Source organism: Colius striatus, chromosome 5 (assembly GCF_028858725.1).
Source record: "Colius striatus isolate bColStr4 chromosome 5, bColStr4.1.hap1, whole genome shotgun sequence".
Classification (NCBI taxonomy): Eukaryota; Metazoa; Chordata; class Aves; order Coliiformes; family Coliidae; genus Colius; species Colius striatus.
In genome coordinates this window covers 1,329,423-1,435,403 of record NC_084763.1, presented here as the reverse complement: position 1 = coordinate 1,435,403, position 105,981 = coordinate 1,329,423, and the positions used below count along the sequence as shown (strand labels likewise).

The 105,981-nt window shown below is 47.0% G+C and overlaps 2 protein-coding genes across 3 annotated transcripts; one reads left to right on the top strand and one right to left on the bottom strand.

Annotated features, from left to right (window-relative positions):
• Positions 1 to 12,956: 12,956 nt before the first annotated feature.
• On the bottom strand, positions 12,957 to 23,060 carry PDIA4 (protein disulfide isomerase family A member 4). The gene is made up of 10 exons (XM_061996795.1): positions 22,360 to 23,060; positions 19,561 to 19,747; positions 18,384 to 18,589; positions 17,619 to 17,757; positions 16,880 to 17,085; positions 16,083 to 16,241; positions 15,001 to 15,152; positions 14,462 to 14,618; positions 14,143 to 14,376; positions 12,957 to 13,598 (listed from the first exon to the last, which is right to left on the bottom strand). The coding sequence occupies exons 1-10, from the start codon at positions 22,469 to 22,471 to the stop codon at positions 13,183 to 13,185; spliced, it is 1,968 nt and encodes a 655-aa protein (XP_061852779.1). The 5' UTR covers positions 22,472 to 23,060; the 3' UTR covers positions 12,957 to 13,182.
• Positions 23,061 to 48,216: 25,156 nt separating this feature from the next.
• Positions 48,217 to 82,080, top strand: RAMP3 (receptor activity modifying protein 3). Of its 2 annotated transcripts, XM_061997119.1 has the most exons (4): positions 48,217 to 48,375; positions 59,952 to 59,981; positions 61,694 to 61,826; positions 80,707 to 82,080. In XM_061997119.1, exons 1-4 carry the CDS (start codon positions 48,327 to 48,329, stop codon positions 80,960 to 80,962), a joined length of 468 nt encoding a protein of 155 aa, XP_061853103.1. In that variant the 5' UTR covers positions 48,217 to 48,326; the 3' UTR covers positions 80,963 to 82,080. The 2 variants fall into 2 exon arrangements, with proteins under 2 accessions (XP_061853103.1, XP_061853104.1); XM_061997120.1 differs by lacking the exons at positions 48,217 to 48,375; positions 59,952 to 59,981 and adding an exon at positions 60,050 to 60,150.
• Positions 82,081 to 105,981: the final 23,901 nt, after the last annotated feature.

Here is a 105,981-nt window from a genome sequence, read left to right as displayed (position 1 = left end):
TGTATCAGCACAGATACCGCGGGGCTCGGGAGGGCTGTGGAGGGCGGTGCGGGGAAGCTCACCAAAACCCCGCACGCTGCACTTGTTAAAGATGACCCGGAGACAGGCTCATTCCCTCCCGAGCTCTCCAGCAGCGCCTGCCTCGCTACCCGGGAGCGCAGCACATGGCCCCAGCAGCTCAGGGCAGAGCTGCTTATTTGCATGCGAGTTACCCATCGTGCCCCGGTGCCGCCGTGCTGCAAGGCAAAGGGCTGCACAGAACACCTTCCTCTCTGGCTCTTTAGGGAGACGCAGCGGCGTTGGTTTCAAAAGGGAAAGCCACCACCACGGATCTCACCGAGTGAGGCTGCCAGCGTCGTAACACAAACAGGCTGCCGTCCCAGGGCTATAAATACCGGTGGCGCCGCAGCACCCATTTGGCTGGTCCGAGAGCAGTGGTATTTATAATTAATTGATCACAGTCAGTTACAGATTTCTTTGTTCTTTCTCCACTCCCACTGCTGCACTTGACTAGTCTTTTGCTGCTGAAGCTCCGGCTCATTCATTTCTGGTTTTAAACACAGCTGTAAGGGCACATTTCTGGAGCTGGCGCTGGTACAGAGCTCCAAAGGACTGCACAAAGCAGGGACACGGCTGCCCCACTTCAGGATCGCTTCCAGCATCACACACACAAACCTTCCTCACCCTTCTGCTTGTCCAAGTGTTCTAGTGACTTCACTTTCCTGTAGATACCACTCTCTTGAATTTGTAAGCTGACAGTCTTCTTTTTATTGGCCTTTAACTGATGCATAAATAAGCATCAAGTCAAGAATATGGGTTTGACTCTTAATCCCTCATGGAATACAATTGCTTTCCAGCCTCCTTGAGAAGCCAGTGCCTGGTTACTTGCTTGATTTTCAGCACTGTTAACAACACAGGCACTCTGCTTCAAAGGCATGTGTTCAATGAAAGTGTTACCTGCTGCTGGGGGCAGAGGAGGAAAGAGGAGTTGCTTGCCTGAGATTTTGCTTCAATTATATAGTTTTTCACTTCTAACACATCCTGCTTACAACTTCAAGCACGCTTCTCATACATCCATGAAACAGAGCAGTCAACAGGAGAAACAGCAAAAATCAAGTGATGAGTGCCCGAACCTTTCACAGGCAAGACACAAACACGTCTGCTCCAGGTGCCGGTAGAACAGCAGCGGACACAGCGACTCAGCAAGGTGAAGGCCCTCATTTGATACAGAAAAGAATTTAGTTTTTGGACGTCACAAGCCTCAAATATTTCAAAGGCACCTCAGCCCCCCTCTTTCTAGACTGGGGGGTTATGTTTGGGTGTTTTTTTGTCAGCTGTGAGATGTTCATTGTGCTGAAAGGCACATATCCTCAATCACTGTAGATTCATTTTCCTGTAGGTTCTTTATAGCAGCATTTCTCATCTACTTGAAATCTGCATTTATTGTTCAATCACTGAAGCCTGCTGGCTAAAATGCTTTTCTTCCTGTTTACCTTACTTTTCCACTCCCATTTATTTTTCTCCCACCGCCTCTCTTTCAGCTATGTCTACCTTATACATGCTTACAGGCTCACAAATAAGTACAGAATCCCAGAGTCCCTGAATGCTGGGGCTGGAAGGGCCCTGCAGAGCTGCTGCAGCCCCAGCCCCTGCTAAAGCAGGTTCTCCTCACTCAGGGGGCACAGGAACGTGTCCAGATGGGTTTGGAAACCTCCCAAGGAGCCTCCACACCCTCCCTGGGCAGCCTGGACCAGGGCTTCCTTACCTCAGCACCAAAGGACTTGCTCCTCCTGTGCCAGAGGCACTGCCTGTGCTCCAGCCTGTGCCTGGTACCCCTTGTCCTGCCACTGCCCACCACACACCAAACACTGGCCCCATCCTCTCCACACCTGCTCTGTAGGTATTGATCAGCACTGGTAAGTTTCCCTCTCAGCCTTCTCTTCTCCAGGCTAATTAGAAAGATTCCCTCTCGCTCTTGGTGTCTCACTACATCATTTCTCAAAGGGTGTGGAAGCTTTTTCTCAACAAGGGCCAAAGATAAGCCCTCCACTAAGTCTCCTTTGCCACATATTAATATTTAACTTAGCCCTGTTAGTCACTGTGATGATAATTGTGCTGCTTTCCTGGCCTGGCAGTGGGTGTGGTGGCTGCAAACACTCAGCTTTGGGTCCATCACATGGCCCTACAAAATTCCACCCTCATGAACCCTCCCCTCCTGACCACAGGGAGGTGGCCCTTTGAAATCCCAGGGGCCCCGAGCTCAAGGGACAGGGCTGAGAGCCTGGTGAGGCAGGCTCGTTGGTGCCCGCAGCTCCCGGTTGCTCTGTGGCAGCCAGGCCTCGCTGCCATTTCCACAGCCCCAGCTCAGGCCTGCCCCGTCCTGACACTGTCCCACAAATGCTTTGTGCTCTGATGACATGCTGTGCCATCAGCCAATCTACACACAGAGTTGTGTTCCTGTGTTTCCCTGTGTCCCCCTGATCTAGAGGAACCTGCTTTAGCAGGGGGTTGGGCTGGAGGAGCTCTGCAGGGCCCTTCCAACCACCCCCACCACCACTTGGGGATTCTGGGATTTTGCCTCTTCCAGTCACAGAGGGCTGAAAGTTAAATGTTCTGCAAGCCCTGATGGTGCAGCACCTGTCCCTGCTGTGATTCAGTTCAGAAAACCTCTTCAGATACAACCATGTTGTCAACCTGCCTTCCTTTTGAACACAAGCGATGGCAGCCCCATCCAGGAGGCCAGTACAAATCTTGGGGTAGGACATCCACCCTAAATACAGAGCTCACACCACTATTCCCCAAAAATACCCTGGGGGTCACACATTTTAGGCAGAAGAAGAAAGAATGGCTACAAACAGGAAAAGCTGCATGTGTGCCGTTACCAGAACCGTAGGAAAGGTCAGGCTCAAAGCCAGAGGCCGTCATCTGCAGCGGGGGAAGTGGAAAACGTCACCTTTTACTTTTAAACGTGAGGATTTTCTGACTTCAAGGATTTGGGAGAGCACTAAGAATGTATCAGTCAGCTCTGCTGATTACACCTCACAGCTGCTTTGGCAGTTAGATCAGTAGATAAATTCCTACTAACTACAAGTGTCGGCTCAAAGTACATTTTGGACAGCAAGTCATTATCCTGTACCTTATGTTTGGAGGCAGAAACGCCACAAAGTGTCTTTCACATTGAGGCAACGGCTGCTCTAGAAAATGCCTTCTTTTCATAACACTTGGGACCTGACATTCACACCCACCTGCTAAGGTTTCAAATGAAATCTGATTTTATTAATCACTCAGAGCATTAGAATATTGATTAGAAAACCACAAAGCAGAAGCTAGTGAAGGTTTTCTGATGACACAATATACACGGCACGAGCTGAGGCTCACGCCAACCCACGGCACAGAAAGGTCAGCGAAAGAGGAAGTGGCACAAGCACTCATGTGCCCTCAGTTTGATCACCCAAGTGGAAATTTCATTAGGAATGTTTAATCGCTTCTGCCAGACTCATGGGTCGTTGCAGGACCAGAGTAGCTTATTTACAGAGCCACTGCTTTTCTCCATCTCAGACCCACAAAGTTCAGCAGGCCGAGGGAAAAGACAAAGGTTAATGGCACTGAACTGAGACCACGGACGTTTGCACTGGGGAGATGAAATCCAGTCACCAGCCGTTACTCGTGGGGGTGGATGGCAGGCAGCTCCTTCCCTGCTGGGGAGAAGGAAATGCCCCACCTCCAGCAGCACCATGGCATCACACCACCTCCCCTCCCGGGACAGTAACTCGTTCAGGGAAGCCGGAGTCATGGTGGGTGTGCGCCTCAGGCTCAGAGCTGAGGCTTTCCAAGCATCCCTCTCCCTTTCCACGGGCGCCTTCACCTTCTCCAGGACAGTCTGCCTGCATGCTACAAAAACTCTTGCTGTCCTTTCTGCCAAAGGGTTATCTACAGCTGCCCAGGAGGAAGAAGGATTGTCACCAACACAAGCTGCCAAACTGTTGCCTCCCTAGCCTCCACGTCAGCCTTTAGACACCAATCACAATCCTTTTGGACACAATAGCTGCACCACAAAGCTGCAGGAGTCAAACGTGGTAAAGAGAAACACGTGAAAATAATCCTCCTGGGGATATGAGCAAGTTTCTTGTGCAGTTTACTCAGGTTCTCCTCACTGGGTTTTACAGAAGCAAGGCTAACAGACTGCAAAGCTGTCATTAAAGCACGTCAAACACGTTGTGCAGCACACAGCCCAGAGTACAGTCGGCCAGAGTGCTCTCTCTGGGCAAAGTTACCTGTGCACTACAGGGGGGGTTTGTTGTTTAAACCGAATTCTGGAGGAATTAACTCAGATATTTAGTGTAAGAAATACTAATTGCAAACAAGCAACATGGTTACCTGCACTGAAAAAGCTGAGCTGTTTCTGCAGCCAGCATTCCCATGGGAAAGGTGCTGGAAGACTGAATACACCGGTACCTACAGCCCACAGATTCCATACGGTCATCTTAATTAATTCCCCACAGAGGGACACTCTTCCCAAACTCTGAATTGTATGGAAGCTATGCAAGGAAATAGTAACAAGAGACATGTTGTGCAATGCCAGGTACTTCAGGTTTTTTCCAGCCCAGAAAACGTGAGTAGGGGAAACCAGCTGTGACCCGGCCTCGGAAGGGAGCGCTGCTAACAGAGCCACGTGAAGTCATCCCCTCTCCTCTCCAAAATACACGTCTATCAGAAGTTGCCCCCCAGCAGTTTCACATGATGGCAGGCTGCCCATCCAAAGGAGATGCCTGCCTATCATTCCCTGTCACCGTCCCAGCCCTCAGAATACTCCAAGGATTGTGGTGGATGTAAATGAGAACACATTAAATCTGTGCCTTAAGGAGCTTGCAGGCGAGTGCCTCTTGCCTGTTGTCTGTACTGTTGTTTGTCACGGGGTGCTGGTTGTGCTGAGACATGTGGGTGCTTTTTCCACGTAAATAAGAGCTAACAGTAACTGATGTTGACAGAGTGATACTGGTTTACACTTACTGAAGGTACGGACCTAATTATCAGCAGGCCTACAAATAAAATGAAATGGAAACCTACAGTGGATGCAAGCTGGAATAAAACAGCTACAGCACAGTGAAACACTCACTGGGAAAACAAGTTTCAGAGAGGTCAAGCAGTATGGACAAACCAAACCATTTTGCAGACAATTGTAGCCAAGATGGACTCCAAAGAGCTTCCAGTACTTCTGCTGCTGTGACATTCTCATTGCAAGCAGCAGGACCAGGCAAGCCCCACCTGATTTGTGTAAATGGTTCCAGAAGAGGAAGACGGTCAGGTGAAGGCCAGGTGAAGCATCCTGGCTTGTACCAGCACTGGGGTGACAGCAGGCCCAGGGCAGTGACTGTGCCCCTGTGCTGGGCCCTGGGGAGGCTGCAGCTCCAGGGCTGTGTTCAGAGCTGGGCCCTTCACTCACTGCCACAGGGACACTGAGGAGCTGCAGCATGGCCGGAGCTGGGGAAGGGGCTGGAGCACAAGGGTGCTGGGGAGGGGCTGAGGGGAGACAGCAGCACTCTCTGCAAGTCCACCACCTCCCTGGGCAACTTGTGCCAGGGCTTGACAATACTCTCAGTGAAGAAGTTCGTCCTCATCTCCAATCTAAACCACTCCAGGTACAACTTGAGGCCATTTCCTCTTGGCCTGTCAGTTGTTACATGGGAGCAGAGCCTGACCCCACTTCACCACAGCCTCCTTTTGGGTAGCTGCAGAGAGAGGTAGGTGCAAAAATAATTGCATCTGTCAAAGCCATTGAAACAAGGTAATGGAGGGAGATGGGAACAGCAGCCATCGGGTGTGTACAGAAGTGTGACTCTACGAGCTTCATTTTCTGGAGAAAACACAGTAAAGGGATGTGGGTAACAGACCTACCATCTCTTACGAGGCCTGGGAAAACACCTCCCAGGCTGCACAATGCGGGACAAAGCTGGAAAGAAGGAAGGAGGTGGCTGAGGCGGGCGGGCAGGGCCGAGCAGGCGCAGCACAGCCCGCGATTTGCATCTGCCGTCCCGGGATGCAGCGGGGCCGTGCCACGGCTGCCTGTGCTGCCCTCCCACAGCCTTTGTGCCGCACTCGCCGCTTCCCTGGCGCCCTCGCCACGGCCACAAGTGAGCACCCCACTGAGGAATGGCCAGACGGCCGCGCCGGCGCTCGCCCTGACCGAGGTGAGAGGGAAGCGGCCGGGCTGGAAAAGCCCGTGAGGCAATGTGACACTCGGCTGGTCCGAAGGCAGTGGGGCCTCTCAATCGATTGTTCACAGTCAGTTACAGATTGATCTCCTCGTTCTCTCTTTCCCCCCTTCCCACTACTGCACTTGACTAGTCTTTTGCTCCTCGAGCAGGAGCCCACAGGCACTTGCAGCCCCATTTTTGCAGCCAGGCTCTTAGTGCACAGCAGAGCATCCCCTGTCACAGCCTGCAAAGCACAGAACTGCAGGCGCTGGGTGAGGGCTGGGAGCAGAGCAGGGGGCTCCCAGACACACACTGTACTGGGGTGAGAGAGGGTGTCTCAGGAAAAGGGAACATCTGAGACAGTTATCTCAAAAACTAACCCCTGCTTCTCCAGGAACACACCTCTGTGAATGCACAGTATTTGGTTAGCAGGTACAAGCCCTGCAGTGTATTGAGTGACGCAGCGTTAGGTACCTCACTCCTGAAAGCACAGCTGGTCAGGCAAGGGCTGCTTCCCAGCACACGGAGCACTTCTGAAGGTCCCTTAGGTCGGATGGTCTATCTCAGGTCACCGGGGTGGGGGGCTGGAAATTAAAGGTAGCAATAGTTTTGTCATAGGAGAAAAGAGGTGGCAGCAGGGTTCAAAATCGCTACCTAAAGAATGAATTCAGGTTTCAATGCAGATAGGAAATAAAGCGAGTTCACAGAGGAACAGACAGAACAGAAAACAACATTTCATACCTTTGGGGGGAAAACAAAAGAGGCAGCTGGTTAAGTCTTGTCTTACCACCTCTTACTGTCTGTTTTTCCTACCTCTTGGCTTTCTTCCCCCTCCCTTATGTTCCCCTTCTCACTGGTGCTTTTACTCTTCTGCCCAGTTCTTCTCCCCTTTCTTTTCTTTTTCTGGCCTTCAGCTCCATCCTTGCTTGTCCCCAACTCTTCTCTTAAAGCTCTATACTTTCACAAGCCTTTCCCCAGAACAAGTAGCCCAGAGAGGTCATTCCCCAGCTGCAGGGGTGAGGAGAGGCACCCTCCAGCTTCCCCCAGCCCTACAGACTGGGAGCACTGGGCCTCACTCTCTCGGGCAGCCCCGTTCCAGTGAAAGGCTGCTCAGAGGAATGCAGTGGGGAAGAGGGCCTGCCTGCCCCATAAACGCCCTCAGGAAACTGGGCCTCTCCCTCACGTGGCCAGGAAAGCTTTATTTTCTTTCCCTAGTACAAGAAGCTTCCATTTCTCTGGACAGATGTGGCAGAAGGGACAGACTAGCTGTCTCTGATAGGTGAGGAGAGACAGCTTCTTCTCAAGAGATGCATATCTGAGTATTTTTGGGAAGGGCAAGGTGTCTCCTTGGCCTTGGGCAGGTTCTATAAACCACTCTCACAAAAACACAGAGAGCCCACCTCCTGCTTAAATTCTTTGCTGGAGCACGTCAGGCCTCTGCCTTCCCAGAGGGAGCTTTACACTGAGGATTCCTGCCAGCACATTGCTGTGTCCTCAAGAAAGCCAATCCTTTTCCAGGCTTAGGCAGATTTCAAGCCCTTTCCTCAGCATCTTGGGCTGGCTGGAGCTTGATGGCTCCTTACTCACCACCCCGTCTTGGATCCTGTCTGAGGTGATCCATTCTACCCCTCCAATTGTTACTTGGGAGAAGAGATCGACTCTCACCTCATTTCAGCCCCCTGTCAGGGAGTGTCAGAGAGTGCTGCTGTCTCCCCTCAGGCTCCTCTTCTCCAGGCTTAACACCCCCATTCCCTCAGCCCCTCCCCAGCACCCTTGTGCTCCAGCCCCTTCCCCAGCTCCGGCCATGCTGCAGCCCCTCAGTGTCCCTGTGGCAGTGAGTGAGGGGCCCAGCACTGACACAGCCCTGGAGCTGCAGCCTCCCCAGGGCCCAGCACAGGAGCACAATCCCTGCCCTGCTCCTGCTGCCACCCCACTACTGATCCCAGCCAGGACACAACTGGCCCTCTTGCCCACCTGGGCACACTTCAATCTCATTAACACTCATGGTGCATCATGGAAGGGAACAAAAGAAAAATGAAGGCCACTGTGACCTATTTTTATTTAAAATAGGACTTTTCTATTTAAAGATTGGCCAGTTTGTCCAAACTGAACACTGAGGGCGATCTCATAGCAGATTGATAAAGCCACTTACATGCTGCTGGACTGGTCTGAACACCAATGACCCCTCAAGTGCCACCTGCTGTAGTTACATGCTCCCTTCTTGCTCTTCCAGGCTTGGTGAAAGGATTCTGAGCAAAATTCAACCTACCTGTCACTATGCCTTGGGGAAGATCTGCTGGCTGGCAACAGCTACGGCTTACTGAAGCTAGTGGGGTTTTACTGGCTACCCTTCAGTTGGTTTATCCTCTTGAGACTGTAAAACACCAAAAGCAATGCACAAGCTAAGAGTCAAGCGCCACTTCAAAGGACGTGGCTAACTCTGCTGTGCAATGTAACAGCTGAAACACTTCAAACTGCCTCCTCTTTGGAAGCAGCTCCCTTCCCCTGAGCACACTCTGCACCTCAGAGATCAGTACTGGCCCAGCAACAGCATTCGAGCTGTGGAGCTTTGGTTGTCTTGCACACTTTCTTTCTGGGGGGTGGGAATCGGTCCAGAGGTAAAATGCAAGTCAATAGCCTGAGTATGGAAAGCAGACATCTGCAAATGTGCAGCCTGATGCATAAAGCAACCAGGACAGATGAGTAAATGGGCCTGTCTAGCCCTGAAGTCTCTGCCTGTATGGAAGTATGAGTCACTGTTTGCCCACCCCATTGTTCTCAGCCCACCTTCTGCTGTATTTTCTTCTCCTGTGCTTCCACAGCTCGGAGCAGTGATTTCCCAGGCTGTGTTGCAGCATACTTCTGCCCACTGCAAGGCAAAAGCCTTCACACATTTTCAAGTTGCTGTGGCTCAGATAAAGCACCCAGGGAGGTGTTGATCAGCAGGCTGGCAAGTGTCAGCTTTCCTTGTGAAGAAACAACTGGCTGTTCAACAGCACAGCACATGGGAATCCACCAGAGGATTGGGTTACTGACTGTGATAAGGGTTTGCTTTGCAGGACTGGATTAAATGTAGCTTTATCTCCTTTATCATTTTGTTAATCGAGACACACAAACCTTGGGATCTGAACAAAACAGCACTTCTGAAATGGGAACTTCCACCTTTCTAACATAAGGACTCATGGTAATTCAGTGCACAGCTCTTCCTCTCTATGCAGAAATGAACCTGGAGCATGGCCATGTCCTTCCAGGCCCGGGCAGCCTCCCCCAGCCTCTGGAAAGACATGACAATTTAGATTTCATGGTGTGTACAGGGCTTGTACAGACATTCAGGAATTATTCTCTACAGAAACTGAAAGGAAACAAGCTGATTCATGAGCTCTGGGGGATTCCTTACGTATGAGGGAACAAAGTTTGTGGAGTCTCCAGCTCTGCAGAGCCTTGCTGCCAGCCAAAGCTTGGGCCGTACCTAGGCATCACAATTACCTAATTAAACTAATTCAAATTAGTTTTGAAGTATAAACTGATCTTGATTAGAAAGCAAGTAACACATCCCTCTACTGTCGATGGTGCACTACCAAGATCCCAGGCCAGTATTTACTGCCACCTCCAATGTCCCACAGACACCCTGCAGACAAACTCCTCACAGAGCACCAGCTGTGCTGACCTTAATCCTTGGCCCTGTAGGGCTTGATGTTTACACCAGGCTCCTTGTAGTCCACCCTGGAACTGTGATAAACACATAAACAGCAGCACAGACTTCAGGCTTTCTTCCACCTGGACTTCTCCTTACAAACGATGGCATATGCTCATGCTGCTGTGGCTAAGAGCTCACCAGAGCTGTTCTTCTGCACCACATGCTTTGTTTTTTCTCTTCTTTAAGAAGGGAACACCAAAGCTCGGCAGCAGCACTTAGGAAATACTTTAATGGAGTTTAGGATGCTGAGGAAAGCATCTTAATGCACCAGGTAGGGAAAAGCAGACATGTATAATGCATTTAAATCCCAAAAGATGGCATGACCCCTTCTCCTTAAAAGGCATCAATCACATTAATATCACCTTTCAGGTAGAGAGCTATCTCTCTCCAGTGCAACAACAGACCCAAAGATGCAGCCGTCCCAGTGAGCTTCCCAGGAGGCTGACGTGATGTTGACAGTGCCCACAGCAAGGGACAGGACACTGAAGCTAAGGAAGGTGGTGTGCTCTCCAGAATGACTTTCCCTGAAGTTGAGAGGCAAAAGTGTCCTCATCTTGCTGGGAAGTGATTAATACATCAATTACAAGGTGTAGAGGCCAAGGCACAGCAGGAAACGTGTCCAGATTGCACTTGTGTGAGGATGGACAGAACCCTCATTCTCTCTCCTGCTCACCACCTAAACCCATAACCTACTTGTGGCAATGCTGCCTGCTCTTGCTGCTCACAGTTGCCAAGAAACCAAGTCAGCACTACTACAGCTTCTGTATCCCTTTTCCTTATTGAACTTTGACTTTAGCACTGCTGCTCCAGAACAAAAGGTTGGGTCTCTGAGCCCTGAAGTCGCTGTGTACCAGAGGCTGCCTCTACCTGTGGAGGCAAAGAAGAGAAGTTGGCAGGAGCAGCATGCAAGCACACCTTGGACCCTCCCCCAGGCCTTGCAGTGACAAGGGCTCCCAGCACACTGCAGAGGACATTTCCAGCCCAGAGTGCTGTCAGCTCCTGCTGGGAGTGAGGAGTCTGGTACAGCACTGGCAGTTACAACCAGAGTATGTTAGCACTTGCAAGAACAGAAGCAAGAAACTCTTACGCTCAATGGAACACTTACTGACCCAATTATGCAGCTTCAGGCCTGACTGCAGTCCTCACCTCAATATGGGACTTTCTGCCCTCCCTTCTACATGTTCCATGAATCCAGTTCAGAACATCTGGTATGGAATAAATCCCTACAAGCCCACAACTAACTACTAAGCAGAGGCAGTTTAGTTCCTTACAGTGTGAAATATTTGCCTAGGGATAGAAACTGAACTGATTGAACAGTGCCTACTTCTGAAGAACTCGACTGATCTGAACTGCCAGACAGGACAGAACTCACTACCTGGCCTATGCATTCTTTCTAAAGCTGAAAACAGTCACCCCTAACGCACACTGGTGCTCAGCTCAGCCTGATCTTGGTCCTGCTGCCTGCAAGAGACACTTACCACACATCACAGCCTTTGAAGGCTCTGCAGAAAAGCTGCCAATAAAAACGGCAAACGATGGGAAGATAATGCACTTGCTAAGAGTCCTGTAGGTAAAACACTGCCTGAGCTGAATGGATGTCTGTGCATTTAAGGACAGTAGAGAAAAAGCCTCCTAATATGAAAAGAGGTGGCATCACCAGCACCTGAAGTGAATGATACCACTGCTTCAACACAAAGCAGCAACTGAGATCTGATCCCAAACAGTTGCTTAGCACTTCCCAGCTCTTGCTGCTAAACAGGAGCTGAACTAGCCTCCAAGCACACCCCAGCACCCTGTGGACATTTGATATTGTCCAATCAAAACCTGCTGGTCAGCTTGGTTCACAGGTTTCAGCAAAACTGTGCAGAGAAAGCCTTCAGGCAGTCTCGTACACTTCTGCAAGAGTAACTTGATGATGACACTCTGCTGTGTGGGTTGGTAACAGTCAGCGAGGAACGGCCACTTGTATAGGCAGCAGAGAGGCATGTCCCTTTGGCAGGGATGCGTAAGGGTCATGTACCCCTCACAGGCCCTTTCGACAGGTCCGTGGACACTACCTTTACAGGCACCTCCTGGACACAGGTTTACCCTTGCTACACAGAAGACTGCACCTCCCCGGAAGAAAAAAAGACGTGGTGCAGGTTTCAGATTTGCCCACCCTCCAAAGAGCTGAAAACTAACGAGATAAGGAAACATTGAAGGAAGACTGGTGATATTGCTCCACTGCGAGACAGAAAACTGCCACCAGGAGAGAACTGTAATATGAAGGATGTATTAAAGCTGCCCCAGGGCCACTCAAGTCACACACGCTGCAGTGCTGAGGAAATGCAGACAGTGCTGCTGGAGCATACAAGTCTGCCACGCCACATGGCCCAGGCATTTATGGATTATCTAAACTGGGACATCCAGGATCAAAATCCCCTTCAGACACACATCCTCTCAAGGGGAGCACAGAGGAGATGGCCATCACCCTTTGTACCTGCAGGAAGTGCTGCAGGAATAAAGTCCTCCAGAAGGTCTCCATCTGATTCCCCAAAGAAGAATCAATACCAAACTTTCCTCTCTGTGAAAGGAAAGGAGATGGTAACACATAGCTCTGATAGCAGAACCCAAGCATTACCACCCACAAGATGCTTCTTCTGCCACACTCAACTTACTCCAAAACATACTTGGGAAGACTAATATACAGGGGTCAAAACGGACTAGTGAAGAGAGGCAAATTAGAAAAACTGGCTATTTTAGCAGGGGAGAGGCACAAAGCAAAAGCAGACAGGTCTGAAGCACGTTTAGCTATCAAGTCACTGTGTCTTATCTCAACAGGACTGAATAATTCGTCTGCACTTCAGAAAGCCTCCATTCTTACCCTCAGCAATGAATATAGTGATATAGTCACATCAGTCACAACAGAAACACCACACAAGAGACTGGCTCGAAATTCCCCCAGTAACCATACCAACAAATAAACCAAAGAAACCTGTTTGGCAGAGGGATCTGGTTCTCTCTTTTTGGTCATATGTACTAACTTAAGAACCAGCTGCATTGTAGTAAAATGACCAAGCCCAAGATAGTCACAAAAAAAATAAAGGATGTATTTTTTCTCCAAAGATGCAAACCGTAACTACCGTGAGACATTCGGATCGAGTTCAGTGTCCAGAAAAACTCTTCTGCCATATAAAAAAAAGATACTGCAATTGCTTTACTGCTCAAACTGCTCAACTCTTCTCACCAAGTTTTGTCAGTAACTTGCTTTTAACTACAACGTACAATTTCTCTTCACCACCCTCATCTTATCTAAAGCTCTTCTTTTGTTCTGGAGAGTTTTGTCGCGTGCTCCTCTATAAATTTGCTCAGATGCTCTAAATCTCTGTCCCCGCCTTCAAATTTAATAGGGTTGTTCTTCTTGTCCCTTGGAGCAAAGTAGATGGTGGGGAAGCCCTCCACTTTGTAGTGGTCACTGGTCACGTCGTTGGCAGTAGCATCCATCTTGGCTATCACCAGGTTTTTCTCATTCCTGTATTTTTTGCCTAGCTCCGTATACACCGGTTCTAGTTTCTTGCAGTGTCCACACCATGGGGCATAGAACTCTATGAGAACATCATTCTTTGGATCCATGACTATGGTCTCAAAAGTTTTACCCACTACCACTTTCACGGGCCCTTTGTTATTTTTTGGCACTGGCTGAGACTTCACAATAGGCTTCAGTTTTCCTAGGAAGAAGCAAAACACACCACTGTTAGGATATGGCAAGAGCGGCCCTTAACCATCTCCCCCAGGAAAACACAGCAGCAGATCCTCCCACCAGAGAAAATCACCACACCAGTAAATGAACTTACCCCTGCACAGATAGGCTACTTTGCTGGTGACCTTTTAGCACAACAATTTGCTTCACAGTTCCCTGGAACCTTTCTCCCTTTGTTTTTTCTATGGCTGTCCATCCCCAATGTATTTATTAGATAGCAATGTATTACGCTAGTCCCAGATATGAATGCTCAGCTCTCACTTCAAACTGCCAGAGCATTTCAGGCTTGCCAAACACCCAGTTTTTGTATACAGCTAGGTGCCACAGCATTGTCCAAGCAACAAAGTTAATGAACTGAGATAAAGCCCAAAAGACAAGATACATCTAAAAGCTTCAAGCCATGGAGCACTGCAAGGTTGCACATACAACTATCGCAGCCATTGCCTCAGGAAAAGCTCTTGGGAGGGGAAACAAAGCAAATGCTTCAGAGAACCCTGTTTTAGAGACTGTACCTTTTTTGAATGCCAGCACAAACTGACGGAGCACGTCAGAGTCAAACTCCTCTGGCTCCATGGCATATTTCTTGCCACCTTCATCCAGAATGGCAACATTGACATCCTCTCCACTCTCAAGCAAGCCCAGATCTTTTATTTCAGAAGAATAATCTTCCTCATCAGAAACAGCGAACACGTATTCAGGGAAGTCCTTGGCCACTTCCAGGACTTTGCTTCTCCAGTATTGGGTAGCTGGATAAAAAGCAGACCACCACAGGATTAATATTGGCTAGTTACTCACTCGGTGCCTGTCTCCTGCCAGTCTGAGCCAACTCACCAACACGATAGTCAAAGCTGAAGTCTACAGAGTAATAGACGAGGACCAGAGGACGTTTAGCGTATCTTTTGGCATCGTTGGAAGGCTTGCGGTGACCAACCAGTGGCAAAGCATGTTTCAGCACGTGCTCTTTAATCTCTGATCCATCTGTAGAGTCCTGTTTAAACAAATCGGGGGGGGGGAATGCTCAGACAAAAGGCATTTGAAAGCAGCATTTCTGTTACACACTACTGAAAACTAGTACTGACACATGCATGGATGAGAACAATGCTGTTGTCACACCCTTCAGCTTTAAGGGCAGTTCAGTATTCTACCCTCAAACTGATGTTATAATGGTAAATTATCACTTGAACATATAGCTTTGTGAAATTAACTCAGAGGTTCTCAAACAAAGCAATACAGTTTCAGGGAACAAACAGGTTGCCTCAAGTATCTAGTAGGGTACTTCCAACAGGAAGATGCCAACTGCTTATATGGATGTAAAGGAAGAGAACCCTCATCCAATGTGCAAGCTTTCTAGCTTTGGGTCAGTAACTCACTTTAAGATCCAAAACGTGCATCTTGGGCTCGTGCTTGGACTGAAATTTTTCCGGCTGCATGACAACCAGCTTTCCTGGAGATACCTTCAGTAGTTTTGCAATCTCATTGCTGAAGGTGTGATGGAACTTGTAATCTTCTCTTAAACCATTAGCTGGAAAATTAAGGCAGGGGAGAAGGAAAAGTCATCAAAAAGTGAACTGAGCCTCCAACTGAAATCATGAGGCTGCACTGCAAGGAAACTCTTCCCATTCTGAATGGGATGCAGAACAACCCGGAGAACAGCTCTCAAGCAGAGGTGAGAAGCATGTGAGAATACGTACAATCCAGTAACACTACGTGAAGGCTGTTCAACAACCCATCTACTTCGGTTACTCTACATTATCAAAAACCTTGAACAGCTTCCAAAACATATACAGTCAAACAGCTATGTGGTTATCAGCCTCCTACCTCGTGGCTACCCCACAAAATCACAGAGTAGAGCTGGAAAGGAATGCACAAGGTCGTCTGGTCAATCTATTTGCTTTGGGGCAGCCTGGGAAACACTTCTCTATCTTGTCACGCTGGAGCAACCAAATCAGCTCCTAATGCAACTCTAAGTGACACCAGCCTCAGAAGCAGGCATATCCAGGGGGAGAAGAACTGCCCACACTGTTCCCAAGGCTCTAACAGAAGCCAAGCGTGGCTGTGAGTACTTTGATCATGCAAGATACGGGGATCAATTAAAGGGACTGGGCACTTCAAGTACTTAATATTTGCTCTCACACAGAAGACGTTAACAGGACTGTCAATTTGTCAGGTCAAAAGGGTTTTCAAGAGCAAACATTGACAGGAATGACCTAGCCAAAGGGGATGATGGCTCTATCTCCAGGCCTCCTGATACTTTAGTTATAGCCTCCTAATCTAGCAGGAGCTTTTTTCTTGAGTACAAGTGGAAGATTATCCTTCAGTTTCCTTCCTCTTATTCCTCTCCAACCTCTTTCACTGAATTAAGTGAAGAAATAAAGAACCTCTCCATGCCCAAAGTCCTGGGCAGAGTCTCAACAAAACATACATTTCATTGATATTGTGAAGCCTTCTTTACCTGCTTCCTGGTAGAGCTGGTAGGCTTTGTCATTCTCTCCACTGAAGACACCGATGATTATGACATCATCCCCATCCCGCAGAAACTCCTGCACCTGCTTGGTGGCCTGGATCTGTTTCGATGGAGGCCCAGACTGTTCAATCATGTAGTCAACAATACCTGTAAGACAAACCCAAAAAGGTGCTTAGAACATATATTGCACTGAGAGGTTCAAACATTCCCTCTATGATGCTGTTTAAATACCGCACTTCCCATGGACACTGTTCCTCCTGCAGTCTCCCACAATAACTTAAAAACCAAATCAGCAAGACCTCAGTCCAAGACTGTACTCTCTTTCGGGTTGGCTGCAGAAGAGGTGACCAAGCACGAGTTCCACAGATATCAGCTGATTTTTCAAGTAACCCTCCTTTCTGAAATTGCAGACCCATCACTGTTTCCTGACCCTGTTTTGAGCCAAGGTTCCACTTGGATAGTTTTAAATATTCTTTTTTATTAAAACTCAATATTGAACACTTTGCCAGCTCTTATGGTGCATCCCAGTGCAGTTAAAGGCTGCCCATTTACTCACACTGGCACTACCTCACCACGGTATTTATTTTGTATCAAAAGCAGCGTATAGCACACCACCATAAGATGTTACAAAGACTAGAGACAAATGTATACTGCTGGCCAACGTAACTACAGTAACAGAGCTTCTCAGGTTTCTCCAAGCATGATCTTAAGTAGGTCCCATAGATCCATCAACACCACCTGTGGTCAAGCCCTCAGCAAATGAGCAAGAGCAGCAGTGGCAGTACCGTATTTTTCCCGCGGGCCGCTGTACTCGTAGGGTTTGCCTTTGCGGAAGATCTTCAGAGTTGGGTAGCCTGTAACATCAAACTTCTTTGCGAGCTCAGTTTCAGCAGTGGCGTCGACTTTAGCCAGGGGAATAGGAGGTGTGCGCTTGCTGAGCTCCTGGGCGGCCTTCTCGTACTCTGGAGCGAGCCTTTTGCAGTGTCCACACCTAGGGAAGGAGAGGGGAGGGCAGTTCTCACAACCCAGGAGAGGTACTGCTAGGTACCTTCTACTTCTGAAGTGGAAGGGTTACGTCTTCCAGAACTGAGAAAGTAGAAACGGGGTTGTTCAATCTAAAGAGGACACTTTGGTCCAGGAAGCCTTGTCTCTCCATCCTGAAGCTAGCCTCTACGTCTGGCCCCACATGACTATAGGTAGGTTTGCTTTCAGAGGCCATTTTTCAAATAAGAACCATTGCCCTTTAGTTTTCAGTATCTCTCAACATGATCCAAAATCAGTAAGCAAGGAAAACCTTCAGTGAAGCTTTGGAGACCACCTCTGGCTGAGACACAGATCCAGTCTAGTCTTTAAGCGATTTAAAATGAGATGCAAGGTCCAGATTAGAACTAAGATACACAAGAGTTACACAGACCTGCATGAGGCAAGCCTCTTCAAAAGGGGCACAACAACAGAAAACAGGTTCACCTAGTGTGTTCAGGCCAGCTGTGTTAGGCCAGTACAGGTGACTGCCTTTTTGCTTACCATGGAGCATAGAACTCCACCAGGATTATGTCAGCATTATTCACAACGTCATCAAAATTATCCTGGGTCAACACCAGTGTAGCTTCTGGTGGAGGGGTCCAGTTGGGGTCAGAAATCTCCTTGACTTTGGCCACAATTGCTGAAACACAGTTCAACAGCCCAATAAGTAAGTTTGTATTATCATATCAGCAATATCTCAAATGCAAGGGTTGTTATCAAGAATTTCAAATCAGAACAGCAAGCATGGTGTTGGACCAAAGCTTACACGAGAACCTTTCCTTAATCTATGCTTTATTTCATCATTGCTATTGCCAAAGAGGTCTTCTCTTCACCCCATAGGCACTCTTACTTATGCAGAGCATAGATCTGTACTTTGCAGCACCATAGCACATAAATTACATCTCAAAACACACAGAAAAGTTAGGTTTCTCTCCCCTTTGACTGGACATATTTGTTAAGCAAAACCCAAGTGTTTTTACATACAGTCAATATATAGATCAGCTGTTTCTTATCAGCTGATCCTTTAGCAATCACAAGACTATCTCCTAGTCAAGTCATGTTTCTAGAAACCTTCCATCAGTAGCAGCACTGCCCACTGCCTGCAAAATTGTCCTCTGGCATGCAGCCAGTGGAGACCAAATTTCAGCCCTCATAATATTATTCAGCTAAAAAGTAACTTGAAGTCCTTCAAAATAGTCACGTTAAGAAGCAAGACCATATACTGCCTGGGTTTCTCACAGGGAACTGCCAGGGACTGGCACTTACCATCTTCTGTGCGAGAACCATCGTAGTCCACAGGTTGCCCTTTCTTCAGGATTTTGATGGTTGGGTAGCCACTGACGTCAAAACGACTCGCTAGGGAAGTGGCTGCAGTAGCATCCACTTTGGCAACTGGAATAGGAGGGTCGTTTTCCTTCAGAGTTTTGGCTATCTTTTCATACTCTGGAGCAAACTGCTTGCAGTGCCCACACCTAGCAGAGGAAGACACAAGCAGATACATAAGAGCACAACAGACTCACGGGGGGATGTTGCCACTCTGTGTTTCCAGGACGCCTTCTGACAGATGTTCACAGCACCTTCCCAAACGTGCTCATCTGGCTGCATTTTTAGATCAAGGACAGACATATGCCACACAGGTTCTACAACCACCACTGTAAAACCATGTCATTGTTGCTTTTACAACAAAATTGCAAACCTTGTACTGTATTCCTCCTTCCTCCCTGTTTTCCTGACCCAATACAGTCTTACTCAGACTTGAGCTTCTCCCTAATTAGGTTCACCTTCTCTACCAAGCACCCTATATTGGACTAGAGAGAAATGAACCAGTTGTTAAACTAGCCAAAGGACATTCCACACCCCCACGGTAACACAGGATACCAGCATAAGAAAAGTGCAATCTGGCTTGACAAGCTGTACACAAAACCAGGAAAATTAAGGAAAAAAGAGGGGAGGCATTGTGTAGCAGACAGTCTGTGCTCCTTATCCTCCCAGCTGGCAAGAGGGGGAATAGAAAAAAGCAGAGAGGCCTTTAGTCTGCAAAGAACACGTATATTTCTGTTCGGACAAACCCAGCTTTATGCTGTTTTCATGTAGGCAAACTAGAGCTGCAGAAACAGTACTTGCAGCCAAGCAGAAACGAGCTTCTCTCTAACAGGAGCGGCACCAGTTAAAACATAACTCCACCTCAAGCAAAATCATATTCCTCCCCATTCAAACACTAGAAAAAAGACAAATGTGTAAGTCTCATTTATACTATTAAACCACAAAGGAAAAGAGGTTCTGGCTGCAACGTTGCTGCAGCAACTCGACTGCACAATTATCTCATTCTTGCATCTTTAAAATTGTAACCCAAGATCACTTTTTGGGAGCATCCCCTGTCAGAGAAGCCCCTGACAGCTACCTCATCCTGCACCTAAGGAGATGCCACAGACTGTGAACTCACCACGGTGCATAGAACTCCAGCAGCACAGTGTCCTTATCTGCAGTGAAAGTGTCAAAGTTTGCATCATTCAAGACCAACACACCATTTTCTTCTTTAACTTCTGAATCATCATCATCGTCATCATCGTCGTCTTCATCATCATCACCATCACCATCACCATCATCATCAACTTCTTTTGTAACAGATTCTGGAAAAATAAAAATACAACCTGGATTAGACTGTGTGATGTTTAACACTGAAGTAACAGTATCAGGTTAAAGATGGACCCTGTGACTAAGAAAAGTATCAACAGAGGTTAGTTGCTCAATCCCACCTCAATGCATTTTGCTTTCAGTTACAGCAATGTTTCAGGTCTGCAATCCATTGAAGAGGCTTTCCACTCACAGAGTGCTCTGCTATGGATCAGCACCAGGCTGCAGAGTGAGTGTAGACTCATAGAAGTGACTGTGGCAAGAGTCCTGCGAAAAGCCTCTCCCATGCACAGTACTCTTCTAAAATAAGTGGAGTTTCTTAAATATTAATTTCTCATATTCCTTGAATCGGTTCTGTTTTTTAAGCTGCTGTCATTCATGGCAAGCAGACATTCCTCAATGGCCTTGAAGGAATTTCAGTCACAGAACAAGTAAAGAAAACACCTCATCCCACATGAAACCTGCAAAGCAATGAAGCTAAGGTCCTTCCAAGCACAGAGTCTCAGGATTGGAACACAAAAAGATGAAAAAGATTTCTTGTTCAAAACTATTATCTATTCAACTCTTGCCTAAACTGACAGGAGCTAGTGCAGCAGGACAGCAAATCATGTACACTTCAGTTACTTATTCAAGACAAGAATTCTGAAAATACTCCGATTTCACTTGGAATTTGAAAGTTAAGGATGACAAATATGCAGTATCAAGGTATGAAAGTGAAAAAAACCAAACCCTGCAATTCTCAAACCAATAGCAGACCATAAGAGCAAGCTCACCACAGGCAAAACAATGCCTAATGGCATATTAATTGCAATGGCTAATTTCCTGTTGGAGGCTTTAAAAAAATAAGCCTAACAATATGTGCTCCTGGAGAAAGTGTGTTACCTTTCATTAGAACTTTAGACACCATCAAAATGGTGGAGCTTCTGATAAGGGGAAAAATCACAGGAGATCACGTATCACTCAACAGTAGTCACTTGGATTAAGTTTCTTCAACAACTACAACCGTTTCATCTGATTAGGAAGCAGCTAAAAGCACTATTTTCAAGTGGACAATGCCTCCTGTGTTGCTGCCTCTAAAGCACTTGCAGCTAAAGGGCTGAACTAAACATCCTTGAAGTGAATTTACAGCAGTCACGTACCTGCAGCACTGCCCTGGTGTAAAAAAAAAAGGCTGTTTTTCAGGTGTTTTCAGCAGTCAAAATGTCTGCTGACATGCATGCCCAGCAGTTTTGAGGGCTATGGTTCACTACAGGGCTGCCATGATTGATCTGTGCCTGAATTCTCAGTGAGTTGTGCAAAGCTCATTGCTTTTCCAAGCAAATCACTTAACTTTTCCCTGACACCAAGGAATCTGAGCAAAACCAGCCAGTTCTGCTCATGCATCTCAAATGCATCATCCAGCTGCAACTCTCACTCCTGCTTACTACACTGACTACCTGCCCCCAGCAGAGACCAAGCTGAGAACAAAGCATTACCTACAAAACCAGCCTGCACAAGTGGAAAAAGTTACTGCAGGATCTCACATCCATCCCTGAAATCACTTCCTATCTTTCCCTGCACATCCCTGTTCAGCCTGACAATGTAAGCCTTCCTTGAGCATGACAGGGCATTAGGGGCATTATATCAGCCTGCAGAAAAGAAGGCTCAGGAGAGGCCTTATCACTGTCTATAACTACCTGAAAGGAAGCTGTAGCCAGGCAGGCGTTGGTCTGTTCTCCCCAGTAACAAACAATAGAACAAAAGGAAATGGCCTCAAGTTGCACCTCGGGAGGTTCAGGCTGGATCTGAGGAGGAATTCCTTTCCTGCAAGGTTTGTGAGGCATTGGAATGGGCTGCCCTGGGAGGTGCTGGAGTCACTGTCCCTGGAGGGGCTTCAGATATGGGTGGACGCTGCAATGGTCTAGTGGTTGATAAGGCTGGGACAAAGGATCACACCGGTAAGATACCTGACAAACAAGTTTCAGTGCCTTTTCACTGAGCCAGAATTCACAGGCCAGGAGGTCATCCTGCCTCTCTGAATGCTCTCCAACAGTTAACATACAGCAGTGTTAATGTTGGAAACATGACTGATGCAGGACTTCTCCAATCCACGTGAAAAAGGTGCTTAAAACAAAAAAAGAGGCATCTTCAAATGCCTCCCTCCTATGTACAGGTGCTAAACTTGTACTGAGCAGCTTTGTTAGGGATGATTTTGGAAGAGAATTTCCAAGAGGAATTTCATGCCTCGGTGAACTCCAAAGAAAACGGGCAGAAAGATCAAGAAAGCAGCCACACATGGCTTTCCTTCTGGTGGGAAACAATCCGTTTCGAACGCACAGAGCCCTCGGAGCTAAAGGGTAAGGACAAAAGCGCTACGTCTAATAGCGACATCGCAACTTTACCAGTGATTTACGAGTGGCCTACTGCCAGCATGGCTAACTACTGGCTTTTAATGCTGCGTTTAGAAGCGAGGCAGAGCAGCCGCGCAGCGGAGAAACTTCGGGCGGGGGGGGTGGGGGGCGCAGTCAGCGACCTGCTCGGCCCAGAGGCCTGTGGGGAGCTGCCGACCCCCAGGGGCCCGGCCTCCCCCGCGCAGCTCCCGGCGCCGCGGCCACACACTCGCCCTCACCTCCGTCACCGTCACCGTCGTCGTCCTCGTCGGCCGCCGCGCCTCGCGCCAGGACGGCGACCTGGGCCAGCCCCAGTAGGAACAGTAGCACCCACAGCCCGCTCAGCCTCATCCCGCCGCCGCTCCTCAGGCGCCACAGCCCGCTCCGCTCCGGGCCCGCTGCCGCTCCTCAGGCCGCCCCGCTCCGCGCCCGCCGCCGCCCTTCAGCCCTCTCCGCTCCGCTCCGCTCCGGGCCCGCCGCCCCTCAGCCCGCTCCGCTCCGGGCCCGCCGCCGCCCCTCAGCTCGCTCCGCTCCGGGCCCGCCGCCGCCCTTCAGCCCGCTCCGTTCCGCTCCGGGCCCGCCGCCGCCCCTCAGCCCGCTCCGCTCCGGGCCCGCCGCCGCCCCTCAGCCCGCTCCGCTCCGCTCCGAGCCCGCCGCCGCCCCTCAGCCGCCACAGGCCGCTCCGCTCCGGGCCCGCCGCCGCTCCCTGATTGGCTGCCGCCGTGCGACGCGAGCGGCTCAGCCACCAATCGCCTGGCGCGCCCCTCTGAGGCGACTCGGCGAGCGAGGTCCGGCCGCGCGTTACCGGCGCTCGAGGCCCCCCAGCAGCAACCGAGCGCGACGCCGGGACACGGAGCGCGACGCCGGGCCGCGGCGGAGGGGGCTGCGCGCCGCCTGCCCTGTGTAAAACCCGGCGGCCGCCCTGAGCTGCCGCTCCCCCATTGGCTGCCAGGGGGCCACCAATCGCCGGCTGCCACGCGCTTCAGGCGCAGCCGCCCTGAGAGCACAGGGGCGGGGCGAGGCGGGAGGGAGGCGGGGCTCCCGCCCCCGCCCCCAAGGGCGAGAGGCCACATCGCCCTTCGGGATTGGTCAGATGCCGGAGAGGGGCGGGGAAGGGGCGTGTCCAATGGGTGACGACAGCCTATGAGAGCGCGCCGCGTACGGAGGAGGCGTGGCCCCGGGTTTCGGCGGGAAGACGGGGGCGGGTATCACGGCGCGTGCGTGGGGGCGTGTCCAGGGGCTGAGGCGGGAAGCGGCGCCGGGCCTCTGGGCGCTGCCTTCAGGCGCGGGCCGGGGGCTGAGGGGAGCGCCGCGTCCCACCCGCCGCCTCCCGCCCGCCATGGGCACGGCACCCTCTGCCGCTTACCTGCGGCGGCTGGCGGTGGCGTCGGGCTCAGGGCGATGAGGCGCAGCCGATCCGTCGGTAACGCCGCCGTTAGCGACCGTAAGTGAAGGTGTGAGGAGGCCGTGCGCAGGGCCCAGCCTGGTCGCTGCCGCCTCTCCGAAAGCGTTCTGTGTTGAGCTTTTCGTACTTAGGAGATGGTGTGGGGAAATTCGGGACGTTTGGCAAGCTTATAAGGGAGCGATGATTTTCCGAGTCATTGTGTTTTCGAAGCGTGTCGGTCAACAAACCCACAACAAACACCCCACAGCCTCCGTGGGTCGGCTCTCCCCCTTTGCCCTTCCCATCACAGCTACGACACCTTTAGCGATAGTTGAGTTTCTCTCTTGTGCTTTACTAATAGTGGCTGTAGAGAGATCTGTCAGCATCATTTCTAGCAGTGGTTGTTAACCTAACCACGAACAAGCCAATACTAAAAACTTGTTGTCTTCTGCTCAAACTGCTGCTGAGGCTGTGTACTTGGACAAAACCCTGCTATTTGTAGGTCTGTGAAACAATTCTTTTAACAAAGCGTTGAGGTCTGTCAGTATAAAGCACTGTGAAACTCGGTGGGTGGTATTCATACTCTGAAAAGGCAGCAGTAGCTTGTGAGAAGCAAATTCCTTTTAAGACCTTGAAGTGCAAGCTGTGAAAACCACACTTTTGGGGGGCTGAGAACACATTATGTGGCTCTGAAAGACTATTGATGTGTGTCCAGGTTGACATTTATCAGTGGTCTGTAGCAAATTGTTTGGGAAAACGCATTAAGTGGTGGACTGTGGAAGTACCTCTTTGTACCAAATTGTCCATTTCTCCTTCAGAAGTTAGCCTAAGAGCTACTCATCTTCTGTACCTCCTTCTGTGATCTCTGTGGCATACTGTCATTGATCTTAGAAGAGTCATATTCAGCAGTAAATGTCAAAGAAGATACAGCCAGTGTTTTCTAACAAAAATCAAGACAAATACAAGACTAAAATCCAGGCCTTGTCTACTTCTCTCATCTTTGCTGTGTAGCATCATAATCAGAGAAGCCACGTCTGAGGAGAGGAAAAGAAAGTATTATTTCTTTCACGTGTTTTTGCTCTGGGAGGATGATGTTTGTCAACTTTGCTGTAGTATTTATTATAGTTCTGCCAAGTCTCTTATCACACCTGAGAAAACAGATTGACAAGCTTTTGCTTTTATTAATTGTCCAGTAGTTCAGTTGGTTATTTAATGTTAGAAACAACGTCTCTGATGATTAACAAAGACAAGATTTGAATGGTTGCACTTGTAAAGAGGTGAAACACTTTTGCATACATCTGGACATTCTAGTTTTGAAATTATTACAAAAAATGCCCCTTTCCATTGTGTGTTATGCAAATTCAGGGAGGCGAGAGTTCTTTAAACAAATAAAATGGTTACCTGTCTGCTGGCAGAGGAGACAGTGGCTACAAGAGGATCAGCTTCTGTACACACAGGTTTCCAGGTCACCCCAGTTAAATGTAAATGTGGGGTCACGGAGGAACAGAGAAGGGAAGAGTGATTCATGTGAAATCCAGTTTGAGGGGTCAGAGTAAAATACATTGTGTGTGTCAAAGGTTGTTCTTGTTCTTGCTCTGAGTGGTCTAACTCCCATGAGTGTTTTCTTCCTTCAGCTGCAGTGTCATTTGCCTATGCAAAGCTTTCACACAGGGGTTCCATGTAGCTGGCCACAGTCCTAGGTCTGCCAGGGAAGTCAGTGTTATGTGACAGCATCCACGGTGCAAGGCAAGCTTGAAAAGATTTTTCAAAAACACCCAAGACTTTGTTCTTTGTGAGCTCCAAGAAATGCCTCCCTCTCTAAGCCACCAAGTTCTAATTGGCAACTCCTCTGTTGAAGTGCACTTACTATTCAAGGGGTTTGTTGAGAAGAGTCAGTTAAGGGTGTTTTTTTTAAAGCCTTGCAAAAGGATCTTGAAAGTCAGTTCTCCAATGTTAGAGAAAGAGCTCCTGTCAACTTTGTTGTACCCTTCAGAGCACACCTTGCAAGTGGGAAGCTGTTGAAATCATTCTTCAAGATCATGACTTGATTTTGAAGCTTCAGCTTTCTACAAAACCAGGTGACATAACTAACAGGTTTTGAGATATCATAGAATCATAGACTGGTAAGGGTTGGAAGGAACCTCTACAGATCTAGTCCTACCCCCCTGCAGAAGCAGGTCCCACATAGATCAGGTCACACAGGAACGTGTCCAGGTGGGTTTGGAACCTCTAAGGAAGGAGCCTCCACACTCTCCCTGGGCAGCCTGGGCCACGGCTCCCTCACTGAAACACTGAAATAGTTTTTCCTTCTGTTTAAATGGAACTTTTTGTGTCCCAGCTTCTTTCAATTATATGTTGGTTTTGATAACATTTCAGCAGTTTTAGTTCACTAAGATGCTTGGTGAGCTCGCAAGAAAAAAGGCATAGACATTTGGAGCCCCATCCCACCTCTCCTAGATGAGCAACAGGCAATTTAAATTCCTCAGAAATCTAATAAACTAAGATCTAAATCCCTCAGGAATTAAATCCCTCAGAAATCTAATAAACTCTTTCCTAAGAAGTCCTCCTAAGACATTTTTTACAGCTCAACCATCAATCTTCTGCACACAATAACCGTTTTTTGGATGCAGTATTCAACCCTGGGAAAAAAAGCAACAAAACTGTGATGAGCACACCCCAGGTTACCATTTTTTATAGGAGTAACAGATTTCATGACCATTTCAAAACATTTGCTAACTTTTAAAGGTTCACCCTGAAAGAATTCCTGCTTAAAAATGTAATGCACTGCTTGGGCTTTGTTCCATTTATGCTTTAATAGCACAATAAAGCTGTATCACAGAACTTCTTTTCTCTTCCACAGTGCCAAAACCACCATATTTCACCTGAAATGAACTTGAAATGTGTTTCTTCTTACTTGCAGTTTTTCTTTGCCTGTTTGTTTGGAAAGAGAGATGTGAAAATGCTTAGCAACTTTGTTTTCATTTACCTGTCATGTTATCCTCTGACACCTCCTAACAAATTAATTGTAGTAGTTGTATTGGTCTTAGAAGAGCTTCTAGCTTCTGCGGTCTTATAGAGACTACAAACATGAGGCTGTTCCTGTAGCCGTTTTTATGAGGAAGTTTTCTGGCACTGAATGTGTGTATTTTTAAAACACAGTAGTGTCAGCACTTTGAGATTCACCAGAAGACTGGGCAAATTGAAGCAATGGGAAATGATATCATGTCTGTTGAAACTATTCCCTGTATCTGGCAAGTTCTTGTACACACACCAGACTGTTAGTCTGTTGCACAAAAGGGATATTAAATTTCTTTCCAGCCATTGAGATTCTAAAGCTCGTACTTCAGTATCCATCTACAAATTCGTGTTTACACAGTCCCTTGTTTCATTTACTGTCACTATATTCTGTGACAAGTATGCAGCAAAAGAGATGTTTTGAATGTTAGCTGCGCTCCTGTTCAGCTGCTGAAGATTTCCCAGAAGTTCTCTGTACAGGTGTTTAGTTTTGATCTGAGTCGTGTCCAAGATTCCCAGAGAAATCCCCTTCCAGCAGCAATCCCAGCAGCTCACTCAGGTTGGGTTAAGGTGGAATACAGGCTTGTTTTCAGTGAGAACACCACCTCTGACACAGGGGGAAGCTGCATGTGTAAAAGCTTCCCCTTACTCTCTGAGGATTGTGCTTAGCAGAGCTTCTGGCCTGGGCTCAGGAAATACATACAGTAGCTGATGATATTGTTAAAGCCTCATTGCCCTGGTTTGTTGTCTGGACCCCTGTAGCCAAGGGCAAAAAACTCTGCAATGGAAGTTTCTTGGCAAGGCCTATCAGAACATCCAACTGGCAGGCAACAAGTGCAGAAGTGATGACTTCAGTGGTAGTGTAGGTATAGTAGGAAACAGACTTTTACCTTTAGTGATGGAACTACTTCAAGGTCAAGAACACTTTGAAAGGTTGTGTGTGCACAGAAGGGAGATTCTTGGCATAGTGTTTATGTACTGACACGGGTGGGATTTGGAGCAACAACATGAATGCTGAGAGTCCCCCTTTGTAAGATGGTATTTGCATCTGTGAGCCCAAGAATGTAAAGAATTAGTCTAGGAAAGCAAAGGCCAATCTAATAGTTCATTATCCGTATGGGAAAAGAAAACTACAAGGGTAGGCAAAGGCAAACTGTTTTAAGAGTTGCATATGCTCTTCTTCCTTTTCCCCACAAGTCACTGACCAGGAGTGAATCCACTGTGGGTGTACAAGCTATTTACAGCATGCCTGAGAATCCTCTGCCTGCCATTGCTAACTGTGACATCAGGGGCTGAAGTGCAAGTTTAAAGACTCTAAAAATGTGACCATTAGCTCTATATGACTTGGTTTTTATTCTCTCCTTAAGTTGATATGGATTGTGACATTCCTGCAGGAGTATTTCATAACCTCAGCCAAGACCACCTGGCATATAAGCCTGAGCATTTGGGCTGAATCCTCTGTCCATGTATGTGAATACAATGCCAGAACTTCTGTCCTTTTGCAGGGTCCACAGGCTTGGAGTAACCAGAGGCTACAACAAACGCACCTAATTTGCTTATCACTTATCACTGCTTTGCCACCTCGTTTCTTAAAGACTCTGAAAAATCACAGTAGCAGTGTGAAAGGCCATCCATTATAGCAAATGTAGAAAGCTTTCATAGTTCTGTTTACAGTAAACATCTCCCTGCTTACACCACGAATTTGCCACATCAAAAAGGTACTGATTTCTTTCTCTGAGTTGCTGTCTTAGTTAATTTGACAGAGAGCACCATCTGAGGTTTCTGCTAAGAGAGCAACACTCACTTTTGGTAATTATTACTATGTCTTTTCCAGAAGTCTTCATTGCTCCAGTCCTGAGAACGAGCTAAGCTCCACCATGAGGTTGCGGACCTTTCACTTCTCTCCAGGAATATCATGCCTGTCCAGTGACTCGAGTGAACAAAGGTAAGAGCAAATGATGATGTATTTGTTTGTTTTGAGGGAAAGGGTTATATAGGGTGGTATCATAGTGTGAGATTCAGTTTTGATGAAAGTGTGCTCCGACATTAACAGGCCAAAGGCAGTTTTGGTGTGTAGAACTCAGTGTGCTTGTGTTACATAAAATCACCACTAGATGGTACTTTTCAACAGGCTGTAGTTGACTTAAAACCGCTGCGCCTTCTAGAGCTGCCTTCAGGTACGAGGAGAGGCTGCCAGAGGGTTGTGCTTGTTTATAAAGGACTTTTCTTTCTTCAGTCGTAATTTCATCAATAGTGGCCTCCGGGGAGAGTGAAGAGAATGTTAATCCAGAATTTGCAAATGGTCTGCATGCTGAGTTTTAAACCTGGAGCATTTTGCAGGAAAAGACTCAGGCTTTCCGTGTTTCTTTTATGGTGTGAATAGTGTTTTAGATGCCTTCCTCTTTGCTTTGGGTTTGTGAAGAGGCTGTCAAAGCCTGGTGCTCTGAACCACAGGGATGGATATGCTGTGGCTATTACATGAGTCTCAGCCTGAGTCATGACTCGAGCTAGCAAGGTTCAGCTCAGACAGGAGCTTTTTCTTGCCAGCTAGCCAGTGAAGCTTCTTGGACAAAGAAAATGGATGTGTTGTATTCATTTTTGAAGGATGTTGTATTTATTTAAAGGATGGTAAGAGCAATTTCTAGCAGCTGTAGCAATTTCTTTCCTGCAACAAATTGTAGGGGTCTCAAACCTTTCTCAACACTGCTGTCCTTGCAAGCTGACACTGATAGGTGCACTACTCTGCTGTTTTTCCCAAAACCATTCCATCTCTGTATGTGTTGTTTGTATATCAAGCAGTGAGAAAATACTTGAAGTTTCATAACTTTTCAGCAGTTGGTTTTCTCCTGTACTCGTGGAGTCTCCTTCTTTGGAGACATTCCAAACCCACCTGGATGGGAATCTAGGAATCTAGGAATGATCCCATCAGGTGGTCCTACTCTGGCAGCTGGGTTGGACTAGATGATCTTTGGAGGTCCCTTCCAGCCCTTAAGATTCTATGATTCATTGCTATTAAAGCAATGAAAACTGTAAGTCTCAGCTATTTATGAGATTGACTCATAAAGCTGGTTTAAATTCAAATATCCATTTCCAGTGATTTATTTGAATCTTACTCTTTTGAGAAGAGCACTAGGCCTTGACATTTCTTTCTTTTTCACTTACAAACCTCAACATCTAATCACTTGCAGGATTCACTTTAGTAAAACTCAAATCTGCTCTTTTGGAGAAGCTTATGATTTGTGGCTTAGGTTCTTCACAAGAGCCATTTGTTGTTCTTGCATGTAAATATTGCATTGTTTCCAGACACTCCTACAGGGAGACCTGTTCAGTAGGTGTGCAGAAATAAACTATTGCATAGCATCTATTACTTAGCACCTTCCTCTGTGGCTGACAGTGCTTTACAAAAGTAATGAATAGTTTCTTTATTTCCACGTCAAAATGCAGAAAGGTTAAGGATCTGTATTAGAAAACTGAGATTTGCCAACTTGACATGGCTGAAATCACAATTACTACTACTTGGAAAGGGCATAAGGTCCTGGCATAGATTTAGTCTTGAAAGGACTGGAAGTACTAATTAGGCTGCAGCCAAAAGGGTTGTGTCTTGTCTCTCCGCTGCTTCTTAAGCAAAGGGAACTCTATGGCATGAACAAGAACGTATCTTCCCTCCTACAGAGCAGGCAGCACTTGCATCAGGTTCATTTCTGACACCAAGTGGGCCTTAGGAGGAAAAAGGTTGCTTCTTATGACTGAAAGAAAATGGAGCAGCTGCAAGTAGTGCTGCCAGAAAGTACTGTACCTTCAAAGCTATTCACACTGCTGTGTCTGATTCTGGAGATGGAAATTTCACTGAAAAACAGTATGGATCTTTTTACCATTCTATCTTCAGAAAACAACTGCAGTTGTCTCTGTAGTCAAAGACGTTCTTGTTCCATGCTCTTGTGTCTTCAGACACTTAACTTTTGTTTCCAGTGCTTTGTTCCCCCTTGCTGTCCTGCTAAGTGTTTCATTCCTGTCTTCAATGCTTTGATCATTTGCAGCACAGTTTCTTCTATAATTCTAAGACACATCAAACTGTTATAACAATTATGCCAGTGATTTAAATTTGCCTTTCTCCTCCACTGACATAAGTGTCTTAGAGAGTAGCTTAAATACACCACACTTGTAAAGAAATACCTGTAGAAGTGACCCACACTCTGTTTCTCTCCTCCAAAATTGCTATGAAAATGGTATGAACAAAATGCCACCTTTCACTGGTTTCATTTAAAATGCAATTCTTTTTCAGGGCTATTGAAAAAACCCAAACATGAATAAGTCAAATAAATGTAAATGATAACTCCCTCCTGTATTTGTGCTTTCATATGGTGAAGAGCAGGAGTTCCAGAATGTTTATTTTTACAGAAGAGCAGGAAATGGTAGGTATGTCCTCACTCTGCTTTGTGCTACAGAAACAAGTAAAAGTTGTTGCAGTGACTAAGTGGTATTTGTTTGTTTTTCAAGTAATGTGAAACACATTTTTCATTATTATGTTCCTCTCATGTGGCTGGAACTCTCTTGTAAAAACAAAGACATTTATGAAATTACTTCTGTTTGTCCTGTGCTGGATTTTTGTGAAACAGCCATAACATATAAGCAGTCAGCACTGTAGTGTTACATTGGTAGCATCCAGTTTGTTAACATAGAAATTGCAAAGCACACACCAGTTATTATTGGTTGCCTGTGGAAAAAAAATGCCTTTCCTAAATATAGATGCAATTAAGAAATTGTCCTCAACTTGAAAAAATAATAACACAGCACATGTATTCTGCATCCTAAATAAAAGCTAAATAGCACTTGATTAAAAATGTAATACAGTACCATGGAAATGATCGTTTGAGATTAATATAGATTTACTTAATGAGATGGTGTTCAGGGTCCTGAGGGAAGGGAGGAGAGTAAAGAGCTCACAACCCTGGATTTCAGGAGAGCAGACTTTGGCCCATTCATGTATCTGCTTGGGAGAGTCCTGTGGGATAAGGCTATGGGGAAGATGAGGGGCCTGAGAAAGCTGGTTAATATCCAAGAGTGACCTCATCTCAACTCAAGAGAGCTCAGCCCCAGTGAATATGACGTCAGATAAAAATGCCAGGAGGCCTGTGTATAACCAGAGGAGCTCCTGACTGAACCAAAACACAGAAAGGAAGCATAAACAGCGTGGAAACAAGGAAGGGTAACCTGGAAAAAATACAGAAATGTTCTTGATAACCTCTACTCATGGCAATTGGGAGAAGTGGCCAAAGGCTAGGAGTGCTCAGGTCAGCTGCAAGTAGTGGCGGTTTCTGCTTCAGTTTGGCACAAAGTGACCAAACTGTGACTCTTGTGACTGTCACTCTTTAAGTGACTCTTGTGACTGTGTCTCCCGTTGCAGTGCTGTCCCAAAGCACATGATGTGGATTGCACTGGGGAGAAACAAGGCTGGGAGATGTGATGGGGATGCATACCTCGGGAGCTCAGGATGCCAGTCAGCACTTGATCTGTAGGATCAGGCTAGCACTAAGTGAAACTCCTGGGGTGAGTGTAGTGTGGAATCCAAGACTTTGTCCCCAGCTGTTTCAGCCCTTGGGCCATGCTGCTTGGTAATGCAGTCTTAGTTTTTGGAGTGGGTACACGAACAGCTCAGCCCACAAAAGTGATATGAGGGGTTGATAATGTCTGCTGGGAGAGGAGAAGCAATAAGCCAGGTCTGTTCGTAGACAGTATGGGCCTGTTTACATGGGAGATTTGGACTAAACTTTAACTGTTAAACTTTAGGATTTCTAAGCAAAGGAATAATCTGCTTTCTTCAGGTGTTTGGAGGACTCTGTGTCCATTAGTTGTCAATGACAACATTAGCTTTTAAAATTCACTTGTTTTCACTTGACTGGCTCTGAATGTTGGTGGGCTGCTCCATGCAGGACAGCACGGGAGACAATGAACACAACAACGAAGAACATAGTTCATACTTTTCCCGTTGCTATGCTTTCTTGTCCTTTGTACCTTCAACTCTCTTCTGGTCTGGATTTAAGATATTAAAAATAGTGATCTTATTGCATTTTAAAGTATGTGTTTATTGTTTTTGTCAAGCCCCCGAGTCAGGGCAGGCAGAAAAATCTGCCTGTAAACGCACTTAGATACCCTAAATATCAGAAACAAAAATGAGAGGAGAAATACATGAAAGAATGCAAAATTAGTTTCAGAGAACTATCAGATATCGGAAGGTTTATTTTCTCCTTTTACTGGGAATTGCTCTTGTTATTATATTCACTTTTTCCATCATGAGGTAATTTTGTTAGTGGTGAGAACTAGTTGCTAGTGTCTGATTCCACCTTTTAGTGTCTGCATGGAGATGGCAGTGAAGGCTGTTTCTATGGGGTGTTAGGCTTTCCAGTGTCAGAAACCCTTTCCTCCCTGGTGTCAGCACAGGTCAAATGTTGGTAGCTTGAGTTGCTCAAATGCCAGTGAAAATAAGAGACATCTTAGAAGTGTGCTTCCTGGGTATACTGCATCCTACCCAACTGTCCCATGTGTTGATGGGGTGGTTGGTTAGTGGTAGTTTTGGAACCAGCACACCTGATCTGTCTGCTTTAAAGTAGAAGATAGACAATGTTTATTTGTAATGCAGTTTAAGAAGGAAACATGTTGCAGGTGATAAGATTAGGGGCTGGAATTGTTTTTGAAAGAGAGACACAAGGGTAATAATTTGTTGTCATTACCTGTGTGCTTGTTTGGGATCCTTCAGTGCCTCCCTTCACCTGGGCTCTGGCCTGACTGAAACATCAGAGGGCAGCTCCGGCAGGCTGCTGTGATGTGCTCCCTCAGCCTTTTATCACAAGGGAGATGCTCCACTCCCTTCATCATCTCTGTGGCCCTGTGCTGAACTCTCCAGCAGCTCCCTGTCCTTCTGGAACTGAGGGGCCCAGAACTGGACACGGTATTCCAGATGTGGTCTCATTGTGACCTTAGAGATATGTCTGTATGTGTACTGAGTTCAGTTATCCTTGCATTTAGGCTGTTCATACTTTAAATAATTGATTTTTCTTGTGGGGGTTTCTGTGTGGGATGAGGAGAGAGACAACCATTGTTTAATGAGTGTGGTCCACAGGGTGTTTATTTTCATCTCACGTTCTCAACTTGCTCTGGCCAAGTGTGAGGTGAAAGTCACAGGAGAGGTCATGCATATGCCTGCTTGGCCTTGAAACATATCAGTGCCAATGGGGACTGTGTGTCAATGAGAGGGCTCTCAGCAGCCAGTGGCATGGCTGAAAGCTGAATCATAGAATGGTAGGGGTTGGAAAGGACCTTTAGAGATCATCTAGTCCAACCTCCCTGCAGATGCAGGTTCACCTAGATCAGGTCTGGACTTGTGAGCTGCTGCTCTGCCTCTGTTCTTCTGTACACAAGAATAACTCCAGACACACTGTCTGAAATAAAAATATCACTGAGACATTTACTGTTGGTATTTTAAATATCTGTTTCTGGTGTGAGCAGTCACTGCATAGATGTGTAAGGTCATGCTACCTAAGTGTAAGCCTCAGGCTAGTCAGAGGTATAACTGACTATACCAAAGGGCCAAGTATGCTTTTAATTAGGAGCATATTAGGCTAATCATTAAGAATTGTGTAATTGAATAAATCCCATCAGTTTGCCAGCCTTATTCTGAGCTCACTCTGCACATTCAATTAATGCTAAAACCTGAACTAGAAACTGCTAATGACTTCTGTGGCTTACAATTAAGAGTGCATGGGTAGAGGTTTTAAAGCATTTTTCCTGCTGAGGTAGCACAAATGACCCTGGGCATTTCAGTGCTATATGCAAATGAACAAAGGAGCTCAGTGCACTGTTTGATTTACATGCCACCGTTTTCCATCTGAAGTTGGAGACGTCTGAAAGTATCAAGGTGTTTGTCAGTTAGACCTGTAGCCTGATTTGTTGCTCTAAAATACAACCTTAGGAATATCTAGTTTTATCCATCAAGGATGACTCCAATGAGTTATTGCTTTTGACATGAGGAGTTGGACAAAATTGGGAAGGAACAACCCCACGCACCAGTACAGGCTGGGGGTTGAACTGCTGAAGAGCAGCTCTGCAGAGAGACACCTGAGAGCTACCTGTGTTTTCCCTTGGACATCCCTGTGTCATAATGAAACTCAGTTCTTGCCTCAAGGGGCAAGTCTGAACTCTTCCCAGGTAAGCCAGAAAAGCTGTGCTGCACTTGCTTTCTGCCACCAGAAGGGAACTAAGCATTGTGATGGGCCACAGAGTGGCTACTTTCTTTGTTTTATGCCAAGGTTTACTTTACACATTATCAATGACAAGTATAGAATCTGTTATTAAATATATTCGATATCTATGGTGAGAGTAAAGCAGAGGAGGAAGGAGAGGGGGAAGTTCCTCTTTGTAAAATGCGATGGTAAAGCTGTTTGAATCACATCCTACATCTAGTGATTAGTATTGTCAGCACGTTGCTTTCTGGTTAGAATCATGGAAAGATGTTGGGGTGTTTTGTTATCTGTTTCTTCATAATAAGAGAACAAATCTTCCTCATTTAGATCAAAGGGGCAAAGCTGCACTCAGGTGTTTCTCCTTGCAAACCTTCAGTGAGTTACTGAAGTGCTGCTGCCCTTTCCTTCCTGTAGGGAAAGCCTAGCAATCCCTCTGTTAAGGCTTGTCTCTTTCTTCTGCCTGATGGGTTTATTTAGTTGGTTCTTAATGATATTGATGGTGTGAGCTGGGGCCCAGCTCTGTAACAGTGATGCAGCTCTTCAGTCAGGCTCTGTTGTAACTCACGTTTTCAGAGCCATCAGAGAAAGGACCTTCCATCAAGAGGAAAAGGGCTTTTGCCACGTTGCCCTGGAACACCTTTTCTGTACTGTGCTTGGGTGCAACAAACATTCATTTGGTGTATGTATTTGTAGTGGTAACAGTCTCTGCTTTTTAAGCCTTTCCCTAGAGTTTAATAGGAACTATTTCTAGTTCCATTGAGCCACATGTTTCATTGTGCACGTCTCTCACCATAGCACCAATGCAGCTGTGACGCTCGGGGCTTGGGTCAGACGGCCAGAGTTGTGTAAGTGTAGCCGAGGGCTCCAGGATTGATGCTGGCAGCTGATGGGAAGCTCTAGCTCAGACAACTTTTTGGTAGTTCAGATACCAGACAAGCACATTCCTTAGAACATGTTTCCTACAGGGACAGAAAATCTCTTGGTTCCCAAATGAAAGACAAAAACCAGAAAGAAAATGCATTGTTTGATTTTTAACAGAAGGAGGCAGGGGGAGAGGCAGGCTGTAAGATGGCCATACTGAGTCAAAAACTCAGTGGCCACTGGCCATGCACTGGTGATGTTTCTGCACTAAAAGTAGAGATTCCTCTGGGAACCACGGTCTGGCATTCAGGACAGGCTGAGAAGGAAGGCTTTTTGTATCTTCACTCGTAAATGATTTGCAAGGCTCGTTGTGTGACCTTCTGGTTAGTTTATCTGCCAGCCAAGTGGATGTAAGACTAAACTGTAGGAGTATAATATTAATTTGAAGTTCAGTTGTTAGATTGATTTAAAGTCTTTTGAAGGAGCTGGAATCTACATGTAAATGAGCCACTACAAAATGCAGGATTTCGTCTCTGTCTTTATAGGCCTGTTTTCCTCCTTCTTTTTCTGCTTTTTTTTCCCAGGGAATTGTAGCCCTGACTGCAACAGGAATTTCCAGGGCAGAAAAAGTAAACGTGCTTTATCCATGCCTCAATTTAATTCACCTTTTATTCTTCTCTAAACATATTCTTTTCAGACCTGAAATTCCATCGGATTCTTAGATCTCGAGCTTTCTGGTCATCTGTGAATGTGCTATCAGATGTAGGGACCCCTGTACCCCAGGGTATAGGCTTCAGCAACTGAATCCCTGCAGTTTGGTTTTCTGGTGCTTTACAGACTGATTACTTCATTGCTTTCTAGCATTCTTTCAGAGTTTGAAACAGATCTGATAAAAATGGGGTCCCTTTCTGGTTTAGCCACTGAGTGGTACTGAATGCTTCTGGCATTCATCACCTTGACAGCTCCTCTTTGCTTAGTGTAATTAAGTATCAGTTGGGCCTCCAGGCTCCTCACGGGGAATGATGATATTTGTTTTCTGTGATATGATTATTTCTCTTTCTGTCACGCAGTCTGAGTGAATTTCCTGTTTCTTAAATCTCTCTCTAATTCTGTTTGGTTTGTTTCTATTACATTTGCTAATAGGTTATGTTTGCTTCTCAGCTTTCTGAACTATTTCAAACTCTTCCCTGATCCCTGGGGTTTTTTAGAGTCATGGTTGTTTCCTCTCATTCCCTCCCTGCCCTAATTCCTACCTTCACTATCCTCTTTTCAGTTCTCTCCCCTGCATACTTTTCTCAGCCACCTGTACAGTTACACCAGCACAAAGCCTGTGAACATCAGTGAAACAGACGAATGTGCTGAACGAACCTGGCTGTCAGCAGGTGAAGGCAGCAGACGGCACGTGGAGTGACCCATTCATGAACAGAAGTGGTTGTGCTTCTTTGCACCTTGTGAGCTGCACAGTCTCATTGCTCAGAATATTTCAAATCAGTGACTAGAACCCCAGAATCCCCCGAGGTGCTTATTCCAAAACGGTTCTGCTTTTCCTGACTTCACTAGTTTTCATCTTTTTTTCATTTAGTTGGTTATCATTGGACTAACCTTGGCTGAGTCAGTTTTGACAATGAGTCAGGTTTACACTGAGTCTCTTGGCTCTGTTACACTGATGTATAAACCACATTTAATAGCTTTCCCTTGCTTTTCTCCTTCTAATCCCTCTTCTACAGGTTGCACGGCTTGATGTTTTTCCTTAATCTAAGCAGAGCGTTTCTTCAAGCTCTGAACCTGCTGACTTTCAGCTTCAGTGTCTTTTATATTCCTCCTGTCAGATTCTTTGTTCAGAGAGTCATCTTGTAGTAAAAACCATACTGTAGCTTGATAGCTCCCTAATTTGTCTTCTTCACACCTGAGTGTTTTTTCTCATTAATGCTATTTATTGAAGTTCTAAATTTGTAAGAACTGCGAGAATCCCCTTCTTTCCCAATGAGCTTAGAAGTATTCTATCTTGACTTTACCCTTCTGCCTCTTGCTACTCAGTTTTTAGAGGTCCATGTGGTCTGGTTTTGTTACCACTGTTAGTCTTTTTTCTGGCCTGTGTTTAAAGCTCTGTCAATTGGGGTGGATTTGATGGGTTCTCCTCCACTGCAGATTTCATCCTGTCTCTAATACCTTTATGTGCATGGTTCTGAAGAAGAACACCATTTACTTAGTAGTCCTGCCAATGTCCGTGGAGGAGACTGGATTGCAGGGTATAGTAAGTGATCATCCAATTAAACTGACAGTTCCCACAGTGAGAATAAAAAACCAGAACTGTGGGGGGAACCTGTCACCCCGTGTCATGTTGCCGCTTCCCGTGTCACAGATGTCACAGTGTCTGGGGGTATAAAAGGGAGCAGCTCTCATCCCGCTGCCAGGGCGGCCTGGGGGCAGTCATAGACAGCCCTCGAGGGGCTGGGGGTTCCTTGGCCCAGAGGGAGACTGGAGGAGGCTGCTGGAGGCTCTTTGCTGCCATCCAGCTCCTGGCAGAGCCACGCTCTGCAGAGCCGTGGCCAGAGCGAGGGAATGTGTTCTCGAGGAGCACTGCAGAGCTCAGTGTCCTCGTGTCCTGTGGAGCCATCTGCTCACAGATGAACCCTTAAATGAACTGATGTGGCCCCAGCACAGCCTGACTGCTACGTGAGGTTTTTAAGTATGTCAGTTGCATCTGGCTGAGCTGTTAAAGGTGCACGCAGAGGCTGTCCTGAGGCCTGGCCACTTCCTCTGCTGGGATGTCTTTCTCTTAGGGTAATTCAAGATGAGACTTGTAATGCCTGATTCCTGCTTATCAGCGCAGAACAAGCTCACACCTACCTACTCAACACAGGGGAAACCGAGAAAATACCTTCCTTACATGAGTTTTTGTCTCGACCTCTTGGCTCCTGCTTCGTTTTAAATGAGAAACTACTAAGCTTCTTTGAAAGTAAACATTTGCACAGTAGAGGGAGCTCAAAGCTCAAAAAACACTCAGTGTGCTGTTTCCAGTAGAGATGTGAAATGTGGGTGTTGTATCATTGCAGCTCAGGAAGATGATGGACATTTATTCCAGGCTATTAAGGGAAGTGAGTCAGAGGATTTTAAGTCGGTGGTGTTAATGGTGCTCTTACCTGGGAGCACTCCCATGCAGATGGTAAGACAGCAGAGGAGAGGCAACACGGTGCTCAGCCATGCTCTTTGCAGCTGATTTTATGGAGCTACAGCTTACCTGGATGCTGTTTATGTTCAGAAATACTCATTTAATGGAACTATTGAAATGAGATACGTATGTACAAGAGATTTTTTTCCTTTTTAATGTTTGAGAATTAATCTTGCTGTTCTTTAAGTGTATTTTTTATTCAACCATGTACTTTAGTCGCTGTCAAACTGGTTTCAGTCAAACCTGAGGTTCAGCCCATGGCAGCTGCCAGTAGAAAGGCATGTGTACTCGGCCCTCAGCGTGTTTCTGTCGGAGTGATCCAGGTTAACCTCCCCTTCTCCCAGCTTCCACAAAATCCAACTATTTATGTTAAGCCTGTTTTGATAAAACGGGGCAAGGGAGAGGCTGCATGTTTAGCTGGTCTGGTGGGTCTGGAAGCAAATCTAAACCAACGTTATCTCTCGCCTTGCCAGAGCTACAGGCACCATACACACTCTCTAATGCAAAGTCCCTCCATCAGTGTTTAGCTCCAACACACGTGTGAAGGATCAGAAAACCCAAGAACAAAGCACCTCATTTCCTTCATTGTCATTTCACTGTGTTAGAAAAATGACCCACCTAGCAGCAGCCCTACCCAACCCTGCCGTTTCAGAGGCATCTCTGGACACACGCAGAGCCCTGGCAGCAGCTCTGCTGAGAGCACAGCTGCTTTCCAGGAATTTGGCTGGGGCCCAGCTGCTTGCTTAGTGCAGAGGGGGGCCAGCTTAACCTGCCTCTCCTTGGGGCACGTCTGCTGCATGCCTGCTGCCCGTCTGCTCCCTGGGTGGGAGCAGCAGAGCAGAGGGCAGAGGAGGTGAGGAGACCTCACCATGCAGCTTGAACACATCACGATACCGCGTCTGAGCAAAGCCAGGGTAACCTCTGGGGCTGTGAGTCCTGTGGCACTCGCAGGCGGGGAGCTTCGTTTTTCTTGATGGCCTGTTATTTGTTTGGGGACTAGAGAGGCTTAGAGGTAACATTGGTGTGCAAAGGTGTCAGCGAAAGGCAGGGGAGGGAAGGGCCGTGAAGGATCTTGGAAATGAAAGGAAGAAGTCTGAAAAACCCAAGTTTCATCAGTAGGATTTTGTGACAGTGACGAGCTGGTGGGAGCACACGAACCGAAGGCGAATTGCGTTCTCAGGGAACGCGGCACACGGACCAGAGCTCCAGCTGCGTGGCCGGTCACACCTCAGGCAGGGCACGAACATGATCAACACTGCTTTGTGTGCTTAAAGATGAGCAGACATTTGTGAGCAGCGTTTTGGGAACAGAAATTGCCGCTTTTATGTCAGATCTGTGCTGTGTGATATTAAATGACGGCTTTATAATCTGTTATTCAATCACACTTCATTGCCTCTGCTGCTGCTCCTGTGCTGGCGACTGCAAGGGTGACAGTTCAGGCTGTTGCCACGGGGTGTCTCACTGGCAGACTTGGGCATCCTCTCGGTTATCACCCGTATCTCCCGACCCAACATTTATCATATTTTGTCAAGATAATTCACTTCAAAGGATTTGTTTGATTAAGCAAATCCATTAATATGATCTCTAGATAACGTTAATGCTCGTTGCTTGAGTCTTCTCAGTTCTGTTTGGACAGCACGTTTTTCTCGAGTTCATAAAGGAAGATCAGCGGGTTTTGAAGTTCACATTAATGGAAGCTCCTCTATCAATTAATTAATATTTGCTAAGTTCCAGAACTAATTCATTGAGAAAAGTAAATCTGAATGTTATTAGTGCAGGAAACTTCTGTGCCCATCTCTCAGGCAGAACTGATTTAATGTGGATCCAAGGGAGCGTTCAGCTCAGGAACAGTCTCACTTCTGGGCTTTCACAGCTCTACCCAAGCACTGATTTCATACTCAGCAAAACAGGTAAAGGAAGTACACTTATTCAGGAAAATATGATCTTTCTGATCTTTTAACTTCTTCCAGGAAAGGAAGAAATGTTAGAAGCAATCTGTTAAAGTGAATGTGTTCTTTCAAGAGGTGAAATTGCTGTCTCAACACAGCTTTCCTCATCAGCGTAATCATAGACATTCATTTTATTCAGCATTACAGTAACAATGTCCTGAAGAGCAGAGAAAGATTAAACAGATTGTTCAGACAGAGGAGCAGTTGGACACATGTGCAGAAGACAGAGTGAGTTTAAAATATTGGGAGGGAATACTGTCAATAAAAGTAGTTGCCTAGTTTGTGGTGTGCACAGGTTATGTTCTTGGTTAAATACCGATGCTTTTTTGTTACTCCCAACATATGCTTTAAGCACTTTTGGAGAAGTATACTTACATTTTTGGTTTGAGTTATCCTGTTTGCAGTTTTTTTGCAGCTCCCATTTATTTGAAGCTCTGGTGAACGATTGAGATAAAGACACACTTGTAACAGCAGTGCAAAAACCCCACTGTGCACGCGCTCAGCACTGTTTGACCTTACTGTGAACCTGACATCTCCGTTTGGCTTTTGGGCCAGAGGAGATTTGGTATGTTCCGATAGCTCTGCCTTCCCCTGGTGCAGCTTTGTACACTGGGCTGTGCTTCAAGCATTCCTGTTCCTCCTGCCAATGTGGAGCAGTAAATTCCACCTGAAATGGTTGAGCTGCAACTAATTAATCAGGCGGCTGATAGAGTAGGTGCAGACGGTGAGCGTGCATGCGTGCCGCGGCACACCAGCTGCTCTGCCTCGCATCCACTTACTCACATCCTTCCTCTGATGTAGAAATCTCAGGAGACAATGGTAAAGATAGCTTGCCTCTGGAACATTTTACACCTGTATCTACCAACAAAATAGCTGCCTGTGTCAGTTAATCTCAGTTATTTAAAGTATTCTTGCTCATCTGTATTAGCTGTTCACTTCCTTTCCTGGGACAATTGGGTGTCTGGCAGATTTGACTTGTTATGGGGATTATTGCCATCTCCTTTTGTTCTTTCAGACTTTTTCTAAGTTGAAAACAAAAAGGAGCGATGGTAAGAAGAGAACCTGTGTAAGGTTTCACCTATAATTCCATGAGATGCAGGACATTGTGCTAGCAGAGCTAAAACCAGAGATTTGTTACAGCAAATCAGTCAAATAGAAAGGGCAGGCTATTCTGTTGGGGTGGCTTAATGAAGAATAAAGGTTTTCATAAACAGTGAGGGTTTGAAAAGAGAGTATTTCATTTCCTCTACATTGTATATTTTTATTTGAGAAGAGAGTGCTACCAAGAGAAATCTGCGACTTGCTCTTCCCACCCATGTCCTGTTCTTAGTTTTGTGCTGCTCCAGATGTTTAAGACACGTCGTTTTTTCCAGTCAGAGGTACTTGGCACATTGAGCCACCCTCTGTTGTCTGGGGTCAGCAGAATCCGAGCAGATGCCGCCTCTGCTGCAAGTGCCAGACGCTTGATTAAACCTTTAATTGACACACTCGTAAATGCAACCAGTAGTCTCATTGCTACCGGGGGAAATAACTGATCTCCTTTACTGAAGGCAAGGCTTATGAAAGTGTGTGTTCAAAGGATGAAAAACCATGGACACATTTGAGATCCCTGGAAGGATCCACGACAGTGATGGAAAACACGAGCAATGATGTGTTCCTAACACATCACCTTTCTTTCCTCCTCCTTCGTCAACAGCAGTGATGATCAGTGATGTGCCTTAGGCACACTGCCAGTGGGTTTTCTCCAAATTTCCCATTAAGAAGTAAAAGTATTTGCTGTGTATTTGCTGTGCAAAGGGAGGCAGTGCTGGCAGGGTGAATGCTTGACGCTGGGTAAGGTCTCTGAGTCTTCTCCTCAAGCCACGAAAGCTGAAGCACTGCACCATTGCAGCCCAAGTAGCATTTGGCCTAGTAAAAGACCACGAGGCCATCTTTGTGCTTGGATTCGTGTTTTATGCCATTTGTAGCAAATGCTGAGAGACGTGTCTGTGGAAAGAGGCAGCAAGTGATCTGTGTGTGAACTGGGGTTGCCTTGGGGCTGCAGAGGTGACAAGATTAAAATGACAGTGGAAATCTGTGTGAGTGTACTAGCAGGTTGAACTCAGCCTTAATCAAAACATGGGCTTTTTATTAATTTTCTGATTTACTTTAGAAGGAGACCTCTGGCAGGAATTAGGACAGGAGAACTTGAAGTGTTCTGTATTGCGCTCATTCCTTGCAACCTTTTATTTGCTGTAGCAATATTTTCCCATTTTATACACTGCTGCATTTTTCCATGAAGGGAAATGTATGGAAGTTCCTATTGAAGAAGTGTCCTAGGGTCTGTCCTAGCCCTAAAGCCAGTCTTTCCTGCACCTAAGAAAGGCAATTAGTCTGTTTCCATGATGAGGAGGTCCTAGGTGGTTCATAACTGCACTGATGAGAGCCTGTGTGTGGAGCCCGAAGTCCTGGGCTCAGCCTGGTCTCAAATAGGCTTTGCTGCTTTCTCTTGCAGGGAGGTTTATGTTGGTACTGAATGCTGCTTCACCAGCCCCTGCAGAGGCAGTTGGCTTTGAAAGGTTGGAAAATGATGCCTGAGTGCCCCTTTGGGTGGCTGCAGGAGTACTGGTGACTCAGTCCTGTAAGATTTCACGTGAAGAGAACTTGTAACACTGGTTTTATTTCTAAAAGGAAAAAAAACCCAACAAACAGGGATGTGTTTCCCTCTCTCTTCTTGTACCTTGCTCCCAGATTTTCCAAGCTGAGTTATTTCTCAGACACAGCCATGTATGGAGACAGCCTGCTATTCCCTTGCTGGCATTTCCCACACTGCTCAGATGGCCTGTCGTGAGGAAATCCATGCATTTTCCTGAGTAAAGATTCAGGGCCTCTGGAACGTAACTGACAGTGAAGTGTTTAAAACCCCCTAAATGAATTTTGACTTTATTTAGTCTAGAAGGAATTGTTCACATTTTGCTAAGGTTTGTACTAAAAAGGAAGGCATGATTTGTTTCCCATGCCTGAGCCAAATCACAGAGACTTTCTGTTACGCTAAAGCTCCTGCCCGGTGTGGAAAAAGAATTGCTGTGTGCAGCAGGAAGAGGAGATCATGGCGTGGGTGCCACGTGGCCACCAGCAGCCTCGGGATGCTCCTCCTGATAGCTGGCAAGCAGCCACACATCCCAGCTCTTACAGATTTGGGCTAGGGTCCTTTGAAAGGGCCTTTGGCTGTAAAAGAAGGGACAGGCCTCACAGTGGAGGACTCTGGACTGGGAGCTTCCCTTCAGCAGAGAGAGGCGATGGCGTTTGCCATGCTCCTGTAAAATCTCTCTCTGTCCTGGTTCCTTCCAACAGGGCCCACACACCGTGCTGGTGGCAAGGCCATCATGCCATGGCTAGGTATGTAAAATCACAGAGTCCCAGGATGGTGGGGGTGGGAAGGGCCCTGCAGAGCTGCCCCAGCCCCTGCTCAAGCAGGCTCCCCTGGCTCAGGGGGCACAGGAATGTGTCCAGGTGGGGTTGGAAACCACCTGAGAAGGAGCCTCCACACCCTCCCTGGGCAGCCTGGGCCAGGGCTCCCTCACCTCAGCACCAAAGGACTTTTTCCTTCTGTGACAGTGGCACTTGCTGTGTTCCAGCCTGTGCCCATTACCCCTTGTCCTGCCACTGGCCACCACAGAATAAAGGCTCCATCCTCTCCACACCCACCCTGTAGGAATTCCTCAGCATTGATGAGATTCCCTCCCAGCCTTTTCTTCTCCAGGCTGAACAGCCCCAGGGCCCGCAGCCTTTCCTCCTCACACATGTTCCAGCCCCTCAGCATCTTGGTAGCCCTGTTCTGGCCTCTCTCCAGCAGTTCTCTATCTCTCTTGAGCTGAGGAGCCCAGAACTGGACACAGGACTCCAGATGAGGCCTCACCAGGGCAGAGCTGAGGGGATGGAGAGCCTCCCTCCACCTGCTGCCCACACTCTTCTGGATGCCCCCAGCCTGCCATTGGCCTCCACATTTCTGGCTCATGTTTATTTGCTGCTCTCCAGCACTCCCAGGTCCTTCTGGAGGTGCTCTCCAGCCTGTGTCGGTGCAGGGTTCCTGGTTCCTCCCCAGGTGCAGGACTCTGCACTTGTCCTTGGTGAACTTCATGAGGTTCCTCTTTGCCCAACTCTCAGCCTGTCCAGATCTCACTGAATGGCAGCACATGCCTTCCAGGGAATAAAATGGTCTTGGAGTTGCTGAACACTCACAGCTCAGGGCCTGTGGGCTAGAGTGCAGGTTGAAACATGTACACACTGCTTAGTTGCTTTGCTCTGGAGGCAGGAACCCTGCTGAGCACATTCACACGTGGCTTGAGAAATGAAGTTTTGGAGGCTGGCAAATTATTTGTGTGCTTCCTCAATCCATCTCTGACCTTGTGTAAAACAATGAAGGTCTTTACATACAAACCCCTCTGGTTTAGGTAAAACAGCCATAAACTGTTTTGGCTTACCCAACCTGACTGGCTTAAAATCAGTTCGGCTCTCACGTGCAGTCAGTCTACCAGAATATGTTCTTTGAGTCATGGGAAGAAGACATGCTTTAAGCTGTGTGGTTTATAAGCGTGGTTGTACATTTCCTGTATCAATGGTAAAAAGAGAAAAGATTTGTGTGGAGTTACACAAGCAGAATATAAAGGAGGAGATTATTTTAATGACCTGCAGATGCCTTTTAGCTCTTGAGTTTCTGGAGCAGGAGAGGCACGCTCCGAGGAGCACTGAATGGGACAGATGACCTGCTTTAGTTTCAAACTACAGATGAACTGAATCTACTTTTCAAACCTCACTCCAGCAAGCAGTCCCATTAAAACATGGCCTTAAAATCTTCATGTATCTTTCATACAAAACTGCTGAGCTAGGAAGGGAAGAGAGCTTTCCATCCAACACTGGGCAAGGGCTCTCTGGCAGGCCAGCGGCCGCTGGCTGTGGGCTGATACCCGAGGTGGCAAGGAAAGGGAAGGTTGCTTTCCATTCTCTAATGGCTTTGGCTTTGATTATCTTAATTCTTTTTTCCTTTTTAAATTGTTTGGTTTCAGTCTAACCTCTGGAGCAGGTGAGTTTCTTACCTTATCTCACACTGCCCTGAACGCTCAAGCGCTCACAGTAGTACCTGTCCTGGGTGGGTGGACTCCTTCCATCCCATCTCAAACTTCCTCAGACCCTTCCACACTGAAACCATGACCTAACTGTCTATTGCTGGCAGCTTTGGTTTTTTCAGTTAGTGCTTTATTAGCAGATTTGCTAAAGAGATGTCTGAAGTAATCATAGATTTGTTTTGGAGGCTCCTGGAGTCCCAGCACTAACCCCTGGCCCTCAGCACCTCAGCTCCATGGCTTTGGGATCCCTCCAGGGCTGGGCACTCCCCCAGCTCCCTGGGCAGCCTGGCACAGGGGCTGACACCCCTCTCAGGGAAACAGTTCTGCCTCCCCATGGGCACCTTGAGGCCGTAATGTGGTTGCAGCATTGTCTGCAGGGAACCAGAAAAAGGGGTCAGTGTGATCTCTGGAGGCTGCATGTTCGGACTATGGTTTTGACACTACTGTTACCACATGTTGTGGATGTGATGTGATGTGTGATGTAGTTCAGAGTTTTCAGGGTGAAAGGCATTTACAGCATTCCTGATTTGAAGGTGAACGGGATTCTACGGCTGGTGCAGAGCCGTGGTGCTACTAGTGCAGGTTTGTGGGATAAAAATGTTGGCAGCCCTTGTGCAGTGAATTTATTGGCATTACTGCGAGGGAGGGGGAGAGGCAGTCCTAATGAAACCCTTCAAACAGCCACAGTTGCCTCTGGCTGATGGTTCCAAAGCTGTGACGGTTTTGTTCAGATACACCCGTGGTTCAGCCTCATTTTAGACACTGTTGCTGAAGATACCACCTGGTGCAGTTGGCTTGTGAATCAGTGACACTCCAAATTTGTGCATTCACCTATGAGTTTTATCTCAACAATCCTACTGCTCTATCTCAACAGTACAGTTTGTGCCTTGGTACTGCCTGCTGGAAACATCAAATGGGGAGTGCCTGTCAAATCTTGGTAGCTGGAAGCAGCAGCATTCGCTTTTACCATTGGCCGGTTTCTCATCTGGAACCGGTGAAGAAAACAAAGACGAAAGAAGTGAAGGAAACCCGTTGGTGTTACCTCCATGAAACGACAAATGTTGTCTGTAGCCCGTGTATTGCTCAATAAAGTGCACAGTGCTTGATGTATCATACTGCATGTAGAGCACAGTACACTCTAACACTCCCAAATGCCTGAAAGTACTAATTGTAACTTCAGAGCTTGCCAGGAAGAGATTTTAGGGCTGTTAGGAAGGGTGCTCTGCTGAGCCTGCAGCACGTGTGCCTTCATGCTTCTCACTTCCCTGTGGTTCCTCCTGGCCGGGCCAGATGACGTCCTGCAGCTAGGCTTTATTTACCTTACAGTGTTTCATAGGAGTTGTTGTCAGCTGAGAGAGAAGGGCAGCGCACAAATGACAGGTTCATTACAACTGCCACACTTAGATGTCTGCAGAGCTACTTCAGTGCTGTGGATTCCCGGGTTTTCCGTTCCCTTCAGCTTAGGAAACAGCAGAAATCAGCGGAGCTTTGTGTAGTTTGCGTTGGGGGGTGTAATTCTGCTGCTGTGCTGGGGTCCTGCTCTCCCAAAGGGTCTGAAAACATCGTGCTACCCCAGTGTTTGAATGGGAACAACCTGATACAGCCAAGTACCCTTTGCTCTTGCGTGTGGTGTGAAAATGAGTTAGAAAGTGGAGGTTTTATGGTACATTTGACCTTTGGCAATGGCAGTGATTTAACATTCTCCTGAAAGGCAGTTTTAGGAGGTGGAGTGTCCATGTACCTGGAAACACGGACACTGGCTTTTTATTACTGAGCAGCAATTATTTTTAGCTAAGAAAAGGCTTCTTAAGCAGCTTCTGTGTCTGCTGTTTATTGCTGGAGATGCTGATTTCCTAGAGAGAGAGCTCCAGGAACACAGCTTTAAATATTGATGAAAAGTAGCTGTACCGTTCTCTGAACAGAGCCACGCAGAGATGAAACGGCAACACAAAAACACACGAAGCGCTCTTTTAGAGCTCCGAGCCGCTCTGCGCTGGTGCTGCACGGGGTGAGGCCAGCTTCAGCTGGAGATATTAAACACCCTGACGTCCGTAGAGAGGTGAGCTTTAGATGAGATGTTAGGAAGAGAAGCTCTTTGCTGTGAGGGCGGCGCAGGCTGCCCAGAGAGGCTGTGGCTGCCCCATCCCTGGCGGTGTCCAAGGGCAGGTTGGATGGGGCTTGGACACACACGGAGACACACACACGCACACAGACACGCACAGAGCCGCGCGTGTGCTGCGCCCCCCGCCGCATCCCGCCCCATCCCGCCCCCGCGCCGAGCCCGCCCCCCACACCCCGGGGGCGGAGGAGCCGCTCCCGCCGCTCCCCTCCGCTCCCCCCGCCGCCGCCCCGGGCTGGCGGTCGAGGCATGAAGAGGAGCCTCCCCGGCGGGGGGGCTGGGCCGGGCTCGGGCCCTGCGCGGCTGCGGACCGGCCGCCCCATGCGGGCTCCGTCCTCCGCGGCCCCTCGCCGCCCCAGCCGGGATGGACGCGCCGGGCCGCCGCCGGCAGCTCCCCGTGCTGCTGCTCTGGGGTAAGCCCGGGGGTGCAGGGGAGCGGGGGGCCGGCCGGGGACGTCCCGGCTTGCGTGCGGCGGGGCTCGCGGGGACACCGGCCCCACACCCGGCGGCGTGTGCGCGGCCCTCCCGGGGCGTGGGGGCGAAGTTTGGGAGAGATGTGAGCTTCCCTCTCCCCGCTCCCTCCGCCAGAGCATCCCTCGGGGCGGGGGCTTTCCTCCGGGGGTCTGTGCCCGGGGCGGCGGCAGAGCCGTGCGGGGGGTTGCGGTGGTCGCGTTCGCTCCGCGGCGGGAGCGTTGCGGCCGGCAAGCCCCGGCATCCCCCCGCCCGGGGGGAGCCCCGAATAGCGGCACAGGGCACGCAGCCTCCCCGAAAAATACCCCTCACCAGCCGCCGCGGTCAGCTGGGCCAGCGGACCCCCGTCCCAAACCTGGTGCTGGAGAGGCAGGTTGGGCCGGCGGGGGGGTTTCTGCGAGGGGCTGCTTCCCGTGGGAGTGGATGAGCTAGGAGCAGGCAGTTGTAGGAGTGCGGGTTCCCTCAGCCCTGTCCAGCTAAGACAGCTGATAGAAAAGCTTTTTCTCTTTTCCCCCTCTTGTCGGGTAGCCTGTTTGAGGAGTCGCAGATTTAATGTGTCAAAAGTTGCTGAGAGAAGTCAGTTCTGTTCTTCTTCACTCAACAGTAAACCCGGGGATGTGGTTAGTTCCCTGTGAGTCACAGAGAAGAGAATCGGGCTTGGTACATTCTGCAGGTTTATCTGAGGACTTTATAACTGTGTTTGCTGACTTATGCCCCTTCCAAAGTACAAAGCTGGTAAACACTGGTCATCTTTCTAAGAAAAGACCCACAAATAAATGGATAGTCGTGCTGTCAGTGTTCAGCAGCATCGTCTTGATCTGGTCTGTCAGAAGACTGACACTTCAAATGCCTGCTTTTTCTGACTCTTAGTGGCTTGAGGACTGCTACAGTTTTGCCTTAATTACTCTGAGCTTTTGTTATTTCCCAGCTGAAAAGGAATAAACAAATGACCAACACTTGTCAATGTGGAAGATTTGTGCAGTCTCGAACTTAGGGAACCGGGCAGCAATCTCTTTGCATGGGGAGACATCCTGATGTTACTGTGACTTTCACTAAGCAAAATTGCTCACTGGAGATCTATCTGCAGCGAGTGAGCCGGGTGAAGGACAATGTCACCGTAGCTCAGAAAGCCACAGAAAGGCATTTTTCAGGGTGACACAGGTAAATCAATTGTACTGACTGTGCTAGTTGCTTTCTTGATAGAATAACACACAAAAACGGAGGTCATTGTAAGGATACCTGTGAACTGATAATGCATTGCTTTAGCTTGGATGTGGAAAGGACAGATATAATCAAGAACTAATGAAATTAGACTAATTTCCTAGTAGAAAAATCCTGCAGGTTTTATGGTATGAAACGCGGGGTTTTCGTGAGGAAAGCCGTGAGAGGTGGAAAGCTAAAGTTGTTCTTCAGGTGACACGAACACTCTTTTAATACCCATGGTTTCTGAAGGATTTTTACTTGGATTGAATGTACTTTCCTCTCCTTTCCTAATGGCTTCTTTTGATTAACCACAGACCCGTGACCTCTGTAATTGAGGTAAAACCCTTGCCAGGAGTTGTCAGTGTGAGCACTCACTGAGTCTGATGAGGAGCTTGCCTGGGTGGAGACTGGGACCATACTTCTGGAACCTCAGACTGCTGCTTTCTCCACATCTTTCTGGCTAGGAGCATTATCATTACACAGAACCATCTGCTGTGTTGTTCCTCCTTAGCGAGACTCCTGAAAAAAGCAGCGTGCTCACTTGCTGGCAGCTCAGTGATTATAGGAGAAGCTGGGTTGGCTCTATATGTGTGTGTGTATTGGAAGGGAAAGTAGGTGTGAAGGGAGGTACATCAGGGCACATCAGGGATGAAGTGCTGATAACATGCTGAACAGGGCAAGATGCAGAGCTGGAAACACCTGCTGTCAGGTGAAACCCTCTGTCCTTCGCTGAGCAGAGCTGTCGGTACTTAGAGACCTACTGCAGGATCCAGGCGCCTCAGAAATCATGATGGATTTAACCATAACACCAGATTCTTTCATTCTTCTTCACGTATGGAAACTGAGGCAAAGAGAAACTTTGACATGGGCATGGCCAGGATTCTCAACAGATTAAGTAGGTTTTTTTACACGAGTGACCGTTTCGGTGTCCCTGTGCAAACGTTTGCTCCTCCCTCCTTTACATAGTGCCCACGTGTCAGTGGGGCTCTTGGTGTTTGAGTTGGAAGATGCTAAAGATGGGTATATTTGTTAAACTGCAGAGGGATCTTTCTCAGTATATGTAGATAGAGCCATAGAGAGATGGTGTGGTTCTTATCTAGAGCAGTTTTTCCGTGGAGATGGCTGAGGCTGTAGCTGTTTGAGCTTATCGTCCCGTTTCACAGCAGCTAACGAAGCTTGGCACATCCAGAGACGATCAAGCAGACAGTTGGAAAGCCAGGAAGAGAGCCTGGCTCCAGGCTCCACTTACTCTCTGTTTTAAAGACCACGCCTCATCTTGGAAACAAGAATGAAAAAGCTGTGTATTAGAGTCCAAACCTGTAAGGTTCTTATCTCCCCTTGTGTGGAACACGGTGTCTGTAACTCCTGGGAAGTTTGGGCTCTAATGAAGAAGAAAACCAGACAGGAAACGGGCTAAAGTTTGAAAAACAAATCAAGAGGTTTTTTCCTTTACTTTTTTTCTTCTGAATATATCATGCTGTTCTGCAGCTGCAAGGGATGGAACAAAGAAAGGGAAAACCACTGTAGGAGTCCTGAGTTTAATAGACCCAGGGGGATATGCATGTAAAACAAATAAACCTTTGCAAAGCAGAACATCTGAGTCAGAGACAGAGCAAAGAGCTTTAACAAAAACATCTCTCTACCAAAACCGATGCTTTGTTTTGTAAAGACGGGATGTTTAACTCCAGGCAGACAGGAGGACAGCAGACCCCATCAACATCCACCCTGAAAGCAAAGCATTAAGCATAAATGCAACCTCTGTTCCAACGTGCTGATGCATCCAGCCATCCTTCCCACCATCCTTCACCCTTTTTATGTCTCCTCGTTGACTTTTCGGGAAGCTGTTGCCCTTTGCCTGATGTCTGCACGCACAGGGGGAGACAGGTTCATACCGTGTGCACTTGACAGGGTGAACTGTTGTTTTCTGGTTTTGTGGTGACTGCAAGTGGACTGCAGGTGGTAGCACAGAGCACCAAATGCCATCTCCAGCTGGCTTGGTCGTGGTGTGCTCCAGAGAATGGCACCTGGGGTTTGAAGGTAACTCCAGATTGAAAGCATGAAGGAAGAAATGGCGAGCTTTCTAAGCCAGATTTACACCAGTGAGGTCCAATCCTGGAAACCATTTAGCTGGCTCTGAAATTAGTAACATTTCCCTACATACACAGGAGTTAGGGCTTTAAATACCTTTGGCTTTTGAGTTTGCTTGGTCCAAACCTGCAAGGCAAACTGTCAGAGGCTGGGAGATGAAGTTGTGTGCGTGCCACGAGATTTTAAGGAAAGAGTCTTGAACACAACTGGCTGGGCCCAAGGGGCACTAGGGGAGGTTTTGCCAATTATGTTGGGTTTAAACATTGCAGCACCTGTGGGTTTTGTGTAGTTTGTGGTTTCAGTTTTTCCCACCTCTCTACTGATAACAGAGATGATTCATGGCTTGAATACGAGCCAAATGAATCAAATTGCAGTTTTCCTTACCAAGGAAGGAAATGCAGTGATGGCAGCCTTTACAAAGCACCATTTGCTACCATCTGTGTCTTTGCTATTGAACTCAGTGCCTGAGAGAGAGGCATGAGGAAAGCAAACTGTGTTCTTAGGTACAGCTCACAAAGAGATGAATTTTCACAGATGTAGTGAAGCCTGTTTTAACTCTCACCTTTTTATTTTAGTGAAAGCTGTCACATGAACCACCTTATTTCAGGAGAGATGTGTGGAAGTGCATTATTCTGTGTTTTATGAAAGCAACCTGTGCTTTTATTCTGAGCTAAGAGTCTCTTTGCAGCCAGGCTTGGCATTGAGATAAACTGCCAAATACAAACTTAACAGAAGGAGATTATTTTAACGTGACTGTGTATGTAGAACAATCTGGAGGCTGCCTGAGGAACATCAGGAAGATGTGAGGGTATAAGGCAAGAAAGGAGCAGGAAAGCAGAACAGCAGAAAACCTACTTTTAGGCTTGATCTCTGTTCATACGTTGGCTTCCCTGAAACCAGTCTGAACAGAGAAGGCAGCCCTGTTCCTCTCTAAAGGCTTCTAAAGAAAATGTGATGGCACTGTGAGAAACGGGCTGAAGGCTCCAGAGGGTCCCAGCTTTGTCTCGAGAGCAGCTTGACATGACCTACCATATTGACTGCAACAGGGGGCTCAATGTGGTGGGCACTAGGCTGACAAAAGCACATCTTCCTCACGTCCAGCCAGACTGAGCTCAGCTGAGTAAGTACAGGACTATGCAGGAGCACCACACCCTACAGTAAAGTGTCTGTCTTATTACTTTCACACCCTAATAAATGTGATGAATTTGCTCATATTTTGGAGAGCATGGTCTGGGGAAAAATTGTGTGGGCAGTGTGGGAAGAAGTACTTCAGTTCAGTACTACTTACTTTAAGCCAGTCATGACTGTCACTTCTTGTGGGAATGCAGAGTCCTGTTTCCAAATGCTGGAAGTGACAGATTTCTTTTGCATCCCTTTGTGTGCAGAGAGCTTGATGCAACAGACTCTAATCTCTATAAAATATTCCTGCATTTCTGTCATCTTAAAATTCACAGTTTGAGATTTGACAGGGCATGCAGCTCTTGGTCTGCCCTCAGCAGAAATGAGAAGGGAGTTCATGGCCATAAGGTGTTGCAAAGCGACGAGCAGGTGCTGGGACAGAGCTAGCATCTCGTGGAAGTGCTCGTCATCATAGGACACCAAGTCCAGATTCCTTCCAGGACTTCAGCTTTGGTCTGTAGCCCTGTCTCTTGCTCATCCTTGCGTGCCCGTGAGGATATCTCCAGGGCTGGGAGGAAGATGGGAAAGACCAGCTTTGGAAAAGTTAGTGGAGGACTGTCTGCCGTGGGAGGGACCCCACGCTGGAGCAGGGGGAGGGTGTGAGGAGGAAAGAGTGCCAGAGACAACCTGTGATGAGCTTTGGGAAATAATGCAGTTAGCTCTGATGCTTTGAACAGGGGACATCATTTTTTTGCAGCTGTCTCTATGCAGACCTCTATTTGTGTAAGTCCTCAAAAAGCTTTAGCTCTATTTGCAAATTATTTTAGGCTTCCTTGTTATTTATAGGGTGAAAGCTTGAGAAAAAGCCTCTGCCCGGGTTCGGTGCCTTTGCAGCAGGGAACTCCAGGCAATTGGTCAGCTGTCCCAGTGCTCCAAACCCAGCAGATGTGGAGATCTTAGGAGCCTGCCTTTTGGGGCTGGTCATGTTCACTGTTCCAAGCTGGCTTCACAAGGAGTGATGACTGGTTTCTTCTTCGTGCCCTAGCAATCCTCATAACTCAGGAAGAAATATGATATAACATTTTTCCATATGGGATTTACTTCTTTTGGTTTTCCCTACTTGTTAACTGGCATGTTCCTAGCACAGACTTTGTTTTGCCATGGAAATGAAAGCACTGCTGATGTGCTGGTGCTGAAATGTCGTTGCTCTTGCACTGGTTGAGAAAGCAGGGTCAGACTACTACTCTCTTTTTAAATTTCCTTGATAAAAGACTGACATGAAAGAAAAACAGGATAGGGATTATTAATGGGTGTAAAGAAAACTTTAAAGGTTTTACTGACTTGTTACTTTGTGTCTGCCTTTGTTAGTGTGAGTTTATTTTATGGAACATTTAGTAGTAAACGCTGTGTTTCTCTTACTCAGGAGTAATTGTAATCAACTGTCAGTACAATGTTTACATGTGAAGATGGTGGTGGAAAGAAGAAAGAGAAGTTTAAACCTTTTACTGTCATATCCTCTTACTTTAGTGTCACGTGCTATTTCAAAAAACAAAGTAAAAAGAAGTGTGTTAAGAAAGGTGAAATGAGAGCAAACACAGAAAGTTGAGAAGCTCTGTGTTGTGCATGAGCAGCCAGACGTGCCCTGCCTTGCTGACTGGGCAGCCTGCCCAGGAGGGGACAGCGGGGAATTTACTGTCTCTGCGACTCAATTCTGCTCCTCAGACCCACTGAGAGGAATGATTTACTTCAGGACTGGCCTAAGTAATTTCCTACACCATCTGCTGCTGTGCAGTTTCCTATATGGACATCCATCCAGGGAGAATGATGGCACACAGTTGTGATTAGTGATTAGTCCTTAGAGCGAGGATGCTGTTGAGAAGAGCCACACACACCTACTCTGAGCAGGACTCCCCATCCCTGGAGATATTGCAAAGCCGTGTAGCTGAGGTGCTGAGGGCCATGGGTTAGTGGTGGGTTTGGGAGGGTGAGGGCAGTAGTTGGGCTCCAGGAGTCTATGATTCTGTATCTAGCAGTACAAGTAGACATGTGAAGCTCTGAGATGAGTGTTTTATTGCTCTTGGAGTTCTTCCTGGCTACGTGTCATTTCAAATCTTTTCTGATCGTTTGGCTGAGTACCCAGAGCTCTGGAGCATTGGTAAGCTAGGTGTGCTGCAGAAGAGCAACAACTCACGTTTGAATGTCCAGGCCAACTTATTATTTCATGGTAAGCACAGAATTCACTGAGAACATGACTCCCCTGAAGTACCAGCACTGGGGGTCTGCGAGAGGAGCCCACGCAGCATCGAGAGAAGGTGGATGTGCAGGGTGGGGGTTTTCCTTGTCTAGTCAGAAAAGGAAAACCCCGTTTTCCCAGGCCTTCTGTGAGGGCAGTTTCTCGACTCAAATGTTGTGCCTGTCAAGGGAAGAAGAAACTTTGAATGTCTTCAAGTGTCCCATGGGTTTAAAGACTTCCTCAGGAGGGAGTGTGCTGTGACCCTCCTCTGTGAAACCTTTGTGGGTCATTTCCCCTTCCCAAGGTTATTTAAAAAAAGAGTTTCTTGACTTGTCCTTCAGGCTGCTCCAGAGCAGCAGATTGGAGTCCTTATTTGCCTCGAGGGACTGGTGTTTCACACTCTTTCACAGGTGGACAGGTATAAAGTCAGTATTGTGCTGACCTTATGTTTCCTTATTAGAGGGAAATGTTCTGTCACATACATGTTCTTTTGTGCTTTCCCACCGTTGGGGCTAGGGACAGGCAGCTGGGTTACAGTAACGAGCACTCATTACAGCAAATACGTGCTTGCAGGTGAGCAGGGTCAGACTCGGGTCCCAGATGGGGATGGCCAACTTTGAGGGCTGTCACAGTTCCCAAGTGTGGGAGGGGTGTGTGTCTCTCCATGGTAACTGCAAGCTGTGTGGCCCTTTGGGGGGAACGAATCTGATCTATGCAGCTTCATCTGTTGATGCCCCTTTCCCATAAATTGCACAGCAGACACATTTCAAAGTTATCTTCTAGGCAGAGGGATCGTCATGTTCTTCAGTTGCTCTGGGAACCTTTTCTGAGGGCAGGAGGGGAATGGTGACACCGAGGTCCTGGCACTGGAGCACCACGGGCTCAGGCTGTGATCCACGTGATGCTGGCTCCTGCTTGTGCCCTTCAGCCAGATTTCTCACTACTTCTGTCACTGTTCTATTGCTGTTGATGTAGAATGGAGGCTGCAGTAGCAGAACCTCACAAGGCTGTCAGGAACCTGAAGAAGTGCAGATGTTTAGGGGGTGAAAAACAATTTCCAATTCCTCTTGCTAGAAGTGTACTTATCTGTAATCATGACTTACTGGAGCTGTGAGCTGGGTGGTTTAGAGGTTATACATCTGTGTGACAACCACTGGATCCTGAGACCCAGAAGACCACATCTCACGGGCAGAAGTTACACAAAAATGAGGAGCACAAAGCCCATGGAAGGCCTGTAGATACATCCTGAATAACAACCTTCTCCTAACGTCCTGGGGAATGCTCACAGGAGTAAACTGAGTGAATGTGGGTTTGTTGGGAGAGCTGTTCTGCTCATCTCTGCTGGCTGTAGGCTGTAGTACCTCCTGGAGAATGTAGTCCTCTGGAGCTCTCTTCCAGGCACTTAAATCAGATTGTGATCCTTGTATTGTTGCTGAATGCCAACTTTAAACAGTTTATACTGCCAAATATTTCTTCTTGCTCTCAAAACAAACGTACTTCTCTTACGTGTCTTCAGTTTTACTCTCTGGAAGGATGGGTCTTGAGTTGGGCTTTCTGTCAAGGGTCACGTTTGTTTATACCATTCCTCTACAAAAGTGTGGAGAGAGTTTGCTTCAAGTAATGTAGTCTGCTGCTGGAGGATTTAGTTCATCCACTGTCTGAAAGTCAGTGGCTGTAAAACCCCCATATTTCAGTTACACGGCGATTCATCGGAAACATAACAGGACAAAAAGGGCTGAAGGAAACATGATGTGATATTTCACACTGAGTCAAGCAGCTGCCATTCCAGCACACATCTCAGCACGTGGTTCTTGCCAAGTGATCTCCTCCCTAAGGCTGGCATCGAACTGGTATCTTTTACTTTAGTGTTTATTTAATAAGTAAATAATTAGCGATGAGTAAGTAAATAATTGAATACTCGTCAGGTATTTATTTAGCTCCAACATGGTGGTTTCACACCAGGCAGCAGAAATGGTGAAACATTGTTTATATACTGCCAGCAGTGCTTTCAGAACCGAGGGGAGGAATGTAAAGGACAAGAACTTGTACTCCCGCTCGGAAAACGTCCCACTCGAAGTATGAGCTCAGAGTTAACTGTCACATGTCTTTGGTCACTGGGGAGCTGTGGGACTCTGGACTAATGTGAGACTCAACAGTTGATGCTCTCAGTAATGCTCCCTGTTGATTCACACTGATAAAATGAAAGAGCTTAAATTGCTTTCTTGCTCTGCAGGAAGAGGACTAATATGCACAGTTGTTAACTGCGTGGAATTACCTTATCAACTGCAAAGCGACAATGCCATGCCTCAAACTGTAGAAGTGCAGCTGAGTGCTGTAGTGTTGAATAGTACATGTCCATGGCTAATATGGATTTTCCATACATTTGACATAAGGGGGGAAGAAGTGTTTAAAAGCAGGAGATAATGCAAAGCTGCCTTCGGGGTTACGCTCGCTCTGCAGGTAACTCCTTGGACACGGGGATGGGGCAATCCACCCTGCTCACACAGGTTTGGCTGGCTCCTGCCTCCCCACATGCTGATGCTGGGGTTTGGGGTCAGTTCTGAATGGGAGTGTAACACTGCTTTCAAGCACTATATTTATGGCAAGCTTCTGTTTATTCCCGGCATCCTTCCTTTGTGTTGGGTTCCTGTCACTGCCCGGCTCCGTGAACTTCAGCTGCCTCATTTCCTCAGCTCTTTTCACCCTGTGTGATGGTGTTCTCGCGTCCTGTGCCCATCTCCCTCCTCCCCATCCCGCTCCTCTCGTAAAGACAAGTGCCAAAGGGACAGTCAGTGGCTGAGAACAAAAGGTGACCTTGCCAGCCCTGCATTTTGTAGGAGGGTTATTTTAACAGTCTCTAGGCTTGAAACAATACCATCACTCAGGGTATCTGAGGGTGGCCCACCTGAGGGACTGTGTTTCATTTCCCCTGTAAACACAGACACATTTCACTGTGTCAGGTAGAGGTACCTGGGTCTTTCCCTCACGTTCCCTGTGCTGGGTGGGAGGCTGTGCTTTGCTGGCCACTTGCTGACCTGCAGCCCCGACTCACAGTGCATGGACAGTGCCCCGAACAGCCTCACCGAGTTCCCCCTGCCTGGCTTCCCCACCGTGCCCTGAGCCACACCAAAAGTGCTCCTGGCTTACTGGCTCTCTTCCAGTACATGCTCTGCACCTAGGTACTGGGTCACCTTGTCTCCCATGCTGTCTGTGACTGTGTGTTGTGCTGCTGCTCTCTGCACTCCCTGGCTCAGCAGCTGCCATTTCAAACTGCAGTTTTAGTTGCACTCACGAGCTGTATGACAGAGCAGGTCTCACACCAATCACGTGCAGAGAGGCAGGTGTATGCCTGGTGGGATCTCACAGACAGAGATCTGATGTCCTGACATACAGTTAGAGATGGGGTGATGGTAAGAGGTAAGGAGTAGGGTCTCGACATGAGGTTTGGCTTGAGGTCATGATAGGGCCTTTTAAATGAAAATTGTGTTTGGTAAAGATGTGGTTTATAATCAGACATCACACCTTTTGAAGAGTGCACACAGAGTTACAGTGCTGCAATTGCTGGTGAGGAACTGCACGTGGCTGTCAGGAAACCAAGAGTGATTTGATATCTGCATTCTCAGAAACCACTGGAGCCCCTCAAAGGTCTTGCTGTCCTGTCAGTAACTGCAGCCTCCTGATGAAATGTTCAGGCAAGGGAGAGGAGTATCCTAACATTTCACTCTTACATACTTATGCGGGGTTTTCAGCATTATTCTCACAAAGTGCTTGGAGGAATGGGCCATAGGAAGAGCATACAGCAATTCTTAAACTGCCTCAGATTTATGAACGAGTTCCAGCACAAAGACTCCCAGTGCTACTTTTAAGCCTCTGGGAAAAACTATCAGTGGATAATAAGAGTGCACCAGAAAAATAAACACTGAGGAGTATTTATCTGTTTCACAGAAACCCCAGATTATATACTTGAGACAATTCTAGGACAGTTACCCTCTCGTGTCCCAGTAGTGAATTTAGATATTGCTGTGAATCTCATTCTGAATGGACATCTTAATGTCAGCAGAATGTCTGTTTACCAAAGGAGAGCAGATAGCAAGAGGCTGCAGTGAAGGGCTTGGATCAGATTGTCTTTTTTCCCATATACAAGACTTTGAAGTAGGTCATTAATACAAGCTTGCTTTGGTTTCCTTATTTTCAATTGCTTTATCCTGTTTTGCTTAGCTTTTCTATACAAATGCTCCTCAAAACTATTTCCCCCCATCTTTTATTTGATGATGCTTTCCTCTCCCTCTTGCTCTGTCTCCAAACTGGATGGTCCCTTTGCAGCTGATGCTGCTGATGGTAGGAGTATTAGACTATTGCTACAGTGGGTGGAGGACAGGAAAATGAAAGGCAGCTACTGTGGTCTGTTGTTAATATGGTTTAACCTGCAGGCAAGTCGTATGGTTAAGCTGAACCTCCTTTTCCCTCCTGTAAGTGTTGGCTCAGGTGGGAGCATATAGCAACCCGTTGTTTTGGGATCATGGCAACGTTTTCCAACAGTGTGATCCACTTGGCTTCCTCAGTGTGACTTCTAATGAGATGTGATGGCATCAGCCTTTAACAAATAAGCTGCCCTTGCCCCTTCCTGAAAGAGCTGCCAGAAAGACCATTCTTGTGCTGTAAACTTGTGGCCAACAAGCTGTAGCCTCTGTTAGGAGTCGAGTATGTGGGAGTTAAGAAAACAGAGGAGTGGGCACATGATGGACTTTACCTGTCTCTGAAGGCGTTCTGACTCTCTTGGTTGAGGATAGGTGCAAAACACCCTGTGTCAGTTTGTTATGAGCTGATCAGAAGATGGAGGTATCTAACTAATCTCTCTTTTTTTTTCTCCCCTAGTTAATGGTCTGGTGACACTTGGATTTGCAGGTGAGCTTTCCTTCTGAAATTAGAACTTCTGCTTCAGTTTTGTCAGTGGCAGCCGCTTGAGAAGCGCTTCCATCCCGTCTGGCTTCGGTTCCCCAGCTGTCATGCATGCTTGCCGGCTGCGCTGGTGCCTCGGCTCTGGGAGCAGGGAGTGCTGTAGTGTTTTGTAAAGGTCAGCCTCAGTAGTGATGGTAAAATTGTAGAGCTGTTCATAAATGGAATCCCTTTGGCCGGGGGTTTAGACAGAAACTCTTGTTTGTTCCTGTCAAATGAGTCTATTGCAGCTTCTTCTACAACCCTGCAAAATATTGAGGTTCCAAAGACAGCCAACCAAAACCAAGGCCATGCAAAACCCATTTCAGCCCCCTGCTGGGAAGGGGCTGGAGTAAACTGTCAGTGCTCATGACGTAATGGAGGACAAACTTTGTATTCTGTTGGATTTACAGGGGTATAAATCAAGTTATAGCTGGCTGCTTAGAATACCCTGCCAGGGAAGGCAGCTTTGCTTCACTTCTGTCAAAGCATCAACGCAGGATTTAAGTTCCCAGCTATGCAGTTTTGATCTCTGGGTTTGAATTCTGCCTAGCTTTAGTGATCATGTGCAGCTCTAGCAGTGGGAAGTACAGCTCAGAACTGCTGCAGCTGCCAGAGAAATCGGTGGGAGTGCTTAAATAGGGGCAGGCTCCATGCTATGGTGTGAACTTCCCAAGGACAAAGTGACACTGCTTCTCACCCAAGGACAAAGTGACACTGCTCCTCACCCATTTCTCTCACTGGTGATTAACTGTAGTTCTAAGTTGGAGGGTTTTTTCTGATGTGAATGAAGTCTTGGGGTCAGCTTTAAGAGCTCTGGCAATCAGAGCTAAAGAAAGAGGCAAGGTCAGGCCCCAGCCTGCAGAGGTTTGTGGGCTGCATGGAACAGAAGGCTTAGGCTCTCAGGTATGGCATAGACTGTCCACTTATGGGCCTGCTTCTCCTGCAAAGCACATGAAAGCAAAGTATTTCTGTGGTCAGATGTGATGGCACATGGAGTCACTGAGTTGGCGACTTCCCCAGCTCAGGAGGTGGCTCAGGTGGAGTTCAGTGACAAGACTCTGCTGCCTGGGCTCCAAAGGAGCCACCTCCTTCCTGGGTGAGACACTTAATGTGCACCCCAGCCTGTTTCAGTCACACCCCCCGTTTTGGGTGGAGATGTTCAAGTTTCTGATTGATGGCTGGCTCATGATGTGAAGCCTGAAACCAGTCATCTTGCTTTAGGGGTTTTTTGCCACTTTGAGGGCGAGTCACTTCCCATCAAGCAAAGGCTTGCGCTGCTTTGCCCTCCCTTCACCTGGCAGCATGGCTGAGCATCACCTCACAGAATTAGAATCACTGGCCTTCCCAGCAACGAGGGGATCCTGTGTTCAAAGGAACTAACAGAAGGAAAAGAAGTGGCTTAAGTAGGCTTAGAGAAGTGACTTGGTAGGTTCCTGTGTGCTAGATGTAAATGATGGCACTATAAATGGTAGCCTGTAATGGTTTATACTGGTATGTTTTTAATGGATGTGCATAAAGGTGTATTTTATCTGTTCTCTAAAATTGTTCAGAAACCTGAGCCTTAGGTTTGCACCAATGTAAGTGGTGAGCAGACTTAAGTGAAGGAGCCTGAGGGTGATATGTTAGCACTGCTTCTGTTTCAGTGCTTGAGTTTTAAGGTGCTTTCTCATTTTACACAGGTGCACGTCAACAGACTCATCTCTGCAACGAATCCCTCATGTTACAAAAGTTGCCTGCCTGTGGAAAGTCCTTTGAAGAGATGATGAAGAAAGTGGACTCTAAAAAATGGTGCAACCTGACAGAATTTATCATGTAAGAGCCAGTTTTGGTTTCGATAGTTCTTACCTCATAATGGTGTTTATCCTCTAAGAAAGGATCCCCCCAGATCCCAAGAGCACTGCAATACCTACATGCTCATATCCTGGTGCACGTGAAGCGTTCATGTTCCAGATAGACTGGAACCCTCCCGTATTTGGTGCCCAGTTGCAGGGGGTGAAGCTGTAGCTCTCAAGTCCCTGCAGTATGGCCACATGTGCACAGAGACTCAGCTCTGAACTCAAAGAGTGCACACAGTCGATGGCTGTAATGAAAGCCGAGCCGTGGGCTGATCAGTTCTAGCTGCTATTGCTTTCACCTCAGACAGCTGTGGTTACATTTAATCCACATTTCTGTGCATTTTAGGCAAATGTTACTTAGGTCAATCTTTTTAATGTGAAGCCACTGAAGCAATGTGCTTTTAGAATCCTGCTGTTGTGTTTTCTCTGCTGGCAGCAATGCAGTTCCCTCCTCCAGCTGCCTCCTTTGCAGCAAGATGACAGGAACACTTCCTCATAGGCTGTTTCAGAAATCCACCTCTTGTCTGAAATCATCCTGCCCAAATGTGACATGATTTGTCCTGTAGGACCTGCTGTGGTTTGGGTTTTGCCTGCCAGATAGCATGGAGAGAGTGAGCACCACCTGGTTTGTCTGAATGTCTGGAATGCTGCCAGACTGCAGCAGTGAGGCTGCCATCACTGTTTTCCTGTCTCCTTTTCTGTGTGTAGTTGGTGGAGGTGTTTAACATCTCCCTGTAAAGCTGCACGCTTGGAACTCTGCTCTGGAGGAAGCCCACAGGGCTTGTGTAACGGGTGGTGTTTGTGGCTCCATGGAGCAGCTGCTTGTTCCGAGCACGTCTGCTCGTGCACGATGCCTGGCTTTCGGAAGTGCCGAGTGCCCTCTGCACCAACCGAAACCAGAGGACACTGCAGGTGTGCAGCACTTGAGAAAACACCAATCAAGTGAATTGGTGCTGGTGGGGGATGAGCCAGCCCAAAGCAGAACATCTTCCTGCATTCCAGCCTGTGCTGGTGCTGTGTCAGGGGCTGCTGCCGTGGCAGGGCAGCCACGAGCTACCTGTCACCATGCCTCTGACAGAGTTCTTTAGTCCCATGTACGTTCTTGTCTCATCTGGTCGTTGTCTCGTCTCCTGGTTAGTATCACCTCATGTGATACGAGATTTTGGAGTCATCTCACCCAAGGTTTTAACTCTTTCTGAATCCCCAGCAGGCACCATAGGTAGCAAGGTGTTGGACTGCCATGCAATGCTGCAGGAGTTGCCCATGTTTCTCTTACCACTGACACCTGTGCACAAGTGTTCTCCCTGTTGATAATCACAGAATTGGTTTTGTTGGAAAAGCCCTTTAAGCTTATCAAGTCCAGCCACTGCCCTCACCCAGCCCAGCCCAGCACTAACCCCTGGCCCTCAGCACCTCAGCTCCACGGCTTTGGGATCCCTCCAGGGCTGGGCACTCCCCCAGCTCCCTGGGCAGCCTGGCACAGGGGCTGACACCCCTCTCAGGGAAAAAGCTTTCCCTAATATCCAGTGTAAACTTCCCCTGGCTAATGTTTCATAATCCGACAGCACATTGACAACTTAGATGCTGTTCCTTCTTAGCACTATTATTTGCACACCCTAGATGATTTTGCAACCTTTTAAAAGGCAGATTCTTCAAACTCATGGTGCTGGAGGGAACAATGTGCTCGTGCAACTCTCTCCAGGCGTGGGGAAGAGCAGGAGGAGGTGAGCCCTGCTTCTCCAGTTTGCAGACATCGTGTTCCTCTGGCAGAGAAATGTGCCTGTACAAAGGAAAAGAAAATCCTTGCAGTGCAGGTACTACTAAACTGATGTAGCAAGTACTTGTACCCTACAGGGCAACAACTCACACAGGTTTAAGTTGCTTCACTGATTTTGAGCCAGCACTATACTTTGCTCCATCTGATCTTTGTTATGACTGTATTATCCTAGAATGGTTTGGGTTGGAAAGGTCTTTAAAGATCAACTAGTTCCAACCCCCCCGCCCTGCTATAGTCACAGAACAAGAGTTCTTTGCTTATTGGTAAGTGCCCTCAACTACTGGGACTACTTGCAGCAGAGAAAGGTACCTACAGGACACTTTGCTAATGGAGGTGAAGCAGCAGGTAACTGCACAAGCCTTGCCCCAAAATTTCTTGGAGAGTTTAAATACTTTGGTGCAAGACTTTTCCAAGGTTGGGAGGTGACTGAAGTCTCTGAGTTCCCCTGATTTTCAGTTAGGGTTAAAAATCCACCTTGCTTTTATCCTTTCTGATTGTGCTTCCCCTTCAGTGTCATCTTCAGTCCCCTCACAAGCCAATTCCTGCCTGTCTCTGGAGCTTGTTTAGCCTGAAGAAGTCAGTCAGTGTGAGGCTTTGCTCGTTTCTGCCTCGGTGCAGTAGCAGGAGAGGAACTGCAGCCTCTTCCAAATGAAAAATCTTTGACATTTTTACATAAAATATGTTCTAAAAACCTTCTGTCTCTCACTTATATTTGTAGCCTATCAGAGTTCCTGTATCAAGCATTAATCAAGCATTGTCAATGTGATTACAAACTCATTTGAAGGCTTCAGTGCACTGCAGAAACAGCACATTTACGTCACCTTCTAAAAATTGTACTCTTTTGAGAACAGATGCTGGGATTTGACATCGTGCTTTATATAAGAAGCATTTGGGCTAATTTATTCCAGCTTCTTGCAGGAACCCTGATGGTTGGGACTGAAACACTTCTTTAATTGGAGTATTCTGACACATTAATGGAAAAAATAGTGTTTCTAGCCATAGTCACTTAACATTCAGAGATACAAACCCAGTAGTATTGGATTACCCTGGCTTCACTGGTTGGCCAAACAGCCACGAGAGGGATTGCAGCCACTTCATTTTGCCGTAACTTGATTACACTGGAAGATTTTTCTGACAACTCTGGTGCTTATTTCTTAGCTTTATCCTTAACAAACTTGTGTTCTATAAAATGCAGCCTTCTGACTGATTTTCAACAGAAAAGGCTCTCCTGTGTGGCAGGTGCCGCTGGAAACCAGTTGAAGAGTTTTGGCCTCCACAGTCGATAGTGATCCAACGAGCACACGTGAGCTCAAACATCTCAGGCAAACAAATGTTACAGAGGCACTGTCAGGAGGATGTTTCCCTGTTAGTGTTTTCATTTTCTCTGTGAGGATTCATGCAGGAATTAGGATACACATACTCTGGGTCAAATCCAAAGGTATTTGAAAGCTTACATATGATGAGGGAGCAAAGGGGGATTTTGAAGTATTTGGAGTCGTTTAGACGTGGTGGGTTTCAGTGGCTCTTGCAGGGACGCTGGGATGGGAGCGACTGCCAGAAGCACCTTAGAAGAGAGATAAAGCCTTCAAAAAACAGCTGGAGACATTAATTGGCAAAAGAGGAGGGGATCAGGTGTTCATAGTTTTGCTGGTTCTTTTTAGACTACTCAAAAGGAAGCCTGAAGATGAAAATGCAACGGGGTGGTTTAAATGACAGGAAATTATGGAGCACGGCAAGTGAACAAGCAGGCTGAGGTGTGGGTGGAAGCTCTGGGGAGTTCACAAAAGCAAATACACTTTTTGTTCACCAGAAGACTGGGAATTACAGCAATCTTTTTATTCTTAGTGTGTAACAGTTCAGTATTTGATGTGTTCTACAGAAGCAGGTGTCTTTTGCTGCGCATTTACTCGGTGGTACCCTCCTGCGTCGTGCCACTCCAGCATTCCCCTCAGCCTGTGTCTCCACACAGGCTGTGCCAGCTTGGAGCTGTCACAGGAGCACATCCCCCAGCTGATGTCTCACAGATCCCAAGCAAGCTATGAAGTGCTTTTTTCAGCTGAATCAATAAATCATAGAATAATTTCAGCTGGAAGAGACTCCTAAGCTCACGCAGTGCAGCCTTTGCCCCTGCCCTATCAACCACTAGAGCATTTCCCTCAGTGCAACCAGAACAGCTGGTAGCTCTCGTATTAAAAAGATACCACTGGTAGGTGATGTCAGCGTTTTCAGTCCTCTAAAGGTTTCCTGAGGGGACAGACCAGCTTCATGAACATTCATTTGCTAGTTGAGTAAGTGCAGGATTTGACAGTTGGTTTTGGTCTAGCCCAGTGTCACCTACTTTGGTGTAAGGCACTCTGTGATTTCAAGCCAACGCTACTGCTGCAGCAGCCGGCTCACAGGGGTATAAAGGGGCACCCCTAACCTGGGAGCTCCCCGCCAGCTCGCTGTCATTGCCAGCCAAGGAGTAGCTGTGGATCGAGAGGCCAAGGCTGCAGTAGCAATTTGTGTTTTCAGAGAGAGTTCTAGCAAAGTAGAGCATCTGATGCATGTAAGATCTGGCTTTTCCTTCTCAGAAAGGTAATTGGTTTTAACAGGCCTCCTCTCACAACCTCTACGTTTCTTTTTACCTCCTCGAGCCTGCCCTCGCAGCCCAGAGAGCCCCTGATGTGCTGTGCAGCAGTGGTTGCCTGGCACTGCTCTATGGCACCTGCAAGATGGGAAAATTCACACTTTCTACAGTTTTGAGTCCTCAGCAGAAGAGGAGAGAGGGCAATAAGTGTATGTTTCCAGCTGATTCATTGCAGGAGTGTGTACCTGGTGGAATTCCTTGCTTTGCTGGGAGCACGGTCCAAGGTCTGTCCTCGTGCTGAACAACCATTTTATTCTCTGGACAGCCTCAGTGTGGTTGTCCCAGAACCCTTCACATAAAAACCAATTCTATAAACAGAAGCAACAGGCTTCAGTCCCGTTGAAGATGACAAAGGAGCCCAGCCATGTTCTGTACAGATGTCGAAGATTTGAAAAAGGAATCAAGGGAAAAAGATGTGTGTGACTAGAGCCAAATTTGATCTAATCTGCTGGAAAGATAATCCTAAAGCTGTTGCTCAATTGTGAAGTCAATGAGAGGCTTGCCTGTTACAATTTGGCCCAGCTAAACTAAACTAATCTTAAAAGTGCCTGGTTTGCAAAGAAACATAGTGAAACACTAAAGAAAAGGAAGCCAGATGACATTAAGATCAATGGGAAAACAATCTGTGGAAGATACAGATGTGCAATCCAAGATGAAACTATATGCCCCAAGTTCTTAAAGCTTGGGGCTCATAACCTGTGCTGGCCAAGTGTGTGTGTAAGAGCCCTCCAAACTGAGTCATTTCCTTGCTGGGTTGTGTAAGGCTTTTTCCCTCTTCCCCATTGACTGCTGCAGGAAGGCTGATCTGGATACTGATCGGTGATTGCATCCAGCTGCTCGTGTCCAAACATCTGTAAGAGAGGAACATGCTGTGAAAGGCTCAGGCTGGCTTTGTTTTGCAGCTGAGGTGAGGCACTGACTTGTGTGAGCTAATTTAACGTGTCTCATGGTTAGAAAGTGAACACCTTTGGCTCGTTCTTTGCAAGAGTGTCAGAAGAGCCTCACGCTTCTGAGCTTTAGTGAGTGACAAACCAGGGCTGCCAGGAGCTGGACCTTCGAGTGGCCAGCACACATGCTTTTTGAGATGCAGAACAGTACTGGTGAGAGGGACTCTGACTCTTCCTCAGCTGTGCAAGGTAGGGGTGTAAGCAATGTATGTCCCAGTACATAGACTGGTGTGTTGGTTATGCTTCATCTTGGACAAAGTCACAGTCAAATGCTGCGAATCACAGATGTGCTTGCACAACAAAAGCTCACTCTGGTGGTGCCTGGTCTCCAGGTTATCCTCTGCAATGTTTTTGCCTGATGTTCTGGATGTGTCTGAAGAGCAATTCCCATTTTCCCCTTCCCCAAAGATTTCCTGGGGAAAGGAACCAAAATTCCTCGTTGAACCTGCTGTAACCCCTCCCAGTTCAGTCAGCCCAGATTTTGTAGAAGAAAGTCTTGTCAGCTTAGTGCCTCTGTGAAGGAAGGCTGAAGAAACCTGTGCTTTATGTGGCCTGTGCCAGTGCAATGTACTTACCTTTCAGTGTTTGTGGTGTAGAAATACAGGGACTGCTCTGGTAGATGTCAGTTTTCTTCTTTAATAGCATAGTCTTCCTTTGGATTTCCCACACACGTGCAGTTGCTGCCTTTTTTTTAAGCTCTGAACGAAATGCAGGCAATGCTGATATCCCATCCTTTCTTTCACCTCTTCACATATCCAAACTTACAGTAATTTTGTATTAAAAAATCCTTACAGAAACTCCCAGAGGTCCTGGCAGCTGTGGCAAAACCAAACTGGCAATAATTGCTCCCCAAAACCTATTATCTTCCTCTGTGACTCACACCTCTCTTTTCAAAAGCAAAGAATAGCAGCTTATAAATCAGTTGGTTGCAAGCAAGTAAAACAATGGAAAAGAATGTCATATTTGAGCAGTTGTGTTGCCATCATGCTGGTAGCTGACAATAGCAATTTTTCACTGCAGAAATAATAATGTTTGCCATCTATTATTTAAAACATTGGGAATAAAAGAACCCTACAGTTTCTAAGGTCTCACCATTGTCCCGATGCAGCGCTGTGCTGGAAACATCTATGTTCACCTGCTGTTGGGGATCAGCTCTTCAGCCACAGTCACTGTGAAGTTAATGCAGGGAACCACAGAATGACACAATGGTGGGGGTGGGAAGGGCCCTGCAGAGCTGCCCCAGCCCCTGCTCAAGCAGGCTCCCCTCTCTCAGGTCACACAGGAACGTGTCCAGGTGGGGTTGGAAACCTCCTGAGAAGGAGCCTCCACAGCCTCCCTGGGCAGCCTGGGCCAGGGCTCCCTCCCCTCAGCACCAAAGGACTTGCTCCTCCTGTGCCAGGGGCACTGCCTGTGCTCCAGCCTCTGCCTGGTACCCCTTGTCCTGGCACTGGCCACCACAGAAAAAAGGCTCCATCCTCTCCACACCCACCCTGTAGGAATTTCTCAGCATTGATGAGATACCCCCTCAGCCTTCTCTTCTCCAGGCTGAACAGCCCCAGCTCCTGCAGCCTTTCCTCCTCACATAGATACTCCAGTCCCCTGATCATCTTGGTGTCCCTGCACTGGCCTCTCTCCAGCAGTTCCCTGTCTCTCTTGAGCTGGGAAGCCCAGAACTGGACACAGGAGTCCAGATGAGGCCTCAGCAGAGCCAGATGAGGGATGGAACAGGCTTTGGACACTCATTTCTAGGATTTCTCTCTTTTTAGTGCAAAGTTCCATCAATGCTCTCCTAACTCTGTGTCTGCTTGCACGATGCAGAGAGGTGGTGAAAACGTCACAAACATCCAGTTCTTAATGAATTGTTCTAAGTATGGATTCTGAATCTTAACCATTAACTTTAAGGACACTGGCACGTATGAAACGTGTGGAAACCTGCAGAGCATTTGACTCTACATGCAAAGCCATCCCCGTGTTCCACAGCGTATTACAGAGACAGGTGTGCTGCAAGGTAGCAAAGCCTTAGCAGCTGTTCATCTGATCAGATCTCTTGGGGTTTCATTTTAGACAGGAAAAAAAAAATCATGCTTTTTGCAAAGAAAACCTGGCTTTGAAAAGCTTCCTGGAAACCAGAGAATGGTTGAATGAACAGGGTAAGGAGAAACTGCCTGATCTTCTGAGAGGCTGCTGAGTTACAGACACAAACTTCCCAGAGCTCAGGTTTTGTAAACTAACACAACGTTATTTGTTACTTACACCACAACATCCGTGGTCATCACAGCCTACAAAAGCCTCAGCTCAGGGATACCAGTGCTGAGGAACGGGCTGAAAACGATATCACTTTGTTCTTCATCAAGGGTCACTGTCTGTCATGTAGAACCGCTGGAGACTCAGGGGCTGCCACTGAGAAAGTGGTGACTGTTACCGTGCCAGAAATTTGCAGCCCATTTCCCATCTCCTTGAGGTTTTTAAGAGCTGGAACGTTCCTTTTGCAAATCTTTGTGAAAGTTCTCAGTGCGAGAAAAGAGAAGGATCTTCTGAGCTTGCTGCTAAGTAGGGAAAAAAGGCATTTTCATCGGCAATAGCTGGAAGCTCTCCCGTTTAATGACCGTGTTTCTGTTTGTCATGGGGGGTTTTTTCCCAACAGGTTTTGACATCTGTTACATTTATTTGTCTTGAGTTTCTCTGGCATTTGCTCAAAGGTCACCGGTGTAAAAATCAATACTTTCAAGTTCTGAAAGAGTTCTGAGCGCTGGTGAAGTTAAGGTCACCAGCAGACACCAGTTACAGTATTTTAGCAAGGCTGCAGTGAGTCAGATCAGTCTGTATTGCTGTAGACGCCTCAGAATAACGCCTGGTAGCTTGCACTCACCACGTGGGATCAGTGAAAGTCAGTGAAATAGTTCAAGATACAAGAATCCTAATGAGTAAAACCACTTGCAAAAAGAATAACGTAAAGCAATGCAGAGGTGATGTTAGAAAGCTCTCTGAGGTCAAGTCTCCCGACTGCCAGCTAATGCGCCCCTGTCACACCTTTCATAGTGAGATCAGTCACAGAAAGCAGCTTCATGGAGCTCATTATTGAAGGCTGTGTTGCAAGAATAAATGATACATAAGATTTCTGTCCAAAGTTGTTTAGTGGTAAAATAACACGGCAGAACTGATAGGCTGCTGCCAATTAGGCAACGCGAATGTCACACACGGGGTACTTATGGAGGCAGTGCAAATGGAGAGAAGATAAATGCATTAGGAAAAGGAACACTTAATGCAAACTTCTGTGGTTCTTCTGGTTTGGAAGGGGGGTTCTGCATTTTTGTTTTCTGAATGGATCAACCATGAACACCTGATAAACCAGGACAAGTCAGCAGAGGCAAAAAGCTCATATTCTTGGGGTGATTTGCAAAGGGCAGACGTACCTGTCTCTAGCTGCTTTACAAGCTGGATGGCAGTGTGTGAAGTGACTACAGCATGGAAACTGAGAGGTGCAGCAGGTTTGTGAAGCTCAGTGTTTTCTCTGTGAGAGCAGGGGGTGTGGGGGGTGGAAAAGCCAACACAATGCATCGGTGAGCAATCAGAGCACCAGTGTTTGCTGCTTTCAGGAAACTGATGGTTTACATTTATCTCAGGCATCCCAATGCCCTTCCTACATTTTCCTGACTGCTAAAACGCACCATTTCATATGAAGGTGAGTATCAGAGTATAACACAGGCAAAGAAATGTTGAAATGAGCATTCTGGCACCTAGAGCTGGGTTCCCCCTCTGCCTCCGTTACGGAGCCTGTGGGACTGGGAGTTATCCCTGAGGCCCTGAGGCTGATTTTGATCTGTAGGAAGGCAGTAGCTTAAGAAGGATGATCTTCAGATGGTCCATATTATATATCATTTACCACGTTGCACTGTAGCCTAACATGGATTTTGCATCATATTCCTGGGGAGTACATATACCTAGTCCATATGCAGGCTGCCACGGAGCACACAGATGTAAGGTATTAGTGTTATTGCTTATTAAAAAATAGACACCAAAATGTAAGACTGCTGCTGCTTTTGGCCATTGCTGTGTAAAGAGAAAAACAGGGGTTTTATCATTGGTGTGAAAACAAGTCATTGTTTTCATCACCTAAAGAGGATTTAGATAAAGGCTCACAAAGTAAACCCAGTACTTGGCTAGTCACGGTGACTGAAAATCAACAGAGCCCATAATAGCTTTCTTATGGCAAGGGGTTTGTAATCTTTCACAGGTGATTTGCCATATTACACTGCTCTTTCTCAATAAATTAAGATAAAGCTTAGCAAGACCCAAGGAGAAGTTGAGTGAACTCAGCCGAGCCAGGAGCTGTGAATCAGCTGCTTCTCTGAGGTGACACTCTCAAGATGCTGGGTCCCCCCTGCTTCTGCTCTGCAGCCAAGTCTCACTGGCTGCCATCCAGAATCTCCTGCATAGCATTTTTGCACCTGCTTAGGAGGCTACTGGCTTGTCCTTAAGCAACTCCAGGGAGTGTTGCAACACTCAAGGCTTCCACAAGCAGTTGTGGAGAAGGAAGAGGGCACTTCAGGTGCACCGATTGCTTGTGCTGTCTGCATGAGATGTCAGAGCAGACTCAGGAGGCCACAAAGCACAGAAGTCGTGTCTTTGCCTCCACAACTAAGAGAGGAAGGTGTAAGGAAGGAAAAAATGCACGTTTCATGGTGTCCAGGCTGTACTGTCAGTCCCGTGGGAACACGGTCACGCACTGCAGCGGCGGGTAAGCAGGACTGTCCCGTACAAGGCTCTCCCCTGGCTGGCCTTTGTGCTGCACCCACATGATTTTCTAATGTTGTTACTGTTCTGCTGCTGCCCTGGTCAATGTTCCATACGTTTTGGTCCTGTTTGTGGACTGCTCATGCACCATTTGCAATCAGAGGACTCAAAGCTGCACGAATGACCGGTTTGTAAGCCAGTCCCGTGGCTGACGCGACCTCAGGTTTTCACATCCATAATGAGTCACCTGAATTTTGACTCTCATTATTGGCGTTCTGCTTGGAACAGAAAACCACTGCCACTCCCCTCCCAAGGCACATGGCTTTTCTAACTGCAGGATTGTTATCAGTGTTATTTAACCCCATTTGCCATAAATAATCAGGGAAAAAGCCACATTCTTGGCGCGCTCGTACGCATGAAGTCCCGAGGGCTGTGGGAGTGACGATGGAAAGCGCAGCTTAGAAGCAGATGCGTTGCTTTTAACTTGTCCTTACTTCTCACTCCGTGCACGTGCTGCTGTGGGTGTTTCTCCAAGTGGAAGCCTGGGTGACCCGTGATTTCTGTTTCACAGCTGGATGTCATCAGAGATTTCTCCCCCCTGTTTCTACTTTAAGAAATGATGCTGTGGTGTTATAAAAGGCTGGTGCTGCTTTGCACCAAGTGGAATCTAATAACAGCTTCCACTCAGCAGATGACGCTTTAATATCCTCTTGAAAATGGAATCCAGAGCAGTTGTTTGTAGATGTAAGCAGGAATGGATGAGGAGGGCTCTCGTGTTATGTCTTTCCCCGTGAGTTGTTGTTTGGTCAGACAAATGCCTGTATTCCCAGGTGCCTGTTTGGAACGGCTGGCTGGAGGCACAGCTGTGCAGTTCTGATCTGGATCAGAGCCACGCTCGCTCTGCCTGCGTGTCACTTGGGTTCATCTGCATGGAGAGAAAAGCCTCGAGCTGCTGAGATGATGCAGAGTGAGCAGCTCAGAGCAGCTCTGGGCTAGGGCCTGACTCCCTGCAACTTGCTGGATGTGTTGACTGTTGTAACTGCTCCTCATTAGAGATGTGTCCAACGAAACTGCAGCACGTGATACCTCGAATAAAATAACAATTCCATCCTGATTGCTCACATGCACTCAAGATACTTCCTGCTCCAAAAGCTTTCCCGTTCCAGAGACACTGCAGTAGAGCTAGAGCTTTTTTTGAGAGAGAGAACTGACCTCAGGGGCTATTTCTTTCCCTCCAGAACCACGTTATGTTGCTCAGATTTGGAAGTACTCAGTGCTTTTACAAAATCCAATATTCAGACCCGTTCTGCTCCCAAGTAATACCCTAATAAGAACTACTTATGCTGGTTCTTGGGAGAAGTGTGGGGTTTTCTTTGCTTTTCCTAAAGAAATCACTGCTGATCAATAAGGAATCGTTCAGTGTAATGCCCTTGTGTCCAGATAACTGCCCTCACTGAGGATGCTTCATGCAATTAAATCCTCCAAGCTGCCGACTTATCTCCTGCATTTGTACAATCCCTCCTTTCAACATGCCCTTGAAGTTGAGAAGTTGCTGCCTGGCCAGGTGAACACCATCAGGCCTTTGCCACTTGATGGTACTGAAGGTAGGAGTTCTTCCACAACATTATGTTGGCTGCTTACAGGGAGACTTTTTACTGCCCCTCCCACTAGAACCCCAGCTCTGGAAGTGACGATTGAAATAGCAATAAAACATGACTGCTGAGGAATTCCATCTAGGCCTGTGGTTTAGCTGCAATTGTGTTTTTCCTGTGGCTGAAGCTGAGGGTTAGGATTTTTCAGCATGTTCAGTGATTGGGCTGGAGGAGGAACTCCATTCCTATGGGAACACTACACTTCATTGGACCCAAGTTTAGCAGAACATTGCTGCAGTTTAGCAGTAACCCCTCCCACATCAGTTTGCCAGTAAAGCTCTTAATATCCATGCTCATCTAGAGTTTAATCTACACTTTGAAATGAAATAATAGTAGCAGGATTAATATGTTCAATTTAGTAATGGGGTTTACTCCTGCAGGCTTAGGGGGTGGTTTGTTGCTGTAGAGTGATGGAAAGGAGCACAGCTTGGTTTGGTTTGGTTTGGTTTGGTTTGGTTTAAAGTGGGCAGGAGTTTTTGAGGACCAAAATGTTAAGGGAGGTGTGTTTGTGGTTTTGTATGCATTTGTTTTGCTGTTGAGGCTTAGTTATTCAGGAGAGTTGACTGTAAGCAGAGTCCCAGGCCAACGACAAACTCTGGTCTTGCAGGTTCCTGCCTTTTAATCTGCCCCCATGCATGGTTTTGCTTACTTCAAAGCCAGCAGCACAGTTCTGTCTTTCCCAAAGCAAAGCTTGCTTCTGGGTTGTGGGAAAAAACACAAAGGCCAATAGCACTTGGGGAGAATAGAAAACAGGCTCAGCTGGTGACATTCACCGCAGCAGAACTTCACCTTGGGATGAAGAGACTTACAAAGCAGATCTTGTGAGAAGTCTGACGGGAGTTTGGAAAAGCCAGAAGAACCGACGTGCCCGTGAGCCAGCACAAACCCTGCTTTGTGTCCGTCCAGGGCCGTGTTCCCTTCCTGCAGTACCTGGAGCAGTGACAGGTGGTGACACAGGAGTGATGAGATCCCACAGGTCACAGCAAGGCCGCTGCACAAGTGTTGCCAGGAGCAAAACTCTGCCTCCCACCTGGGAGGAAGCTATGATCAGGTGCCCGTGTGTTTTTCTGTGTGTGAGACTGGCATCAGCGCCCCGAGTTTATCCTGAAGGATCCGCTTCAGGGCACAGAAACACTGTTGGTCTCACAAAGACATTCCTGGGTCACTTTAAATAAGGAACACTGAGATTTCTTTTTGCGTGGCTGAGCTGCACTCTAACGTTCTGCCTATTGTTAAATGGAATGATTTGTTTCCCGACTTGTTTGTGCTGTGAAATGTACATCTTCCCAGCCACGGAAGGTGTTTGATGAGGTCACAGTTTTAAGGAGAGACTGTGGGCAAGGGAAACTGTAGGGGTGAAAATCGAGTTTAAAGGAGCCACAAAAAGGTGGAGCTTATACCTGTTGTAGCTCCCCACCTTTACAGACTTGCAGCACGTCTCACAAGTACGATTTCACATGCACGTTTATGTAATGTGAAGTTCTTTTGGTGAGCTTTGCAGGGACTGTGGAGAACTTCCAACTGGTGAGTGTAGTCAGGGGCTTGATCTTTGGGCAAAAAAATACAACCTTGATGCCTTTGCAGGGGAATAAAGTGGGATGAAAGCAAGGTGTGATGAGTCCCACCTGGGTTTTGTGTCTGCTTTCCGCTGGCGTGGGGCAGCTCCCTTGCCAGGCACCGCTCCAGAAGGTTTCTGTTCTGATAGTGTGTTACCAGGCCTCTGCTGAGGAGACAAAGGGAGAAGTGAGGTGGGTTTACTGTGCATAATGAGCTTGTAACTGAGATCCCCTTAACCTGGGAACTGTATTGCAGTCTTCATTAACATGAACACCACTGGAATCCCTGTCAGAGCTTGCATGAGCTCCCTAGGAGCAGAGCCTCTTGTGTGAGGGAGGTCCAGAGTCTCTTCCACACATTGAATTGAAGACAGTAGTTCATATATTCCTTGTTTGCAAATGAGCATCTCAGGTCTGTCACTCATGGATCTCCTGCAGGCCACTGCAGATCTGTGTCTGTTGTGAGGAAATTGCTCAGCTGTATCTCTGTGCTTTGTTTTCTGTCTGTGGGTTCAGCCTGGACAGCATTTTCCTTTCCTGGCTGTACGTCAGTCGGGCACAGAGGAAAGAGCAGAAAGAGGCTCAGGGCATCCTTCTGTTCCTCTCTCTCAGGTTTTCTCACACCACTTTCTGGCCTGGTTTCCCAAGGAATGAAGTGCCATGTCATCACACTCTGTGTGTGTGTACCTCTGGAGATCTAGCATGGAGAGGGTTGATTTCAGTGCCGCAGTTGCAGAGTAACAGGCAGAGTCCTCGTGAGGCAGTGTGGATTCTATCTAGAGCCTGGTCCTGAGCCCAGCAGACCCGTGTGCTATTCCCAGTTCTGCTGTGAACTGCTCTACTGTGGGCAAATTATGATTCCTTATTACAGCTGAGTTTTCTCATCTAGGAAGCAATGAGGATGTTTGTTCCCTTTGCAGGTGTTATTGGCAGTATTTTAGGGGGATTTCCCTCCATCCAGTAGTAAAACTCACAAACCACTGAAATGTCTGTGTACAGAAGTCAGTGTCCCAAACAGCAGTCTGCCCTGGGGGTTCTTTTTGTGTTACCATCCCTTGTTTAGAAATCAGTTGTTCTGTTTTAGCTGGTGTTTCATAACTGCTCTCTGACTTGGAAAGCAGAACTGTACAGTTGTCCATGCTGGTTTCATTTGTTTGTTCATTTGTCAGTGGTATCTGGGCTCTCGCTGTCACTGCAGGGATACTTACACGTGTGAGATTTTGAGTACAGATGTTGTGATGTGGAAAACATGCCACATTTGTCTGGCTCTTTCGTAACAGAAATTGTAAAGGGAAGGCTTCCTTTGCTTTGTTTAACCTGCTACCTACAGCTGAAGCAGCACAGCAAAGAGGATTGAGACTGAGGAACAGATAGAGCTACCGTGGGCTTCATTTTAACACTTAGAACTCAAAACAACTCAGGGATTGTTGTTATAGACTTGGGAAGGTTTTGGGCATGTAAACAGTGCCAGCTGTTTGTATGACACATCTGGTCCCTATTAAGTTGGTCACTAGAGACTGTACGGGCCGTTCTTACACATTATTTTTGTGAGGTTGGGCAATGCTACTTTCGCCTCGTTTTGTAGAGGGACAAATAAGTAACAGAGATGTCTAACTGATGAGCACATGCAGATTGTGTTGGCAACACCTCTTCTTCTTGAGCATCTGCAGGGCAAAATGCCACGGTTCCTTGTGCTGCAGAAACCAGGTTGTGAAGAGTGGCTGTTGGGGTGCTGGAGGGGAGGAGGAACACAGCAGCCTGGAGGAACCTTGTCATCTGGGCCAAGCTGAACTTCCCTTGCTTCTTTGGTTCTCTGACCTGAATTCCCAAATACTTTTGGGATGATTGTAGCTGAAATTCAGCTTCAGAGACCTTACTAGTAGCCAAAAGGAGACAAAAGAACAAGCATTTACATATAACTGCCAGGGAATTCATGTGGGTCCAGTCATCTGCTTCCCACCGCCTGCAAATAGCACACCTGGTCTCAAGGGCTTTGAGTGACTGTCTTGGAGGGTTTCACTAGTTTTAAAAGTCAGACTCTAAACAGATGCCGTAGGTCTCATAAGGACTCATGTCCCTCCAGACCCACACAACACACTTGAGCTCTGTTCAGAAAATAAAAGCACAAAATATTACACAAGTATGTCCCAAACAGCCTTAAGACAGAAGAGAGGGGAAAGATGAAGAAATGCATCAGAATTCATTCCCTTTGTTAGCTGTAATGTCACACCTGTATAAGGTGGCAGGTGCAGTACAGTAAAAAGGCACATTTTTCGTTATCCTTTCTCCTGCACACACATCTCATTCTCTTTCTAAACCCCACCGTGTGGTTCAGCTTTGGGAATTGGAGATGCCTTTTTTAGCTCACAGAGCTAAAGCCTGGTTTAAAAATCAGTCTGCTTTCTGTCAGCTTCCAGCGAATCACACATGGCCCTCCTCTCCCCCTTGCCATGCTCTGTTACCCATCAAATGCCAACGCTACTACCACAGCTGCGGGTGTTGGCCCAGCACAGAGAGCAGCCATCGGTCTTCCTAAAATAGTGCTGAGCCCTGGCTCCTGTTTGCACTGGTGCACGTGAAGCTCATTCTGAATTGAGATAGCAGGGTTGCTGTTGTCTGTTTGCTGGGGAACTTGTTGACCAGAGCCTTGGCTGCGGCTCAGGAGCTTAGGCAGAAAGGAGCTGTGGCTGTAACCCTGGTCTCTATCAGCTGCTCTTCCATCAAAGCTGTAATTCAAGTCAGCTTCAGAGACCAAGGATTTAAAAGCAGGAGTCACAGGTGACCCTATTCTTATGGTAAGAGATGTGCCATTTTAAGCCAGAACTGTAAAGGTCCAATGTGTGTGTGTGTTAATGACCAGAGCAGCTTCATGCCTCTTGTGTCAAACCACCTGAAGGATTTGCCTCAGCTTGTCAATGTCACCACTACAACAGTCTTTCTCCCTTGCTGCTCTCAAAGCTAGCTCCAGGAGGATTTCTTTGGAGAAGTTCATCCTTCCTCGTTCTAGTCTTTGCCCCCAGTGAGCTCATGATTAAGTAATGTATTCTGATGTAACTGGTTCATGCAGTAGCACAGTAAATAATGGTCTACACAGGCTATTAAAGCCACAGCTCTTGAGCCACATCACTGTATAGAGCAGAGGTGGGGCTTCATGCAGTGTCTGGCAGCATCTGAGCTGGGTCTCTTCAGTATATGAAGTTCAGTCTCTTCTGCAGGCTCTTCATTATATGAAGTACAGCTTTGCCCACACATCCACACTGATGGCAATGGCTGTGTAGGAGCTGTGGTGCAGAGAACAAACTGGACACATATGCAAAAGGGCTGAAGATTTACCATCTGTTGCTGTGTTGAGTTTTGTCTAATTGGAGGGAGTTTTGAGGCTGGCTCCTGTAGACATGGCGTAGCGATGACTTCAGAGAACGCTTCTCCTCTGCACTGGTGTTCTCCCCAAAATGAACCCAGTTTAAAACTAAGTAGTCATCAAAATACAGCTCAGGAGTGGTGGAGGGCAAAGCCTGTTTGCTAGGAGAAGCTTCTGGCTGGGAAAAATTCCCATGTTACCAAATTTTCTGTCTTTATAACATAGGACGTGGTGTGAGGCCACGTTTCTGTCCGTGTTCTACATTTGCTTAATGCCATCGTTTCTGTTGCTGACTGGAGGCGGCTATGAGGATATAACCCACTGCTTGCATCTGCAGTTGCTCTTTATATTCACACGTTCTTACCTCCTCTGTAGGAAGTTAACAACAACTTAGTAGTAGTTGTGCAATTTAGGGTTTTCAGTTAGGTTTATTCAACCATTTCTCATTCTGCAGGCAGCTGCTGGTGTGAAACCCAGGGTGCAGATGTGTAATTATTTCAAAGGGCACCAGAATGTATTCAGTGTTTTCAGTCCAAGTGAGTAAATCTGCCGCAGTGCCCATTATTTAGTGGCATGAGAATGAGCCGTAATGTTGTCATTAAAGCAGCAAGGGGTTTTGTTTTGCTTCCCTCCCTCAACCATTTCCCTGCGTTTTGTGGTGCATTATTTTCTTCTGGCTGCATTTTGTATTAGAGTTGCACAAGAGCAGATCTGATCTGATGAGGGAGGTAGGAGTGTGTCTGTGAGAATACTCCTCTTGGCAGAAGACACATGATTGAAGGAAGGGTGAGGCAGAGCCACAGATCTGCTTGGGGAGCTGTCGAATGGGAAAAGCTTAGAAATACCCTACCACATTGGCAGGCTCTTGCCTGATTATAAAGCTAAGGCTTTCCTTTTAATGTGATGGTGAAACCTCAGAGGAGCTCATCACCTGAAGGTTCGGGTACTTACTTGAAGGTCATCCAGACCATCACACCCTTAAATTCTACAGAGTCTGGCTGCACATCACACGAGAACAGGCTTCTTGGTTCTTCCCTTTTTGTGAGGTGGTTTGGTGCTTCTTGCCTCCACTGTTTCCCTCTGACAGGCAATGGACAGTGGCCTTCTGTTTTGCCCCAAGGCCCGTTTCCTCCGGTGGGTCACAGCAAAGGGCTGAGTCAGCGTTAGTCCCCTGCGGTACCCAGCGTCAGGAGCTGCGCCGTGTGCACACACCGACGGGGAGGGCAGGACCTTCAGAAGCTGCTGCAGGACGCTGGCCCTCGAGCTGTCACGTGGCTTCTTGCTCTCTCCCCTTTCTATTTTTGATTGCCCTTTGAAGTGAGCTTATTGAGTCACGCAAGACTGAAAGAAACAACAGACAATAATTCGGCTTCCTTATTTCTTGCCCTATTTCTGGACTGACCAGACACTCGTCCATTTCCCACCTCCTCCCCCACGCTCGTCGGCTTCCTGCATGTCTTTGGCTTACAGCACCACCAAATCCACCCCACTGCTCCTGTAGGCTTCTTGTTTCTTTTGTTTGTTTGTTCTTGCTGAGGAGCAGCCAGTTCTCACAAGTTACCCCTGAACATTTCAGCACATGCTGCGTGTAAATCAGGCGCTGGGCGTTACAAGGTTCCCAGTCTTCCACGAGCACTGTGAACATGTGTCATTAGGAATCATTCTTTTCTCTTCCCTGGAGCTGGAAAGAAGATAGAGGTTGTTCAGGCTTAACTTTCTGTGTGTTTCTTTTCCCATGATGTCTCACAACAGAACTGAAACTGACATGGTGCCGCGTGTCATGGCTTTGTGTGGCATCACATCATCCTGTCCAGTTACAGCAGGAATTACCCATATTTGGCTCTAAATGGCCTGTATGTTTTTTAAGGATACTGTAGCTATCTCTAGTAAGAGGGTTCAGATTCTACCTAAGTGACATTTATTGGTCCTGGCTGTAGTTAGAGCACCTATGAGACAGGTTTTGGCCCCTGGGATCTCAGCATTCCCCATGAAGCCTCTCAGTTGTGGAAACACGTGCGAGTCAGTTCTCCTTCTGGCTCACTGTGTACTGTTTGGTACCCACAGCTTCCATCCAAGGCCCTTCAGCAGAGTATCTATGTGACAGACCCCTTGTTGTGCACACTGTGTGGCACCCCGTGTGGCTCTCCCTCCGTGTCGTGTGCCCGCTGTTGACACTTGTCTCCGTTTCCTTCGTCTCGCAGGTATTACGACAACTTCACCCAGTGCACGGAACGCGAGGCCAACAACGCCAGTTGCTTCTGGCCAAACCCCCTCGCAGAGGGCTTCATCACTGGGATCCACAAACAGTTCTTTTCAAACTGTACTTCGGAAAAGGTTCACTGGGAAGACCCACCGGATGAAATTCTCATCACTCTGATCTTGATCCCGGTCATGCTGACGTGTGCCATGATAACACTGGTAGTGTGGTGCAGCAAGAGGAGCGATATCCTGGTGTAGGCTCTTCCTCTGGGCTTCCTTTCTCCATCTCCTTCTTCCAGAAACACTAAGAGAGGAGGACGAAGAGAGAAACACGGTGTAGAGATTTCAGATCTGCTTGAAACTGAACCTGTGAGACACTGAGGCAGAGATGATGCTCCAGGGAACACAGAGCTGCAGAAAGTCACTGCTGCTGGTGCAAAGCTCTCTGCTTCCATCGGGCCTCACCGCCACGGAATTCACAGGCAGGGCCCAGCAACGGACCCCTTAGCTGCAAAAGGGGTTACTGAAGTTACTGCCCCATGAGAAACCTGGCTGGAGGAGTACATTTTGCAAAGCTGTCTGTAAGTGTGTGTGCACGCGGTGTGGCGCTGGCTGCGGGGGAGATGACGGCGCTCGAGTTTCTCTGCAGGACGCTTGAGGTTTTCATCTGTGAACCCTGTGACTGGGAGAGAAGATCCCTGGCAAAGGAACTGACCGTGGATGTAACCAAGTGGCAGCTTTTCCCAGCAGCCAGTTGAAAAACATCGTTGTAAAAGAGCTGGAAATACTGTCCTGGTAAAGGAACAATTTCTGTGTCCGGTGACTATCCCCACGGGGAAATTGTCGTGCCACGTTATAAACTGGTTTATAAAATGCCTTTAAGCATGGCTACTTGGGATTGTGTGGCTTACAAACAAGCTCTGGGAAAGACATACAGGTCTTATTTTACAGACCTGGAAAATGTGAGAGGAAATTGGTTATAAATATACTATAATCCAATATACTAGATATTGGATTATAAATATACTGAGGAGTAATGAAGAAACTTTCTTACTCCTGACCCTTCATTTTTCCTCTTTTATAATTACCATTCTCCATGACTTGTGCTCCCTGTATACTCCCCACTCACTGCAGTTTGTGCAAGTGGTATCCTACAAATAAATATGAAGGTGTCATGTTGATGGAAGTGCCTTTCAGAGTGTAATTTTGTACACAGGTAATCCTTCATCCCGTGCAGAGGGTGGGAACTAAAGAGTGAGCATCAAAGCTGGGGACAGACGTAGCAGGAGAGAGGCAGTTCTACGCAGAAAGCTTATTCTATAAAGCTATTCCTATGTAAGAGTCTAAATAAAGAAAATATGCCCCAAATCAAACAACTTCTGTGCTCATGGTGTAAACTTGTCACAAAATGCCTTTCAGCTGAACGCCCTTTGGTTCTGAGAGCAAACCTGTCCCCAGCAGCCCTTCATTGTTATATACACCGCAGAACTGCCCCGGGTTGGTGTGGAGCCACCTGTGCCGGGCGGCCGCGGTTCTGGAACCTTCCCCCGGCTCCGAACGGGACCCACCTGCGGCCACACCTGGTGCCTCTCAGCGCTAATTAGCAGGGAAATGCCCAGCTGGAGGGGAGCGCGAGGCTGGGGCGTGATGGAGGGGAGCCCGTGGGGAAGGCAGGAGCGCTGCTGGACCGGAGAGCTGGACCGCAGACCCCCCTCAGCCCCGGGACAGAGCAGCTGTGCCCTGCGCCCACCGAGGGCTCCGGCGGGCGGCAGCCGGTGTGTGAGGCGGCCGTGGCCGGGCCCGGCCGCTGCCCGCCGGCCGCAGAGCCGGGAGCGGAGAGGAGCCGCGGCCTCGGCACGGACGCACGTCGGGGCGGCCCCTGCGCTGGAGCGGGGCGATGGCGAGGAGTCCGCCCGCCCGGAGGCGAGACGAGCGGCTGGAGACACGGTGAGGGACCGGCCGCAGCCGCCGTGCCCGGCCCTGCGCTGGGGGGAGGCAGCGATGGGGCGAGGGAGGCACCGCGCACAGGGTGCGGGAAGGGCTCTGAGAGGGAGGGTCGCGCTCTTCACCAGCCTGCTGCTCTGGGGTGGCTTCTGTGCGCTGTGGGTTTAGGCGGTGCTGGAATAGATGGGCTTTGGTTTTCTTGCCCGGGACCGTCGGTGGGAGGGAGCCCTCCCTGTCCCTGGCAGCCTCCCGTTGAGCGGGGAGGAGCGAGCGAGCGGCTCGTTGTCGTGCTTTGTTCCACGATGTGCCTAAAGAGGAGCAAAGTACGCGGTGAAAGGCCGGGTAACGGCGTTTCAGCGCTCAGCCGGGTCGGCTTTGAGACCCCGCGCGGTCCCAGGCGCAGCTCTGCGGGCGGGACGCGTTACCCGGCTGGAATGGAATTGCCGTTCAGTTTCAAGCCCTTTGCTCGGCTCGTTTGTAAGTTGATAAAGCCAGCACACCTGTAGCCCGGGTTTGTTTTTAAGTCCTTTGTTTATTCACTACCCTCGCTTAGAATGATTCATTTCCTAAGGTGTTCCCAAAGTTGCTGTTTCATTCCGTGCGAGCAGAAGATGCTCTTTGTGAAAGAAGGACGCAGGTACTGAAGATTTTGAGCTGTTTTCCTACTGAGCTTAAATTCTCCATTAACATGTTTTGGCCACCAAAACAAGTGGTGAACTGAAAACCCCAAACCAGCACACGGCGTCGATCCAAAAGGTTGTTCGGTTGAGTGTTTTCTGTGGCCAAAACCAAGGAAGGTTTGCTTTGTGCATCGAGTTTCATTTTAATGCTCCTTTTACTTGGGTTTTTTTCCATGACCTTCAAGTTTCAGAACTTTTCTCTTGGAAGCCACACAGCAAGAATTTCGACTTTTTCCAAGCCGTGTTCATTTCCATGTAACTGCTGGATTTGGGGTGTGTTCTTGGGCTCACCTCAAACCACATTCACCCCATCCACAGGTCATCTGAGAGGTGGCAGCCAGGTTAATTCAGTGCCAACCGGTCTGGGTGCTGATCGAGAGGAAATGGCATCGTGCTTCCAGTTGTGCCTTGTGGTATGTGAACAAGTGCCGTGTTTAGGTGGATTCTGCTTAACTGGGAACTCAAGTGTGAGGGTTTTGGAGAGCCCAAGAAACGTAGGGTTCAAAGGATGGAAGTCGGCTTTCCATGGTGTGCCGTGGGGAAGGGGAGGGGGAGCGTTCTCTTGCTGCTCTGTGCTTTGAATGCGCAAATGGCGTTTTTCCCTGTGTGCCTTCCCCATCCAAAGTGGGATGTTCCACTCTCTTTTTGCATAGATATATGTGATAGAAGGGCAGGGAGGCTGAAGCGGTGTCTGTGGGACACTGCTGTTTTAATGCAGCCTCGGGGGTTAAATCCAGAGGAACGTTTATACTGCTTTAAAGAAAAAGGCAACTACAATGTCTGCTTCCTAACAGCCCTGGACATGGACAGGGAGCCAGAGTGATTCCTGCTGAATCCTCTGACACATCTTGTACTATGTGTTAGCCAGAGTCAGTGGTTATTTTCTGCTGCATGGAGCTTGCTACCTCTCCCCTGAAGCCTGTTTCCATTGCCAAGAAAATCACGTCTGGGACAGAGAATCTGGCTTGTATTGTAATTGCGAATTAATTCTATGTTACAAGAGAGTCTCAAAGGAAAAGAGGCAGAGACTCAAACAGAAGGGAAATGACTGGTTGAGAGTCCCTCCTAGATTCAGAACAGAGCTGCATCCCGAGCAGTGCCTAGGCCAGAAGTGACAGGCTGGCTAGGCAGCTGGCTGACATTGCTTAATTGCTGCGAGTTATGGGATCTTCGTTCGTTCAGGAACAAATGGCAAAGTGAGTGTTTCTGTGGGGTGTGAGGGCTTCACCAAAGAGCTGGTGGAAGAAGTCAGCGAGGAGCAGGAGCGAGACAGAGGCTGAGAGGGCTGCCAGCCCTCTTCAGTGCAGAAACATATCAAGGGTGAAGGCCAAAAGAGAAGAGCTCCTGAAGTGCGAGGACGATTTGGGCCCTCTGTCCAAGAGGAGGACCTCACCCTAAGCAGAGCAGTGGCAAATGTCCCTTGGAGCATTGGTAAGGAATGATGAGGAAATTCCTCGTGCTCTTTACATCTCTGTAAGTCCCCACCAAAGCAACCAAAAGCCTTTCTTTCCTTTCTGGCGTCCTCCCACCCAGCAGGAGTCTCTGCTACAAACGCCTCTCTGCGAGTGTCCCCGGGAATGTCCAGGGAGGCCTCGCAGCTGAGTCTGGGGCAGAGAGGGCAGGGACAGCCCCTGGGCCTCCTGGGCACAGGCACTTTCTCTGGTGCAGGTGACATCTCTGCCTGCCTACACCTCTGTGGATCCTGGCAGCAGGCAATGTACTGGAGTCTTTTGGAATCTGATGTCAAGTTGGAGTTTTGCAAGACAACGTGTAGGTAGTGCTGCAGGGCTGGATGTTGTTTTGCTTAAGCTGTCACTGTCGAAGTCATGAGGGTGCTTCATTCCCAGGTGGTGAAAGATATTGACCTTAATTTGCTGTGTCTTGGCTTCCAAATGGAAAACAAAGGTGATGGGGTCTTTTACCTCATGGGTGTGTTGGAAGGATAAGTAAGTGCATGACATCAGAGGAAGTCTAGCAGGTGCACTCTTCCAAAGGCATGAAGCTGTAAATCCAGCCAGCTTTGGACATGCAGGTGCCTTTGCTTTCTGCTCAGTGAATGGTGAGATCTCCCTGTCTCTTCAGACATCTCTAGATGAAGATGTTGGAGACACTTGTGTCAGGGTCACAGTCTCTGAGCCAGCAGAACTGAAATAGCAGCTGGGTTGTATTTGTAAGGAAATCTTATTAGTCCTAATGGGGCACTGTTAATAAGAGACTGGAGTCAGTCTGCAGCCTTAAAAGCCTCATTTGAGAAGAGCTGAGTTTGCTGGGTTTTGACAAAGAATAGTTTTTGAGGATAGCTATTAATAATTGAGGTCACAGGTGATAAAGTGTCCACAGGCTCAGCATCTGAGAGGAGTGTGTACCTGTGCTGGGGTTTTAAGTGGACTCACTTGAGTCTAAGGAGAGAGATTTGCTGAGACCATAATTCAAGAGAGGTATTTGCTTAAGAGTGTAACATTTATGAGGTGGTTGCAGTGACTTTTTGTGTCAGCAGTGGGTGAATCCCAGCTCTTGGGGACTGCCTGATTTGTCCCAGAATATTTTAAAGTGAACAGCTGTGTCAGCAAACTTGATGCCCAGATGGATTGCTGAGAACACCCCTGTTTGACAGTCATGTGGGCAGAGCATTTGCAGACCTCCCCCCACTTTTTTTTTTCCCTGTCTTGCAACGATTTGATTTTGCCATCCAAAGCCAGCCTATTTCAGGAGTACTTTCTTCAGCAGAGTAGCAGGACTCTGCAGTAGGTGTTTAACAGGTCGTTCTAGTAACTGAAGCTTTAATGCTTACCGCAAAGTACTCTGGTACATCTCCTGTATAAACTTTCTGAAACAAGTGTAAGAAAGTCAAACCAATAAGCATGACCTCAGCTGTGGCAACTCCATCTCTATGCTGTATGTAATCTGAAATAGTTATGAAATAGGGCTGAGTAATTTTGACTTGACTGCAAAAAGTGAAGGAAGATGTCTCTGGCCACGTAGAGGAGTTAGACAGATTGCAGCACTGCAGCAGAGCAATGTTCCACAGTGCTTTGTGTACCGTGCAGTACTGCCAGTTATGCTGCAGGGTGGCAGTTGAGAAACAGAAACAAAGGACACTAACAGGCCACAAATATTTATGATACCACAAATTACACTAATGAAAAAACTCAGCCTTAAAATATTTACATGAAGGATGTTTATGCAAGATAGTTTATGCAAGTTGAGGCTTTTGTTAAAAATAAAGCCTGGTAAGAGCAAGAATGGAGTCAGATGAATGCTGGGAAGAGCAATGACCCAGGTCTGCAGCAGCTTCTCAATTGTCCTGGGTATAAACTGTTTGATTTGAGTCTGTCAGATCTTTTTGCCATGCAGTGGATTAGTATTGATTGCTAGCCCTGGTTTCCAGAAGCTTTAAGAACATGCAGCTCCAGAGGGTTAATCAGTCAGATTGATAAAGCAAGGGTGCAGCTGCAGTAACGTGGGTTGCAGGTAGCGTGACGGTGAGCTCTGTGCTGAGAGGCCCACAGTGCTCAGCATGGGGGGTTTTCTTTGTTCCACACCCGTTCCTGCTGACACTTTCCCAGTGTTTTCTACTGCTTTACAATTTGGTCCTCTGAATGTCTGTGATTTGCTCTTAACTCCGGGTGTAAAGATGATTGTGGAAAGAAAGAATCAATGTCTCGCTGAAAACACTGGGCAGCTGGTAAATGTACCAGTAGTCTCACAAACATCTCCTGCTTCTCCAAGGAACATGAAGAACTTGCAAGTAAAGGTGTAGGTCTTGCTGAGGCAGGGTGCTGTGGGATGTTTCATAAGACTTGCCAGGGGCAGCCGTGGGGAGGAAGGAGGAGTGTGAGGAGTCACCTTAGTGCTTCCCTGCTCGCTTAGGGGCTGCTTTAATCTCAGCCCACAGCAGGTCACGGCCATGCTCTGCCCAGGGGTGTCTTAGAATTGTTTTGGTTAGAAAAGATCATTAAGCATATTGAGTCCAACCATCCCCTCACCTCACACTGACACCAGCTGTGAGGTGCTTCTGTCCTATCCCCATTGCACTAAAGAAACCACCACAAATCCAGGTGAGAGGATGCATTACCAAGATGCAGCTTAAAAGCAATCTCCAGGGCAAGTGCTGCTGATGGCCATGAATTAACAGCAATAAAAGCAGTAGATCCAATTCACCTGGTTAACTTGGGACTGTTGCAATTGAGCTGAAGCCAGAGAGCAAGCTTGAGTTAAAGCACACGTCTTTCAAAACACATCACACCAGTCAGTGCTTCCAGGCTGGCGTGGGACCCCCTGACCCGGGCAGGTCCTTTGTATTGCCCCAACATTTCAGTGGCTTCAATGGCCTTGCAGTTGCTTGCTGTGTGAGCTTCTAAGCTTGTACACTTCCATGGTTGTTTCCTGACTTGTTCTTAAATGACTGAAGGAACTACTTACATGCTAGTGCAGTCGGCAGAGCTTTTGATACACAGACTTTCCTTTGGCTGGATCCTGCTGGGACCACAACATTTCTACAAAGCAGATCCAGCTCTGAAACTGACGGAAGAGAAAGAGCAATGCCCACATCAAGTGTGACTTTGACTGATGTTGTGGTTTGGACTCAGTGTTAATGACCCCAGGTCAGACTTCTGACAGCCTGAGGCGTCATAACTGAAGCCTTAGATACAGTGGGGAAATTCTGCCCTTTTTAGTGGCTGCAGGGCATTGAAAGGCAAGTGGATATTGCCAGCTGAAAAGCAACTTTCAAACCAGATGCTTGCTTCTCTCGGCAGTCTTTGTGGAAGGGGTGAATGTGTGTGCCAGCAGCCGGGAGCGAGTCACCGTCGCCTTCGAAGGTTTTGTGTTTGAAGAAAGAAATAGATAGGATCCAGGAGTCAAGAAAGAGAGAGGGCTGAAAAAAAGATCTGAAACCAGATCTCAATTTATTGTCCCTCCAGTATCTTACCTTACAATGTCTGTTACAGATAGTAACAGAAAATACCCCTGCAATCAGACACAGATCCTCGTGTCGGACGTTTCTCCTTTTTTCAGACACACTACAAGCTCCTGTAACGGTTCCTGCCCCAAACACGATGTAGCTGAGACAGGCAGAAGTCTTTCAAAACAAGATCATTTTCAGTAGCAACCCATGATGAGAACAGCAGTGATAACACGGCATGCTGAAGGCCACACATGTCCTGAGGCTGATGATCTAGGCCAGAAGTTAATGACTGCTGCTAATGTCACCAATGCATACTGTTCATTAGGATCCACCAGAGACTGTCCATATCAGAGCAATCATTTCAGTGACTCCCAGGGTCGTATGGTCAGCTTCCCCAGGCTTATTTCCCCTCTCTGGGGTGAAAGAAGTGCCTGAGAAAAGAAGAAAATGGAAGTATTTATAGCTTTATGTTGTGTGCTTCTCTCTTAAGGAGTCAGTGGGGTTTCTGGCAGCTGCAGTGTAATGGAAGCATACAGTGACTGCTCTGCTAGACTCATATTCCTCTGAGGCTGACATTAGATTGTCAAGGGGTCCTTCAAAGCAGCTGAGGACAGTGCCAGTTCCCAAACCTTGTTTTAGTAGGCTTGAAGTTATTTGTGCGTGATTGCAGCATCACTGGCTAAGCCCTGAGTCTGAGCTCCAGAACGCTGGTAGTGCTCCCTCTGATAGCTGACCTTTGTGTTTTCTATACTGCTTCAGCCAGGACCATCCCATAGGCCTTGTCAAAAATGTATTTTCAGAGCTTTGGGAGCCCATGGCGACCTCGTCACACCTTTGGTGTCCTCACGTGGAGTTGGCTTTGACACGGAGGGAGTTCTGCAAGCAGAGTGTGAATGAGATCAGGCATCATCCCTGGAAAAGTTTTCCACATCAAATGTGGCTGCTTGGAGTTTGGTACTCCTTACCTTCCCCTAGACTTTGGCTCACTCTTCATTGGGCCACACTGGAGGGAAAATAGTTGATGTTTTCTTGCTTGTTTTGCTCTGAAGGGATTGGTTGCCTCAGTGCTCAGAACTATGTTGATACAGGTAAGAGCTGTTAGAGCAGGGCTGGAACACCTCTCCTGCAAAGAAAGGTGAAGACAGTTGGGACAGCATGGAGGAGAGGGGAGACCTTATTGCAGCCCTTCAGTGTATAAAAGGGGTTTATAAGAAAGACAAGGAAGGACTTTTTTACCAGGATGTCTAGTGACAGGACAAGGGGCAGGGAGTCGGACTAGATGATCCTAAATGTTCCCTTCTAACCCAAACCACTCTGTGGTGCTGTCTCTATAACTTTTCTGGCTAAATTTCTCCCAATATCAAAAGAAACCCTCTTATTTTTGTTAATCAAAGGTTTTGATGGCTCAGTATTTACGTTGTTGAGCTGTGCTGGCTCAAACAGACCCCAGAGCCCCCCAAGGTATTTGTGTGATGTGAAACAATATTTAGAAATGAGGCATATGTATGGCTTTAAAAACACTCTGTGACTGTGCATCAGGTGTTGACTTTCCCTTTAAGCTTTTTCTTCACCACTTTCAGAACTTCTCTGTAAGAAAACAGGGGTGGGTTTTTTTGTCATGGCTTTTGAGGTTTGTTTCTTGTATTGCCCAGTCACAGGCTGGCTCCCAGAGCCTGATCTACGTGCCCCTCATTTCCCAGTCACCTCATGCCTCCCTGAGTTTTGGTGTGACCTTTCTGACAAATCTCTTCACCTTGGAAATTGTAGGGTAAGATTAAAAAAAAGGATTGCCACGGTGATTTTGTGAGTGGCTGCCACTTCACAGGGCACCAGCAACCTGAATTTTCCAGGGACTGGGAGTTCGATTCATGATCAAGTTCCTGCAGTTTCATTCTGCTGCAATTCCACCGCTGCAGCTGAGCAAACCTCAATTAAAGCTTAGTGGTGATGAATTATGCCTTTGGTTTGTTTTCCTTCTGAATGTAGAAGTTATATACTAAATAATGTTTGCTCCTCACAGGGTAGCTCTGAGGGGAAACATATTTGTCCTGAATATTAAAGACGCAAACTTGGCAGCAGTCGAAAGGAAAGTATTGGAGTGAGGAGGCTGGGATTGGATAGCTGGGTGAATTATTTGCTTTGCAGCACTGCTGTTGACGTTTTGCTTCTCTCAGGACCCATTTGGAAATAAATGAATGTGTCTCTTGGGAAAGAGGCACATGAAGCAGAGCTAGGGAAGTGATTATAATTAAATGGCTTCAGAACTGTAGCTTGGGCATGTTTTGTTCCCATAAGCAATGAGAGACCTTCCAGAGTGGACCCTGTGGTCTGTGATTTCCTATTACCTTAAATTGTCCAGCTTCCCAGAGTTTGGATGCTCTGTGTTTAAAGGACAGGGTTCTTTAAGGCTAGTGGTGGAATCAAGCCTACCTCTGGTACCCAATTCCCAGGACTACTTTCCCTTATGTGTTCATTGCATATTCCAACTAATCTTTCAACTTTGCAGTTCCTCCCCCCCCATTCTGCTACTTCCAATGATTTCATTCCATCTGGAACTCAGACACGTTCTGTATGTTCTGGTTCAGCTTCCCCTTCTTAATTAGCTTTTAATTTTGCACATAAACTTCAGGCAATTTGGTCTTGCTGACTTTATGTTTCTAATAATTGCCACAGTCCTTGGGCTTCTGCTCTGCTTACTTGAAGACCACACTGTGATTTTGTAGGCTTGTCTGCTGAGGTGGCCCACAGAGTGAGAACAGTTGTGCTTTACCAGTTGGCTCTGTGCATTCAGACAGCTGTGTAAGGAACATAAAGCTTCCCTTGGGCTGTCTGCAGTCAGTGACACAAACTCACCATTTAAACAAAAGGAGAAGTAATATTTCAGTGGGATGGAATGACAGATAGTTTTAATGAAACCTTCTCCTCATTGCAATGCATGAGAGAGAACCCTGTGATACATTATGTCTGTCTTCACCACTGTGGTCTTCTGGGAATCAGTAAAGGTAGGGCAGCTTCAGCTAAGAGTGCTGGAGAGCTAATGATGAGTGTTGTGCACAGACAATGACGGTTACAAAGGCTGCAGTGGGCACTTTAGTGGGTGTTTGTCACTGCTGTATGTAGAGCTGCTAATGTGCACGTTTATGTTGCAGACTGTCACAGGGGAAAAATATTAGTTGTGTGTGCCAAGAATTCAAATGGCAATCTTACAGGGCACATATCCTACTTTTCCATTAGACTTTAGGCTAAAACATAATCCCCTTCTGTTGCATGCTGAAGGTTTTTATGGGTTTGTTCATGTGCCAGTTCTTCACAGCGTGTTAGGTGCTTGTTGAGAAATCTGTCTTGAACATTTTACACCTGTGTGTGGTCCAGAATCCTGCTCTTCACAGTTGGGAGGCTGCTGCAGAACTTAACTGTGTCTTTCCCACAGGAGGAAGAGTTTCAGGATGTGGGACTTTTCCTGATGAATGCACAGACATTGTCAGTTTCTGCATTCTCATTGACATACCACCCAAACTCGAGCTGGACTTGGTAAAAAAGTCTGTTTTGCCTGGCACAGACAGTGACTGTTTCCTGCACCAGATAAATCCTGTGTAGGGGACTGTGAGTATGCTATGCTAGTCACAGATGGCTTACTCCATGCAATAGTCTTTCAGATTGCTGTTTTCCTCTCACATTAAAGCAAGGCAATGGTGTTTCTGTAGTAAGGGTCTGTCAGGTCTTATGTTGCTTCTGAGATGCGTTTTTCATCTGTATCTGCCTGGTCTCCATTTACATGGAGAAACACATGCTTACTCTATCCTCTCCCAAGGAATATGCACCCAATACCTGTTCTTTTGTTCATATTTAGACTGTAAGGAATTGCTGCAGTAGTCAGGAGAAGGCAAGTGATGGACAAAGACAGGGGAGTGGTTTATCAGCTTGTTGCAATATTGATTTAGCAGAGATGTCAAAAGACCACTCAGGTATCTCATCTGATGAAAGACTGTGAATAACCTTGGATTAGACACTGAAATTTACTGGCTCTGACTTGCTGCATGTCAGTAACCTTCTGCCTTGAACTGTTACCATTGCTCAGGAAAAATGGGAGATCAAAGAAAAAGGCAAATTTATAGAAGGGAAGTTTGTCAAAGAGAACAAAATACTCTGATGTAAAACTTCTGATTGTCACACAACAGACAGTGATTGCTGGAATCTGGGAGGAGCATGTAGAGCTGTCTTCTATAGTGAGCTCATTTCTGCTTCTTGAAGACTTGATGGGTCCTGTGAGGAATCAGCAGATGGACCTCTGACACGATCAGTAGCATTTCTCTCATGTAAACCTCATGTGCAGTTGTTGACTTCAAGGCAAACAGAGTCCTATCTCATCCCCTGATGGGATGTGTCTCATGCATATGGTAGGGAGATCTGTGCCATTGGTGGCAAAATGCTGTATGTGGTAACAGAGTGGAGACACTAGATGAGGATGTGGGGTTGGAGTCCTTGTTTGAAAAGCCTGGAGGTGCAGTACAAGAGCTGCTGGATTGAGAAACTGGAAAGCTGGAGAGTATAGCCAAGGCCAGGGAAGCTGTTGCTGCCGCACTTACCATTGGCGGTACCAAAGCACGGTAGGTTAGGGTATTGGTGAGCAACTGTGTTTCAAAGACTCTGAGTAAAGTGATTCTTTGCAGGAGATTGAGGTCTTTCACTTACAAGAGTCCTGAGGTATGTTTGATGCGACTGGATGGATTTGCACCAACCACAGTGACTTCTCTGAGTGTGTGAAGGCAGCAGCAGTGTCACATCAGGATTGTGGTTTGATAAATGATTAACAAACAAATTATTTGGTATGCCCAGAGAGTATCATGTTCATAAAAAAACAGTTCATTTCTTCTGCACAACAGTAATTAAAACATCCCCTGTAAAGTAATGGTTGCCTGATGAATTAGAGTGTGATTTTGAATGTGTGAGAGAAACACAGGAATGGGGCAAAAAGCAATGAAAGCTTCGGTGGGTTTTTTTAGTTTCTCTTTTCATGAAAACCTCTCAGTGGCCCACTTAGATCACATCTCATTGAGCCACTTACTCCCATCTGCAAACTACTGTTTCCTATGGGATTTGTAATGGAAAAGCTGGATCCAGGTGTAATTTGCCTATATTTCGGTGTTCTCAGGGACTTTACAGTGTATTTGCTTTGGAAAATGCTACAAAACAGCTGCCTTAGTTTTTGATTCATATTTGAGCAGAAGTGGTTGTAAAGCTGAGCTTTAAATCCTGTTTTCTACCTGCTGCATGGGGACAGCGAAACTGCAGTGTAGATCAACAGTAATTCTGTCCCAGAGGCTGCAAAAAACCTGTGTGTCTATAAGTATTATGTTCTGGAAAGCTTTTCAGTGGCTGCTGAGCATATGGATCCAAGCACAATGTATGGCTTTGCAGGCTGCCTGTTGTATGTGGAGCTGAAGAGCCAGAGTACACTCCAAAGTTCTTAGCAATCCCCTGGAGAGGGGAAATGTGGCCTTTTTAGTTACAGACTGCATGCTGTGTTTCCAGAAACAGGAAAACTTCCCTTTAATTGTACACCAGGTTAATTTCATTGCTGAATAAACAGCCAGAGGCTGAATGCAGGAATCATCATATTGGTTCAGGTTAAGATCAGTCTTCAAAATGAGTTCTGTGAAGTGATGAGTTATCCCACTTTGGCCTGACCTTAGAAAAACATGCTGTCATTTGGCACCTAATAAAACACACTCAGCGGTTTTAAAAGGGTGAAGCGTGGAGAAAGAGCTGGAGCATTGGTAACTTCCAGCCATTGTAGAACAAAAAATATCTGACTGTCATTCAAAAATATGGCTTTTGGTGGTTGAATGACATCACATGCTCCAGAGTGATGTCTTTATGCTCTAGCTTTCTCACTGTGCTGCTATATCACTATCTGCTCTTCAGGCCAGTTTTCAGAAGTGGTTACTCCTGTGGCTCCCTGAGGAGTAGACACTAAGTCAGGATAGATGAGGAGGCCACAGAGCTATGTAGTCTATCATAAATGGCTGTTTCTCTGCTTTAGAATAAAGGAATCAGTAACCTGTAAGTAACAGGGAATGTGTAGCTGCAGTCCAAGTGGCAGTACCCCTTTGTATGGAGAACACTCAGACTAGAAGAGCGATGGAAAGGGGCCGAGTTAATCAAACGAAATCCAGGTCAAACCCATTGATTATAGAGGCAGTAAAGAAGTTAGTACATGCCATCTCATTGTGGAGTATGAGATGTGAAAGCAAGGGAAGAAGATGATAAAGGGGAAAGATTGCAGCTTGTAGAAGCTTACGAGGTAAACGCGGCGGCAGGTCGGCTCAGGAGTTCGCAGGAAGACGACAGAAAAGTCTGAGGGTGACTGTGTGCTCCGAAGGGGACTGGCTCTGTTCTACACCCCTAACCTAACTGACAGAAATACTTTAAAAGGCAAAGAACTTGCTTAGTCTTTATTGCACAGTTAATATGTGGTCCTGGATATGCAGAAGAAAAGGGGTGATCTCTGATTCCTCTGAACCCGAGGCTGCTTGGGCTGTTATTTGGTTTTGTTCCAAAAAGGAAACATGCTCATTGATGTGTCCCTTGTGAGCATTCCAGACGGTCTGAATGCCAGCTCATGCAGCCCATGGTTCTTCAGTCACATTAGGGAACATGGGGGTTGCACAACAACTGTTTATAGCTGACCTGTAGATCCCAGGAGGTTCAGAACAAAAGCACTAAAAGGTTCTTGTGTGTAAGGGCAGAACGGCTCTGCCACAACGTTTCCCACAGGTTTCACTACAATAGACAGGACAGCTCAGTGGCTGTCAGGGAAGGTGTCAGAAAGAACGGGTCCATCCTTACAGAGGCTAATAGCAAACCTCCTTGGGTCCTTAGAAGAGAAATAAGGCTCCTGTCTCAGTAGGAAAACTAATTCTGAAGGGATTAAACCTTGGCTAAGATTGAATTATTTCAGCTTTATTCGGTGTCTTAACTATAACTCTCCCTGAGATAAGGAGCAGCATCCTTCCAGCACTCGGTCCTTTCATATGGCTGAGAGTGTGATCTTAACAAACCAGAGCTGCAGTTGGCACTTGGGTACCCAGAGGAGCCTCTGCTAGCCTACAACAGCAGGGAAGTTTGTCTTAATGGAGTTAGCAGGGAAGTAAATAAGCTTGATTTCAGTGCATTATCTCCCTCATCAGACTCTAACAAGTGCTTTCCTTTATATCTCTCCCTGCAGTATAACCAAGTTTGATAGGTAGGGCACTGCCTCCAAGACCATTGTTCTCTTGAACAAATGCTGCAAAGATAAGCGTTTGCCATGCTTTTGTTCTGTTTCAACAAACACAGGAACACGAACAAAGTCTGCTAAGCTAAAGCCGTGTTGAAATCGTAGACTGAGTGAAACCATTCTTAATGAGGCATGGCCTGATATGGAGTAATGGCATGGCTGGATTCCTGCTGCAGTGTGTGACAGGGAGTTGCTGTTCTTACTGCTGGGAGCGAAGCAGTGCTGTGCAATACATATTCTGTGTCACTTTGGATGCAAAATGAAGCTCCTTGCAACACAGAAGGACAAATTGTGTTGGGAGAAGCGAGGAAGGGAAACACTGTCTGGAAGCAAGAGGGCTTCCATCTGTGCTGGTTTATTTTACAGCTGATGACGACAAAGCAGACTATGCAGAAGACCAAATTGCATCCTGCTAGTCGGGTGTGGACCCCCAGAACAAGCTGAGCTGCTGTGGGTGGTGAGGAGCACGCTGTGCAAGCAAACGGTCCCTTGCTCACGGCACAAGCGTGTGCCTTCAGCTGCGTCTCTAGAGGCCCCCACTATGTTTAGGACTTTATACAACTGCACTTGCAGCCCTTTGTCAGTGTTTCCTCTTTTTCCAGTAGAACTGACAGCAGAAAGTCATTACTTTGCTGTATGAGAACTGAATTTCCAGTAAATGTGAATGTTCCAGGGTGTAGTTAGAGTCTGTAGTGGCTCCAGCCTGACTTGGCTTTTGTGCTGTGGTGGAAGTGTGATTAGCCTCCTCCAAGCAGCACACTGAAGCCAGCTGTCTGTGTCAGGACGTAGGACACGTTCAAAACAAGACTGTTTTGAGGCCTTGTTATTTAGACTGTACCTAAAATGTGCACCAAAGGGAAGGGAAGATTGGCTGTGTATCCTCAGATGATGATCATTACTGAAGATTAGAGCAGAAGCTGAACAGATACAGCAGGAATCTTCTATTTGAGTGCAAGTGTATGTGCTGCTTAAATTGCATCTCCTGTTTGAGGATTTGGCTAGACAAGCTGCACTTACTGTTTACTGCTCCAGATTTGCAGTGTTGTAAATTAGAAACACTGCCTTCCTAGCCCTCTGCAGGGAATCCACATATATTGAGGAGCTGCTGTAATTCATGCTTGCACGTTCAGCAGCGTGTGGAGAGGGCTTGTGGGCAGCTCTGCTCACAACTCCTGCTGCGCTGGAGTCTGGGGATACATGGCACTAAATACAGCACAGTCTCTGCTTTCTGACATGAGAAATGGGTGTGCATGGGAACTCACTGAAGGACAAGAATACCTTGTGGCTTAGTGGGTTAATTTAGCCTTCAGATTCCGTGGTGAGAATTGCTTGATGGCTCGATAGTCAGCAAATCTGTGAATGCAAGTGAAGAAGCCTGACTACAGGTACAAATTCTCTCCTGCATGCAGCTTGGAACTTTCCTTGTGGGGCTGGCAACACAAGCACATGGCCACATTAGAAGCTTCTTTTAATATTTATTAGAGTATAATTAGAGTTTAATATTTTAAAGCCTAATTTTGAGAGGGAAGGAAGCCTGACTGATTGCTTTGTGCTGTCTCAGTAGTAGCTCTGCAACATCCATTACATATATTTTGTTTAAGGATTGTAGTGTGGTGATGATTTTCTCACTATACCAAATGAAGCTATTTCAGATGTAGTGTGGGCAAATTATGCCTTAATCTGCCTCTAAATTAGCAATGTTCTGTGAGAATTGTCTTGGTTGCTTGACTCCTCTGTATTTTTCTAGAGTGAACTCCTTTGCTCTGGTAAGCACTCTGCTCATTTGATACCTTCCATTTGCGTCTTTACAGCCTATTTTGTACTTGCAGTCCAGACTCAACTCCTTTTTTAATGGGCTTGAGCCAGTAAAATGTTTTCCCTTCAGAAAACGTGGATCCAAAGGTAACATTGTGGTTATTTCCCCTTGAGAGTGTTTGATGTCTGTCTTGCTTCAAATGCTTGAACTGCCCAAAGCCAAAAGTTCCACATGTGAAAGGAAAGCACTAGTTCCATTTTGAAGTTTTCAAGAGATATTCACAGCCGGTTACATTCCTCATAAAATCATGTTCACTCGGTGGCAGCAGCTCCTCTTGAGGGCCAGGGACGCCTGTTTCACACACTGCAGCACTTGGCACCTCTTGTTGCATAAGAAGTCATTGAACCTACAGGTGTAGAGGTATGACAGCAGCAGTGGAAGACAGCTGTGGAAATGAAAGGCTGCTCACAACTTGCCTGCAGTGCAAGCAAAACTGCATCTTTCAGAAGGAAAGATGGTCTGCAGAGTGGCTTGGGCACAGGTGCCCTTGTTAGGGACAGGAGCACAGACAGAGCTAAAATGGAAACCTGGGCAAACTTCCCGGAGAGCTAAACGTGGTGGTCTCACTGCCACGGGGGGAAGTACGTTGTGGAGCAGCAACCACTGAAAGCTGAAGCACTGTTCTGTTAAAGGCTCACACTCTGAGTTTTGGAAATGGCAAAAGTATTTTGGAGAACTTCTGTATCAAGTAGAGCATAAGGAATTGCAGTCTTAATGAAGGACCTAACTGGAGGTCATCCTTGTAACCTGCGAGTTACAGTGGAACTGCATATTTACCTGTTTTTGTGTCATTTGGAACACTTGCAGTCCTGGCTTCTTTCAGTGAGTCACAAACTAGAAATGAAAGCTCAAAGGTGTGACGTCTAGCAGATCCTAAAGCAAAGCATGATATTTTACCTCATGGCTACCCCATTTTGCAAAGATTTCTCTGTCAGAATTGTTCTGGAGCACACTGAGGATGTAACACCACATACCAGTTAAGAAATAAGACTTTCCTTCAGCAAGGGCTGGGTTCCATTCAATCAGGTTATCAGTATTATGCCAGTTATTGTCATTATAAAAATAATAGCCCTTTGACATGAGACCTGATATGTTTATGAAGTGAATAATATCACTGCCTGCCCAAGGAACCTGAAGGACAGTCCAAATGTGCAAAGTTACTGTTAGCAGGTTCGTATCTCTCAGGGGAGGTTTTGCAGCTTATTTTGAGCACAGAAACATGCTGCAGCTCTGCTCTGTGTCTCCCCTGTACCACTTTGTGCAGGGAGCATCATGCAGGGCTCCAGGCATGGGGTGAGTGGATAGATCTAAACATGCAGTACTGCGCTGCTAACAAAGGACTGACCCGGGGGGCTGTGCTCCCCACACATTGCATATGTGGGAACCCAGCTGCCTTCTGTTTTTCTCAGCAATGCAAGGGGGAAATGTTTATGAGGAGTAAGTTGCCAGTGATTAGTTCTGGAGGCTGTCAGTGGGTGGTTTTTGTCTCAGGTGTTGTAACTTTCATCTGTTTCCATTTTGGTGGGTGTTTGAGCTGTGGAGGATTCAGTTTGTTTAGCTGATTGTGTTTACATAAGATCGAAGTGACACATACAGAAAACTGGCTTTGAACTGGAAAAAGAGGGAAATTGCCTGGCTTTCTGTCCCCTTCCCACTAAACACAGGGAGAAAAACCAGATCTTATGGTCCAGTCTTGCAAGGTGCTGAGACTTTAGGTGAAATCAAGTTGAGAGGCTTATAGAAAGGGCCAAGTTCCCCAGCTGGTGACTTAGGCAGGGTAGTCGTGTGTGTCTCTGCTGCCTGTGCAGAGTTCATCAGGGTTTAACAAGGAGTTCACAGTCTGCCACGTTTTCTCGTGTGGGCGTGCAGCAGGCAATGCTGTAACCACTGCGCTGGAGGGGTGCGGTGGATGGATAAAGACAAAATACATGCTTTCTAACTCTTCAAGCCAGAACAGCTTGTGCTCTGTGCTGCTCTCTGAGCTGCTGGATTACCTCTGACATTTTGTACCTTTACAAAAGAAAGGGTTGAATTGGGCAGAAACCCGTGGGCTCCTCAGCACAGGCTTTGGATGCTCTGAGGACAGCGTCGGGATGCCGTCCTGCCACGGGGCCACGTGCTTCTCGCTCGTCTTCAAGCTGTTCCGTGTGACAGGCACAGACGTGGCCCCTGAAGCCAGTGGGATCATCTCTGCCTGTTGCAGCTTTCTGAAGATTTTCCTAAAGAGTTTCTCTTCCATTCTTTTGGTCTTCTCTGGAGTTTCAGTTCCTCAGCAAGGTTTAGTCAAGCCCATATAGCAGCTGGCAACAGCTGTGTGTGCCCCTTACACCCTTCCTGTGCTGCAGTCAAGCTTTTCTCATCTATTACACATGAACCTGCTTGTTGGTGATACACTGCTCTGGACAATGTGTGTTTTGGAACCTCAGGATTGCATGCTTCCACCTTCTCTTTCTTTACCTCTTTACTGGCCTGTGGTTGTGTTATGTTTCTGTTTTCCTTGCCTTTTTTAGTGCATGGGGAGAATGAGCAGTTGGCAAAGAACAAGTAGTGAAATGAGCACACCCACGTTTGTATTGAATTTCTTCTTAATTCTTGGTTTCCTGTATGTAAGCAGGCAAAGCTTTGTGCAGTGCAAGCCAGCTGGGAACCGTGGCTAGGTATTTTTGGCCAATGGAAGTTGTGTGAGGTTAGGTTGTTTTAAAACTCACTAGTCTACAGAATCCTGTAGCTACTCTCTTTCATTAGTTACTGACGGTTGTTAATGACCAAGCCACCGTAAGTCCTGAACAGTTCTAGCTGTGCCATGTGAGCATGTAGCCAATGACTTCAGAAGAGCTGCCTGTGCTTTACTGCAGGGAAGAGTAGATGGTGACCTTACTGCTGCTTTAGCCAGCTGTGCTATACCTGATATAAACTCTGGGCTTCATGGTTTAGTGGGAACTAGAAGCACGAGAAGGCAATAGGGACCTGGCACTATAATGACACATGTTCTCCTTTGTCAAATGGCTGAGATGTGGAAGCAGTGTCAGTGTGCCCTTCCATGGGCACTGAGGATTTGTGTGTCTCCCTAGCAGCTCCCTGCCAGCTTTTCTGAGGACTTTACCCACACACTGGCTTCAACTCCAGCCTGTAAGTGAATCGAGGTAGATTCACTCTGAGCATTGAGTCCTCCTATGCTCTGAGTGTGTAAGATGTGGTTATGGGTCTTCCCAGCTGGATTCTTTGCTTTGGTAACTCTTATTCCTATGGCTACAGTACAAGTGAGAATGGTGCTTTAAAAATGACATGCTGTTACCTCAGCTGATGTAACCTGCTTCGTTTTCAGCAAACTGAACACCAGTTTATACTGGCCAGACCTCTGCTCCTAAAGTCTTTTCCCCCCGCCCCCAAGTTTGTGTTTTTTAAAGACTGTACCTGGAAACTCATCTGAACCTTCTAAATGCTCTGAGAGAAACCCTAAAGCCACCACCATGGATGGCAGTCCTCCCAAAGACCAAAGTGTGCCATGGCAGTACCATTTCTGCCAGGACTTGCAGTAACCAGCCCTCAGGTTCTTTAGCTCGACACTTGTGATCCTGCATCTCTACAGTCAGCTGTAGTGTTAATTCTCACAAGAGATGCACTGCATACATTCTTGTTGCTGTTCTGATGTAGGAAGAAGCCAATGTAAATGATGAATCAGAAAGCAATATTGGCTCTAGCACGAGGGACTCTCAAAAGGCAGCAGGGAGCAGGAAGGTTAAATTAAAGAGTTGAGGCGTCTGTTCAGAACCAGCCCTCAAATTCATTGGATTGCCTGGGAGCAGGGGCTTGGAAAGGTCAGTGGCTGCAGATACATCAGTCATTATCTATGGGCCAGCTGATGGAAGCTGGCAGGCCTTTTCCCACCTGTGGGGAAACGCTGCTTAATAAAAAAGAGAGATTGCAGAGCCGGTTTGCAGTCAGTAGATGCCTTGTTTGTCACATGGCCCTGCTTGTCTGCAAAGCCAGAGAAACCTCGTGTAAATGGCATTAACTTGTGGCTGTCAGCGTGGCTGTTTGCTGTGCTCTCATCAGATGTCATGGTGTTGTCCTTCGTGGTTTCCTCTCTTCCTTCTTTTATGACTCGATTTCTTTTCCTGTACTTACACACTTGCCTCGTTCAGAGCTGGGTAAGTTGCTTCAGGCAAGAAGCGTCTTGTTATGGTCCATTTTAGCAGATGAAAATGGTTCTAGGTTCTGTTTAGGAACAACCAGCAAAACACAACTTGGTTTTAAAATGAAACTGAGAACCAGAAAAGAAGAAAACCCCAATCTTACAGAGTGGTGGTGTCCCAAAGGCAGGAGTTGTAACTGTTGTGGGTGGTGGCTTATGAAAGATCCTAAGAGTGCACGTGAGGCTCTTCTGCTCATGCTGCTGCTTGTTTTATCTGTTGCAGGCTGGGAAAGTCTTCGTAGTGTTCCTCACCCAGAGGCACCAAAGAGCTGAAGACTTAATCCAGGTAACCTACTTTGAATCACTTCTCTGAAGTTAGTATTCCTTTAATGCAAACAGTTACACCTGGTGTAAAAGTGATCCTTCATCATGGCTGTGTGAACTGTCTCCTTGCCTTTGAGTAGAGACTTGCCTTAACCTTGTGGTTCAGATACACTGAGCGTATGAGATCTTTAGACTCGTTACTGAAATGTCCATAGGTGCTTTCCATGTGACTTCAGGATGTGAGGAATTATTTGATCAAATGTTTTGTAGGCTGTACTGTGAGTGTTTGGATCTGTAATGGAGACTGCCATGTCTAAGGGGTCGTTGCAAAGCACTTTGTGTTTTCAAACTACAACATGCTTCCATGTTGCAGAAACTGCTTTTGTTTGCTTTTTCCCTCCTGGAGCTGATATGCATAGGTGCTACCTGGCCTTTCCCACTACAGTCAGTAATGGGCCCTTGTTCAGGTGGGAGGGAAAAACACAGTTCTGTGACATTTCTTCTGATAGAGACAATTCCAATATAGTGCCAGGAAGCGTTCCTCTCATCCTTGCTGGTGTAGCTGGAGGTTTGCTTCTGTGCAGACCATCTACAGAAAGTGTAGTGCTCTGCATTTACTGGGAGAGAAGCATCTCATTGTCCTAGGTGAGTAGATACACATACATGAATGAGGCTGTGGTGGCAGTAAGTGTATGGCATGCTCTAAACTGTCAGTGAAGTTCCTCTAAGAGCTTAAGTTGTACCTTATCCCCTGAAGTCTTGAAGCATTGGGGAATACTCAGAAAACTAGAATTGGTGTTATCTCAGCATCTATGTAGAATTACCCAGGAATTTAAGGCAAGTAAATCTACTGTGGTTTCCAAGTGAAATTACACAATGTCCCAAGCAGATTGTGGTTAAAAAACCTTACAAGGTGAGTGATGCAAATCAATTGAATTTGTCAGCTTGAGGACAAGGAAAGAGAGAAATCCACATCAATTCTGATAAGACTGCTAAGGCCTGAGGGCTTTGTATTGCAGTAGTTTTATGTTGCTACCACGCTTCTGACCTGAAGAGAGCTATTGTAAAACATAGAGACGATCTCAATGAGCATGCTTATTATCCTGTGTTTGCACACAGAAGTCACTTGGCTAATCGTAATGGTAATGATTTAGTTGAGAAAACAACCATTCCCAGGCTGAAAAAGAGTTTTCTAAACTAATAAATGATAAATTGCCTGAAAATGAAGCGTTCAGGGGGGACCTCAAGAATGAACTGCCCTGGGATTCTTTTTCTCCTTGTCAATGTTGAAAGACTCGGGGAAGAGAACTAGATTGGAGCTGAACAGTCTGCTGCTTCTGCAGATTGATGGAATTATTTGACTGCTGTTTCGACTGCTGCCATAGATTTAGTTTTATCATGTTCTTAATAATGAAACTGCCTTCCTGAGAGAATCTCATCTAAAAGTAAAGCCAAGTCACTCAATCTGCAAGTGAGCAGATGCTAGCTGAGTTTCTGCAGTGGTGGCTGCATGCGCCCCCTTACATTGCATGCACATCTCCCCATCTGAGTCAGCAACACAAAGCAAGGACTGCAAACAGACGTGCCAGAACGTGAAGCTAGGGAAGCCTCTCCTCAGGTCTGACAACACCAGCTGAATCACCACGTGGGGATCAGCTGCAGCGGGACAAACCCGCTGTGACTTCTGCTGCTGCAGTGTCAGCCGCCTGGGCTAGTTGTTTGGTTTCTGTGGAGACAAAGTGAAGAAGGCAGAAGCTATGAGGCTGAGAACACTGGTTTATCTCTTGAGGTGGTAAAGGACTATGTCAGCTCATAGTATGTCCCTCGTTGTAGGGGAGGGTGTTCACCGCTGACAGAAAAGGCTTCACTTACTACTGAAACACCAACGGGAAAGATACTAGTAAAAGTGGGAAAGGTCCTTTCTAGTAGTTAGCATGGTACAGGCAGGCTTGGGAAAGAAGTGAGGAGAGAAAAAAAGCTGCATTTCTGCTGCTGGTCTGGTTTGCCTGGAATAGGGGAAATCAGTCCCTCGGGATTTACACTGCAGCAGGAGAACTGACACAATGGCAGTGTCGTGCTCTCGTTATGTTTTGGGAACTGGAAGCTGTGGGGGTTCCCATGAAATTAAGGAAACAAAGCCTCTTTTTCCTACAATAGTTTTTGCTTTCTTTTGGGGAGGGAGGTGCGTGTGCCTGTGTCACAATATCAAACGAACTATGTCAAGTAAAACACTGGAACATATTGACCTGAACAAAGAGACCTGCAACTGGTGTAAGCAACACATAGGCTGTTATAGACTAACTTATGCTTCTCAAGTTCCCTGGGGAGCCTGGTTCCCTGACTAATAGGAGGGCAAGCCTTTCTCAGTAAGCTGCAGAGCCTCAGTAATGTTCCAGTTTGAATGGAAACAGCAGTTGCCCAGCACATGTGAGTCATCTCAGACCTTGACCCCTCAGATGAGGTGTGTGCAGCACTGCAGCTGGGTGGCAGTGGTTGGGCAGCAGTAGCTCCTGGGACAGATGGAAGAGCTGTCTGGCCTTTCCTCCTCTAGAAAGGCTGGAAGGGGAAAATATCTGAGTATAAAGCTAATTGCTGAGCTCTGCTCTCTGTTCCACCTTCCAGCCTAGTCTAGAAGGATTTTGGAAGAAAAGTGAAAGCAGGTGGAAGGACCTATTGAAGTTTATCCAGGGACAAGACCATTTTTAACTAGCTCTGTCACAAATATCAATACCTGCTTCACCTAAGAAGCTGCTAAGATTTGTTTTCCTTTGTCAAAGTATGTTAGTCAGTGCCTCTCTGAGTTAACCCTTGAGATAAATGTTTCTAACAGCACGAAATAAGATACTTTCTTCTCTAGAGAAGTTCAGTGCTGTCAGTTTCTTTCAGGAGCAATGAATTTCATCCCTGCTCATTACTAGTTTCTAATGGTCAGTGACAGTAGGGGTGGTCCCATCCTGTGTTCCAGTGGTAGCCGAATCGCCGCTCCTATGGACTCCTGACAGGGGTTGAGATGGTTTGGTGGAGCTCTGCACTGATCCAAAGATTTCTGATGGACTGGTTTTTAGCACACGTAGGAACCAAGAAATGCTACACTTTAGTAAAATCTACCTGTGGTGGGACTTTCTGTCAAAGCTGCAGATCCCATGTTTGCTCCTGTAGCCACTCCTACCAAATGCAAACTGCCAAGGGCCTGACTGAGCCACATTCATGTTGCCATCAGAGTTTCAAACTGGCTTTGTGGGGGTTTTTTCAGGTTGATACCAATTTAGGTGCAAGAACTAAAGGTCTGTGGTACCTGAGTTCTCTCATTAGTCTGCCTTTTCCATGCATGCTCCAGCTGTGTTTTTCCCCACTCTCTCTTTCTTCATTGTTTCTTTCTTTTTGTGAACTCATGGAGCTGATGCTTCTGTCTGAATGTTGCTGCCCTGATGGCTTCCAAGGGCTGGAGACCAGGATGTTTAGTCCAGCTTAATCTCCTTACAGTGTTCTGTATAATGTCACAATTTGATGGGCAGCAGCAAGGGCTGGAATCAAAACTAAAAGGGTTATGAGGGAAAACAGATGTCCCTTAAAAAGCTGGGGAAAGTGTAATGGTCTTTCTGGGCTCCACAAGATAATTTAATGTATAGCTCACATTGCTAACAGGCTGTGTTTTTACAAGAGGAGAGAAAAAAGCCCTGTAAGATAAACCATTGTTGCTAAAGTGTAAGAAATAACAGTATTCCAGCTTTCTGGAAAGGCAGCTGCTAGGCCATCTGATTGCTGATTCCATCCTGCAGCTCAGTTGCAGCTTCACAATTCCTGGGTAGCAAAGCCTGATGTAATTTGTGTTTAACTGTAGGACTGAAATACTTTCTGTTGGTTGCAGTTCATTCCCCATTGCTCCTGCTGCTTCCACTAACTTCAGCTGAGCTAACAAATCTTACTATCTCAGCTTTTTAGCTTTGTTACGTTTAGAAGTCTAGTGGTGAGAACTGAGCACTGGTGAGTCTCATCTCCTTCTCCTTCTTTGTACATGCACAAGACATAAACCTCCAACTTCTATGCCCTTTTTTTCCTCCCCTGTCAGCTTTCTAGTCTTTACACCCAGATGTTGTTTGTCAGACACAAGTGTGACAGCTCATTCTGCTTGGTGGAATGTGAAGTGAATGGCCTTAGGTTTCTGTAAAATCATAAACTCCCTCTGCTTCCTA

Bases quoted from the DNA above. Each gene is read 5' to 3' on its own strand.
- PDIA4 (XM_061996795.1), bottom strand. From the start codon at position 22,471: ATGAGGCTGAGCGGGCTGTGGGTGCTACTGTTCCTACTGGGGCTGGCC. The intron at 18,590-19,560 runs GTGAGTTCACAG...TTCCTCTGCTAG, and splicing joins CTGGAGTTCTATGCACCGTG to GTGTGGGCACTGCAAGCAGT. The intron at 15,153-16,082 runs GTAAAGAAGGCT...TTAATTTTCCAG, and splicing joins CCAGCTCTACCAGGAAGCAG to CTAATGGTTTAAGAGAAGAT.
- RAMP3 (XM_061997119.1), top strand. From the start codon at position 48,327: ATGGACGCGCCGGGCCGCCGCCGGCAGCTCCCCGTGCTGCTGCTCTGG. The intron at 59,982-61,693 runs GTGAGCTTTCCT...CATTTTACACAG, and splicing joins GGTGACACTTGGATTTGCAG to GTGCACGTCAACAGACTCAT. The intron at 61,827-80,706 runs GTAAGAGCCAGT...TTCGTCTCGCAG, and splicing joins AACCTGACAGAATTTATCAT to GTATTACGACAACTTCACCC.